This window comes from Barbus barbus (assembly GCF_936440315.1).
Source record: "Barbus barbus genome assembly, chromosome: 15".
NCBI classification, from domain to species: domain Eukaryota; kingdom Metazoa; phylum Chordata; class Actinopteri; order Cypriniformes; family Cyprinidae; genus Barbus; species Barbus barbus.
In genome coordinates, this window is record NC_136743.1 from 7,706,649 (window position 1) to 7,850,827 (window position 144,179).

Sequence of the window (144,179 nt, forward strand, 5' to 3'; positions counted from 1 at the left end):
ACATCATGATCTGTGTACAGAGCTAGAGAAGGGCCGCTGATTCAGGCTAATTGAGTTTGCAGTGACTGATCCAGTCTCTGTGGAGATTAATTTGAAGTGTGAAATCTGTCACACTTAGCAAACATGTCCACATGAGAGGGGGAAAAAAGCCTATATTTATTTGTATTTTTAATCAAATAAATGCAGCCCTAGCAAGCATAATATAATGTGTGTGTGTGATTTTTGTGGAAAAAATTAGTAGAATAAATTAATGAAAATATTTTTTTATTGTCTTAGCATATTTTCTGCATAATTTACAACTATTTTGTATATGATGCTGAATGTTTGATGTTTTTATGATTCAAATTGAGAATTTATTACAATTAACTGATTTAGTGTTTTACTTATCATAAATGGATAAACTATATTTTAATATTATTAGACATAATAATAATAATAATCCTACTTAATGTTAAAGGCAAATAATGCCCGTGAAAGGGAAAATACTGTACCTTAAATAATAATAATAATAATAACAATAATAAAAGATCAGTGTTTCAAATGCATTTTGAAATAATCAAAGGCATTCCAGGCTTGATTTAAATATTTTTATATTTTTATTTCTTTTTAAACTAGCCAGTAGTTAGGCAGTGCATTACTCACATGTAGAGGGCAGCACAATCTCAGCTCTGTTGCTGAAATGTCACTGCATAAAATGTCTGTTCTCATTACTGTGCATACACCCTGTTGTAGGCTATTTGTAATTTATTCAGGTACAAACAGTTCCAAATATGAAAGCTTTGTTAGTAAGGCTTTTACTGTGTTTGTTTTGCAGAGATGGCTAAACTCAAACTGAAACATTGGATCAGCATCAGAATATGCGCTGTCATAGTAGCATTGTTCCTTATTCATACACAAGGTTAGTAACTGTAGAATATAGAAGACACTCTTTGCATTAATATATCTGCTATAGTCAAGAGGTAAATAATATGTCTTTTTCAGTTTTAAGACAAAGCAAGTTGATCCGCACAGAAAATCGAGAGCTCCTTCTGTCAACAGGTAACCAAACAGAGTCTCTCATGGAGGACAAGCACCAATCAGAAACAGAGCTTTTAATGTACAGATACACATATGAAGGAATCATACGCATGAATCATTGCAGTCTTTGTATATGAAGGGTTTAAAATGCTTTTACTTGCTCGGGTATTTAGTCCCAATGATTAGGTGCACGTGAAATGATGAATGTGGTGGAGAAACCAGGTAATGAGGTTCATGTGTACAGGGTCCACTTCTGTGTATGTGATTTAGGAGGATCTTACAGGGCTGTAAAGAATGGTTTTGCAGATCGATAAATACCTTTAGCGAGGTATAAATCAGTGTAATCTTCATTTACCCAGAGATCCCAGCCGAGCACATTGACCCCGCCTCCATAGATCTTACTGGACTCGTCAACACACTCATCAATGCTTCACAACCAGGTATTACTTACACACACACATGTTGGTTTTTGTGGTTTATGGGGACTCTCCATAGGCGTAATGGTTTTTAAACTGAACAAACTGTGTGTGCTATTGCCCTACACCTAAACTTAGCCCTCACAGGAGACTTTGTGCATTTTTAGATTTTCAAAAAAAACACCATTTAGTATGTTTTTTAAGCCTTTTGAATTACGGGGACATAGGCAGTGTCCTCATAAACCACCTTCATATTGTAATACCTCTGTCATACCCATGTCATTATACAAATTTGTGTCCTCATAAACCACATAAACATGCACACACACACACACCCCAAGTGTTTTTTGGCTATGGGTACTTTTATATACCAGCGGTTGATTTTTATTAAAATGAAACTTAATGTATGAGAGTCACAATAAAACCATTTGGAAACATTGCACAAAGATTTTTTAAAGGTATCTGCGACTTTTTCCACTCAGAATTCCGACTATTTCTCACAATTCTAAACTTTAGATCTTGCAATTTGTACTTTTTTCTTAAAATTCTGTTTTTTTTTCTCAGAATTTTGAGACAAACTCAGAATTTTGACACTTGCAATTCTGAGTTTACATCTCGCAAATCTGACTTTTTTGTCTTAGAATTGTGAGATAAAAAGACACTATTACATTTGTTTGTCTGGAGGAAACAATAGTATGTGTGTATATTCTGTTAAAGGTAGGGTAGGTGATTTTGGAAAGGCTAGCAATAGCAAACTAGCTTTGAAAGCAAAATCCACACCCTCCCTGTATAATCACTGCAAAACCAAGCCTCCTTCAAAACACAAGAACACGCTCAGGCGAAGAGACTAACCTGCGACACGATGAGAGATGCCATTGGTGGAGGAAAACACTACAGTACAAAGCGCATAATATTACAATAATAGCGCCTTTCACTCTCGCTGGAACATGCTGATGCCGTTTCATGTCTGCGCAAACAGGGTGTCCAGAGGTATACAAATACATATTTGACAGATTTGAACATCTTAATGTTCAGACCGAATATTTTGATTTGACGAACACTTTATGGTCCTACACCTTGTACAGATTATATAAATACATATAAATAAATTTAGACCACTTAACTTAGTGATTGCTTAGAGACTTAGAGATGTGAACAAACTTTCAACCAGTATAACAAAAAATGTTTATGAACCAAATCACCTACCCTGCCTTTAATAGACAAAAATAATTGGTGAATTTTTTAAACACACACAAAAACATCTTAAAATGTTATGTTTTCAGGTTCACAGCATCTTTTCTCCTTACTCAGTGTGACGTCACACAGCTCACTCTCTCTCCACAAGCTCACTCTTCTGGTCTACAACAGTAACTACCCTTTTCCACACAGCCAAATCACACTGTAACTACAGCACCAATATGGCACAAATATGATGTAATTCTGTGTGTGTTTGCATGTGTGTATCTGTGCGTCATGTACACATGTATGGGTGTGTGTAGTCTCAGAATTTCAGGACATTGAGAGCAGTTTATTTCCCTTGAGATACTGTTACTGTCTTACAAACAAGACCAATGACCTCACAGGTGAAAAACCTCCTTCACTATACACTCATTGCTTAACTATCTATCTATCTATCTATCTATCTATCTATCTATCTATCTATCTATCTATCTATCTATCTATCTATCTATCTATCTATCTATCTATCTATCTATCTATCTATCTATCTATCTATCTATCTATCTATCTATCTATCTATCTATCTATCTATCTAATCACTTTAGTGTTTTTCAGATTTCACAGCTATTCTGTTGGATGTAATGGGAAACTCCACCAGTTACCTGCAAGAACTATTTAAGTCCAGCTCTATCCTCTCAGGTAAAGCACCAACTATAATCACCCCCCACCCCACACCTACCTACACCTGTATGCAACTTAGTGTATTGCACTAATGTACTATAATGTTGTAGTGTCGGTGCTCCTCACATACTATCAGTGTCATTTCGTCTCTGTGTGTGCTATTATCATTCTTCCAGTCAGTCAGAAGAACAGCTCTGACTGCATCTATATCTGTGTCATGGCTGGAAAGTCAGGTGAGTTTAAGTATGCATACACGTTTATTTAAATGTTTTTTTAATTTTCAAAAGTTTGATTTATAAAAATGATTCATTCTAAACGCCACATGCTTCTTTTATTTCCTATATATTTGATCAAATATATAAATATTTTAAAGCTGGAGTATGTAACTTTTGCCTCTATCACCATCTCTGTTTCTAACATAAAAATGCAAGTAACTTGCGGAGATATTTTTATACGTGGGTTGTGCTTCTGTACTGCTACTCTCCGAAAAAATGTCATCTCAACAAGTATTTTATCTGCCGCTTTTGTACTGACCACATGGAAATGCAAATGTTTTATAATAAATTACGTTACTGATGTTTAAATCTAACGATAGCTCAGTCAGAAAATACTCAGAAAATTAGAGCAATTTAAACCAACAACAACAAAAGCTTGATATCTGAATCAGGCGAAGAAATGGGCTAATGTTGGCTAGCTACTGAGTCACTCTTACCTGACAGCAGAAAAAGCCATCTGAGCATTAGTCTTTGATTTCTTGGACTGGTCTCCACTTCTCAAAAGTCATATAGTAGCCAGGCCTACTTCTTTTTGTTTGCAGACATGATGCAACTACGTAAAGACGAAAGATAACGTCAATTTCACGTGAAATTCGGACCAACAACTTATACAAATTATAAATGATTATTATAAGTTTACCGTTGTGAACTTATAATAATAACATGCTCAATAACATGTTTTTGATTTTTAACAAAAAAGTTACATACTGCAGCTTTAACATTTATTATTAAAATCATTATAAAGGCATAATTCAACCCAAAATTTAAAATGGTCACCATTATTCCTGCTTATTTCATTACAAAACACCAACTTCCTTTCACAAAAGCATGTAGACAAGAGCAATGATTTAAGTAATATTGTTTCCATATCAGGCCAAAAACAACTTTTGAAAGAGAATTCATTATTTGAAATGATGCACGATTTATTTTACTATTTTAATAAACCAAACATGCAAAAGAAAGATGGTATTTCTTAATTCATTTAAGATGAAATAAGAACACTCTAAATAGATTTACTACTGACAATTATCCCTGCTCTCATGCACGTTTTATATGTTAAGTGTTAAATGAACTAGGTTATCAAAATATATGTAATAAAACAGAAAATAAAGCAAAACTAAAACTAAAATAAAGGCATGTGTTCAGACAGTGATCTGTCTCAGCTCTGGGACATTGGCTCAGTCAGACCTCTGTTTAATCAGACCATCACAGAGGAAATACCCAGAGGTACAAACACACACACACTTACATCGCTTTATACATTTAGAAATGTGCTGGTCAGGTTCTATGATTTTTTTCTGCTTTTCTGTAGGTAATGTGACATTTCCATTGCTGCCCTTTGGTAAGTGAGTTCAGAGAGCATTTTATTGTTTTTATGAGTGTCTGTTGTCAGCTATGATACAATGCACTGTATTGTTTGTGTGTGTGTGTGTGTGTGTGTGTGTGTGTGAGTGTGTGTGTGTGTGTGTGTGTGTGTGAATATAAACTGACCAATAAGAGCCCTGTCTTACATCTACAGTAGTGTGGCATGACCTTCCAAACACTAGTGACATGATACTATGGCCTAAAGCCAGTGCAGACTCCTACAGCACTCCCAGTACAGATTCCCACAGGAGCAGAGGTATTTTGACTATTAAGGAGTTTGGTGTGCTGAAGCAGACAAAAAATTAGACTTCTCGGAGAAAAAAATGCTTTAACAGCTTGATTTTGTACTATTTCCACAGTACCAACCTCTACAATGTCATCACCACCTCTTATTAGATCAACAGCGTCTCCTGAAGCTACTGTCACTGTGATGAACACCACAACCTCACCCACTAGTGATCTCACAACTGCTGTGATCATCACCCAGCCAAAAGCTGTAACAGTAACCACAAATACCATCGCTCCAATGATGACCGTGACAATTTCACTGCCAACACGGAGACAAACAACTACGACAAGCATCCAGCAGCTCACTAAAGTATCTCATACAGAAAAACCAGGCAAGACCCTCCTTTACCACACTCAAACACTCTCAATAGAAATGACATTTTTGACCTTTTATTCTGTTAAAGCGGAAACAGCGGTGCCCAAGCAGGGTTGATGTTATTGTTGCCATGACAATGATTTGATTTGAATGGAGTCAGGCCGGAGCCACTGATAGTATCCATAGCAACGCTCCATTATTTTCCCTGGAGATTGTTTTGATTTGGCTGGGTCAGGAAGGTTAAAAGCACATTAAAAATCAATATATACACACTTACGTCTGTCTCATTGAGTCAACACAAAGAGGACGCAGCATATGCGAGAGAGAGCACGATATGAATCATAGACATCTGAGCTGTTTTCCTGCTGTCCATGTCAACAGCTCTCGATACAGGTGCCCTCATTCAGAGCGGAAGACATAGAGAGAGAATGAGAGCCCTCATTGACCCCTTAAGTGGACATTTCTTTCTGCAAATTAAAATAGAGAAGACCACTAGATGGCACCATAAGCTAATGTAAAATGTGCAGCTTTGCACTGAGGCACTGTAGCATCTTACAGCATTGCTTATGTGAAGCCCACTATGCACCACTAGCAACCCCTAATAAAAACAAGTGGGCCTATATCTGTTTGACTTTTACTAGAGTAATATGTGACCCTGGACCACAAAACCAGTCTTAAGTCGCTGGGGTATAGTTGTAGCAAAATTATCAAAATTATAAATTTTTATTTTATGCCAAAAAACATTAGGACATTAAGTAAAGATCATGTTCCATGAAGAAATTTTGTAAATTTCCTACTGTAAATACACTGAACAAAATTATAAACGCAACACTTTTGTTTTTGCCTCCATTTTTCATGAGCTGAACTCAAAGATCTAAGACTTTTTCTATGTACACAAAAGACCTATTTCTCTCAATTATTGTTCACAAATCTGTCTAAATCTGTGTTAGTGAGCACTTCTCCTTTGTCGAGAAAATCCATTCACCTCACAGGTGTGGCATATCAAGATGCTGATTAGACAGCATGATTATTGCACAGGTGTGCATTAGGCTGGCCACAATAAAAGGCCACTCTAAAATGTGCAGTTTTACTGTATTGGGGGGGGGGGGGGGGGGGGGTCCGAAAACCAGTCAGTATCTGGTCTGACCACCATTTTCCTCACGCAGTGCAACACATCTCCTTCGCATAGAGTTGATCAGGTTGTCCACTCCTCTTCAATGGTTGTGCAAAGTTGCTGGATATTGGCTGGAACGCGCTGTCGTATACGCCGATCCAGAGCATCCCAAACATGCTCAATGGGTGACATGTCTGGGGAGTATGCTGGCCATACAAGAACAGGGATGTTTTCAGCTTCCAGGAATTGTGTACAGATCCTTGCAACATGGGGCCGTGTATTATCATGCTGCAACATGAGGTGATGGTCGTCGATGAATGGCACAACAATGGGCCTCAGGATCTCGTCACGGTATCTCTGTGCATTCAAAATGCCATCAATAAAATGCACCTGTGTTCGTTGTCCATAACATACGCCTGCCCATACCATAACCCCACCGCCACCATGGGCCACTCGATCCACAACGTTGACTTCAGCAAACCGCTCACCCACACAACGCCATACACGCAGTCTGCCATCTGCTCTGTGCAGTGAAAACCGGGATTCATCCGTGAAGAGAACACCTCTCCAAAGTGCCAGACGCCATCGAATGTGAGCATTTGCCCACTCAAGTCAGTTATGACGACGAACTGCAGTCAGGTCGAGACCCCGATGAGGACGACGAGCATGCAGATGAGCTTTCCTGAGAGGGTTTCTGAGAGTTTGTGCAGAAATTCTTTGGTTATGCAAACCAATTGTTGCAGGCGCTGTCCAGGTGGCTGGTCTCCGACGATCTTGGCAGTGAAGATGCTGGATGTGGAGGTCCTGGGCTGGTGTGGTTACATGTGGTCTGCGGTTGTGAGGCCGGTTGGATGTACTGCCAAGTTCTCTGAAACACCTTTGGAGACGGCTTATGGTAGAGAAATGAACATTCAATTCACGGGCAACAGCTCTGGTGTACAGTCCTGCAGTCAGCATGCCAATTGCACGCTCCCTCAAAACTTGCGACATCTGTGGCATTGTGTTGTGTGATAAAACTGCACATTTTAGAGTGGCCTTTTATTGTGGCCAGCCTAAGGCACACCTGTGCAATAATCATGCTGTCTAATCAGCATCTTGATATGCCACACCTGTGAGGTGAATGGATGATCTCGGCAAAGGAGAAGTGCTTGCTAACACAGATTTAGACAGATTTGTGAACAATAATTGAGAGAAATAGGCCTTTTGTGTACATAGAAAAAATCTTAGATCTTTGAGTTCAGCTCATGAAAAATGGTTTATAATTTTTTTCAGTGTATATCAAAACTTAATTTTTGATTAGTAATATGCATTGCTAAGAACTTCATTTGGACAACTTTAAAGGCTATTTTCTCAATATATAGATTTTTTGCACCCTCAGATTCCAGATTTTCAAATAGTTGTATCTCAGCCAAATATTGTCCGATCCTAACAAACCATACATCAATGGAAAGCTTATTATTCAGCTTTCAGATGATATATAAATCTCAATTTCGAAAAATTGACCCTTGACTGGTTTTGTGATCCGGGGTCACATATTTCATCAGAGCATCTGTACTTTAACTCAAATACATGATTTGTTGACTTTGTCCACCCCTGAGGAGTAGACATTTCCAAATTCATTTTATTTATTTATCTGGATACTGCGAGATGTATTTGAATGTTTCTTTGTTTGTTTTATAATGACAGCTTTAAAATGGTTTGCAGTGTTCACAGTTCAGCTCCAACCAGTGTTGGGAAGGTTACTTTGGAAATGTAATAGGTTACAGATTACAAGTTACCCTATTTAAAATGTAATAAGTAGTGTAACTATTTCAATTACTTTATTAAAATAATGTAACTAATTACATTTTATTAATTTTGATTACCTTTCTAAATTTCTACCAAATGTTTTCAACTGTTAATCTTTTTCAAACATCTAAAGCAGGCAGGGTTAACCTTACAGTAATACTCAATACTGTCAGACTTTCAAAATCCTTCATTGCTTAAATTAAGATTATAAAAATATCATTTTAAATCACAGCCACCACAAAATCAGATGTCAGCACCTCTTTTTACTTTGAGATCGTTCTAAAGTTAAATACTGATTTAAACTCATAAGATATAGTTTAATACTGCTTTTGAAATCAAATCTTTGCATAGCTATACAGGAAACGCTGGCATTTTACAATGCCTTGGAATAAACAGCTAATCTTCATAAGGAAAGCATATACATAAACCCAAATAGTAAATAAAATGAATATTATCGAATAAACTCCTGAAACATTGGTGTCTCATATTTTAGAGCAGTTAATGCAATAAAATGGAAATTAATTATTCAAAAATCATACAATGTGATTTTCTCGAATTTCTTTTTATATTCTGTCTCTCACAGTTGATACCTACAATGAAAATTACAGATCTCTCCATTCTTTGTAAGTGGGAAAACTTTAAAAATCGGCAGTGTATCAAATACTTATTTGCCCCACTGTACATGATAGCGGCATTGATGAAGCGTTTACCTTTATGTTAAGTAGGCATACAAATGTCTTGCTTAAAAAGTCTCTGTATATTATTCTGGAGAAAGTATCCATATAAAAAGTAAAATATCTATATAGAGCCAACTGAGCACAGCAGCATGCTGTGAAAATGTTCCTTTTCAAAAGCACTTGGAAATCTTGAAATCCTTTCATATGTTGCATTATCTTATTTCACTGGGAGAGTTTACTTCAGTTTCCATTATAACTTATCATACTGATCTTTTCTACATTTCTGGAGATGGTGCTTTTTCTCCCTCATTCTTTTTGTGATGATATAATTTTTTCTGACAGGATGTCCATGGAGAATAGAGCTATTTCATCAAGGAAGTGAGAAAGAGGAGCTGCTTGAAGAGGAGCTGATCTGGGGCAGGGCGACTATCAGCTCAGTGAAGCTGCAGCCGTGTGTGTTTGAGCTGTGCAAGTTTTACTCTCAGTGCGTGTGCAGAGGATTCAGTCACAGAGCAGCAGCGTTACAGCGGTACAGTACTGCACAACCACTCAACAACTGTTTAGGCCATCTTTTAAAGTCACAAAATGGGCGTAAATAATAGAGATGCATGCTAGAACACTTGCAAGTTCAGTGGGCTCCAAAAGTCTGAATTCACATTGACAGTCTGAGCATCAAAGTGTGTTAAGAAACAAAGATTTTTTTTTTTTTTTTAAATAGATAATACATTTTTAAGATTCTTCTATATTTCTAAGTCACTTACCAAATTTGTGACACTGACTGAATGACCTCCATTGTGCAAGGTTTCCTTGCTTCCACTGAAACACACAAAATATGTTCACTTGAATTCTCAAGTACTGCTGTCATTAAGGCAAAAATGGACACATTCATCTTTTCACTCAAATATAAAATTTTACAAAAGTGAAAATCAAAACCGTTTTCAGCATTAGTGGTCTCAGAATTTTGGACCCCACTGTAATAAATTCACAAATTATCCAGTTTTGTTTATACATTTAATAGAATCAGGAAGTAAGACAGTAATTCTGAGTGTATCAATATTGTTCATGGTATAAACAAAATTAAACATAATATTTTGTTCTACAGATATTGTGTGGATAGCCATCGCTGGTATGAGAGACATACAGCAGAGGTCTGCAGTCGTATGAGGAGAGTCACTTTTTCCAAAAGTGAGTTACACAACATCAAATCTAACCTTAACAGCAAACAAATAAAAACATGCTATCATATAATAAAATATACAACTATCATATTATCGTATACAAATATACGTCATAGACCTTCACTAAAAGTTCATTCAAATCATCAGTGGCAACAGAAAGAAATTTGAGATTATTGAAAACCATGTATCATTTCTTCTACAATAGTTTTACAAAGTTTTATTCTTTTTCTTAGTGCAACTGAAGTTTTAATATCCCATTAAGGGTTGTAACTATTATCATTATCATTAATATCTTCATTAGTGTTTCTCAGTGAATTGTTCTGAGTTATTTAAAGCTACGGCTGGCTGTGGTTAAATGTGTTTGAGCAAAGAGACACTGGATGTTTTCCTTGATGAAGATCATTTTATCATTCCCTCTCTCTCACACACACACAGGTCACTGCAACCTCATTAAAGAACTTGTTTCTCTGTGTGTGTGTGTGTGTGTGTCTGAATACCTGCATGTGGAACTGTACTCATTAAAGTATGTGTGTGTGATCCCATTAAAACACTCTTCCTACAGGACTAATGATGTGTAAGGTCAGTCTTAATGATGGTGAAGAGTATGTGTTTTGTGCTGGACAAAGATAGAATAAGATGAAATAGGCCGCAGACAGTCACTTGATTGTAGTGTGTCTCCAGCAGTGAAACTGAAGAATAAGTCACAGGCTGCTGCTGTTAAACGTGTTTAGATTTAGTTCAAGGACTTGAGAATCTCGTGGCATTTGAGGCCACATACAGCGCCTTGTTTACCTACCTCACAACCATCCTCAAATATAATTGTCTGATGTCAGACATGAGCTGATGAAGTAGAAAAGCACCAATAATGCAGCAGTCATCTAAGGGCAAATCCTACAGGAATATACAGAATTTGGAATCAGTCCTGAAAGATCCTAATGGGATCAAATAAAAGTAAAATGTCCTACTGGATGATACTGAGATATTGAGTATTCTCTATAATAACTTAGTTAACAGTTATAGTTAAAGGGATTCACACGGATTTTCTTATGTTAATTATAATGTCATATAGAACAGTTTATTCTATTATTTTAATAACCCTGTTAGAAACTGTTTTTTCTTTTGTTTTTTTTACTAAAATAAGCAATAAAAATGCTAAAAAAAAAAAATGCTTTGTGAATGGTTCTTATCCATTCAAATCATTATTCATAAAATAAACGAATAAGTAAATTAGAGTTTATCTAGCAGGCATTTGTTTGATTTATCTTACATTTTCATGAAAGATTACAATGACAAACATCTGTTTTCTTTGGAATATCATGCTCTGATCAATCTTACAAAGCACAACCAGGGGTGAGTTTCCCAAAAACAACTATGGTCACAATTCCGTTGTTACCAGTAGAGTTTAATGGAACTAACAACAGTAGTTAGCTGACGATGCTTTTGGGAAACAAACCCTACCCAGTTCAATTAGAAGTTCATTTTGGAGCAATTTCGTTACTAATATAACCACAATCTCTTTCTTTCTCTCAGATCTGAAGCAGAAATGTCTGGCAAGAATGTGTGTGAAGATGTAAGACGAAAACTGAGTTGATTTGTGGGTGACAGACATCTGAACCATATGAACTAAAATTTATGTACAGTATGTTTGAGAGAAAATGGGTTCTGTCAAACACTGAACTGCATTGTCATCATTGAATCTGTATAGTCTGTGCATCTATAGCAGTGCTTCTCAAAGTCCGGATCCGGACCCGGAGGGAATTCAATCCGGACCCGCTTCTATTTCAAGAACACTAATTATATTTCCTACTTTGATAAACGCACGCTAAATTTGTAAATCATTTGTTTCTTTATTCTTATTTTTTTATGTCTTTTGGAGAAGGTCCGAAATTGCAGGCGAGATATTGAAACTTTTCCTTCATGACATTTGTTGTCGTCATGACATCCAGTGAGTATGACGTTTGACATAATCGGGCGACATTTCATCGCTAATATATTTTTTTGTTGTTGTTTTGTTTTGCTATCACTTATATTATGGCAATTTGTCTTATAGCAGTGCCCAGTGTATACATTTATTTGGCGGCTTGTCACAATATCAAAACTGACCGCTACAAATAGATTTTCCAAAAGGCTTATACTTCGTTGAATAAACTGAGCACTGCGCGTTTCAAAAATAAAATGCTGCTCGGGTGTTTTTATATGACTGTATCTTTTAAAAGAACCGTCCGTTTTCTTCAGAAAAGCTTTGATGTCAATTTTCATATGGTCTTTCCTGTAATGGCTGATAAAGTAGCGCTTATTTGATTACAGTCGTTACCGGGGAAACAGCTATATATCACGCTCCAACAGCGCCTCCTGCTGGCAGAGAATCAACTTGCATTTGCTAGTATGCGGGAAACACTGGTGTCTGTCAGCAAACATAAACAAAAAAGCATGCTTCAGAACTGTTTTGAGAAGGTGCTTAAGTTTTGAGCCATGTATTATTACTATGAATTAGGCTACTACTACTACTATTACTATCTTGTTCCCTGCAATAACCATTTACGCAAACTCTCTTTTGATATAAAGGGAAAAAAAGAGAAAATCAGCCCAAAACATTAGCATCATATATCGGCCATAGGCTGCCCTGATTTCTAAATATCGGCATTGGCCAGAGAAAAAACATTATAGGTCGACTTCTACTGCTGACACTTAAATTAATTGTTTTGCCACTTTTGCACTTGTTATTAAAGTATTTTGAATGCAAAGGGAACCTTTTTTTTTAAATAAGTGTTTATTTGTTATATGTTATGTATGTTTATTAAAAACACGTTTTGTAATAACCAATTGATCCGGACCTTTGACACTGATGAAAATTCAGATTTGGACCTTTGAATGTAGACTTTGAGAACCCCTGATCTATAGTGTCCAAATTGCACTTTGTCTCTCCTGAATTTAAATAAAACCAAAAATAATTTATCCATTTGATTTTTTATGTAGTTTTACACCAACAAACACACAAAAATCATCTGAATGAAAAAAAGATGGTGAACGAGATGGGAAAAATGTTATATAAAAATGCTCATAAAAGCCATTCAGTACTGAGAGGTATCACTAAAATGTGTTCATTGTCATTAAAAATGGATTCATACACCTAATACTTGTGTGCTATGTATTTTTAGAGTTATTAGAGCATTGAATTGCTAGCAATATGCTTATTTCAAACTCCCTAGAAACCAAAAGCACACAAAGAATCATTTACAACCCCCACTTTCTGTTTGATCCTTACCTGAGTTCCTGTCCACACACACACACACACACACACACACACAATGGTCAGTTGTTTAAGGAGGTAAATTCTCAGCTGGGGTCAGGACCTTTACCCTGGATAAAAGAGAGCTGTGTATGCGTGTGTGTGTGTGTATGAGAGAGAGAGAGATCCCACTTCATCTCTTGTGTGATACAAACCTAAAGTCTGTACTTCCTGCAGCCCTGTTGCTATGGTGACCACTCTGCCTTTTGCCCTTTAACCTTTTAGAGTGTCCTAAATAGGCCTTTGTTCATTTTGGGATTGTTTTCTCATCTCATACACATACCTGCATTAGATGAAGATTGCGAAGCACCAAGTTATGTGTCTCTGATTACTGAAGCTCTTTGGCCTCTTCATTGTGCTGGACTGAACCTAGGAATACTGGATGGTACAACGTATTGTTTAGTAGCTGATAAAGATGAGGCCACTGTATCTTTTCCTCCTCTTCAACCTGCAGAAAGGTGAGAATATGCAAACTCTCTTCTTTCAGGAGCAAAGGTGCAGGTGAAAGTGCGTTCATCACCTTGAAACTGACATTTACATGATAATTATTTTTGGTTCTTACACTTTTTTTTATCAGCATGTTAGAATGATTGAAGGATCATGTGACACTGAAGACTGGAGTAAAGGCTGCTGAAAATTCCATGAAATTTACCATCAGAGGAATAAATGACATTTTAACATACTGTATATTAAGAAAGAAATTCTTATTATATTATTGTACAGTATATTAAGAAAGAACCCTTAAGAAATTACTACTGAACAAGACCAAAATCTTGTATTTTTATATTGTAAAAATGTTATGTTGTATTTCAACATATTTGTCAGTTGTTTTAACAGTCAATATTCAGGGATAAAAATGCTTTTACAATTTTAATATGAAATTGTACCTACAACTTTACTTAGTATCAAATTCTAAAATTAGTTTTGTTCAAAATTCACTTTTTTAACAGAAAAAAATTCAAATAAATTGCCAGTTCATTAACCCTTAACTCACTGCACATTATAAAAGTATGTTTTAATTTTTTTTAATATAAAATAATTTAATTAAAAATAAAACCATATTTAGATTTTGCATCAATTTTTTTTTTTTTTTTGCAATATTTGGACAGGTTATTTTTTAGGTTTGTTGCTTGATTATAAATACAGAGGTATTTAGTTTAATTCCTAGTGAAACTGAGTTCTTTCTATTTTTTTTTTCTAATGTTTTAAAATGAACTTTTTAAAATCCAAAAAAAAAAAAAAAATTAAACAGAGTAGAGGGCCCCCACTTCCAAAGCATTGGTTTATATTAAGTAACTTGAGATAAATTAATAATGGATGACAAAAATAGTGTGAATAAGAAAAGTTTTTATTGGTCATCTAAAATATGCATTATGTGCTATACAGTCTAAGATTTCATGACATAATAGTACACTGCATTGTTCAGTTTATTGTAATGTTATGAGGATAAGTTATGATCTATGTCAAACACATTAATTTAGACAAACACTTTTCTTTGTGCAGTTCATGGCACTGCTGTTTTCTGCCCAGAAGCAAGTGACCTCAGTTCTGATGAGCTTCTGATTGGTGAGTTCCATCCATTACGATCAAACAAATGCCCAGGAGAAATTATTATATATATATATGTTCGTGTGTTTGTCGCACAGGTTGTCTGGGTGTGCGGTTCACCTGGCTGTACGCTGTGTTTGATGACCTGCGGTCGGTGCTGGAGTTCTCGGTCAGTCTGCGGTGTGAGACCGGACTCTGTCCCGCGGACATCGACACTCACGGACATTACTGCAGCAACGCAAACACACGGAACACCGCGCGCAAGCACATACAGCCCGCAGACACACTAGACAGGTGAGAGATGGGAAGCGGATGAAATTAGACTCAGGAGGGGGTAGAGAGATTTAAATGGATTTATTAACTTCACAGTGGGGTCCACACACACACGCACACACACATCTTACTCTCACCCCTCTTTCTGTCTGTTTAGCTGCTTCTCTATGCAGTTGGTGAAAGAATATTAAAAATAAAAACAGGCAGAGCAGTGAAGTGTGTAAAAAAAAAACAAACACGCACTTTATATTACAGTGCATATATTAATATAAATTCACACATATGAATATAATTTGATACACACATACACCCACATGTGCAAGAACAATCTATGGTGAGATCAGAGGGCATTAATGTTTTCATTTCCTTTCATTTTCTTTTGCCACCCTATTTTCTGTGAAGCTGTAGGCCTATAAATAAAAATACACAAATAAATGGAAAATGAATGTGATTGTGTTGTAGGTGTTGTTTTACCCACTGGAGATGTTCTCAAGAGCTAAAGGAGAGAAACTGCAGTCGGAGGATACCAACATACAACAACTACACCTGCAGCTACAACTCCAGCTGTGGTACACACATATTTTCAAAACATGCCAGATTTTTGCTTTTCAAAGAGCCTTAAAGGAAGTTATTTCCAACTAAGGGATAAAAATATTTGTACTATATCCTTATAGAGCGCTGCAGTTATGACATAATTTTGTAGGTTTCAAATCTCCCTGGTTCCTTTCGACAAAAACCCAGTAGCGTTTTTCTATTTCTTAAAATGAGGTCTGTGACAAACAAACATTTATCACTTTAAACATTTTGTTCATCATGACAATCTTAACAACTCAACTTCTAAGAATTTTGAAACCTAACTGCAATCGACATATGTAAAAAGCCCAATGACTTAAAGAAAATGGAACCAAAAGTTCTAAAATGCTAATTTGTTTCTGGATTTTGGCCTACAAAAACACTGTCTATAGAGTCACTAACCAGTACACTCTTAAAAATAAAGGTGCATCACGATGCCATAGAAGAACCTTTTTGTCTAAATCAGTGGTCTCAAACTCAATTCCTGGAGGGCAACAGCTCTGCAGAGTTTAGCTCCAGATCACACCTGCTTGGAAGTTTCTAGTGATCCTGAAGAGCTTGATTAGCTGGATCAGGTGTGTTTGATTAGGGTTGGAGCTAAACTCCCTCCAGGAGTTGAGTTTGAGACCAATGGTCTAAATCAGGGATCCTCAAATCTGGACCATTCCTGCAGAGTTTAGCTCTAACCCTAATCAAACACACCTGAGCATGCTAATCAGAGTCTTCAAGATCATTAGAAAATCACAGGTAGGCGAGTTTGAGCAGGGTTGGAGCTAAACTCTGCAGCAGATTGGACCCCCAGGGTAAGATTTGAGGAACCCTGGTCTAAATGGTTCCATAAAGAACCTTTAACATCTGAAGACCCTTTCTGTTTCACAAAAGGTTCTTTGTGGTGAAAGAAGGTTCTTCAGATTCTAAAAAGGTAAGAGATAGTTCTTTAAAGAACATTTGACTGAACGGTTCTTTGTGGAACCAAAAATGGATCTTCTATGGCATCGCTGTGAAGAATCTTTTAAGCATCTTTATTTTTAAGAGTGTATAGTATTTATATGACATGATTAAGTTGCATCTATTAAGTGGAGAAAACAGTTGGTTGACCTCAATTCTGTATCCAACATTTGCAGATATGTTGGATTTCTGTGAGGAAGGATTCTGTCATTGTGATCAGATGGTTATAGACTGCATCAGCTCCAACCATCCAGTCACAAAACAGGTTGGAGGTAACAAACCAATCACAGCACAGACAGGTAACCGTAACAGCAGGTGTGTTCAGAAAAATATATTACATGAAAGCATACGAACACTTTCATAGTTTTCATCTCTCTTTTATGCTCCCTTCAGACTCTCCCTTTGTGACGGATCCTCCTGATAATGATACCTATACTAGTGATATGGTCAATGGAACAGGTGAGGCTGTTTAGACCCACATTAGTTCATTGTTTTATCCTTTTTTTATTTGTTCTATAGCTGTAAAGCATTTTGTTGCATTTAAAATGTGCTTTGTACAGTATAATTAAAAAACCCCAGCCATTTCAAAAATATTTTGAGGGAAATAATTGATTAGTCAAACATGAGAATGAGAGAGAGAGAGATTTAGTTACGCTGATCATCTAATAATGTGGTTTGTGTCTCAGACAGGGTGGAGCTTTCTCCATCAGATATCGACATGGAGATCATGTTCTATGGTAATGCACAAAAATATGGAATCTTTTAATATAAACAAATATACCAATAAACATAAATAAATATAATGGTTTTTAAATAATTATAAAATTACATATACATTTTATATACATTTATAAATAGCTTTATAAAAAATCTAAACGTTTTGTATATATATATATATATATATATATATATATATATATATATATATATATATATATATATATATATATATATATATTTAAATATAGGAAATTAGCAATGGTGAATTAAAGTGATCAAAAGTAGGCATTTGTTATGAAATATTTCTAATAAATAAATGCTGTTCTTTTGAACTTTCTATTCATTGAAGAATCTTCTAAATCATTTTTTTCCACAAACATATGATGCAGCACAACTTGATGATGATAAAAATCTTTCTTGAGCGCCAGATCAGCATATTAATGATTTCTGAAGGATCATGTGACACTAAAGACTGGCTGCTGAAAATTCAGCTTTGCATCACAGGAATACATTACATTTTAAAATATGTCCAAATAGAAAACAGTTATTTTAAGTTGGAATAATATTTCACAATATTACTGTTTTTACTGTATTTTAATTTAATAATTGTGTAGAAATATTATAATAAATAAGATACAAGATGAAAATCCAGCTGGAATTTTGCATAAGAACAGTACATGTGAAACCATAAGCAATTATTAGTGAACAAGATACACCCTGTTCTTAAGGATATTTTTAAATTTCATATAAAACACATCCCTCTTTTTCTCTTTGACTTTCAGGAGTTAATGGCACACTGAATGAGACTGTGAGTAACTTCACCAATGAGTTGGTGCTAGTTAATGGTTCTCAGAGCAGCAATATCCAGAGCACAAAGTACCCTGGGATATTTCAGTCAGGTAAAGCACTTCTTTGTAGCCCAGAGGGTGAATTATTATTATTTTTTTTCATATCGCTAGTTCTGGGAACTCCAGTAATCCTCAGCCATCTAAAGACTTCATTGATCTTAGCTGAACTTCATCTTCAGGTCCAGAGGAAGAGAAGAATGAAGCAGAGGAAAGAGAAATGGACAGAAACTCAGAGAGAGGAAGTATAGTTGAGAGAGAGGAAAAGGAGGCAGTGGAATATGAGGATGGTAAGAGTGTGCCGGTTTTTTACAACCTGATTTACAGCCTCCGATGCACTGCATTGGTTTATGCATTTTGAGCTTTTAGCTAGTCACAAACAAATTTATCTCAACTTGTACAGTACATCAAGGACTTCTTTGAAATTCCAGTACACTCACTGCTCACTGTTCAAAAAAACACTTGATCAAATGTGACGACAAGCCTTTAAACCCCACAATTTGAGTTCAAGTAAGGCTCTTAGCATTTCTATTACTTTGCTTTTTGTAGCTGCAGGCTTCTTCTAATTCTTAATTAAGCAATTTAAAAGAAAGAAAGAAAGAAAGTGTATATGTAGTGAATAAAGATGTAAATCAAGAACCAATGCCATAAATTACCCAATAAGAACGCTAAGTATCAGAAGCAAAACTCATTAAGTACAATAATTATTTAGAAAACAAGAATGCAATATGAGTAAACGCGAAGAGATAGTTCACCCAAAAATGAAAATTCTGGCATGATTTTGCCATAACAAAAGAATGTATGACGTTCTATTTTTTTATTTTGTATTATATATACATATATATATATATATATATATATATATATATATATAATATAATTTTTTTTTCATTATTATAGTTATTTAGCTTTGAGATTTTAATTTTAGCAATATTAATACTTCAACTTTAACTTTTATTTTATTTTCAACATTTCTAATTTGTGTACACTTTTTTTTTTTTTTCTTTTTCCATAAAATATTTTTTTCCAACTTTATAAAAAAACAACAACATTTCTAATAGTTTTAGCTGTAATTTAGTTAAAAACAATACTGCTTCTGCACAGCACAAAATATATTTTTAAGAATGTTTCAACCGTTTTTGTTTATATAATGAAAGTCAATGAGGACTAAAACAACAACAAAGACGTTGCATTCTTCCCTTCAAAATTAAATGTATAGAACTCAACAGAAGGGTCACAATTATACAGTTAATATAATATATAAATAAGCATTTCATCTTAAAACCACTTTCTGTATTTTAGTTACTGCTGTGCTGACGACAGAAGAGCCGGGCGGAGACAAACAGGAAGAAGAAATCCCTACTACCCACAATGCAATGGCGTGGAGCAGAAACAGTGAGCATTTCTTATACTGAAAATGAATTTGCAAAAACATTCAGCATGTTCTCTGACTGTAATATTTTGGTTTTGACAGATATTATGCCAGCTATTAACATAGCACTAACTGCAACCACAGAATCACAGACTGTCACAGAGTCACCAGATACATACACAAACACACACACTCCTCACTATACACCCCACACAATGCCAACAACTCACACACAAGCATCTGAGGAGGACGACGATGAGAGTGATGAAGACACACTTCAGTCACCTGCAAGCAATATTTCAAAACCTGTCACACACACACCAGCACATACTACACACACATCCGGTACACATACTACAACTAATGACCTCAGTGACATCGCTAAACCGTATGTCAGCCCACCTTTACACATCACAACAGAGGAAAAGAGTGATGAGTCACAAGAGGAGAGAGAAGAGGAACAGGAAATGATAACACGTGACAGAGAAACAGAAGAACATTCAACAAAAGCCAGTCAAAGCCCTTATATAGTTCTGATGACCACACCCACTAAAATAACAACCAATCAATACTCGCATCCCAAAACAACCCTGCCAACAACTACCAATAAAAACACAGTAGCTGCAACCACTTTGGTGCAACGCACATTAATGAAAGGAAGTGAGGAAAAACAGATATTGATTGAAGAGCTGGAGAAGATGAGTGAGGAAGATAAAGAGACTGACAGAGAGAGTGATGTAATGGGCGACTTGAGCACAACCAAACCGACAACTCAAACACAAGCCAACACAAAGCCATCTCTATCTGAAGAGGATGAAAGGCTTGAGAAAGACAGTAAGGAAGATCTACAAAGGGATGAAGAAGGAGATGAATCGGGGAAAACCCAAACCACCGTGATCCCATCCAGGGTCAGAGAGGTCAGTCCATCCACGTGGATCATTCCAGTGCTGTTCCCTAAACCTCACAGCGTATCACCAAGACCAACAGCTCACACAGCTGCAAAACCAATGAAGAACCACAAGACTACATCTACAGCTCCTCACAAACCCATCAGCACATGGACCACAACATCAGGCCTTGCTGCTTTTGAAACCGCCCCTCATCCCCAGAAACCTCCAGCCCTGGACCGCTCACCATCATTGACCACTACAGATCAGCAGGAGTCAGCTGAGGAAGAGGAGCAGGAGAAAGAGGAAGAGAACCAGGAGAAAGAGCCATCTGACAGCTCACAGGAATCAGAGAAAATTGGTAATGGTGACAATCCACATCAGCAGCTCCATTAAAAACAAAATGATTTAACCAAACAGGACGTCTTCCTGATTCAACAGTCTGTGAAAATGGTCAATTAGGCTGATATAAGGATATGATGACGCATTTTCACAGTTAATAATGTCGTAAACCTAGCAATAGTTTTTATATCTTCATATAAAAAAAAAGATTTATAACACTATGCTTCTGTTTTATTACCTTGGCATTAATTTACAGAAAACTGGTTAACGCTGTTTCCGATACAATGGCTGAGGGAGTGATGGCAAATTTGACATTCTCTCTTCTGAGCAATGTAAAAAAAAAAACATGACCTCTTTTGTCATTTAAACACTATTTTAGATATATATTTTTTTCTCTTGCTATTGGGGAAAATGGGGGCTCAAAAATTATATTTGTTGTACAGTAGTTTCTGTTCACCACTATAGAAGTTGTTCACTTGCACTTCGAGAACTGTGAAGAGTCCAAACTTGTTTGTGAAATCAGAGAAAAATGATTGGTAGATGATAACCCTGTTCCTAAAATCTAATTTGGTTGATTGGTATGGTAATGTTGTAGCAGGATGTTCATCCAAGAACTTGTCCTGCTTGGGTAAATTATGTTAAGCTATTGTCCAAACACTCCTGCACATCTGTCTGTACTCCAGAGAAATCAGTGCGTGTATTTGTGTGTGTGTGTATCCCAGAGTCTCGCCGGATCCGGAGACGGGTGGCGCCACTCTTTGCCTGGTCTTTATTGGAGGCTGCTGGACTGTCAGATCTGCAGCAGCAGCAAGACGACTCTGAAGGTGAGAAATATGGAGAGAAATGGACAAAAACATACATATACATATTTCCAATAATCTAAAAGAAACCTATGAAGGCAAAAAAGCCTAAAATCTTTTTGAAAAAAAAAAATCAGTTTTGCCTGTAGTGTCTTGCTTTAAATACACGTCACCTGTTTTTCAGCACATCCACACAAAGCCGAAGCCAACTGTAGTCTGATTAACTTGTATTCATGCTGCACAAAGTCAAGCTACAGTTTAAAGTCAAGGTCTGTTAGTCTGACTTCACAGTTGACTGAACAGTTTACATGCCCATTTAAAAGGGCAAATTAACGCTTTAGTGCAGCTGAAATCAAACTATTATGCATGTAAACATACTTATATTAGATAAGTAACAAAGAGACACAGAAATGATGAGAGAGAAACAACAAGATGCCAGAATCAAAGTATTGTGTTTGCATTAATTTGTGTGTGTGTGTGTGTTTGTAGAGTGCAGCAATTCTTTCCTCCAGTACAGTGCATCTGGTCAGGTGTTGAGGGACATGTCTGCTCTGGGAGAAATGCTGCACTGTCTGACTGGACGATGTCCTCATGAATATCAACACTACGGCTGCTACTGTGGACAGCAGGGGACAGGAAACCCAGTGGACCAGTTGGACCGGTCAGAACACACAAACACACACATCTTCACTGGAAAAAATGCTTCAGTTTAAGTTGGGACAATCAGTTATCAAATGTTTGGAGTTCATATTAAAAAAAAAATAATAAAAATATATATATTATATATATATATGTATATGTTTTTTAAATGAATACTTTAGTATAGCAAGGAGGCATAAATTGATGAAATATAATAGTAAACCCATTTATACTGTTTCAAAATATTCCTTTAAATATTGAATTTTAATCACAGTTTCCACAAACTTACTGAGCAGCACAGCTGTTTTTAACATGTTTCTTGAGCACCAAATCAGCATATAAGAATGACTTCTGAAGAATCACATGACACTGAAGACTGGAGTAATGATGGTGAAAATTCAGCTTTGCATCACAGAAATGAATTACATTTTTAAATATATTTAAACTCAAAAATGCCATTTTAAATTGTAATAATATTTCACAATAGTACTGTTTTACTGTATATTGTTTTACAATAATTGATCAAATAAATCCAGCCTTGGTGAGCAGAAGAGACTTTCAAAAGTATAACTTTTGAATCTATCCATATCTAGTATAAAAACTAAAATCCACAATGTATGTGTTATAAATAAATCAGTCGTTTCTTTTCAAGCATTTAAGCAATCAAAATTGACGTGTCTGTGTCAGGTGCTGCTTTCTGCAGCAGTGCTGTTTGGAGAAGCTCATTGTTCTGGGCTGCAGGAAAAACAGAAAACTCAACGCTCACATCAGCTGCCACAATGGAAAGCCTCGATGTATGGCATCACACACACACACACACAATGCATGCAAAAACTACTTCAAAAATACTAAAATTACGAACATTTTCTTTGGAGGTCAGGTTTGTGTTTATGATTGTGTTGTCTATGTGTGTTAGGCTCAGGTGTGAGTGTGTGTGATCGACTGCAGTGCGTCTGCGATCGTTCGACTGCCGAGTGCATGGCGGCTTCACACTACAACCACTCAGTCACCTCCTTGTGTTTTGGGCCCCGTGCAACATGCCACCGTAAGCCTCATTCTTCAGCACAATCAGCCAATCAGGACTCCAGTGAGGAGAGCAATGAAATGACCCCAGCTCGGCCTGAAATGAACACACATGTGCAGCCACACACACCTGTACTTGACAAAAAACCCACACACAGCAAACCAGAACTGGACATCGAAGAGGAGGAGGAAGAAGAGGAGCCAGGAAAGGAAAAAGAAGAAGAGGAGGAGGAGGAAGAAAAAGAACAATAAGAAGAGGAGGAAGGAGAACTGGAGCAGTAGAATGAGGCAGTTCTATAATTTTGATATTTTCAGAGAGCTCTCAATAGAGGAATCGGTCAGAAAGGATGTCATGCACATTTAATGAAAAGTTAAGCTCAGTCTGGACTCACTCGGTATCCAGCGGCCACCAAAGATCACCCAAGATCTGCTGCTCCTCCTCTGCTGGTGCTTGACCTATTAAAAGACTATTTGTATGCTGCATCATAAATGCCAGCAGTTTAATTTTTATATTTCTCAGTATTTTTTATCCACTTGTAACTGATGTCTGTGCAATTAAAAATAAAGGCATTTATTATGTAAAAATTATTTGTTTTCATTTAGTAATTTTTATACTTCAGCTTAAACTTATTTTTAGGTATTTTTCAAGATGTAGTTTCTAATTTTCATTTCAGTTTTTCATCTAATATTTATATATTTTATTTTAGTTTAGATGATTTTAATTGACATTTTAAAAATAGTTTGTTTCAGTTAAAAACACTGCTCTGCTCTCAAATGGTCTCTGTCAAAATTTAGGTGAATCTCTTGAAAAATAAAGAAATGTCAGTCCTGTTTCACAAAAAAAGTAAATAAAAATGAAATAATTGCATAAAGTAAAAAAGAAGCCTATTTGTAAAAACATTCTAAGAATTTTCGCCCAATTCTCAGTAGCATTCTGTAATGCAATGCAAAAAATATTATTTTCAGTACTGTAACATGAAATAAATTATACATTATTTAAAAGTACATTTAGGTAAGTATACATCATAATAGTTTTCAATGTATTGAATTTAAACTGATTTAAAAAAAATAAAAAATTGTGGCCTTTTTGATGAGAATGTACAAAAGAAAACAGAAACAGTAAGAATTTAAATACAAAATCTTTATTAAGACTTTAAGATCTTGTACATAAAATCTCATTGCACATTAATGTGGCAGACACTGTTAGACAGCGAACCTGAATATGGCTAATTAACACGAAGAGATTTCATGGGAACTTTTATAATCATGTATTGTAGCAACACTGCAGTGGTTCGTACCGTTACACATTTCAAATCTAACATGATGCATGTAGACATACACCTGTCCTCTGGACTATCTTCACAAAGAAGACTACAAAACCATTTCTGTTCCATATCGACACATCACCATCACCCTTAAACCTAACGCATCTTATTCTTTACCTCTCTCCCATTCAAACAGGAAAGAAAAAATCATTGTTGAGTTACAGAAAAAGCAACTAAAGATCAGTTTCAGACAAACCATGTGATAAATACTAAAGTACCATAGAGTTCCACTGAGGATGAAAATAAAACCTTGTGAATTACACTAAAAATTATATTAGCAGTTACAGTAAGACCCTTAACAAGATTTCCCCTCACCGATGTAAAACAAAAACAGAATGCAAAAAATAGATTTACTGTATCCCTTTGACACACACACACACACACACACACACACACACCTCTCTAAAGGTGCGTTACGGATGATGTGTCAGAGAAACAACACATTCCTATTTCATATTACACCAAAAATATATTGCATTATTCTAGAAATTATTTATGATTTTATATTTCTACAGAAATAATGTGCTTGATTTTATCACAGCATTTTACGCATATTGTCGCAAAGCAACTTCTATTGAAATGCAGCAAGTTACTGAGAGAAAAACACAACGGCCAAAGGTCAACTACTGACTATTTCCTGTCCTCCAACATTTTGTCAACAAAATCCTTTCTTTAACACTTCAGATGTCCTTTAACAGACTGGACCGATCAGAAAATCTGCCACCTTGCAGTCATCGGATATTATGGAAATTATAGGAGACAAATAATCGATCCTATTGCGAAATTAGAACAAGCCACCTCTGAAGTTTAACCTTTAAATAATTCAAGACATTCTTTACTTTCTGTGCATACAAATCCCACGATGAAGGTGCAAGTCTCTGGTCACAAACAGTCTAACCATTGATTTCACAGGCCAAAAAATGGCAACAGCATCGCATCCATAATCAGCATACAAATGCACCAAATCTGCAGAATAAACACCCGTCCGTTCACTTGCCGTTCCATCCACAAAAATACAAAGACAAGCCAATCATATGACAACAAACCCCCAGAATCCATGAAAAGCACCTCAGAATCAACCAAAATGTCCTAAACAATCGTGGATAGACACGTTTCTACCTGCTAAACGCAACTGAAATTGATCACAGCTCTCACCACAGGAAGCACAGATGATGTGAAACATTTCCAGCAAAGTATTTCAGCATCTAACAGTCACAAATAAATTGTAAGAATTCAGCATGACACATTTTTGTCCAAGATAGATGAATAGTCACCTGAAAAGCAAAAAAAACATTTTAACGCCCTTGTGGCTCGATGTAAAAACAGCTGGTTGATGAATGCAGATCCTTTTATCACTGATATCCATCATTTTTTTGGTTCCAAGTTGTCTAGAAACTGTTCTGAGGTTTGAGTTCAAAAACACAACGGTGTTCCCGCCCTCAAAGAGAATTCAGTTTCTGATTGGCTCAAGATTTGATTGGCGGCCGTGTGTGGCCATAAAGGAAGGGGCGTGGGTGGAGCTCTTTGGTGATGAAAAGCAAATGTTTTGGTTTCTCTATACAGTGAAGGCAAAATGGAGAGCATAGTGATCACTAAGAACTCTGGGTGAACAAAAGCCCCGTTGACATCCACAACATCGAAGTTAAAGGCTAATTGTAGATTAATAAAGGCCTAAACTCACAAACGTTTGCAGTGAAACATTGGATAAGCCATGCAAACAGAACACAAATAACACTCTGCAACTATCAGCAATCATTTCATCTAAAAGTATATATATATTTGTCAAAAATAGCCTATACTATACACTATAATCATTTATATAGGTGAAATTCAAGCGAGCAGAAACCTATTGTATGTTCAAATCTCTCTGCTGATGATGGCTTAGAAATGACTTAATGAAAATAAACTAGCACTTAAGCTAATGCTAGCAATTAAGTTCCCTTAATGTAGCCAGAGTGAGCCATTTTCTAAATGACTCCTATGAATCAATACATTGAGAAACTAAAGAATCAAGTGTTCAAAAGACTCAGTTAGTTTGATTCCTAGAGCTGCCTTTTAGTGCAAGAATCAAACTGAAAACCACACACATAAGATTTGCATGATTCTACAGAGCTGGTGTATGATTGGACAGCTGGTTGTAATGTCTGCATGTTGATTGGTGCAGAATGGAGGCATGAAGCGCCTGTCCAGTTCGCACCCCTTCTCTCTTTTGGACATGAATGTATGTGACATTTATAGTGAAAGGTGCCTAATGAAGATGAGTGGCTCAGGTGAGTTTAAGGTCAAGGACCGAACATAAAGAGTGATAAAAGTCAGTGGTCACATGTCAAGGTCGAGTCTGTGTGATAGAGTTAAGGTGAAAGGTTGTGGTTCAGTAGACGCAGAGGTCAGGGAACTTCATTTCGTAGACTGGCACAGACTGGTACTGGGCGTGGCCTGACGTCACCGTCACGGTGCCCGATGGGCTCGGGGGAGGGCTGATCAGAGATGAATAGACAAAACAACCAATCAAATATCAGTTCACGCTGAAATATTAGAGGACAAACATTATAAGCTGAAATGTCAACTTACCGAATGGTGAGTTCAAATATCTGAGCCAAGCGATCGTGCAGCATGCTGGCCTGAAAATACATACAGGAAGTTCAAATGCTGCATCAATGGCTTCTAATGTAATTACCACAACACAGTCTTACACCAATTATACTTAAGCCAATGATATAAGATCATACATCTTAAAAAGAGTTTTTTAATCAGGAAAAGTAAGAAATGGTTTAAGCTAACCCCCATATTTTTTGCACCTTGACAGGAAATGGTTTATTCAATGCAGAGTTTGGTAGAGTAATAAGTCTTACAAAAACTAACTATATAACTATATATAAATTTACTTATATCTAATATTATAATATATTGGCCAACTCAAAACATCATTGGTTTTGAAAGGTTGCATTTATATAGTCACAAATACAGTAAAATTGTGAAATATTAAATAATTATTTTAATTTATTTTACAATGTAATTTATTCCTAAGCTGATTTTTCAGCATCATTACATTTAGTCTTCAGTGTCACATGATTCTTCAGAAATCAAATCTACTCAAGAAACATTTCTTTTTATCAATGTTAAAAAATGGTTGTGCTGCCTAATATTTTTGTGGAAATCTTGATACATTTGTTTCTAGGAGACTGAATATAAAGGTTAAAAGAACAGCATTCATTTGTACTATTATCAATGTCTTTGTCACTTTTGATCCATTTAATGGGTCCTTGTTGAATTAAAGCATTAATTTTCTTAAACAACAACAAAAAATGTCCACAAACAAATACATGCCAATATATGGCTTCCTGGGCTAAAAATATTAAAATCATATTGGAACATTCCTCATTTTTTCCAATTGTTTTAAATGCAAACAAGCTGATTGGCAGAACACACAAGCTGTACCTTGGACTCGCAGTGGGCGGCAATCTCCTCAAACGGAGCTTTCTGGAACTTCTCCATCACCTGCCGTCTCCTCTCCCTTTCCTGTTCCTCCAGACCTGTGGTATCTGAGAGAGATGGAGCGACATCAAACGCTAACACACACACAAACACACACCAACACTGAGCAGACACTAATCCACACATACCGATGGCCTTCTTCAGGGTCTCAAACGTGATCTCCTCTGCAAGCTGAGACTACAGGATAAACACAAATATGTTCTTTAGTCTAATTCTTAATGTTGAACAACTCAAGCATGATTAAATTATGTCCAGTGTACCTGATCCGGCAAGCTGTTGGAAAGGATGTCAACTTGGAGAGAAATAGTGTCAACAAAACTCTTCCTACGGGGCAGCCGGTCTTCATCTGTGGGTCAAAAGTCAATGATATAAATGATCGAAGCTTTAAGGACTGAAATATTTCCAATCATGCACGGATTCGACCTGGATTTGTGCTAAACTAAACCCAGTATTCGCATATGTGATATATGGGTTTAATTTGCCTCTGATTCATGAAGGGAGGTGAACTTCCCAAAGCCAGCCAGTGTAATCTCATTGACTGCTCATGTTTAATGAATGTAATGTTCAGACAAAGCAGCATGAAAGCATTATCAAACAGAAGGAAATGCAAATTACACAAACACAGGCAGCAATCACAGCAAAATAAGTTTCAAAACAAAAATTCATAAGTAAAAGTGAGAGTTTCAGGGCAAGAGTGCTGATGACACATCAGAAGTAATCCAACTCTATAAACAACTAATTTCAGAAAACTATATACGCTCATATTGCATCAAAACATCCCTTTCATGTTGTCCTATTAAAAGTTTACACCAGTGAATATTATATATATATATATATATATATATATATATATATAGATATATATATATATATATATATAGATAGATAGTACAAGTATAATTTTTTATTATAATGAATAAATTATATTTAATATATTTTAAAATGACAATTCTGTAATAAATATTAATTAAAATCTCACCTATTCATTTCACTCAAATCAGCACTGAAAAATTACGTAACAATGTAATTTATTTCTGTGATGGCAAAGCTGATTTTTCAGCATCATTACATTTAGTCTTCAGTGTCACATGATTCTTCAGAAATCATTCTAATATACGGATTTGCTGCTCAAGAAACATTTCTTTTTATCAATGTTAAAAATGGTTGTGCTGCCTAATATTTTTGTGGAAATCTTGATACATTTTCTTCTAGGAGACGGAATATAAAGGTTAAAAGAACAGCATTCATTTGTACTATTATCAATGTCTTTGTCACTTTTGATCCATTTAATGGGTCCTTGTTGAATAGAAGCATTAATTTTCTTAAACAATAACAAAAAAAATGTAAAAAAAACTTTTGGACAGTAGTGCATATATGCCAATATATGGCTTATTTGGCTAAAAATATGAAAATCATATAATAATAAATATCTATTATGAAATCATTTTTCACACAAATCAGCACTGAAAATGTCAAAGAAAAAAAAAAAGGAATCCGTGACCATATTTTGTGTGTAAAATAAACCCTTTACTCAAAAGTTCAAGTGCAGCAGGTCTACTGCGATTGGTAGAAGGTCAGGTCCAGAAAATGCCAATAAAATGTCAAATGATGCTTCATCAGTACTCTCCCTGAGATCCAAGCTACTGAACTATGAGCTCGAACCGGTGTGTGTTCTCTCTTTAACCTACCAGTAACACCGTCCAGATGACAGCAGCATACAAAACATTAAACCAGTTAGACAGGACTAATTTATCTCATTCCACAATATACCTGCTGTTTTTTTATCTCAATGCTGAAATTTATTTAACAACACATTCAGGAGCTAAAGGAAATCTGTCACGGCTTCTACAGACGAGAGGAAGTCTACATATGTAAATATGGAAAACATACAGTTGGGCTAGGGAGAAACTAACTACATATTCTTGCTATTCACTGAACTTTCTATCCATACACACGGACAGGTGACCTCACTAACTCAATGATGGTACCTCTGGATGTTTGTTTGCATCTGTGCAGAATCTTTCCTACCGTGTACAGGACTACAGCGCAAACACACAGACAGAGAGAAGGCAACAGTGAATGAAGCGGGTGAATTCTCATGTGACAAGGAAAGATCTTCAGGAAGTTAGTATTAGTATTATTTTAGAGATTTAGAGGGACTTGGTGATTAATTGTAGCACCAGGTTCTTGGCTGGAATACACTACACGACTTTCAAAATCTGAACAGATTTTAAAACACTAGGCATCATACACTTGCCGACTTTGTAAATGGATACAAAGAAAAACTGGGCATCAACTGAGGATCAAGCACTAGCAGACTTTCAAGACTTTCCAAACATAATCTAATGCAGAAACATGCGCTGACAATTCTGCTCAAACTATCAAACGTGTCATATCCTGCGACTGGATGGAATCAAAGTCTGAAGTCTGTACCAATCATACACAATCAAAGGAGATTTTATGTGAAATCTGTCAAGTACTACTGCCCAAAATCTGCAGGCTGGATGCGACTTTCAGCTAGTAGACATAGAGGCAGCAGCAGGGCCCCCCACGGACATCCCTGCACCCCCTATCCAGACCGAGGGGGACGGTCGGACATGAGTTTAGCTGCTTTTAGATGGAAAAGCTGCCCATAACTCCTGGTCTAGGATCTGTTTTCTTCGTAATAATAGCCTAATGAAATAGATTTGGCAAACAATCCAGTGTATCTGCCTTTCTGGTTTGGAAAGCGTCAAATGATTTTACAATGCACTTTCCCAGAGGTGAGCAATGTAGCCAATCACAGACATGTTTGTTGATTTCTACAACTCAATGGTCAATCAGAGGTGTTTAGGTTGGAATCCACCCACTCACCGCTCCAGTCACCGCTTTTTTATGCAGTATGCAGCAGGCTAGTCCATTTTGCTGAAATTTCATTGCAGCAACTCAGAATGGTACTCGGTAGTTTGTATGGCTTCCACGTGCTTGTATGATAACGCCGGGGCATGCTCCTAATGAGATGACGGATGGTGTCCAGGGGTATTTCCTCCCAGATCTGGAACAGGGCATCACTGAGGTCCTGGACAGTCTGAGGTGCTACCTGGTGGCATCGGATGGACCGAAACAATGTCCCAGAGGTGTTCTATTGGATTTAGGTCAGGCGAGCGTGGGGGCCACTCAATGGTATCAATTCCTTCATCCTCCAGGAACTGCCTGCACGCTCTCGCCACGAGGCCGGGCATTGTCGTGCACCAGGAGGAACCCAGGACCCACTGCACCAGCGTGGGGTCTGACAATGGGTCCAAAGATTTCATCCCGATACCTAATGGCAGTCAGGGTGCCATTGCCTAGCCTGTAGAGGTCTGTGCGTTCTTCCATGGATATGCCTCCCCAGACCATCACTCACCCACCACCAAACAAGTCATGCTAAGCGATGTTACAGGCAGCATAACGTTCTCCGCGGCTTTTCCAGACCCTTTCACTGTCTCTCATCTGTGAAATGCACAGGGCACCAGTGGCAGACCTGCCAATTCAGGTATTCAATGGTAAATGCCAATCAAGCTGCTTTTAGATGGAAAAGCTGCCCATAACTCCTGGTCTAGGATCTGTTTTCTTCGTAATAATAGCCTAATGAAATAGATTTGGCAAACAATCCAGTGTATCTGCCTTTCTGGTTTGGAAAGCGTCAAATGATTTTACAATGCACTTTCCCAGAGGTGAGCAATGTAGCCAATCACAGACATGTTTGTTGATTTCTACAACGCAATGGTCAATCAGAGGTGTTTAGGTTGGAATCCACCCACTCACCGCTCCAGTCACCGCTTTTTGTCCAGTGCTGAGTTCTATCATGCTCGTAAATTCTTTCTAACAAAGACATTAAAAATAAAGATTCATTGTGTAGTCACATTCAAACAGAACTTTGTGAGATCGTGATGAATGAGTGACAGTTTTTAATAAATGTAAAGGGAGCGCTCTTTGCATGGTGTATAAGATAATATATTCAGAATTTAAATAAAACTTGTGTTCTTCATGCTTGAAAAGCATCCACGTACGACACAGAGATAGCTAACTGCTACACTATATACACTGCTCAAAAAATTTAAAGGAACACTTTGAAAACACATCAGATCTCAATGGGGAAAAATATCATGCTGGAATAGGATATCTATACTGATATGGACTGGGTAATGTGTTAGGAACGAAAGGATGCCACATCGTTTGATAGAAAAGAAAATTGTCAAACTACAGAGGGCTGAATTCAAAGACACCCTGAAAATCAAAGTGAAAAAATTATGCAGCAGGCTAGTCCATTTTGCTGAAATTTCATTGCAGCAACTCAGAATGGTACTCGGTAGTTTGTATGGCTTCCACATGCTTGTATGATAACGCCGGGGCATGCTCCTAATGAGATGACGGATGGTGTCCAGGGGTATTTCCTCCCAGATCTGGAACAGGGCATCACTGAGGTCCTGGACAGTCTGAGGTGCTACCTGGTGGCATCGGATGGACCGAAACAATGTCCCAGAGGTGTTCTATTGGATTTAGGTCAGGCGAGCGTGGGGGCCACTCAATGGTATCAATTCCTTCATCCTCCAGGAACTGCCTGCACGCTCTCGCCACGAGGCCGGGCATTGTCGTGCACCAGGAGGAACCCAGGACCCACTGCACCAGCGTGGGGTCTGACAATGGGTCCAAAGATTTCATCCCGATACCTAATGGCAGTCAGGGTGCCATTGCCTAGCCTGTAGAGGTCTGTGCGTTCTTCCATGGATATGCCTCCCCAGACCATCACTCACCCACCACCAAACAAGTCATGCTAAGCGATGTTACAGGCAGCATAACGTTCTCCGCGGCTTTTCCAGACCCTTTCACTGTCTCTCATCTGTGAAATGCACAGGGCACCAGTGGCAGACCTGCCAATTCAGGTATTCAATGGTAAATGCCAATCAAGCTTCATGATGCCGGGCAGTGAGCACAGGGCCCACTAGAGGACGTCGAATCCCGCTCGAGCGGGGCGAGTAGGACCGCAACACTATACTCTGATTAAAAAGTGTTCCTTTAATTTTTTTGAGCAGTGTAGATAAAGATAATTTCAGAAGAACAGAGTGATGTGATTTTGCAAGCCTGTTCCAAATGCAGGATTTAGTTAAGGAAAGTCTTAATTAATTACTTGTATTGGCTGCCATGCCAAATCATGCACAGCTGCTTGCTTTTCTGTTTAATTCAACAGTGTTTTGTGAACATATATGCTTTAATTACATATAATTGTAATACTTTACAATAAGGTTCCATTAATTCATATTAGTTAATGTATTAAAGTGTATTAAACTGTTAGTTAATTATTGTAAAGTGCTACCCAAATAATGTTTTGGAGCGAACACCCCCTCTGCCGATACTGCCCCCCCGAAAACATATACAAGCCTCCCCAAGCTGTGTGTCCTGGTGCCGGGCATGGGCAGCACATCAGGCCAAAAATCTGGGCAAAAGATGTGTAGTGTATTCCAGCTGTAAGTACGGTTAATTGTTTAAAGACAGCATGAAATGGCATTCAAATTTTTTTTTTTCATAATGTGACATTTTCATCTGAAATGAAATATTCAATTAGAAAAAAACAGGACACAAATTTATTTTACCCACTGTGATTTTTGAGAGGACAGGAAGATACTATTCATAAATATTATTGCTTAATCAAAAAAGTAATTTCAGAAAATATTGTTAAGAAATCAAATGCCAATACAGAGTTAATTAGCATGTAATGTTGCTGCTTTAGATTTGATCTTGGATACTGAACTAAATCAGGTAATGTCTTTATTTTGTACAGTAAGGAATGATGTTTACCTGTAACCTGGGGTATGTACGGTACAGCCAGTCTCTCTACGTTATATCCAGGTACAGACAGAGCTTCTGCCAGATCAGCCGTCTGAAAATACAAACCAACATCGTCCCGGTCTAAAGAGTCTGGGAGCCTGATCCACACACACAAAAATACAGATACACACAAAGAAAGAGACTTTAGAAATTAGTTATACCATTGTTATCATTCATTATTAAAATCAATAGATTTAAGCTATGATCGATATTAAAATTCAATACTACTGTGACCAAATAAGTTAAAATTTTAAAATAAATCAATCATTTTAAAGGCAACAAGTAAATTTTGGATTCACAACATTATAAATATCCATTAAAAATGGATTCTGATTTTGAGTGGTAGATGAAGGCAAAGGTAAAGGAAAAATGAGAGGAAATGCGCCTGCATAATTAATGATATCAATACATTAAAAAAATCTTTGTTATCAGCTGATTACTGATATAGTCCTTTAGTAAAAACACATTCAAAGAAATACTCACACACACTTCTCTCTGAAGACGTGTTCAGGCAGAAGATACGGAGCATCTAGATTTCTCATCTCAATCACCTGACAGGAAGAAAAAGGAGTTACAGGATGTTGTATGTAGGATGCGTGTGTGCCGTAAACATGTGCGCACATTCACCTTGCTGACGTGTTGGCAGAAAGGGGGATTTGCAATCATCTGACTCAGGAAGTTGAGGTATGCAGCGACCAACGCCATGATTCCACAGCGAATAAACATTGGCATGTTCTCCTCGTTTGCCAGGGCCATATCCTTCAGCCAATCAAAACAGAGATTAGCATAATAAATAGGAAATCTTGGAGAAATTGCTTTTGCTAAGTCTCTTTGGATTCAAATCTAAATGAATAACTGCTAAATGAATGACTGCCCATGTAGGTGAGCATACCTGCAGGGCGATGGACAGGCGTATGAGATCAATCATCACCTCCTCATTGGCCAGTTCAATAGTGATCAATGCCAGAGCTGTGAAGAGCAGCTCAAAGTTCTTCTGCACGTTATCTTCCTCCTTACAGCCCAGATAGATGTGTCTGTATAGCTGCTGCCCATGCTGGAGAGAGAGAAAGAGCAACAGTTTTAAGGGCTGAGGTTCCACATGTGTGCAGTTGTGACGTCTGTGTGTGTTTGTGAAGTCTTGTACCTTTTTCATGAAGACCACATCCTGTTTGCAGATTTTTTCTCTCTTGATCTTCAGAGCAGCTACATTAGGAATAATCCTGCACACAAACACAAAGGAAATGGTTTAGAAAGCATTTATTCTGATGCACCAGAACACACTCTGACCTAAAACTGCTGGCACCAGTGTTATGTTATTATTGCTTAATAAAGCATTCAACTTTAAAAGTTGTTTTCATTCATTGGAATAAAGCTTAAAAAAATAATATATGAATATTAAATATAAAAACTTGGCAAGTAAATTAAATAAAATTTGTTAAAGTAAAAGCACTTCAATTACTAAAACTGAAATAAAAATAAAGAATTTTTGAAAAAATAGCACAACAAAATTACATAAACTAAATTTAAAATAAATACATACAAATCGAATATACAAAAAAGCACAACAAAATTACTTACAATTTTAAAGAAATACACAAAATCCAAATATATAATATATAAAAATATCTAATGCTAAATATTAATAAATAATATAATAATACATCAATAATAAAAATAAAACTGGTCATGTCAATCAAATTTTTAATTTTGACTGATCTCATAATTTTCAAGAAGTAGTTAAGAGTTATGAGAATATATTGCACTATATTAATACAGATTAGATTCACGATACTTATATGGTGCTTTTGTGTACTTTTTAAAGTTTGACCTTGTCCACATTTACTTTCTTAAATAAAATAAAAACGATTGTGGTCTATAAAAGAAAGATCATATACTGACTTTTAAAACAACATGAGGTTGACTAAATAAAATTTTCATGCTACAAAAATTATTTCAACATACAAAAAATTGCAAAAAAGAAGTTAAAACATACCAAATGTGTTTGATTTATAAATGAATAACCCATAAAAACTTATAAATACTCATAAATGGTTGCAGGAATCATGATACTTGCACTGCAGCTCCACTCAGCTTTAATCAGGGTTTACAAATCACACTGAACATAATGAAACAGTTATATGTCAAATTGAATAAATGCATTGACAGCATTAAAAAACGGTGTTAAATAATTTAATAAATTGCAGGTGTTAACGCATGAACTTTTGACAGCCCTAGTTTTCGTACAGCCACTTTAGGGTGTTAAGTGTGCATCCATACCGGATCCCTCTGAGTTTGGCTCTGTTGTCATGGCGATCGATGATGTTGTGCAGAATCTCCAAGACGAGCTGCCGGAGTTCACAATCTTCCATCAAAGAGATGGAGCATAACGGCTCCAGAAACGACGCAGGCAGGCCAGCGCACATCGTTTTACACTTAAACCCTGACGTAACCTACACACACACACACACACACACAGAAGGTATCTATCAGATATGAACAGCACCATTATTACAGTACATATTCACACTAGTAACTCTAGCAACACAGTTGCACTTATGGAAATGGCCAGCAGTAGGAGATGGAGAGCAAAAGCTGTTGACATCCAAAATAACGATTTTATGTTTCAACCTGCGGCCCATTTCCTGCCTGTTGCTGGGCAACGGTGCCTGAAAAGTTGCCCTGTCTAAAACCAGCCATAAACCAGACTAAAGACAAAATTGGACATTAGAAAAAAAGAAGAAAAAGGACACTAAGCACCACAGGCAGCTGTAATCTGATGTTATGATCCGTGCAGTCTGCTGTCTAGGAACCTTCATAAACTCCCTCAGGAGGGTGTGGAAGGTTTTTACTAGCAAGCTCAGAGACAGAATGAAAGTCTAATATATATTCACTAGTCATGACTCTGAAGCGATGCTTGATACCAGCCTAGGGATAGTTCACCCAAAAATGAAAATTCTGTCATTAATTGCTCACCCTCCCTCATGTCGTTCTAAACCCGTAAGACTTTCGTTCATCTTCGCAACACAAATTACGATATTTTTTGATGAAATTCGAGAGCTTTCTGACCCTGCATAGACAGCAACACAACTGAAACATTCAAGGCCCAGAAAGGTAGTAAAGACATCATTAAAATAGTCCATGTGACATCAGTGGTTTAACCGTAATCTTATGAAGCTACGAAAATACTTTTTGTGCGCAAACAAAACAAAAATAATGACTTCTAATGAAACTTTCAACAGTTTATTCTCTTCTGTGTCAGTCTCCACAGCTATTCATGAGAGTACCATGCATTAAAAAATATGTGTGCATCTTCCTTTGCTTGTAAACAAGCTGCAAAAGTATTCTTGTAGCTTCATAAAATTACGGTTGAACCACTGATGTCACATGAACTACTTTAACAATTCCCTAACTTTCTAGGCCTTGAATGTGGTAGTTCCGTTGCTGTCTATGGAGGGTCAGAAAGCTCTCGGATTTCATCAAAAATACCTTAATTTGTGTTCCGAATATGAACAAAGGTCTTATGGTTTTGGAAAGACATGAGGGTGAGTAATTAATGACAGAATTGTCATTTTTGGGTGAACTATCCCTTTAAGGTGTGGTCATGTTAGCAAAATGTATGTGATTTTTTTTTCTGGCAAAGTGAGTCAGTTGTCAATTGTCAATAGTGTAAATGCATGAAGCTCAAACAGAAGTCACTTTTTCTAAACGAGCAGCTTTCTGTTAGTCAATGTGACAAATTTATTTAACCGATTGAACCTAATGCAGAATTTGTATGAGGAAATCTTTCGCCATCATGTGAAATTACAGACTGCATAGATTCCTATTGAAACTAAAGAACTGAAACGATTTTTACTGGTGAAAATTCAGTGGGCAATGACAAATGTGATCGCACCTTTAGATTCTTTTCATCATCACTAACTTGCACACGTGCACAAAAGAAAGAAAATAGGTTTACCATAATGAGAGAACTTAACAGCATTGCCTGGATTCTCTTTGTGCCCTGATGCCTGAGAAAGAAAAAGGAGATAATTTAAAATCTTCGGTATAAACAGATTTTGCTTTCTTGATTTCATTTTTACATAAACAATGGCTGGATCCCTATTTGAATACTATACACCCTAAACAGTACGTGTATAGTAGTTGTCATTAACAATGAAATCTGACTAATCTTTACTATTGTTTGACAAATCAAGATTATTATTTGAAATTATTAAATTAGATTAAAACTATGGCATTTAGCCTTCACAAAGATTTCTCAATTATATAAACATTGCTTTATGTTATTTTCGAGTTATTCAAGATAAGTAAACAGTAATGCTGTACAATACAGAAAAAAAACAGCTAAACAAGGACAAAAATGAAATTAAAAGTGTTTGAAGTTTTTTTTTTTTTTTTTTTTTTGAATCTGTAACCACAATATTTATTTGTCTGTTTTTTGGGGCCCCTGATTACAAGTCATTTGCATGTTGCAAATATGCTTGTGTCAGTTTAACATGTGCAATCAGTGCCATAATCAAGGATTCAAGAAACCTTCTCCAAACACTACAACTGCCATGTCGAATGCAGGATCACACACACTGTCCTACCCGATCTTGACGGTGTCCAGCGTGTGACACGGCGTTCCGTAAACAGGAACTTTCCCCATAACGAACATCATCACTTCAGCTCTCTGATAATCAGGAAGATTTCCTCCAAAGAAGCCTAGACACACACAATCCATTTTATTGAATTGGTTTAGTATTTGTAGTTCACAAAAGGTCAGATTTTAGTGAGCACATCGAGCTGTCACCGATGGTTTGGATGATGGCATTCTGGACGATCCGCTCCTCGCTCTCTTTAGTGCGGGTGGAGGAAAGGCTGCTTGCGGAGTTCCTGCGGGAACCGTCGCCCAGCTCAAAATCCACACTCATACGCAGATGCTTCAGCAGGGTGTTAAACACCTCCAGGACTGTGGGACCTGAGAATACATGTACAAACAGCATAAAAGTAATTATGCAGAATTGTGCAGATTTTCCTTCAAAATCAGCACAGAAGGTGCTTAAAACATCACAGATTCTGTCTGGACTTACTGAATAAACACTATACGATATTAAAGGGATAGTTCACCCATAAAATGACAATTCTGTCATCATTTTCTCACCCTCATATTGTTCCAAACCTGTATTTTTTCTTCTTCTCAACACAGAAGAAGATATTTTAGTAACCAAATATTTACTGGTAGCCATTGACTTCCATAGCAAGGAAAAAAAAGTCAATAGCTACCAATAACTCTTTGGTTAGCAAAATATGTTCTTCTACCAGGTATGGAACAACATCAGGATGAGTAAAAGATGACAAAACTCATTTTTGGTGAACTATCCCTTTAAAAACCACATTAAAAGATTCATCAAACTAGATGTAGGAACTAAAGAGCACTGCTAGGGGGCTCTGTACTTTTTCTACACCGCAAACCCACAAAACCTTCAGCCACTTGTCAAATAGACATTGTTAATTAAATCAATACACCATCAAAACCACCTGACTGGACCCTGAAGAGTTCACTAGTTCATCATATACATGCCAATTTAGTGACCGCCTGAAGGTTTTGACTGGGTGACTGCTGTGTTAGTTAACATACCCAACCACAGATTGGGTGGTGAAGAGATAGGACTGAGAAACGTGTAAGCATTGTTTTGATTATGGGCAATATGACCTGTGAGAGAAAACAGATTTCAGGAAGGAGACAAGGAATAATGAGGATGATGAAATGAAAAGAGGAAATGTAGTTTGTTATTTTCGGCATCTGTTTGTAGTTGTAGTGACTGACACACAAGCAAAAGAACAAACAGAATGACATTAAAAAAAATAAAGAAATGAACAATGATTTCAGGATAAGAATAAAACAGCAACAAGTAGACTTTTACATTTAAACTGTACACTACCTTTCAAAAGTTTGGGGTAAAGTTCATTTAAAAAAATATGTTTATTCAAGGGAGCAGTAAATATATTTATAATGTTACAAAAAAAATAGCTGTTCTTCTAAAAATTTCTATTCATTGAAGAATCCTGAAAAAGGGTATCACAGTTTCCACAGAAATATGAACAAGAACAACTGTTTTCCACATTAATAAAGAAATGTTTCTTGAGCACAAAATCATCATATTAGAATGATTTCTGAAATATCTTATTCTGTATATATAAAATAGTTATTTTAAAATATAATTTTTCACAATGTTACCGTTTTTACTGTATTTTTGATCAAATAAATGCAGCTTTGTTGAGCACAAGAGACTTCTTTAAAAAATATTAAAACATCTTACCAACTCCAAACATTTTTGGTAGAGTAAATGTAACAATGTATAAAAGTAGAAAATAAGAAAATAAACTCAACATTGCTAGGATGAATTACTTACTAGTCAAATCCAAAATGTGAACATCTCCATGATACGCAAATACTTGGTTTGTGTGAGTCTACTGGATTTGTTTAGCTGTTTTAAGTCTTATAGCTCAGACAAATACATCTCTCCTCAAAAAGCCACACAATTTGAGTTGTCATCTATGTCATTAACACAAACCATGCAGGAACCATGATGCTCATGATGGTCAGTACTCAGTCTTACCGATGGAGCCCTTGGCTGCTATGGCAACCGTCTCCAGCAGCACCTGAACGATACCTGCCCTCACACGTGGGGTGTCCTTACTGTGGGTGTCGAGGTGAGACAACACTTGCTGGATCACGTGGTGAGAATGCTGGGCCTGAAAAAACACACACACACACACACAGATTGTTACATATGCTGTAGAAGTGAATTTACTCTCCATTATCATTAAATGATCTGGTCGCTTTACCTGTATTGAGTACATGATAATCCTGAAACAGGAAACAGCAAAATCGTTCGGGTCCCACAGACGATGGTTGTCTAAATGCCTGCAGGAAAATAAGACCTCTTATAAGACAACATGTTTCTGATTAAATGATTATCCATATATACCAAGATGGTTCACTTATATTATTATGAATGGGAGAGAGTGCAATGTGTAATATGATGGAATAGGTCCCGCCTTCTAAGGAAAAGAGCCAATCAACAAATGGCAGTCAGTGTCTAGGGATGTGTGCTTGAGACTACAACCTGGAATTTAAGCTTTTAATGCTATTTGAGCATGAAAAACAACATTCATGGGTCAGTTAATGTCAGATTTTATTGCAGATATGAAACATGTTATTAAATATGAAAATTGACATTTAAATCTGCAGAATTTACAAGAAGTTACTGACCAATTTTATGTTAGTAACATTTGGCCTCGACAATTTTTCTCAAACAAGCTTTTAGCCTTTTTTTTTATGTAAATCTATGGAGGATCTGTGTTTGGATGTTTTATGCAATTTATGGAAATCGTCTAAAAAAAAAAAAAAAAAGTAAACTGTTGTCATTTATAATAGTGAAGCAGAGATGTGGTATTTTTGCATTCTTTTCCAATTTTTTTTATTAATTTACAAAGATCCATTAAAATATTTTAAAACCTATTTAAAGCAAAAGAACAAATTGTTTTATTTTTATTTCCTCTACTACATTTCAAATGAACTGTCAACCCTCAATTTAGTTTCACAGACTAGTGAGGTCACAGTTTTCTATCATGCTAATGTGCAATTTAACAGTTTCTTTGAAGTAAAGAAAAAGCTCTGTAATGTCACAATTCATTACAGCCATTACAGCCAATTCATAAAAATAAAAAAAACTAACTTTAAAACAACTCAAACCATTCCATGACCACATAAAATCACGTTTACAAACATTTACAGTTCATTCCCATGTGATGTTCTGTTAGGGCTGGACGATATGATCTAAAATCAAAAACTGAACATTTTACCTCGATTATGATTAATGAAAGATAATTGTATTTATTTATTTATTTGCCCTCATAGTTCAAGGTTTGTACTGTAAATATGCTCAACTATTAAATGAAGAAAACTAAATATTTATGGTTATTTATTGAATATTTAGAACAATTTAAACCAAAGCACACATTTCTTGAAATGAAAACGCCTTATAAAAAAAAGAATTGACATTTCAGTTTGAATGTAAAAAGGATATTTTCACATTAAAAAATATGTAAAAAACATATATTTTACTCTGCTCCGGAGGGAGGGAAAACATGATTGGGCTAGTTTTAGTCTAGTTTTGAACAGCAATTGGGCTTTTGTTTTGTTTTGCAGACCTGGCAACCATAGTGAAAGTATTAACAGGATTTAAAAAAAAAAAAAAAGCGTAATAATCAACGTGGAAAATTACATCGGCTAGAGGCTCTGAATTTTTGGTTTTAAAGTTTGTATGAGTTTAATACTTACAAATTGGAGTAATGAAAACACACACACAAACACACACACACACAAAACAACTCATAATTAAAGAGATCGTTCACCCAAAAATACCCGCATTTTGTTTCAAACCTGTATGACTCTATTTCTTCTGTGCAACACAAAGAAGATATTTAGAGAAATGCCTCAGTGTTTTTCATCTATACATCGGAAACCAATTATCACCAATACAGTTTAAAACCAGCCTACTTTAAAATATCTTAAAAAAGTCATACAGGTTCGGAACTCAAAGTCCATTGGAAAGCTAGTTTGAGTCTTTAAAGCCTCATGTGCAGCCAGGCGACCACATTCACAGTCTGTGATTTTTATACAGGTGTTTGGAGTCAATTCTGGCAGCGCTGTCTGTTATGTCAGACACGGTGCTTCCACTCAACAGCTGCTGTGATGCAGAAAACTTGAGCATTCCTTCGCCACATCTCAAATCCTGTTTCCACACCTTTATCTCCCCTTTTCCGCAGTCTGATCTAACTCTAAAACCTCTATGCCACCATCGTCTCCCTTCCTGCTGTCGCCATGGTAACGTCAATCTGATCTCACCCTCCATTCGATGCAAGCTATTTTTAGAATGCCTGAAATCCCCCTCCACCCAAAAAAAGCTCTCGCTGTCTTTCTGCCTCCCTGAACACCAGCTTTATGTCTTATCAGAGGTACAGATATCTGCCCTTGAGCTCAACGTTCCCTCAAAACCTCACACAAGTTTAATAAATACAGAGCACACAGCACACGGTTTAATCAGGAGAGAGCGAGAGAAAGAGCGAGACATGAGAGACGGAGAGATGTGATGGAGAAAGAGACGTGCTTGAGAGCCCCTTGGCGCTTTGATATTCTCTTTTACCAGACGTCTCACTCAGCGCTAATTGGCCAATGACTGAGATGAGCCAAAACAGTCTCATTAATGAGCCCTGTGAGTATCCACACACACACACACGCGCATGCAGCATACGGCTGCATGTGTCTGAATTGTGTGCTAATAAGCTGCAGATGGAGACCAGGTCAACTCTGAATCTAAAGTTTCACCTTCAGCCACCATTAAACTCACTGACAGACAGACCTACAGCACAGAGCTTTAATGTATTACCTAACATCAAGGGCCCTATATGAAATGTGGCCCTATATGAAATAAAGTTTTACTCTTTGAATTGAATGAAAACAGCGTATCCGTGTGGCGCAGCTGACAGAGCAGCGTACACAGTTTGCGTTTAGTGGATACTCTCCAAAATGGCGCTAGGGTGACGCGGAGGAGACGAATTGTTGAATAAAGTCGTAATTTTTATTTTCTTTGCATACAAAAAGTATTCTCGTCACTTCATAACATTCAGATGAAACCAGTGATGGCAGATGGACTATTTTGATTATGTCTTATACTCTTCTGGGCCTTGACAGTGTTATTTACTTGGCAGTCAATGGGACAGTCACTAGCCTCCTGGTTTTCATCCGAAATATCTTAAATTGTGTTCTAAAGACGAACAAAGCTTTTACGGGTTTGGAACGACATATGCTCTAATTTGATTGGAAAAAGTGACTTTACATTGTTAATTTAGGGTGTATTCACACCTATCTTGTTTGAATCTAACTCAAGTTCGTTTCCCCCTTGGTGTGGATCTTTTGGGCAGGTGTGAATACAGCAATCGCACTCGGTGTGCGGACCAAACAACCGTACCAGGACCCAGCTGAAGAGGTGGTCTCGGCCCAGTTCCAAACGAACTAAGGTTGAATGGATGGCCTTAAGCACACGTGTGGTTTTGTTTACAATTTCTCGTTCACTTGCAATAAGGGCAGTGTGAAAGCGAACCTCACCAAACAAAACCAAAACAAATCAACATTTTATTTGGTCTGGACCAAAGCAAGTGCAGACTTTCCTGGTGTGAATACACCCTTACATTAATTTACCGGTCAAAAGCTTTTAACAATCAAGATTTTTTCATGTTTTTGAAGTTTCTTCTGCTCACAAAGGCTGCATTTTTGACCAAAAATACAGTAAAACAGTAATATTGAGAAATATTATTAACGGTTTTCTGTTTTGATATATTTTAATAAAATGTAATTTATTCCTGTGATGACGAAACTGAATTTTCAGCATCATTACTCCAAGCATCAGTGTCACATGATCCTCCAGAAATCATTCGAAATCATTTTGAATGGTAATCTATACAAAATTTAGAATAATTTTCTAATATAAAAAATGTATTTTATTACTTATGAAACCTTTTTTTGTGGTTTTATTGCATGAAATATCCTGTCGTAATGACATATTCACCATTTACTTGCTTATAAAATGACCTGAAAATGACTTCAATGTTCCTCTAGACTTGCCTGGATGTGCGCTGCATGAATCAGGAGAACATTAGTGCTAATGGAGGAAAAAAACAGCTATGATATGATGAGATATTCAAGTAATAAGCCACGAGAGGACAGACTATGGAGACCTTACTATAGTTAAGAAGTGTTAAGCATGATAGAAAATGAGTACTGAATTATGAGTGCAGTCACGAGTATAGCCGAAAATTCACCTGCAGGTTCTTTAGATAAAGAGATCTATTAATTTATAATATATAGTTGTAATTTAATATTTAATACTGCTAAACTAATTCCAGCCACATGAGAATAATCAATACTGCATTTATTGCGCACAGTCTACTTATGTAATATAGACTCTAAAATGGGTTTTTGCATCTTGTCCAATTTAATTAAAATAAGTTGATACAATTCTTGCACATTTTATCATGCATGCAATTCATTTTAATTTGTAAAATTAAAGTTTGCTTAATCCATTCGCATTGAGATGAATCATTTTCACCGACACAACACTGGAAAATTATGTGAACGTTTTTTAATCTAATATAATCTGTCCATGTAGTCTATTTAATTCAGAACACCGCTAAATTAAAATATGGTTATTTCTTTATTTTTGTAGAGCAAGAAAAAAATCAGTATCCAATGTTTGGTTATAAACAGCTTAAAATGTTAAAATGTGTAATTATTATGCAGTAATATAATAAAGTAATAATTTTTTTGCAAAAAATCTATTATTGAATAAAGAATAAAGGTATTGTTGATGCTGAAATTATGTAATACTATAATTATTACTATACTATAATTGTGATGTGAAATCGGGGAAAAAAACATGAATGGTAATATTCAGTGTCAATAGACTGGAAAGTCACTAGGCTGCAGAGTCAGTGTGCAAACAGAGACACATATTTGCATCTGTAACCCATTTAAAACATTAATCAAGCACAGAACAGCTGGATTCAGATCACAACAATTCCTTTAACACAAAACAGAGCCATCTGAGTGCTGCTTGCATTTTCTGCATGATGTTTGTGTTGAGACTGGAATGAATGAACCCCATCATGCCTACAGCGTGAGAGGAAGCAGACGAGCGGCTGGCAGCAGCAGCAGTAGCAGCGTCTGGACACCTGAGCTCGCAGGCTAACACTACGCTGTGTGTTTGTCTGAAAACATCTGCGTGTCTCTGTGTGTCTCAAAGAGCTCTGGCACCCTTCGCATACGAGTATGCGCTGCATATTTGAGACTAGAGATCAACACCTGATCTATGACGGGAAAAAACATTTTGAATGATGTTATCATTGTATTGTCTGCTTTCAATTTTCTCTTGCAATCTCCGCTCACAGTCAACCCTGAAGAGTGATTAATGGATCTTTGAAAAGCTGAAACGGCCACACATATTGTAGCCTGCGCGTTTGTGTGTGTGTTACAGGGTTACATGAAATATCACAGATTTAAATTGCTTCAATACCAATATTTCATTGAGATCTGCACCTGATTTTAATGTGTAGAGATTCAGCACAGTTCAGGCAGTATGATGTGAAGGATAAAAGTACATTTTTAAGGGTGAATAATGCAGCAATGCATGATTTTAGAAAAAATATATATATTTTTAAATACATATTCATTTACCATGACTACAATAAAACAGGTATGTAAAAGCTTTGGTGTGAAGGATGAGACAACATTTTGGAGGAAATGACATGCCCATAAATACGCTTCCAAAGCACAAAAAAAAATTACTAATGATGCAACAAAATTAATTTTTACTGAAACTCCAAAACATCCATTTAGCCCAAAAAAACTCAACGATTTGTTGTATAAAAACCATTTACACTGCACATACCTGTATATGCAGTTTTTATATCAACTTTTTAATAATTATGTTTCTACTCCAATTATTTGTTGCAATATAAACATTTGAATGGTGTCTATATTAAAATTTGTAATTGTAAAAAAGTGGGATAATTAATCATAAACAGTACGGTCAATGATTCCGCACATCAGTCTAAATTAATTTTCAGCCAAATAACTAAATCAAAGCCTATCAAAAGTGAATCCCATGATACTGGGGTTCCCATAGCATCAAAAAGTGGAAGTTATAAAAATAAATGTTCAACTGCAATAGTAACGTCACAATCTCCCGGTCTAGAAGTGTGCATTTTAAAAATTAGAGATCATGGTACCCTGAACACAATGTAATGCTACTACTATTGTTGAGTATTCTCAAATGAAACGAGTAGAGAAACAGCATTCCTTACGTCACGACTTAACAAGCGGATAGTGAGTGAACCACTGCTGTTGCCAAAGTGACAATTCAAACAATAGCATGGATAATGGTGTTTAGGTATGGTGATGGTACTTACACCAGGACAGGGTGAACGGCGTTGTTCATGTTGCCGTAAGCAGCACGACCCAGCAACTCTCGAAAGCAACTCTCTGCCAGTGAAGCCGGATTTTCCTCTCCAGCTCTGAGAGAGAGAAACATACACATGAGTGTAAGTGCAATGTACTAAACTGTCGTTTACAGTGTGTGGTTTCACATTCTGCATTCTGATGTCAAACACACAAGTGTATTAAATGATGCATTAAGACCTTTTAGGAAGAAACCCAGCCACCAGAGAGGGTCTCTCTCTCTCACACACATATAAACACAAACACTCTTTGTCCCTTCGGCTCACCGACGGCCCATGAAAAGCAATTAACAGAATCTGACGACCTTGAAAAGCTGAAATAAGCACACAACTATGCACACGCACACACTCATTAGCTGTGTGTAAGTGTGTATGTGTTTTCTGGAGCCAATAATAGCCACATTTTTAGTCTAATCAGAGTGCTATAAATTAAAGCACCGCATCCACAAACAGTGGCTACGTTTTATAAAGGATTACTTGCACACTGCTTGCTTCACAGTATATACTGTATATTTCCTGCTATTTTTCAATAAAGAGTTTGTAAAGTAGTATGCAGTAGGTTATAAACTGAATGCTGTCACATTACTTTACTACAGGGCCATTCACACCAAGGACGATAACTATAATGATTTAGGGCTGCACGATTAACCCAAATAAAACCAAAATCGTGATATGGCTTAGTGCAATTATCAAATCACAAAGGGTGCAATTTAATTATAAATAAATAAATATATGTGCTGCGTGTTTCAGAGTGAAGCGCAGCACTGTGTTCTTTTAGACACAAGCAGCTCATGAGCCAGTGTTTTCACTATTTCAGAGCAGCTCAGGTTGAAATATTACAATAGTAATAGGTATTATTATTGGTTTTACAGATATAATAACATATAAATCACAAATTTTACCCAATTGTGCAGCGCTACAGACAAGAACAGTGAAGCTTAAGATTTGCGCAAATCACAATTTTTATAAAAAAAAAAAGTGATATTTTATAACACCACAGCTAGGCTATAACAAAAATGACACACAAGAACAACATAACTGGAATTGCTTTTTTCCCCGTTTTTTTTTTTCCAGCTTATGATAATACTTACAGCCAAACAGAATTCACCAACTTGCATTTTAACCTAATTTTATGTATAAATTATAAATAAGAAGTCAATAAAAAGTTTTTGTTGTCAAATCATGGTTAATAGTTAATAGTCATACCATATTAGAGATGCTTGGACAACTTCAGTGCAATGCATTGTAGGACAGAGTACTCAGAGCAGTATGCAATTGTTATATATTGTACATTTTAGGTAATGTAGGAAGTCTGTTAATTCTATGCACGCATAATTGTGTAATGCATACTGCAAAAATAGTATGAATAGTATAGCAATTTCTGAGCATACTCTTTATAACTAGAGTATATACTCACAGTTATGCATCTAGAGAGTAATTACAGTAAATAATGAATTGAATGAAACATTTAAAAATACCATTTTAATATATTCAGAGAGATAAGCTTTCAGATGAGAAAAGCATCCGCTGTGACATTAGCAGGTCAGATGTCATTCCCGATCAGCTTACACACGTCAATCAAACGCAGGCCCAGGTTTGTGTTTGCAACCTTAATCACTGATCGATGCACCCGATCGGATTTCAGCTCCTGATTATAGGGCAGAAGGGTATGATTGATGTTCCCGTACTCAAGAACACAAACAGGCAATTAAACTTAAGTATTCTGTGCACACAGGGGCCCTTATCTGAGAAACACTCACGTTTTATTTTCACACAAACACACGACCTTAAAGGAATCAGATATTCTTGATTGCCCTCTACATGTGGACCTCCAATGCTCTCTTATCAAGAAAATCTTCCTTCCTGCCTCTCCATGTGTTTGGTGGTGTTATGGTGGTTTTATTCAGTGCATGGTACAGAATAAAAAAACACCAAGAACACACTGAACAGCAAATATCACCTTGAGCTTCAAAAATTAAATGATTTTGACTTCTCAAGTGTGTGTGTGTGTGTGTGTACTGTACCTCTCGGGGTCCTCATTATCTTGCATGTTGAACAGCATGGAGGGGATGAGTTTATCCATGTGTTGAGGTTCCCAGATGATTGCCTGCAGTTCATCATTCACAGTCTTTCTGACGACACCCTGGAGACCCTTAATGCCTGCTACACGGATCCTACAGCAAGAACATGTTAAACACACTTAATAAATGAACGCTAAATAATGCACACATAATTAGTGTCAATTAAATTAAATACTTATAGTGGTCCCAAATGTATCTGAATACTTAAGTCATATTTTAACTATAAGAATCTGACTGCATTACTAGTACAATTGGCAGCTGGAAACAAATGATGCTAGACCTTTTCTCAATAAGGACTTCAGAATTCACAAATAGATTTTTGGGCTAGTGGAAAAAACTTTGTTAAATATGTACTTGTTTTCTTTCCTTAATTAGTTAATTTGTTTATTAAATTAAAACAAATTAAATTGAAAAAAATTAATAAATGCATTTTAGGGGGAAGAATATATATAAAATACTAAATAAAATAAAATGCATAAAAATGTATAAACAGTTATTTTTACAAATTACTATTTAAAATAACTGTTTTCTATTTTAATTTGTTTTAAAATGTAATTTATTCATGTGACGGCAAAGCTGAAGTTTCAGCATCATTACTCCAGTCTTCATTGTTGTCAGTCCTCTGTCGTGTGTGTGTCATATGTTCCCGCCTCTTGTGTCCATATTTGGTTTGTTTCCTGTCCTCGTCTAGTGTGATTATTGGTTAATCCTTGTCCAGCCGTGTTTGTCTGATTATCTTTGATTATCCTGTGTATTTATAGTCCTGTCTGTTCAGTTTGATTTGGTCTGGTCTACTCGTTACTCCCCAGTGTTCCTGTCTGTGTCAGCCTTGCCTTGTCTTGCCCTGCCTTGATGTTGTCATTAAAGATTGTATTTTGAGTTTATATCCTCGTCTGTGTGTTCCTGTGTCCTCCTCGTGTGTGCACCGTGACAATTGTCACATGATCTTTCGGAAATCATTCTAATATGCTGATTTTGTGCTCAAGTACCATTTATTATTGTTATCAAAGTTGTAAACAGTTGTGCTGCTTAACCATGATTTCAGTATATTTTGTAATGCAAACACACAATACTGTTATGTATTAAATTTAAGATTAATCTTATCCAAAATAAAAGTTTTTGTGTACATAATAAATGTGTGTGTGTGTACTGTGTATATTTATTATGTATATATAAATACACATACATGCATATATTTAAGAAAAATATGTTATGTTTGTATATTAAATATATTTATATATAATATAAATTATATGAATATAAATATATTAAGGTAAATACATGTAAATATTTTCTAAATATACTGTATACTGTATGTGTGTATCTTTATATATACATAATAAATATACACGGTACACTCACATTTATTCTATAAACAAAAACTTTTATTTTGGATGTTATTAATCGCGATTAATCATTGCCCAGCACTACTTATATTATATTATATCATATTTCAGTTTTTTTTCTATTGACTTCTATTGCCCAACATGAAATAACCACAGACACAAACTAATACACACACCTGCTGCGAATTTCAGGGTCCTCCTGTGTGGAGTGACACATGGCACTGAACTGAGAGACAAAAAAGTCATATCTGCGATGGTAAGATGGCGTATCCTCCTCAATGTTTGCAAACTTCACAAACTACAAGGGGGAAAAAACACACACACACACACACACAATGATTATGTCAGAAAAACACAACCACACCCAATCTTTTCTCACAAAATAACAGATTCAAAAACACTCCCATGCAAAGGTGTGAAGGCGATATTCCCCTCCCATGATGTGCAGAGGAAGTTACAGAAATCAGCCAGAGAAGTGTGACATCTCATTAGAGAAGGAGTGTGTGTTCAAGTGCATACAGCGTGTGTGAATCATTGAATTAAACAATTTAATGATTACATATTTGACATTTGTAGTATTTTATTTCACTAAAGTCCACTAAAAACAGTCAAAATACAGTTTTACATGACCATTCCCATTCAAAATTAAACATGCATTAATCAACCTCTATTTTCACTGGCTTCTGTTTGGAAAATTTCAAAATACTAAAATGATGTGGGCGATCCGATGTTAATACACTCAAAAAGTCAATATCATGATGATTTCCGAGTGACCTGCTTTTGCAAGGATATTAAATAATTCCAGTCCTCGCGCCCCAAACACCCCCCCCCCCCCCCCCGCACATTTTGTATGTTTCTCTTATTGCTTCAGACGTGTTCTATTCGACCGTAAGTGCCCTGTGAAGTGGACATCACAGGATATTCCGCCATGATTCCAGTTCGAATCGAACGAATGTTCCATTCAAAGTGCATTGAAGTGTGCGAGACGTGAATTTAAATTGTATATATTTACAGAGGTATATGATGTCACACTCGTCCATGTGTGAAGATGTTGCGTAGCGCAAATCCATGAATGAATGTTCCGAAGGGAAATAAACTTCAATGGATTTCCCCTGCTCAGGGAGTAGGGAGCAATGAACACTGTGTAGGGACCATGTCAATCGGAACAGTTCATGCACGGAGCTCACTTCTAATGAGGTGATTATCTGAATCAGGTGTGTTAACTAAGCGAGACATGCAAAATATGCAGAGTGGGGGGGGGGGGGGGGGGGGGGCACGAGGACTGGAATTGAGAACCGCTGGTTTACGCAGCTTGACTGAGAAATGTAGTTTCGGCCTTCAATAGATGATGCAATGTTTAAAACACCTAAACAATTCAATGCAGCAGAATATTCGCAACACTTCAGATATGCTGGGAACATATTTGAAAAACCCAGATGAAGAATAACAGCAGAAAATTGAGTGAGCAGAGAGAGAGAGAGAGAGAGAGAGACAGCGCAAGAGAGACTAAAAGGAAAAAAGCACCATAGCATAAATGGCAGAATAACAGTCAAAGCCATTTCTCATCTTCCACCTGAACCTCTCGCATCTCCTGCAGAGATTTAGGATCGCATTCGCTGGTTTGTTCAGTCACACTCACACAAACTTACTGAGTTGGTGCCGAGCACTTGTAAATCTGGTTCTCTGGATTCCAGCAGTTTGGCTACCATGTGTAAGAAGCTCTCCACAAACGGCTTGATACTTTGGGAATGACAAGCCATCAACAACTGATCCAACGCCTCCATCGCTATTACTACGTACCTGCACACACACCAAGAATCAAGGTCCAAACTCAACACTTGAACATACTGAACATATTTGTACTCCAAATAGTAGTAAAAATAAAAGTGTAAGAAAATAGAATAAAATAATACAATTGTAAGAAATAAAATCAATAATAAAACTGTAAGAACAACGGTTTGACCATCTCAAAACATTTATTAATGAAATCATCCGTCACAACTTGGCCATCTTCTTTTGACCTCCATGGACAAATTATCATCCAAATTATTTCTATCATATCGCTGTTTTTTTAATTCAGAACACATACGCAGAATATATATCAAATTAAGATACCAAAAAGAAAATATGAGGAACAAAAGTTAAATAGATCTTTATTAACACAACATCAGTTGTCATATGGACAAAAATATAATTATCACAGAAAAGAAAAAACAAGAAAGAAAATAATGCAACAAATACAATTTTATAGTAAAAACTATTTATGGTCAGTGAACTTTTTTAAATTTGACTCATTAATGGCAAGGTAATTCTGCATTAGCACTAAAGCGATGTGGGAAATAATTGTGTGTATGGTTGTAATCATGCGTATCTTACCCGTAGCGATGTCGTACCACATCTCTACTGAGACGTTCGGCCAGGTACGCTCCGATACGGTCCAGCTTTTCTGGTGCTGACACTGCATAAAATGTCAGCTTTTCCATATCAGATTTCACTAGTCCATCCTGAGGAAAAAAAAGTGCAGTATACTGTAAAATACAACTAGGATTTGACTGGAACTTTACAAAAAAAAAAGTGTCTTTTTACCAGAAACTGCTACTTTCTGCAATAATCTTGGACTATTAAGCGTCTGTGCTGTAGATGCATTATTGTGCTGTATTCATTTATACTGTAGTTATTCTTTATTTTCCCACTTAAAGAAAATCTCCTACTGTTGTTAATAATGGTTTAATAAGCCTTAAATTCTGAGCAGGTTTACTACTTTGGTTTGCAATTGTACCTAGTGATTTCTTATATAAGTATATAATATAAATATTATTTGAAAGTATTAAAATCTTTGAGTTTTTAAGACTGAGCAGAATATTTACAGTGAATATTTTCTACTGAATATAAGAAGTGTTATTCAAAAGAAAGCGTCAGAAAATCAGAATCCCTTAAGAGAAATAAACTCCTGAAGCTCTCAAAGTGCTAATTAACTTAACACGATGTTAACGTATGGTACATAACATGACTGTAGGGAATCTGTCTCTGTCTGTGTGTGTGTGTGTGAGTGTGGAAACAGTCACACCATCTCATAAGAATATTACTCACACTTAGCCTACAGAGAAAACAATTGTGTGTGTGTGTGTGTGTGTGTGTGTGTGTGTCCCTCTAATCAACAGAGCTAAATGTTAATGTGATGAATATGGAGTAACAGCAAGGTTAAAAACCTTCCCAGTGTGTGTTGGTGTATATCACAATTTCAAAAACTGTCGACCGGGTCAAAGGTCGAAATTAAACCATTAATAATATATATTGATAATAACATTGCCAAGACACTTCTCTTCAACAATATGAATAACGAGCAACAGCTGCTAGTCAACGGTGCTTTAAATTTAGATTGATAGTCCAAGCAGCTTCTTTCTTATTATGCGTGGCATTTACTTTAGCTGGTCTCTGAGGACAGGAAGAGCCGATAAGAATATATACTCTGATATAAAGATGGTATTTAAAGAAGCATTTATTTAAAGCATCGGTCAAAAACATATGCAAATGAGCAAGACTTGTTGACTGCAGAATTCTACTGTGTCTCCTTAAATGAATCTATAGAACAGTTTAAAATGCAGATGATACCATTAGATATTGATCAGGCCAATATTTCAGCCATTTTAAGATTAACAGATCGTATCCCATTTCTTTGCCAATGAACAAGATTCTATCGGTCACAAAAATGTATGACAGTCTTGTCAAACGGAAAGTTAAAGGTCCCATATTGTCAAAACTGAAATTTCCTGGCTTTTTTTCATGATAACTGAGGTCTAGGGGCTATGTAACTACCATATAAGTTTCAAAACAGTCAGTCCACAGTAAAGTACACACAGCCTCCATAAAGTAGCTGTGCTTTTTCACGAGCCCTTGTGACTTCCGTAAAAATGTGACGTCCGAACTACTCAGTCACCGTCTTCAGTCACCACCCCGAGCACCGCCCACTGTCCCATCCATCCTCCAGCCACAATTAATCACGATAATGTATATACTTGTATACACAATGTAATTACAAATTAATTTAAATCGTCAGTTTGTTGTTTTACATGCATGCACATACACAACAAAGTCGTGAGATGCAAGAAATCTTTAGACGCGCCCATAACAACAAAAGAACACACTTTATTGAACCTTTTCTGATAAGAAGTGTGCGCGGCAAACGCAAGCATTTTTGACGAACGTGTCTGTCCAGTCTGCTCGTTTTATCGTGTTTAACCACAGCTGTCGGCGGTTTTTTGTCTGGCAGTGGCAGCAGGTATGTGAACAAATTTCTAATTTGAGGCTGTATTACATCAATTCTGGCACTCAACATCACAAGATGATGATATTTTAAGCTCCTTATGTAGCCGAATCTGTGCTGGTTTGAATGGGCCAGCTCCAGTTTTCCCTTTGTTTTGCTTCCAGCTTAGCGCGGTGACGCAATTGTGACGTCAGCCCTAACTAGTTACATGAGGTTGGCCTGACCGTGCGTCTCTCAGAAAACAACAGGACAATTGGAAAGAGAGGCTCATGAATATTAATTAGACAGGCCAAAATCAACCTGTTCTTAGCAGAGCTACTGAAAGAGGAGCTGTAAAAATATATTGAGATGGTTTTTGGTACTTATACCGCCTATTCTTAAGGACATCAAAACCAAAAATAAAACTCCAGAAAGGAGTACAATATGGGACCTTTAAAATACATTCCAAACAATCAAATATTTGACTGAATTTTAAGATTTCATAGTGTCATTTTATTAATTAGTTATTGAATAATTAGTATATCAAATTATGTGTGTGTGTTTGTGTAATAACAGATGATACAGTGAGATATTGATCAGGCCAACATTTTGGCCATTTTAAAATAATGGCTAAATCTGGGCTAATATCCGTTGCTTAGCCAATGAACAAAATTCTATCAGTTACAAAACCTATGAATAATCCTGTCAAATGGAAAATTATAAAACATTCAAAATTTTCAAATATTTGAGTAAATTTGAAGATTTCACAGATTATATATACATATATATATATATATATATAATTTTATTTCAATCACTTTAATTGTACAATTAAAAAAATTATAAAAATACTTGAAATAATTTAATTACTAAATCAAATTAAATATATACATGCATACATACATATACATATACAGTATATACATATATATATATATATATATATATATATATATATATATATATATATATATATATATATATATATATATATACACACACACACACACACACACACACACATATATATACAGTCATGGCCAAAAATATCGGCACCCTTGGTAAATATGATCAAAGGCGGCTGTGAAAATTAATCTGCATTGTTTATCCTTTTGATCTTTATTAAAAAAAAAATAAAAATCACAAAAATCTAACCCTTTCATTGGATAATAAGAATTTAAAATGGGAGGGGAAATATCATTATGAAATCAATGTTTTTCTCTAATACACATTGGTCAGAATTAACAGCACCCTTCAATAATTTTTGAAACCTCCATTTTGCCAGTTTAACAGCTCTAAATTTTCTTCTATAATGCCTGATGAGGTTAGAGAACACCTGACAAGAGATCAGAGACCATTCCTTCATCCAGAATCACTCCAGATCCTTCAGATTTACAGCTCCATGACGGTGCTTCTTCTCTTCAGTTCACCTCTCTCATTTTCTACAGGGTTCAGGTCAGAGGACCGGCATGGCCAGAAGCTTGGTTTTGTACTCAGTGACCCATTTTTGTGTTGTTTTTGAGGTTTGTGTTTGGATTATTGTACGGTCGGAAGATCCAAACATGAATAAGATTTCTAACAGAGTCAGTCACTTATTAATTTTTTTATCTGTTGGTATTTGATAGAATCAGTGATGCCGTGTGTCTAAACAAGATGTCCAGGACCTCCAGCAGAAATATAGGCCCACAACATAAAAAATACAGCAGTATATTTCATTGTACACATGGGGTACTTTTTACCCCTGTGTTCACCAAACCCATCTTGAGTATTTGCTGCTAAAAAGCTAATTTTTTAGTTTCATCTGACCATAGAAGCTGGTCCCATTTGAAGTTCCAGTCGTGTCTGATAACTGAATATGCTGGAGATTGTTTTTGGATGAGTGAGTAGAATTTTTCTTGAAACCCTCCCAAACAACATGTGGTGATGTAGGTGCTGTTTGACAATTCTTCTTTAAGGTTTTCTGACCCTGAGACTCTATTATTTTCTACTCTTTTCTGCAATTCTCCAGCTGTGGTCCTTGGAGAGTCTTTAGCCACTCAAACCCTTCTTCTCACCGTGCATTAGGACGATATAGACACACGCCCTCTTCCAGGTGGTTTCATAACATTTTCTGTTGATTGGAAATTCTTAATTATTGCCCTGAAGGTGGAAATGGGAATTTTCACTGCTCTAGCTCTTTTCTTAAAGCCACTTCACTAATTTGTGAAGCTGAATTATCTTTTGCTGCACATCAGAAATATATTCTTTGGTTTTTCTCATTGTGATGGATGATTAAGGGAATTTGGGCTTTGTTTTCCCTCCTATTTATATTTCTGTGAAACAGGAAGCCATGGCTGGATAATTTCATGTTCATAATCACCCTGGAGTGCTCAAAATTGTTAATATGAATGGGAATATACTTCAGAGATATTTTACTCATAAGAATTTCTAGGGGTGCCAATAATTGTGACCAACGTGTATTTGAGAAAAACATTTATTTCATAATGATATTTCCCCCCATTTTAAATTCTTATTATCCAATGAAAGGTTAGATTTTTGTGAATTTTTTAAACAAATATCAAAAGGATTAACAATGCAGATTAATTTTCACAGCCTTCTTTGATCATATTTACCGAGGGTGCCAATATGTTTGACCATGACTGTATATAGTTATTTATTTTTATTTCAATTTTGTGCATGTGTCATGTATAATTATATTGCAAAACTAAGATGTAATGCACTTAAGATGGATGCCTAGCAGACAAGTTGGCAACCAGTAATATTCCATTTCATTCCATTCTTCTAATATTCCAGAAATTCCTTGTATTTCCATCTATTCCAGTGATTTGTTACCTTGGGGTCCTCTGGGAAAATGTTGTCCACTAGACGCTTGTAGCGTGGCCGCAGAGGACCACAACATCCACACACACCTGTGAAAAGAGAGAAGAAGTCTTACGCATACAAAAGATGCACAACCTTGACATTTTAAATGAACTTTGTATGTTTTCTGTTCAGTCTGCATGAACACAAATGATTGCAGCGAGTTTGAATTTGTGCATTTAATGAAATAAACAGATCTAAGGTATACCGTTCTTACAACTGTCTGCACGGTTTTGTAATTGTTTTCTATTTTAACAGTTTTTAAGCATTTTCTGCCATAGAATCACATTTTGAGACAGTTTGTTAAGTTAAAAGAAGTTCAGCCTTTACAAATGTGCCTTGTGACACCTGCTTTGTTGCGTTTCACTGCGCTGTGTCTGGAAGTTTCTGAATGCAAGAATGGCTCTAATGAGATAGGACAGATATGCAACATAAGCAGTCTGACACATACATTCAGATTTCACCCACTCAAGCCAATAAGAACTTCAGAATCTACATAAGAATGACATTAAAATGAGCTGTCAGGATGAAATGTGTATGTGTGCACTGATGAAAGGGACAATGCAAACTACAGTCTCTGTGTGTGTGTGTGTGTGATGCCACACAGTTTGAAGGGCTAATTAATTATTTAAAAAAGTCAAAGAAGAAATCTGAGAGCAGCAGAGCAGCTAGTACACACACAAACACACGCACACCCCTTATATTCAACACACATGCTGCTCTGACAGCCCTTCACCAGCTAGAGCTGAAATTGTTCATTCATCCAGTCCAACATGGATAATAAATCTAGATTGCATGTGCATGCATGTGTATATGCCAACAGAACGTGTGTGTGTGTGTGTGCAGGGATTGTAAAGTGAGATGTGGAAAATGAGCCGCCATTATCAGCTCAAACACCTGATCCAACTTCAGAAAGACGGAAAAAGCGAGAGATGCTGCGAGGGAGACAAATAAATAGAATAGTGAAAGAGAGCGAGTGAGCGAGTCGAGCTCTATGGCAAAGTGACAAATGCATCAACAATCTTACTAACAAAGGGTGCGCAACAGGCTTGTATTAATCATCACGATTGCACACAAACAAACACACATAGATACCAAGTCTGCTAAGGATAGATCTCCTCTCCCAGGTGTGTCTGTATCTGAAGGTCCCGTCAGCTTCTGAGCGTGGCACCTGCCTGTACCTCCTCATCATGACCTCTGACCTTTGTTGACACTTTAGACCCTCGAAACTGGTCAAACAAACAAACCTGGTCAAAACAGCGACCTTTCTGCCTCCTGCTTCAACCCTGGTCTGAGACTCAGACACACCTGGACTGAATACCTGTAGAGGAATCGCCCTCTACTGGGACTGGCAGGAGTGCCAACCAATTACAGATGAATGGAAGTTACGCCTACTGTGTTCTGAGGTGACAGACAGAAATGAGACCAGGACTCAGAAAGGAGTCCTGGTCTTAAAATAAATAAATCTTAAAATAAATAAATAAATGAAAAAGAAATAATAATAAAGGGAAAAAAATGGCCATTTTTGATGCATTTAACTTTGTAAAATTATGCATTTAAAAGTTATTTTAAAAAAATCCGCAGAAGGTGAGAATAATGGAAGGTGAGACTTGAGTTGATTAGTTGTAAAAACTGGGGCATATTATTTGTTAAAACAATATTTTTCTTGCTCATAGGACCTTGTTTACATCAGCAGACAGAAGGAATTATCTTTTGATGAAAATTTATAATTGAATTTATAATGCAAGTTTGTTTAGAATAACGTACACAATATGCACAAAAAGATTCTCGACAATTAACTTTTTTTTTTCTGTCCCAGTTGAAATTTCATTTATTTTTTTTACAGACTGTAACATATATTTGGACATTAATGTTAAAAAATAAATAAATACATACAACATATTATTAACAACATATACATATTATTAAATATTATAATTATTATTTATTATTATTATATGTAATATATATTTGGACAATGTTAAAAAACACTAATATATATATATATATTATTAATCACAACAAAAAATTGTGTTTACATAATATGTGTGCTGTGTATATTTATATTTATTATGCATATATAAATACACACATGCATGTATATATTTCACAAAAGTTTTGTTTATATATTAAATATATTTATTATATTTATTTATTATAAATATAGACATGTAAATATTTTCAAAATATATACTGTATGTGTGTGTGTGTATATATACACACATAAATATACACAGAACACAGTTTCTACAAAATATCCTGTGAGCTGGCTAGATAATGTTAATCAGTGACAAATTAGCAGAATTTACAACAAGCACGTACAACACAGAGAACCAAATATTTAAGTTTGAAAGGCATAAAAGATCCATAATCATAATCAACAGAGCATTAGGGTCTAAACAGTGACAATTCAGCCAACTGAACGACAATTTCAAATGTGGGTCCAATTTTATTTTTAATTTTCAAAAAACACAAAACAAGTTCAAATGAAGAGACTATATAAATAAATAATACTAATGTCAAGGGAATTCTGAAAACAAAATCAAGTTTTCTTCTTCATCTACATTTCCAAGAGGAAAGCTCTATTTCATAACAAAGAAGACGCAGCCACGGCCAGCAGGGGGCCCTCACCCTGTGCGGGCCACCCCAGAGTAGGGTGCAAATCCTGCTTCTCACTGGTGCCTGTTGAATCCCCATTACTGCCAACATGAGAGCGTCTGGGGAAATGAAGAGATTGATTCAGTGCCTGCAGAGAAAATCCTCTTAACCTTATGAGGACCTGAAATAGCTTAAGAGTTTGAAGAGCGAGAGCAGAGCCCGAGAGAAAGCTGCCATAACAGAATTACCATCTATCTTAGAGACAGACCATGATGCATAATAATGAAGAAGAGTTTTAAGACCTTTATGTCCACATGACATAAACACAAAACAACCTGTGGGGAGTAAACTAATAAAAAAAAAAAAAAAAAGTTAAAAAATACATTTATATTTGTTTTTATTCAACTTTCTAAGCATTGCAGTCAAATATTTGTTTTGATCTGCCACAAGATTTTAAATATAGTAACTATTCTAACTAGAATGATCCACTTTTGAGTTTAACCTCTGACCTTTCATCTGTGCATGTTTGCTTTAGTGTGTACTGTATATATACAGGGCTTTCTATTCATATTTGAAGCTAAAGACCAAAGTCTATGATGTAAAAACCCATAATCCTTTGCCATCTGACAGAGTACAGGTAAGAGTCTATACAAATACACTCTCCCAAACACACCGATACACACACTGTGCTAAATTTACCAGCATGGGTCGATGGAGTAGAGGGCAGATAACAAAATATGCATGAGCTAGTCAATACGGAGCGAAAAAGGAATGAATGCGAAAGAAACGGAAAACCTCTTATCTCGTGCTACCATCTGACCAGTTTTACATTCGAATGAAATTCAACCATTTACACGGTGTGCATCGTCTGCACATTTGCTGTGCACTTCTGAGATTATTAGCCCAGTTACTATTTCCCATAATGCAATGCAAATGCCTCCAAACTTCTAGCTTTTAAAAATATGACTGACATCTGGGAGCACGGCAGGCAGCGATAATTTAGGCGACGACAAACGAAATCACGAGTGCCTGCACAATGTGTATTGGTTATGAAAACAGCATGAAGTATGTATGGCATTTGCTCAGGCAGTATTTAAATATGCTGTTTCAAACACATAATCCCTGTTTTTCTCTCTTATTCCATGTTCTTTATAGTTCTTCTAATTAATTTCAAAGGCTGAAGCCAATATTTACAGATCAGGATGGTCAATGTATATTAAAGGAGAGTTGACCCATGGCATGGCTGCGCATGAATGATCAAAATGCTTGTCCTGGTGAAATATTAAGTCATATTTCATCCAAACAATACATTTGGTCATCATTTATCACCCAAATCTGTCATTCCAAACCGTTTATGCTCCACAGTAGAAAGAAAGTCCAAATTTGAAAAGACACAAGGGTGAGTAATTTTTTGGGGGTGAATATGTAAAATTCAATATGTAAAATTATGTTCAGGTAAAAATATCTAGAGGCAGCTCGTTGCCAAATAACTTTACTATGACTGGTTTAATGTATCACCTGAGAACAAGACACCCTGTTGTAACCCAAATGTAATTATGTTATCTGAAAGAACCAGATCATTGAAAGTAATCAGACTTCACAGTTTTCCTTCAAGCTGAGGATTACAGGTAATAATGTTTTTTGCACATTCTCATTATTTTGCTTTGTAAGACCTCAATATATTACCAGGCGCCACAGTTAGGGGTGTCAAAATTAATCGTTGCATCGCGATGCAGGCGTGGATGATTCTGCATCCATGCAGAAATAGACCATAATCGATTATAGCCCACTGACGTCATTCGCATACACGCTTGTCACGCGAGTATTAAAAATGCACTCTCGATTTTAAAATTTGAGCTTGGCTTTTTCCCGAATATGGCACGTGTGCACAGTAGAGACAATCATTCATTGCACAAAATATGCACTGAGACACGTGACGTGAGCATTGCTTGACAGTGCTTCCAGCCGCGGTTACTTCAGTGTTTTACTTTAGATATGCTTTTATTTCTGCCGTTTGGAACGCAGTACATATTAGATGCACGAAACTCACGTACTGACAAACTTTCACATGTGCACTTTGTGTTTGTCCTGAAGCTCACGGCTGCAGTTAAATGCACTTGCATCTACTTTTATGATACGAAATTGATGTAAACACAGCCAGTTATGTTTTCAGAACAGGACAAAACATCTGATATGTCGAAATAGATCTGTGCATTAGTGTGAATGCAGCCTATTAAAGCTGCCACTGTCTATAATCTCATCAGTAATAATCAAATGGCAATAATATGGAGGAAAAAAGAAAAACCCATAATTATGATTGTCTGTAAACTTTCGGATACTTAAAGCACTCCCAGACTGAAAGTGCTTTTTGTTTATCACTTGTAATTGTCTTTTCCCCCCTTTATTACTTTATATTTGCTTGTATGTTTTAAAAGTTATATTTACTTTTAGTTCTTAACAATAAAATCAATTATATATTAATATATTAATTAATTAACATAATAATTTGAAAAAGTTGCCTGCTTGTATAATTTAATAAAAATGCACAAAATAAATTTGATATAATCATGATGCATTGTGATATCGAATTGAATCGAATCATTGACATGATAATCGTAATCGAAATGAATCGTGAATGAATCGATTCACACCCTGTAATAATTTTGTGTTGCCTGATATTATTTTTTGACTCTCCATGTGACAGTAGCCATGGACTTGCATTTTATGAATCACCAATTTTTTACTTTATTTTTAAAATAAGGTTTAACTGAAAAAGGACTACATGCCATTGTCTTAAGTCCAATGACTAATCAATTAGTGAGGTTAACTAGATCCATATATATATATATATATAGCAAAAATACATCAGTATTTTAATTTGCATGCTGACTGTGTTGTAAGCTTCATATTATATTTAAATTTAATTTAAATAATATTAAACTCAACGCATGTACTCTGAATTATCGTCCCGACACTCATACACATTCAGACAGACATCTTTGGCACAAGTGGTAACTACCACTTCTATTAATCGGCCAAAATGGCTGTTATTGGCCGATGATTTCAAAATGGCCAAAAAAATAGCATTGTCGATAAATTTGTCAATTGTTAATTCTAATGAAAGCTTTTTCACCTAATATTTTGCTATTTAAGATATATTCGACTGTCAGGCTGTATATTTGAATGTTTCTATATATTATACATGCTGAAAAATTACCTGAAATCAAACAATCAAGGACACGCGGACAAAAAACCAGTACAAACACACACGGATCAGACCTACCAGCATCAGCGTTCTCTGAGTCCATGTCTGTGTCTGCTCACTGGACCTGGGAGACAATCGCTCTCTTTCTGTCTCTCTATCTTTCTCTCTCTAGGTGCTGTACAGTGCAGGAAGTCTAAACATATTCTATAACACACACACACACACACACACACGCATCTGCATGAGGACAGAGGGCTGAGCAGTACAGTATTTAATTCTGATGATGCTGGTGTTTTGGCACATTGAAAATTTCACCGCAGTGTCAACACGAGAATCTGAGCGAATAATGCCACCACGTACGCGCACACTCTTGACCAACACAAAACACACACGCCGCTGCCTTCCCTTGATGTTTTCCCTCACACTGAATCTTCACTAGCACGTCGTTCACTGCGCATATGAATGAGACATTGCTGAAAGGAAAGCGAGGAACACCAATACAAAACAGATGACAGATCAAACACACACACAGATCAAACTCTCTGGCACACTCAAAACGGAAGATCAAACTTTGCTTTGCAAACGTGCACATTATCATCTCAAAGCCATGAGAGAGGGAGAAAGATCCTTGAGAGAGAGATAAACAGAGAGCTCCTTCAGAGAGATAGAAGCGGAAATACCCTTGAGAAAGAGAGAGAGGCTGGGTGGTCATTGTCCCCTGCACACAGAGACATTTCAACAGCATTTACACTGTCAATTATCAAATTCACTGATATTTGAACAAACCCAATCTAAGTGACAATATCGTCTGACATTCGATTAAGTACATATGGCAAATATCTGACATAGTAATTTTTGCTGCAATATGAGAAAGATTTAACATCTCATGCTGCTTAGATATCCTAGCTGAAAGAACAAAAAGACACAAAATCACATTGAAACAGCAGTTCTCATTTTCAGCAAGGTGTGCAAACTACAAACTAGCATCCAAAGTCAGGATTTGCCAATGCTTTGCTGCCAGCAGCAAAGGGTATGCAAACTCAAGTCCTCTGTAAAATAGTAAAACTCCATTTTTATTGTTATCAATAAGAAATAAGATTTAATTTAATATTAAAATAATATTGTTTTACTTTTAACTAAAATAAAATAATAATAATAGTCCTTTATTTTAGTGGAGAACTGAGTTTTTTTTATTTTTTTTTTATTAATACTCTCCAGATTTAAAAAATTTTGATTATTTGGACTTGAGTAAGATTTGTAGAATTTGGCAATGACTTCTATATCCAAAGTTAAGTTCTGCCAATGCTTTGCTGCCAACAGAAACGGTTAAGGGTGTGCAAACTCAAGTCCTCTGTAGGGGAATAAAAAAATGCATTCTTATAAATTCAATAATTTAACCTAATTTAATAATAATAAGTGCTGTTACTGTTGTTGTTAATAATAATAATAATAATAAAATCACCCTTTATTTCATCTGAGAACTGTGTAGTTGACAAATGTTTTTTGTTTTTGTTTTTTATTAATGTGCTCTAATCTTGATTATTTGGACCCGATTATTTGGAATCTTGGATTTTGCCAATGCTTTGCTGCCAACATAAACTAGTAAGGGTGTGCAAACTTAAATAATAATAATTGTCCTCATAATAAATAACTTAAAATAATTATTTTAGAGGACCGCTATATAGTTTACAGGGTTTTTTTTTTAATTATTAATGGGCTCTAGATTCAAAAACGTGATTGTTTGTGATTGAACAAGATTCGTAAAATATAAATCCGGAGCATGAACAAAGCATGTTATAAGAGAATAACACTATGAACTTCAACTGAACCAGACTCTGACTACCCCTTATCACTAACCAACATTGCAGACAGGCCTGGTTAGACGTAAATCACTTGCCGCTCAAGTTTAGTTAATGCATACTAAGACCTACACGAGTTATATTATCAGGGCAATCAACGAAACCAAGAACCAGTTATTTCTCTAATGTCACGACACAACTGACGTCTGTGCCATATTTTGCAATATTTTGTCAACCTCTTCAAGACATTTTATAGTCAAGCACATGCAATATAATGTAATAGTAAAAGTACTACTAAACAATGTTAGATCGATAGTTAATAATAAAGTCAGTGATGTCTTAAGTGAATGTAAATAGAGAAAAATAAACCATATTTGTGTCAAGGAAATAGGCCTGTAGTGTGAATGCAGCTGCAAAACATTTACAGAATCACTTTTTCTCTACATTTTCCTCTCTCATCCCATGTCAAGGATAAAGGGCTCGTCTTACAGGGTCCTGACTGCCCAGAAATAGACTGTATGTGTGTCAGAGCAGAGAGGTTATCATACTCCCTCTGAGGGGTGTGGGAGTTGTGTTTGTACTTCAGTGAAGAGGTCACCCTACTCTCTCTGTGTGAGTGAGTGAGTGAGTGAGTGAGTGTGTGTGTGTGTGTGTGTGTGTGTGTGTGTGTGTCTGTGTGTGTTTTACTTCTCTTCTGAGTGCAGAGCGTCAGCAGCAATAACCCTCAGGGGTGTCTGGCCTACTGCGTCAAACTACACATTACACAATCTGACGAAATAATGCAACACTAAACAATATCACAAATGGCAAACTAAATACCACACAAAACTACATTACATGCGAAACTAAACAATGTCACAAACATCAAACATAGCAATAATGAAAACAACACCAAACGAAAAATAATATTTACATTTGTAAATGTAAATGTAAATGTAAAAATAATATGGCAAATTTAACAAAGGCAAAAATCATGCTAAACTAAACCACCAAAATCATCTCAAATTAAACAACACCAAACCAGTCTTGACACTGATTAATAATAAAACAATACCAAAAATGGTAAATCTGACAACACCAAGATAATCTTGTAAACATCAAACATGCAAAATGATACCAAAAACATCTTTTAAGCTAATGAACACCAAAACGTCCACAAATGGCAAACTAAATGGCATATAAAACTATAATATATGCTAAACTAAACATGCAAACACCAAACATAAACGCAGCCAATAACAATAAAACAACATAGAATCAAACAGTATGGAAATATATACTGTGCAATGGCTGAAATGTCCCAAATAAACATACATTAGAATTAGCTTAAACTGTTTTGAACTGATTTGCCCAGCTAACAGTGGGAAGGACTATGTTGTGGTACCTAAACATGTGAAATGTGATGTGAATGTGAAAATAAAATACAAAAACTATGTGTTAACTTGATAAATAAAAATAAAGAATTCAACTTTTAACGCATGTAGCCTACATCAGTATAGCTTCAAATATGGCTCACTAAGAATATACTGTAGAATTCAAACAGATGTCACCACAGAAGAGAAAATACAATCACAATTGTGTCTCATACTGACTTTAAATCCAACACCAGTAAAATCCCCCCAAAACAAAACCAACTGAACAACACTAAACAATTCTGCAAACACCAAACTAAACTAAATCAAAACCACTACAAAGTCCAAAGTAAAGAATATCACAAATATCAGCCTAAATAGCTGACAAAGTCAAACAAGACTAAACAACATCAACCACAACATCTAAATAAATAAGACACACGTGTCATATAGCGATGGCCTCAGATAAAAGAAACTAAAACCATTACTTTTTCATTACTTGAAATTTTAAAAAAAAGTTAAGGAAACTTTTTTATTATTTAGTTTAACTTGATATACTAAAATAACTGAAAATTAAATAAAAATTGAAAATCAGAAAATGTGACAAAAACTAGCCTAATTCAAACTAATAAAAAAAACTATTGAATCTCAGCGATTCGAAAATAACACTGAAGAACGAAGCATAACAATCTCTCTTGGTTGCAGGAGACTTTCATAAGCTTTTCAGGAACATTAAAATCAGAGACTGCAAATACATTACATAAGATGTCCAACTTGGACCCTGCTGAGTAGGATTTTATGCTGACACTAAATCACATGCCAGTGCCACCTGCTGTCAAGGTCTATGGCATCAGTGCCAACACCTCAACAGAGTCTGAGTGACTCATTGTCCTGCATGGGATCATGGGTAAAACTCTGGGAATACCATGGTACTACTGAATGATTAGCATTTTCATGTCCCTAGACACTTAAGGAGAGAATACCAAAACAATGGCAATACCATATAGTACTTTTTGTGCTTTTCTGTTGATGCAGAAGCAGCAGTGAAGAGCTGAGATCAGCAGAACCCCAGTAGGCTAATGACACTGACTCATTCTCACATACACACTGCAGCACAACATTTACAGCATAAACCGTCTTAAGTTAATGACAGAGGGCTAGGGCTGAGGCTGTGACCGGCTCGGGTTTGGGCGCTTACCGGTAGGCATTCCTCCACTCGGTTCCGTCCAACCCGCGTCCGATGCACTGCGTTTGGATCAGATCAGCTTGAAAGGGGGGTTGGGTTCGACATATGGATCGGAACACGTCTGGATCACACACACACACACACACACACACACACACATACGGATTAAGCGAATCCTATCAGAACCCATCACCGAGCTTAAACTGATGGATATAAAAACACATGATTAAAAATGGCAGAACGGCGTCTTGTGTTGTTAAGAATGAAAAAAGTAAAGAAAGCGAGTTGTGTGTGAATACCTGTAGATGCAGATTAAGCGCAACACATCCGCGTTTCCTGCTTCACATTCCGCGTGACGTCGGGACGCACCAACACGGAAGTGATAGAAGAGAGAGGAGCGTTTGAAAAAAACAAAAACACAGCACATGCTGCGGGGAGTGGAACAGGTGGGTAGAAGAAAGAAGTTGTTGGCTTTGTAATATTGCATTATAATAACTAGTATCTGGAAGTTTGCGTTAATATTATCTGCCTTCCCATCTAGCTTCTAAAATTAATAAGCAGGGCAATCTCACTTGCTTTTGATTTAGGTTAATGAACTGTTCCTGTGTGGGTGGGTGGATGAAAAGTAATTAAAAGAGCTATTACCGCTTTCGGAGTTTTGCATGGCATGTGGCCAGATTATTTTTACTCTCAATTTCTTTTTAAAGGAGTAGATCAACCAAAAAATTAAACTTGTATCATTTTACTCTGTAATGACTTTTTTCTATGGCACTCTACAAGAGACATTCTGTTGCTTGGTTTTCCAATGCCAGTGCAGTGAACTGGACCTTGTAAGCAGCAAAAAAGTTTTAAATGCGCCGTAGAATCATCATAATGTAGTTTATTCCAGGGGTTTTCAATCTTTTAGGTGCTATGATAATCCTGATGCAAAGGATCCCCATCTTAAATTTTTAAAGGCAGATATATTCATGTATAAAAACCCAATTTACATTGTGAAAAATGTATATTATAAATGTGTAAAATATCTTTTGGAAAAAAACGATTTTTTTTATGTTAAATTTATTGTTTTACTCTCTATACTGTACTATTAGGCGTATTTATTTGTTTATTTTGAATTTAATTAAAAAAATAATAATTTATTAATTTTATATTATATATTTGTTATTTAATTATTTAGTTGATTTTTTTATATATATATTTATTTATACATTTTTAGTATATTCGCAGTCCTGGACCCAGTTTTGCTATATTCAAATTCATATTCAAACGAGTTTTTTTTTTAGTCAAATCTTTTCAATTAAGCATTTAATCCGGTTAATAAAACTTCTCTCACTTATTTGTTCAGGAATTTGATAGATTCCCTTCTCAAGTTCAACTTCAATTCTTAGCCTAATTACAGTGGTGTGAAAAGTGTTGGCCCCTTCCTGTTTTTTTTTTTTTTTTTTGCATGTTTGTCACACTTTAATGTTTCAGATCATCAAACAAATTTAAATATTAATCAGAGATAACACAAGTAAACACAACATGCAGTTTTTAAATGAAGGGTTTTTTTATGAAGGGAAAACAAAATCCAAACCCACATGGCCCTGTGTGAAAAAAATGTTTGCCCCAGGACCTGGAAGACTTGCTGTGATAAATGGAACCATGAATTCAGCTGTCTACCAAAAAATCGTGAAGGACAATGTCCGGCCATCTGTTCGTGACCTCAAGCTGAAGCGAACTTGAGTTCTGCAGCAGGACAATGATCCAAAACACACCAGCAAATCCACCTCTGAATGGCTGAAGAAAAACAAAATGAAGACTTTGGAGTGGCCTAGTCAAAGTCCTGACCTGAATCCTATTGAGATGCTGTGGCATGACTTTAAAAAGGCTGTTCATGCTCGAAAACCCTCCAATGTGGCTGAATTTCAACAATTCTGCCAAGATGAGTGGGCCAAAATTCCTCCACAGTGCTGTAACAGACTCATTGCAAGTTATCGCAAACGCTTGATTGCAGTTGTTGCTGCTAAGGGTGGCCAAACCAGTTATTAGGTTTAGGGGGCAAGCACTTTTTCACACAGGGCCATGTGGGTTTGGATTTTGCTTTCCCTTCATAATAAAAAAAAAACTTCATTCAAAAACTGCATGTTGTGTTTACTTGTGTTATCTTTGATTAATATTTAAATTTGTTTGATGATCTGAAACAAAGTGTGACAAACATGCAAAATAATAAAGAAATCAGGAAGGGGGCCAACACTTTTTCACACCACTGTATTTGGTCCCAATCACCAGTTAATGGTCCACTGGAGGGAAAGATTATCAGTGAATAACTTATACATTTTGGTATTGTATCATTTCAGTCAGAAAACTTGGAATATAGTCATAAGGACCACTTTTATGTGACTTTTGTGGCCTTTTTCGAACCATAAAAGCTTTGGATGCTATTCATTGTAACTGAATGAGAGTATCACATGTCTACATTGAAGTCTTAATAATTTCTCCTTTTCTGTTCCACAGAAGAATGAATGTAATAGGTTTAGAATGACATGAAATGTGAGTAAACTATAATTTTAATTTTCAGGTGAACAATTTATTTGAAATCTGCAACCAGTTGCCTGACCTTTTAAAACATCAGAGCACATGTACCAAGTTGCAACAAATTCTTTTAGGTTAGAAAACCCTTTATGTACTCATTTTAAAAGATATTACTGATGAAATGAAGGGGTTTGTTTCAACTAGCTTTTGATGTCTTTGTCGTTACAAAAACCTGCCACTTCATTACGACATATTATGGGCAGAATCCGATCATTTACAGTAGTCATAATGAATAATAATACAAAGCCCAGTAATGTCTGCCTGTGTCAGACCTCCTGTGTATAACTGGATTATATTGGGATAAGCTGAAACCATCCAGTCAAACAGCCTAAGCTATGAGGACCTGAGCATGTGTGTCTGTGATGGAGAGCGAGAGAGAGCGAATACAGTATTAAGATAAGACCTTTGCTTTATAGGAATTATGTGTGATTAAGCTCCATTTTATCCAAACATCTGTTAAAACACTAAAAACACACACAAGCAGTTTCAATCACTCACTTTCTCATGCATACTTACAATTCTCTGTAACTAGGTGTGTTTACATTGTATCATGGCTTAAATGTTTAACACAATGTGCAGGGAAACAGCAATGCTGGTGCTGGTTTGATACAGCGGTGGCATCTACAGATGCAAACATTTGCATAAAAATTACTGAAATGCTGGCCAAATAATCCTATTTCACCAATAATCTCCATCAACTCTGTGGGATGTGATTTTTCCCTGTGGCCACACACACACACACACAATGTTTTCTGCCTCATTGATATTGGTGGTTTAATGAAGCATGAAAGTTTGGGCAGTTTGATTGATTGAGTAATGGTTTAGCTGTGTGTGTGTGTGCGCGCACAAATGGCAGCTGGTATTGCCGGTCATTCACTAAAGTGCTGTCATTATTTGAATATTGCATGCACGTGCACACACGCAATGCAGTGATTGCACCTAAAATATGCACTTTTGTTTTGTATATGTGCATTTTAACCTTAAAACTACGTTTAAAATTAAGTAAATGGATAGAGTATATTATTTTTCAGCTACTTACAGATACAGAAAAACCCACACATACGCTTACTAATTATTCTCTTAATCAGTCTGAAAACATTAATTTAATACTTGAATTTGTGTGAAACACAAATGTGACCCTGGTCCACAAAACCAGTCTCGAGTTGCTGGGGTATATTTGTAGCAATAGCCAAAAATACATTGAATGGGCCAAAATTATAGATTTTTCTTTTATGCCAAAAATCATTTGGGTATTAAGTAAAGATCATGTTCCATGAAGATATTTTGTAAATTTCCTACTGTAAGTATATCAAAACTTAATTTTTGATTACTAATATGCATTGCTAAGAACTTAATTTGTTCAACTTTAAAGGCGATTTATTTTTTTTTGCACTCTCAGATTCCAGATTTTCAAATAGTTGTATCTCGGCCAAATATCGTCTGATCCTAACAAGATCCTTTATTCAGCTTTCAGATGATGTTTAAATCTCAATTTCGAAAAATTGACTGGTTATGACTGGTAATCAGAATCAGAATGAGCTTTATTGCCAGGTATGTTTGCACATACGAGGAATTTGTTTTAGTGACAGTAGCTCCACAGTGCGACAGAATGACAGCGACAGGACAGGACACAGACAATTAAAAATAAAAAACAAAATAATGTACAAATATACAAAAATGGACAATGTGCCATATAGCACAAACACAATATACATAATAGACAATTCTGTATGTACAGGTATGTTAGGTGCAAATTTGAAATGTAATAAGTATGTGTGTAAAATAAAAATAAAAAAGTATGATAGTGTTGTGGTCCAGGGTCACAAATGTACATTTTCCTTGATTTGTAACTTGCATATTATTTCTTGCATATATGTAGAAAATAAAAGTAGATACAGTATTATGAATAATGTTATTTTAATTTCCAGATTATAACAAACTAATTTTGCTCTGTTTTGTTAGAAAACTTTATATTTATTTATATTATTTATATTGCACAATTCATAGTTTTATAATACTACTTTTATTTGTGATTTTTTTTTTTTTTTTAATCTTAACCCATTACACTTGTATAAGAGAAATGCAGCATCAAAAAATAAATTTTGTTTAGGGAAGAAATAAAGTTTGGAACAACTTGAGGATAAATAAACATAATTTTTTGGATTAAATTTTAAGTTTAAGTTTTCTTGGAGTATGTTTTACAAAAATCCTTCAATATTTCACATTTAATTTACTGTTGCTTGCCATTTTTTGTTATTAATTGTGAAATTTACTTGCAATTTGAGAGTGAAAACCGTTTCTTATTACACAATGTATGGTAAATGCTGTTGTTGTCCATCCTCATTGCTTTTTATACATAATGCTCTGAAAATTCACAGAATTAATTTTTTAATTCGTACCTGTATACTTGTCAAAATAGGGCTCACCCATTTTCTACATACTTACACAACATGTCCACCTTTAAGGATTTTCAGTTTTCCACCTACAAGCTTCACACCGAGCTTCAGATCAATACTGACCCATAGAACAACTGTTTGTGTGAGAGAGAAATAGACAGTTTGATTTTTTTTTTTCTGTCTCCACAGGGGGCTTGACATTTTTCACCAACTAGCATTTAGGTGCAATATCTATTCACTGTCTTCAGTCAGAATCAATGTATGGATGGATTGCGTAATAAACACGCATGATATTTGCAATTGAGAGAGACTTCTGAATATTCTCTCAGACCCCTGACAAGATAAAAAAAAAACTAGACTCCTACATGATGATTCAAAATGACAATGATTTTATTTATAAAAAAAAATAAAATAAAAAAAGCTGGATGGCTGGGCATCTTATTTTTTATAAAATGTCTGAGAAGCGCCCACAAACATTATTATAACTCTGAGAGAACAGATCACTCTGTCAGAGCAGATTTCAAAGAATGAAGATCATGAAAGACATTGAAATGTTGCCTTTTTAAACATTTTGAATTGAATGGCTATTTATGTAAAATTTAAGGTAATCTGTGTACAACATAGAAATCTTGCTAATGTTAAACTGCATTACCATTGCATTCATATTAACCATAAGCCTGTTTATGGTTATTTTCTTATGCTTAAGAAAGTATATATATATATACATACATATATAGTGTACATATATAAAGTGGCAGCTACTAGGACAGGTTGGAAAAAATCAAGTCAAGTGCTAAATTTAGACCCTCAGTAGGAATAATACCAAGATCATGATGCAAGACAGACAGAGCCTGTCAGGAAACACTAGTCATTAAGGATGAATCAATAGGTCTTGTAAACTGAAATACAATAAAGAAATATGACTGTAGTGCATATCCGTGGGAGAGGATGAGCACATTCGAGGTAAAGCTCTAGGGTGATGAGTAGGCAACCGGTCGATGCGTCAGAGTTGAATGCAGAGATCTTTTCTGAGATGAGGGGAGATAGAAAGGTGAAATGTAACTGAGTGTCAGTTTATTGGACTGGAATGTGTAAAGACACCAGATCCGTTTGAAAACAAGCAGGAATACAGTGAATTGGATTTCTGAGAGCTCAACTCACCATTCTGAAATTTCCATCGGTGAGCTGATTCAGATGTTATTTTCTTGTTAGGCTTTGAAGTATTTATGAATGCAGTGTATATACAGTGTGCATGTTATTTTAGTATAACAGTGAGAGTTAATTCTGACCTTTTTTTATTTGTCATGATATTCTAAAACTTGCCATTCTTTAAAAGTCAGCATAAAATCGAAATGAACAGTGGCTGCAACTATGGTGTTTTTGTGCTGAATTCTTTGGTGCACTCTGCATGCAATGCTTGCCTTAGTAATCTTTCATCAAAACTTTTTAAATGTCCAACCAAATCTGGAGAAAATCATGCCCTACCCTACTTTTTGTCTCATGGAATATCATTTTTGATATTTTGTTATCCAATGATTGAGACTGTATGAAGGAATTCGTAATTCTAACAATTCTTAATATTAATTTAACATTTAATTTGATTTTCACACATTTTAATCCTGGTGCACACTGAAAAGATTCCTTTGATCCAAAATCTGTAGTCTTTGATCACTATCTTGGAATGTTCGTTGACAGCATATTACTGACCATTGTGTTAAAATTTTACAATGAAATTCTGCCAGTGTCAGATGTTTTGAGGCACAAAATGATTTACAACTGTCAAATCAAGCATTAAGAGGATATTTCCCCCAAAAAAGGAGATACTCAGTCTACTCACTGCAGAACACAAGATCCAGGGGGCGTGGTTAGATCTAGGTCCAACTCCTCCCACCTTACATATGCCTAAACCTACCCGTCTCCACCCTCTGATCTTTAAACCCACCCATCCCCACACCTAAACCTACCCATCTCCACCCCCTAGATGTAGATCCAACCCCGCCCCCTGGATATTTGTTCTGCAGTGAGGGGCTACTGCAAAAAAGGACAATTCTTTAATCAAGTTGTTCCAAATCTGTATGAATTTCTGTCGTCTTTTGAACACAAAAGAAGACATTTTAAAGAATGTTGGCAACAAAACAGTTGCTGGTAGCCATTGACTTCCTAGTGTTTTATTCCACAAAAAAGGAACTCATACAGGTTTGGAACAACTTGAGGGTGAGTAAACGATGACAGAAGTTTCATTTTTAGGTGAACTATCCCTTTAAGAGCACAGAACCTTATTATGCAATTAGTGTGACAACAACAAACCACTTGCTCCACACACGTCTTTTTTCCCCATATTTTCTTTTTAATACAAGCCATGGTCAAAATGAATGCTAGCTGTTTTTGTTTGCTAGTCAACATTTCATTTCCAAATGTAAATCCAGCTCACCGACAACAAACATATCGCAAACATGTTCATACAGTCTGACAAGCAGCAATCGGACTAATATAAATCATACAGTGTGTACACGGCTTTAGAAGATTTAAACACTGATTTAAGCAACAAAAATAATAAAACACTGGTTTTATATATGAAAATTGTCTGGAAAAGTGACAATGTGTTATACGCAATATGTTAAAAAAAACATGACTGAAACTCTTTTATAAAAGAGTATAAGATATTATATCATTGATAAAACATTCATTTCTTATGTGAGTGTTTCGTAGGTGTGGTTTCAAACCATGAATACTAAGTCCCACTGAATTGTAAGCTTGTGTATGTATAGATAACTGTTCTATTTTGAAAGATTAAAAACCGAACGCAATTAATTTGAAGTGATAAAAAGGAATTAGCATCTGCTTGTGTTCTGCAGTGTGTAATTTCACAAAACCAAATTGCAATAATGGTCTTTTCCAAACAAGATTTCCCAAACTCTCCCTATCTGTGATTTATGTATTTATTTATTTCATCTATCTGAATGCAGTAGTTGATCTGTTTGGAACAGAAATAGTGACCCTGGACATGGACGCTGAAGATAAGCGCTTTTCCTAATTTCCCAATGGTAACACACACTTCTTTTTCAGATCTATTGTTATTTGCTATTATCACATAACTTGTATTATATAAGTGTCAAATTACCTGTAACCGCTGCATTACCTACAGTAACCTATTCTAAAAAAATTATGTATAAATAGCTATTCGGCTTTTTCGCACCCTCACAGCCTAGATACCATCAATTAAAAGACGAGTATTAAGAGTTTATATAATTTTAAACAGATTTTCTTAATACAAAGTAAGCATACATTTAAGTATAACATAAAAAATATTGAATACTGTATTGTGTGTGTTTAAAATATAAATACACTGTTCAAAAGTTTGGAGTCGGTACAATTTTTTTTCTTTTGAGATTGAATTAAATTGATCAAAAGTAGCAGTTGCAAATAATAAATGCTGTTCTTTTTAACTTTCTGTTCATCAAAGAGTCTGTTTTCAACATTGATAATAAGAAATGTTTCTTGATCAGCAAATCAGCGTATTAGAATGATTTCTGAAGGATTATGCAGCACTAAAGACTGGAGTAACAATATAATGCTTAAATAATATTGCGTTATTTTAAATTGTAATAATATTTCACAATATTACTGTTTTTACTTTATTTTTGATCAAATAAATTCAACTTTGGTTAACCTGCAAAACTTCTTTTAAATGCATTTAAACAATCTTACCAACCACAAACAATTGAAAAATAGTGTAAATATTTATATTCTTGATCATTTTTACTTCTATCTAGAGTAATTCTGATTAGGATTATGTTCTGTCTCTCTACTGCAGGGTTATGAACGGAACAGATTTGATATGGAAGGTTTTCATTATTTATAGTTGTGTTAAGTGCGCTCTCTCATGCTGTGAAAATCTGGTACTGTCTCTTTCTCTCTCACACACAGAATGTTGGCTGCCTCTGAAAGGGAAACTCAAAATAAAAGTGAAAAAGGCTAAATGAAAGAGCGATGTGCATGGAAGTGAAGCTATAATAAGAGAAAGAGAAAATATTCATTATGAAGCAGGTGAGACAGTGTATTTAATTATAGGCAGTCTGTGATTTTTATTTGTTTTTGTTTGCTGTGATATTCTGCTTATTTTTTACTACTACTTCACGTCTCTCATAGTAATGGCAGCATGTGTGAACAGCGCTGGACTCTGGGGCTGAATTTTATGGATCACTCCCACAGTTCTGGAACCTAAAACATCAACAGCAGAATGGGCTGACAGGTGGCTGAATCCAACACACATACACATACGACACACAAGCAAACACATGCAAGCCTGCACAAGACAGCATGTTAGCAGAAATGTGGGTGGAATTATGGGAAGTTAAGTTTTAACTTCTTGGTTTCTTTCTCTGTGGTTTCTCATTTATTTTGTGACCTTTAACCTTGTTAGAAATCAAAGGAACAAGTTATTCACATTCAAATGTTGTTTTCCTTTTCAGATTGTGTGACTTGATAATGAAATTCTGACAAATCTTTTAACATTGTTTTTTATTTTGTCAAAAATGAAGGCGAGACTTTATGGCGCATATTGATGATAATTAAATGATTGCGTATAAAACATATTGCTGACACAAATATGATGAGAAAAATACAATGACAAAGTAATTACCAAGGTACTTAATATTATTTGAAGACAAAAAGTAAAAAAATTACTTTTGAAAATGATTCAGAAAATCCACTAGAAGTAAGCATAGCACAGACAATGTTTTCATATTTGGTGAAATTTTAAGCTAAAGTTGACTGCAATTAGATGCCATTTTAGTAAAATTAAGTAATATTGAGTAATTTGAGTAAAATCGGTACAAAAGTTTGGGCTTGGTAATACGTTTATGCTCACAAATGGCTGCATTTATTTGATATTGTGGAGTGGAATACCGTTGCGATTCAAAAGAAGTGTTTTCTTATATTCCTGTGATGCAATACAACAGTCTTCAGTGTCACATGATCCTTCAGAAGTCATTCTAATATGTTGATTTAGTGCTCAAGAAACATTTATTATCAATGTTGAAAACAGTTGTGTTGCTTATCTTTTTTCCCATAAGAACAGCATTTATTTGTACTTTACAAATGTCCTTCATAAATGCTTTAATAAATAATTTATAAATGCCTTTACTTTCACTTTTGATCAATTTAATGCATCCTTGCAGAATTAAAATTAAATATTAACCCCAAACTTTTGATCAGTAGTGTTATATATAATTAAATTAGCTCTATTTAAATAATAATTGCCTCCAAAAGACAAAAATCTCTCTCTCTCTCTCGCTCTCTCGCTCTCTCTCTCTCTCTCTGTCTCTATATATATATATATATGTGTACGTATGTACACATAAGAAAAATAACACATGTGAGTAATATCCAGGTATTCCCTTTGTTGTGGGGACATTTAGTAAACCGTGAACTTTTTTGATGTTGTGGGAATAAAGCAGCTTTTAAATATCCAGTTATAATGAAAAATGTAACTGTGGTTTTAACCTGTGTGACAATGTTTGACAAATAAAAATTGTTGTTAAAAACAGCTTTTAAATCCTACTTTTTTGTTGAATGTAAAAATGCAGAAAACCAAATGTAAAGTGTGTATGGTGTAAAAATAACTTAATTTTATAACATTTTGTGTGTGTGTGTGTGTGTGTGTGTGTGTGAGAGAGAGAGAGAGAGAGAGAGAGAGAGATTTGGATGGCTGCTCTCTACTGCCTCCTGCTGTCCTGTGTTTTTTTGGGGTAGAGACATGACATGAACAAATTCATAAAGGTTTATGAAAAGGTAAGCTGCTTTGTTGGGTTTTGTGTGTATGTGTAACCAGAGAGACACAATGACATTAAGGAGAGTGAATTAAACTATGACCAGGCATTTAATTTTAAACACCCTGACCATGATAAACACAAATTAAGCACCTAACACAGGCACCTGGTCTTTCCAGGCAGAGATTCTGTAATTACGCAAATGTGTCTGCTGAATATAGAATGTCCTTCATGCCTATCTGGGCCCAAACACTCAGCCGCTGTGTGTGTGGTAATGCTTTTTCTGCAGAAGTGCTAATGTATTTTCTGTGTCGTTTTTTCAGTGGCTATTTTAGTGAAGGTTTCCTCTTTGCTGTGTTTCAGTTGTGAGTGTGTGAGTTGTGTCTGGATGTGTGTGTTGCAGCCTCCCTTTTTTTCTGATCTTCTCAGTCACTTATTCACCAGACAGCCTGATGGAGGAGGAGAGAGCGGCAGACAAAGAGAAGAGAGGTGTGTGTCATGTTCGTGATGTCTTTCTTAGCATTGAGCCATGATCTCTGCCAATAATTGCTGTAATCAAGACGCTTTAACTTGCACAGGTGTGTGAGGTGAATTTGAGAAGAATGAGTGGATCGTTCCACTAGTTCCCTATAACGTGAATCAATGAACATGAATTCTTGCATTAGCAAGGGCCTTTGAAACATAGGGACGCTGATGACTCATTTACATGTGACACATTAAAATTATGCTGGTATTAATCAGCTGTTATATATCAAAAGTGATTTATAAAACTGCGGTAATTCACTTGCAGTCAGACATACTGTATGTAAATGTGTAAGACTGGAAATGCAAGCACATGTTTAAAGTTTCGTACTCAGTACCCAGATTCAAGTTTGGTGGATTCTGACCTAGACTTTTGAGAGAATAAAGCTTCTACTGTAAACATAAAAGATTAACCTCTGCATAAACTTAAAAGCTGCAGGGTTTTATGTAATTTCACATGCTCAAAGCCTAGTTTGACCGCACTAAAGTTCACAAAAAAAAAGGAAAAGTTCACCAAAAAAAAAAAGGAAAATTTGGTCATTTACTCACCTCTGAACCTGTATGACTTTCATTTTTTCTATGAGAAATGTCTGAGTTTTTATTTATCTATGATTTGGACTTGTGTGTTCTGCAAAAGATAGAAAATCATACAAGTTTGGAACAACATGAGGGTGAATAAATGATGACAGAGTTTTCATTTTTGGGTGAAGTCTAGTTTACTACAGAACCTTATGGAATATATGATAACCAGATGTATTGGAAAAATGATTTATAAAATAAATGATATTTGTTTTTATTCTAAAAATGCTGAACATTTTTCTGTAGGTCAACTGTTATGTCCTCATTTAGATGGATGATGCGATAACATGGATATTGAGATATAGAGTAAAACACTAATATTGTTTAATCTGATTACAATTATGTTAGTGTTTTCTGTTTTAATATTAATAGATTTTTATGTTGTTGTTTTTTGAAGAAGTCTCACTGAGGCTGCATTTATTAGATCAGAAATATAGTAATGGTATTTCAATTTAAAGTCAAGTTTTTCGATTTGAATATGTTTTAAAATGTAATTTGTTCCTGTGAATTTTTTCAGCATCATTACTTAAGTCTTTAGTGTCACGTGATCCTTCAGAAATCATTCTGATTTTGAGATAAAAAGCCTTGATGTTGACCTGTTCTCATCTGATTCACATTTAACATAGAATGAGAGAAAGAGATCTGACTCTTGAACCTCAATGGGATCGTCTCAAATGTCACCCTTTAATTGGAAACCAAACACAAATGAACCACCAAAATGTACAAGGCACTCACACACAGGCTTTGGTCTATAACGGTACAGTACAGTATAGCAGCATTCACAGACTTAACCATGAAAAGGCGTGACTCAGTTTGATTTAATTCCTCCCCAAACGTGTGATGCTTTTCTTGCATAAACACTCAAATGATGTTCTGTCTTCATTCATGTCTTCACCAGTTCCTCCAATCACATCATTAGCAGTATAAGCAGCCGGTGAGAGAGTGTCCTGTGGAAGTTTAACAAGCAGAAAATGTAAGGAAGTGAGCAACGCATTGAGAAACTCCTGGAAAGTGAGACTGGGTGTCGTATGGTACAATCCCACAGCCTTTAAAAAAAAGAGCTGGCAGCGCGAGCGGGGGACGTGATGAGTCACTCTCGAGGCGCAGTCGGCCCGCTTTGATCAGCCGAGGTTAGGATCTCGCGCTGTAAAATATATGAAAAAGACGAATAGCAGGTGAGTCACGGTGACGGCACTCGAGCTAAGTGTGTTATGTTGCTAAAAATAACCTGAAAAATTCGATGAAAATGATAAAAGACTATTTCAATATAACTTTAATAATATTTGAGTTTTTTCGTTTTTACCGACATTTTTACCAGACAAGTCGCGCTTTCTTATTGAAAACGACGGATATTGTACGTTTGGAAAATATATAAAATATATAAACAATGCATAATGCAACTTACGAAATTAAAAGAAATCAATTAGCTTACTGAAACTAACAGACAAAAAACTTGTGTCTGAAGCACTTGGTAGCCTACTTTTTATTTAAATGAATAGGCCTAAATTAGTACAAATGTAAATGTTTCTGTTTTGTTTCCAATCTTTGAGGGTACCAGCGAAGGCACAGCAGAAAATAGGCCTGCTGGTTTTTTTGGAAGCGGAAGGATGCGACTAGTTTAAGTGATACTGAGATATTTCTCAAGTACGACCAAAAATAATAAATGTATGAAATCCTTGAAGTTCTGACTTTCTGTACAAAGAGGAGCTATTTAGGCTATTCTAGAGTGTTATTGTTATTTATGCCTATATTATTAATAATAAAATAATAATGATTTTGTTATTAATTTTGGTTTTGGATAAACTTATCTATTTTCTGTTTTTGAAAGCAGACAGCTAAATTATGTTCTTAAATGCTTTGTGTTCCCCCAGTGTCCCGACTGCGCGCGCTCCTCTGCGGTGCTCGAAACAAACGCTGCGCGCGGGGAGGAAAAAGAGGCAAGGAGCTCGTGACGTCGGGAAGACTCAGACACACACACACCCACACATACTCCTCCTCCTCTCTCTCTTTCGCTCAGTGTAAATACCATCTCCACCAGATGAGCGCGGTCGAACTGAATGCTTCTGTATAACATCACACAAGCTTTCAGCATCTTCACTGACTGATACAGACGTTTCTGTTGTTTATGCTTGCTTGTTTGTTTATTTGTTTTATGTGATATTGTTCTTAGATTTCAGCACTCCATATCCGGTTCTGCTATTGGAGATCCCCAAAACTGACGAAGAGGAAGGTCTTCTCGACACTCCTCCAATCCTAAACCTCACCTCTGGATATGACAAAGATTCCTGGAGTCAGTTCCTGAGGAGAAAACATACCACAGAAGACTCGCATATCGGAAAAGACTGGTCTGTACCGCGGTATGGCGTTGTGGAAAGGACTCCTTAACATTCTTGTATGTGCACTCTGGTTACGTTAAAGAGAAAAGAGCCACACCAAGACCTTTTGCAGCAACGCAGACAACGGGGGGCATTTTCTTCGTCAGACCGCGTTAAGATGCGTTGTTTTTCAGCACGCCAGCGAGCGCATGCCATGCTGTAGCGCTGCGCAGCCAAATGGCACGAGCCAGCGCCACCGAATCGCTCTGACGTTCGCGGAGCACCAGACGTATGATGATGAGCGGCAGCTGCCGTGGGACCAGTCTGCTTGTCCCGATGCGTTCTCCACTCTCCTTTCGGTTCGCCTTCACTCTTCCTCGCACACACCTGCTCGTCTTCGCTGTCTCTGGTCTAAGAACGCGCGTGGGTAAATAGAACCGCGTTGGGAACAATGGAGTTGTCTGAGGTTCGCTGTTCCAGCGCGAGCGAAGAGCTTTACACCATCAACAAGACCCCCAGCAACGGGAACCGACCGAAGCGCCTGCTGTGGCAGAACGCCGTGCGACACATCACCGAGCAGCGCTTCATTCACGAGCATAGCCCAAATCCCGCCTCACCGGACGAGCCTCACGCGCAGGGCTCGCGCAAACAATCCGCCGGCAGGACGTCGGTGAGCGACCGGCACAACAACGGCGGCACTAAAGTCTTCCCCGAGCGCTCGAGCAGCGACCTGGGTTTCCTGCAGATCGACTGCGCGCCCAGCAACTCCGACTTCTTCCTGAGCTGGGGCTACACGTACCGCGGGGTCATCTTCCCCACGCTCCGCTACGCCTTCAAGTCCAGGGACCTCGAGCGGCTGTACCAGCGCTACTTCCTGGGCCAGCGACGGAAGTCGGTGGTGGTCATGAACATTCTGGACGTGGTGACCAAGCTGACCCTGCTCGTGCTGCACCTGACCATGGCGTCCACGCCGATGGACCCGATCAAAGGAATGCTGCTCGGTTTCTTCACGGGCATCGAGGTGGTCATCTGCGCTCTGGTGGTGGTGCGCAAGGACACGAGCTCGCACGGTTACCTGCAGTACAGCGGCGCGGTGACCTGGGTCGCCATGGCCACGCAGATCCTCGCGACTGGACTGGGCTACGGTTTGCTCGGGGATGGGATAGGGTACGTGCTCTTCACGCTCTTTGCCACCTACAGCATGCTGCCGCTGCCTCTCACCTGGGCCATCGTGGCGGGACTGCTGACCTCCGCGCTGCACATCGCGATCCAGCTGCTGGTGCCCCCTCGAGCACAGATCTCCACGAATCAGGTGAAATCTATGTGCGATATTGCATCATGCCAAGTTTGGGTACAACACTGGATGTTTTCAGCGCTCGAGGCATTTAATCAAAGCGCAACGGTCGCTGTCCATCCAGCATGGTGCTGAAAGCGACATTTTAAGGTCGATCTTCGCAGACTGCATCGTGCAGTTCTGTCTGATATTGATGGCTTGTTTTTACGGTTTAAATTATAGAGGTCAGTAAAGGTCAAAAAGAGCTCGTGAATGCGGCAAAGCAGTCATATTAGAGCACTGCAGTCAAATACTCATTTCAATAACATCTGAGGAGAGCTTGAGGATTGTGAGTTCTTACAATATATTTATTAAGACATATTTGCAAAACAAATTGTATATTTACAAAAAACAAAAGTTACAAAAATAAAAGAGAATTAAAGTAATAGTTTACCCAAAATTAAAACACAAACGTCGTTTACTTCTTGTGGAACACAAAAGATATTTTGAAAAATGTCTTTTTGTCTTTACATTGAAAGTCAATGGGGTTCAAAGTAGTTTGGACACCAGTGTTCTTCAAAATTTCTTCTTTTGTGCTCCACGGTGTTTATACAGGTTTTGGTCAACATGATTAGAATTTAGGTGAACTATCCCTTATACATTGCATTGGCATGGTTGCATGTGTTTGTATCCTGATCAGCAAAGCCTCTTTTTCTCTCTGTCAGATGCTAAGAGATTCTAAATGACAAGATGCCCTTAGGTCATGCCACTCCACATGTGATCATATCACATTTAAATTTAGTCATAGTGGCACTACACTTATTTTGTTGCTTTCACCTGCACACACACACACACACACACACACAATGTACACAAACAAGCAAATGTGCTGGACACAAAAACAAGCGCACAGACACACGCAACAGTGAGGAGACAGGAAGCCGTGCGAGTTAATTATAGTGTGTAAAGATTATTCACTGTGATCACAGCAGAGAGAGGCAGACAGACAGAGTTGTTTGGTGTCCTTTCATGCACAGATTCTGGCCAGATCCAGATGTCTGTATGCAGATTCAGGTCAAAATAGCCAAACTCAGCCAATCAGACCCAAAAATGTATGTGTGTGTGTGTGTGTGTGTCCAAGCAGTGGTCGAAGATGCTGTGAGGTAGACTGTAAAAATAGCAAGCGTGGGAGGGAGATATTGAGAAGGGCTCTCTGACTCACACACTTGTCTGCCAGCATCTCTTCGTTTCCCATCTCTGTTTCCTTCTCTTTCGCTCATACTGCAAGACACACTCGCACACACACCCTCAGACCTGACCTTACACCTGTTTCGGTGTTTAGTGCTACGTATGTAGAATGTCGTCAGTGTCTGGGTAAGATGGACGTCAGGTAGCGTGCGCTTGCTTTCTTGTGCTCTCTCTGGGGTTATGGAAACTCATGCAGGGTCTCCATCAATCATTTATAAGACACTTCACAAACTCCACCAGACTAGTGTGAGAGTGTTGTGTGCAGTAGGACAGATTGTCGATAGAAAAAGTGCAGGGTGATGATGTGGGTCAGACGAGTGTTTCCTGCTTTCAGTACGAGAGGTTGCGAGTTCAAATCTTGCTTGACTGGCAATAAATACACCCACACATACATATATATCTCTTGTTACTAAGATGTTTTAAGTCTTCCGTGCTCACTGCATGCTGCATTTATTTGATCAACAATACAGTAAAACAGTAATATTGTGAAATATTATTTCAACGTAAAAGCATTGTTTTCTATTTGAATATATTTTAAAATGTAATATATTCCTGTGAATATAAAACTGAATTTTCAGCAGCTATTACTCCAGTCTTTAGTGTCACATGATACTTCAGAAATCATTACAATATGCTGATTTGATACTCAAGAAACATTTCTTTTTATCAATTTTGAAAACAGCTGTTTAATATTTTTGTGGAAACTGAAATTATTTTTAAAGAAGCATTTATTTGAAATACAAATCTTTTATAACATACTGTCACTTTTGTTCAATTGTAATGCATCCTTGCTGAATAAACATATTAATTAATGTAAAAAATAAATAAATCATAATGACCCCAAACATAGACCCTGAAGAGTAGTGTGTATATGTATACAATTATATATAATGAAATTCACCAGTGGTTATTCTGCTAGGACGTATGAATGAGAGATGAGCTAACTTCATATATTAACGGAAAATGCCCTTGAGAGCAATCGGTAAAAAAGTAATTACAAATAAAAAAGTGATGTTAGATCGGAGAAAAGCTCTAGCATCATTTGTTTGCAGACTTGACTTGGTTCAATATTTTGTATCTAATGCAATGAAATGCAGACATTTTAAATGTGACCAATATATATGTGCAAATGTTTTATATAACTATATAAGAAGTAAAGGTAGCATCTTTTGTTTCGTGTAACCGAGAAGTAGAGCACTGTTTGTGGGGGCAGCGCTCCATGCCAAACATTGATGCCCTACATATGCTGTGATCTGCCATTGACTTGAGGGAAAGATGATACGTAAAGGGTTACTCCACTCCAAAATGAAAATTTTGTCATTAATCACTTATCCCCATGTCGTTCCAAACCCGTAAAAGCTTAAATAAAACCGGGAGGCTTGTGACTAACCCATTGACTGCCAAACAATTAACACTGTCAAGGCACAGAAAAGTATAAAAAACATAGTCAGAATAGTCCATCTGCCATCAGTGGTTCAACCTTAAAGTTATGAAGCTATGAGAATACTTTTTGTTCGCAAAGAAAAAAATTCACGACATTATTCAACAATTTGTCTCCTCCGTGTCACTGTAGTGCCATTTTGGAGAATATCTGCTGGACGCAAACTGCGTACGCTGTTCTTTGTCAGCGGTGCCACAAGGATACGCTGTTTTCCTTCAAATCAAAGCGTAAACAAACGTAGAAGAGGTATCCGTGCGATGTTGTTTGTAATTGTTTGGCAGTCAATGGGACAGTCACAAGTCTACCGGTTTTCATCCAAAATATCTTAAATTGTGTTCTGAAGACGAACAAAGCTTTTACGGGTTTGGAACGACATGGGGGTAAGAGATTAATGACAAAATTATCATTTTGGGGTGGAGTAACCCTTTAATATAACAAAGTTTAGTTTAAGGGGAGGATTCGGAGTGAAATAACTTCAGACAGCTTGCTGCAGCCGCTGTTTTCAGCAGACGTGAAGAGAGAGGTCACATATTTTCACACATGTACAGAGATCAATAACAGCAGGCTGCCTGGTCAATTAAAAGTTTTTATGTCTGAGTGATTAATAATGTATTTTTCAATATAGCACTTGATCGCTGACATTGTAGATGGTCCTGCCGTGTAATCAAAACCTTCAGAACAATCGGCTGCTGCTAACAATGACAGTGTAAAGTTGTCCTGAGATCAGTATTACACTGTAGAGGGCAACACGTTCTGGATTAGTAACAGTCCGATGCATCAGGTTTGATTAGGGAAAATGCCTGAGATAGACCTCAACAGCTTCCAGCGAGAAAGCTGGATCGTCCTGGTTTTACATTAAAGAAATGGCAGAAAGCCGGAATGGAAATGCAGTGGTGAGTTTTTGGCTTCATAATAGAGCTCAGTAATATTTAATTTGACACAACAATGAGACTGTGATGGATAGAAGTAGACTTTACTGTTCAAAATAAATCTAAATACTGTTGTGTTAATACAATAATAATATCAACAACAGATCAAAATGCTGTTGTGTACTTGGGTGTCAGTTAGTAACCTTAAAAATACATCTCTCAGTAAATTGCCAGTGGAATAAAAACGCCAACATATTAAACAGATTGAATAATGAAAATAAATACAGCATCTACTCTGACCATTACAGTCATTTAACATAGATTGTGATTAACCCTGACCGCGTCAGTGAAAAGTGCTGGGAATAAAATGAGTAAAAGTGCTCTATAGGTGCAACGATTCTTCTGTATAGCACTTAAAGGTCTTAGCTTTCAGAGGAAAAGGTTGTCGGGGTTTAAAGGAATAGTTCATCCAAAAATGAAAATTAGCTATAAGTGTACTCACACTCACCTCACATCTAAGAACAGATTAAGAGCAATTTAGCATTACATCACTTGCTCACCGATGGATCCTTTGCAGTGAATGGGTGCCATCAGAATGAGAGTCCAAATAACTGGAAAAAAAAAAAACATGATTCCAGTATATTAGTTCATGTCTTATGAATCAATAATCTGTGTTTGTAATAAATAAATCCATTATTAAGACATTTTTAACTTAAAACTGTTGCTTCATGGATAAAATATGAGACCTCTATCCATAATATTGATTTTTCCATTGAAAATGTCATCTAAATCTGTATCAGGAGAGAAATATGCACAGATCAAGCAAGTGGAAATAGTCCAAAACAGTTCTAAACAAGTGTGTCAGTGGATTTGGATGTGAGATGACAACAGGGGCTGGATTTTGTTTGCTGGAGGAAGCAATAGTATGGATTACTGACTCTATTTTGTCTAGAAGTGAAAGTTTAAAGTTGAAATTCCTTGATGCATTTGTTTCGTACAAACACACAGTTTTTCACTTAAAAAGACATTAATTGATGGACTGGAGTCATCTGCATTACTTGTGGATTATTGTGATGTTTTTAATCAGCTGTGTGGCCTCTCATTCCGACGGCATCTTATTCTGCAGAGGATCCATTGGTGATCAAGTGATGTAATGCAAAATTTCTCCAAATCTGTTCCGATGAAGAAACAAAGTCATCTATATCTTGGTTGGCTTAAGGGTGAGTAAACTTTCAGCAAATTTTCATTTTTGGGTGAACCGTTCCTTCAATATCATGGCTACAGTGAGCAACACTGAAAATACAGTTATTCCCAAAGTGCATTTGCTTAGATGCTCCATGGAGACTGGCTGCATGCAGAACAGCACTTAAAAAAAACCCAAATGTCAAATTTCAATTTCAAAGTTTATCATTTGGGCATTATAATGTTTCTACTCACCGGCTAAATTATCAGTGGACAGCAGCGCATCTATTGGAAATCTCAGAGGCAGCATTTTACAACTGTAATCAACCCCAGTAATTAAATGGAGTGTTAATTAAATCTCAGTTCGGCTCCTCAGCATGGCGAAGACTCTCTGGCTGGAGTACAGTGTTGATATAAACAGTTTCATTAGATCTGTTGGTCTATGAGCCACTATGCAGTTTATTTTTTATTATTTTTTTATTTATTTGCTGCAGTCAATGGGAGTCAATCACTCTTTTAACGATTTCTGCTGCATGCTGACGGATATCACTGTACTTTGCTGAGATAATTATGGTGTTAAAGACTATAGTTGAAGTGCACTGTGTTTGTGTGTGCATGTCTGCTTTGAAGTATTTATTTAAAAGTCAGTGATTTACAGTCAGATTTGTTCTATTAATTCTCCTGCTGTGTTTAGCTGATGGACACACACACACACACACAAACACACACTGTATGAAATGTACAGTGGCCCCAAAACATATTTTCATATTTATGCTGCACATAGAAATTAATATAATTTCATAAGTAAAATACCAATTCAAAAGGCATTTATTTTAAATAATGGTAGCAGAAGCACTATTAAACCTGTTCTTATACTTTTGCCTTTATATCTCACAAATTGGACTGTTTCTCATAATTGCAACTTTACATCTAACATTTGGGATTTGATATCTTACAATTGGGACTTTTGTTCTAATAATTGCACCTTTATATTTCAGTTGCATATCCATATCTCACATTAGAGATTATTTCTTATAATAGTGATTTTGTGTGTAATAGTTGGGACTAGTTCTCATAATTGAGTCTTATGTCTCACAAGTCACAACTATTTTGATTTTTTCTCATAAGTATAACTTTATACCTCACAAAAAAAAGTTTATTTTAAACTTTGTCACAGTTACATTTTAGACCTCCATATGTTTTTTGTAAAAAAACATTTCACAAACAGATATTTCTTATGCTTAAAACATACATTGTTCCAAATTATTGACACTTTCTGTTTGTTGAATATTAGTGGATCATAGCCATAATTACTGTGATGAACTACACCTGTGGGGAACTGATTTAAAAGCTAAAAAGAGTAACTGACCATCTATATGGTTAAGAGTAATGTTCTAAGAAATGCACAAAGACTCATCTTCATTAGTCTGTAGGCTGTTCATGTTTTCATATATGGAGAGGGATTTGTGCAATGTGAGATTGTTTTTTAGGGACAGTGATTTGAATAGGAAAAGTCTGAAATAATGAGCTTTCCTATTAAAACTGTCCACATCACTGATCTCTGTGTGTGTGCGCTATTGTATATTATTACACACACATCGCTAAAGTGCATGCTGGTGTTGATTGTGTTTGTAAATATCATTTAAAATTACAAACAGCAAAGATTACAATTATTAAAAGTCATATTTTAGTCAATTTGCATGCTAGCTTGATTCTTGAATGTTGATGATGTTTACTGCATTAATTCTGCTGTGTGTGTGTGTACTGGAGGGGTTGTATTAATTAGGGCCTCTGTCTGAAATGGTAGCCCTTTAATGCCCCCACGGGACAAAAATAACCTGAAGTAATTGAAACTGTAAAGGATGGGGGGCTTGTTAATCAGTCATAAAATTTATATTCCCATGAGGGATGTGTCTCACCGACATGCACACATACACGCACACACAAATGCCTATGAGGCTTTTGTAGTAATCGGTGCGGAGACATGCTTAAACATGTTTCTGCAGTGATTGTTTTAGAGTGTTAATTATTGCAGGTGGTTACATCATACTCTCCGGAGATTTCAAGACATGTTTGGTAAAACGTGTGTATTTTTGGATTCCTCCGAGAGGCATGACAGTATATGTTCCAAATGCAGTAAACTAACAGTGTTTGTTCCCATGTCTAAATATAAATATGCACCTCTGTGTGTATAACATATTTGCTATGCCTCTGTGGCTACTTTACTGGAAAACATAAAGAGTGTATCTTATGTTGTTGGTGACTGTATATAGTCTTGATATACAATCAAAACTGCCTAATTAGACACTAATTGCACCTTGTAAATACAATATATTCACTCTGTTGAGCCCTGGAAATTTCTTAGCAGCCAGCCAATAATTCTGGAAATTACAATTTTGGAAGGCTTTATTCATCTTTGTTTGTTTTTGTTGTTGTTGTTGTTTTTTGTGGCCTAACTGTCAGTATTATATGAAAATGTGTCTACATTTATTAGAAAGCTAGTATATTTGATATCTTATTGATTTCAGAGGGCTAACTGGTTTAATCCAAATTCAATAACTTAAACATGTTGTGTTTATGAGTCAATTTGGAATCAATCCCCAATTTTCTCTGATCTCTGTGACTCCTCCTAGGGGATGGACTGGATGAGTCCTTTGTTTTGTTTGCTTGGTTTCTACTGGGCTGTGATAAGCCAGTCAAAAAAATGGAAAGCAATTGGTAATGTAGAAGAACAGCTAATCTAATTCGTGTTTTTTTTTTTTTCTAAAACAAACAAATTATTTGAAGAAAGTGACGTGTTTGTAAATGTATTTTGTTTGTTCAGTTCGTAGTTGTACATAAGATGCAAGGCAAGGAAGACAAAAAACAGCAATGAAAAATCAGCATGGTTTTAGCTTTATATAGACTCAAAATATTTTGACACAATTATCATAAGGAAATCACAGTGTGTATGAAGTTTGAATTATGCATGAATTTATTAATCTAAACAGTGACACAGTTAAACAGTTAAATAATTGGACCTGAAGCGAACAAAAAAGACAGTTTAAAAAAAAAACTCTTTGCTTTTGCTTTTAAATGAGTACATTTAAAGTAATAGCATGCTTATTAACTGTCAAATATTGTACTCTGCCTCAGTATATGACTGACATTTATTAATTTCACATCAATGTGCAATTATGTATGTGCATGTGTGTTTCTGTGTGTGTTTGTGTGAAATAGAAAGATGACATTTAGCTTCTGTCTCCTAGGGAATAATATTATGTTTAAATTAAAATAAGCATTTAAGTATTTTTCTCTTGTATGCTTATGCTCAGGGTCTAAAATTTACACTTGCCAAATGCAAAAGAAAAAAAAAAGCCTTTTGCGAGTAAATAAACTTACTTGGCAGTGGCTGGTAACTGCTAAATGAGGAAATATTCTTTACATTAATCCACCAAAATTAAAATATGAGGGGCAAAATCATGCTTTCTCTGCATCACTGTGCAGGTTCATCTTGCACGATAATGCTGGCAATGACACAGTGAACAGCAAACAGCAACATTTTCCCATTGTCGTAATGCCAAAATATATTTTTATTGAAAATTCAAGAGACCGTTTCATATTTATTGCTGGAAAATGTTTTCAGTTCACTCGCCATTAGCTCATGTTTCAAAATATTAATTTTGGACACTGTTTATGCTGTTTTTGTGTTGGAGTTTCCAGTGTGAAATTCCACAGATGGTCATATACAGCCGATAAATGGATGTAGAGTAGTTTCACCTGCAGTTTAGCTCTCTAATTGCTTAAGGTTGGTAAAATTCTCTGTTTTTCTTCTCTTTCTCTTCAGCTGTTAGCTCAGGTGCTGCTGTTCTTATGTATAAACACTGCAGGGATGTTTATCAGCTACCTGTCAGACCGCGCCCAGCGACAGGCCTTTCTGGAGACACGCAGGTGCATCGAGGCACGTCTCCGCCTGGAGACCGAGAACCAGCGACAGGTTAGTGTTCACAAACTTTAAAAGTTTCCTTCACACACACTCGCGTGACGCATGTAAACATATTTGTGGCTCACGTGCTTTAGGATGTTTCCAGGAAGTGTATGCATACTGTATGTGTGGTAAACAAAACTTCTTCAAATTGCAATGCTAACCATACTTTCTGGCAAAATACCAATTACTCCTAGTGATTGACATTTATCTGTCATACATGCCAATTAATCAGCCATTATTTGACCATTTTGGCAACTGTCTTTTTGATCAATTAAGAGAAATGTATATTCTACCGACAGCTTTGTCAGTGAAGGGTAAACCATTTCTGTTTTTAAATTTAAATAAATAATTGTATAAGTTTTTGCTATGAATTGACTTGAATTCTGTTTTACATTAGCATTGTATTGGCCTCTGCCATCAAAAAAGAAATTCAACTATTATTATGATTGTACAATATATCCATCATTGGATTGGGCATTTTGGCAGAAACTGTGGTTTCCATGGTAAATTTTTGTTTATGGTGAAGGGTTGTACAACACTACACAAAGAAAAGAAAAAAAAAGACAGTTCTGTACACATACAACTGCTGTTCAAAAGTTTGGGGTTGGTACGAATATTTCAATGTTTTTTAAATAAGTCTCTTTTGCTCAACAAAGCTTAATTTATTTGATTACAAATACAGTAATATTATAAAATATTATTATAGTTTAAAATTTCTTTTTGAGTATATTTAAAAATGTAATTTTATTTATTTCTGTAATGGCAAAGCTGAATTTTCAGCAGCCATTACTCCAGTCTTCAGTCATGATCCTGATAATATTTATTATTATCAGTGTAAAAACAGTTGTGCTGCCTGATTTTTTTTTTTTTATTGAACATGTGATAATTTTTTTCAGGATTCTTTGATAAAAAAAAGTTCAAGGAACAACATTTATTTGAAATAGAAAACTTTTGTTACAGTTTAAATGTATTTACTGTCACTTTTGATCAGTTTAATACCTCCTTGCTGAGGAAAAATATTCAGTTCCTTTCCAAAAAATTCTGACTGACCCCAACCTTTTAAAAGTGTGTGCACACTCATGCACAAACGTAATGTTGCTATATCACACTCCTTCACCAGCAATGGGCCGCAGTGAGAGTAATTGATTTAAAGATGAGAACAGCATCTCATGGGGACAGAAAGGTTCCGAGACTCCTTAGGGAATCTCTCTCCGTCTCCCCCCTCCCCCCATCCATCTCTTTCTCTGAGAGCTCTCCGGCTGTTTGCTGAAGTGGGTTTTATTTGCCAGTCAAGTGGAGCCCATGCTGGTACCACTGTGTGTGTGTGTGTGCGCGCGCTTGCATTTCCTCTTCTTTCGTATGTCCATCCATCCAAATTTCCCCTGCTTTTAACCCAGCCAGTGGTGAGAGTACAAACTCTGGCTTGTTGAATGCATATTTGCAGTGCCTGCTCTTTATCCATGCAGCATCACAAAGGTGAATTATAGGTGAGGTGTGTAATTTTTTGATATTTGAAAATACTTTCTCCTACCTCAGCCAAACTAATATGGAGAGGCAGCTGTTAGTTATATTTCTCATAAAAATTGCAAACGCTGTGATTGCTGTTTCTTTATGCATCTGACCAGCCCAACACCACAATATTGGCTCAACCAATGGCTTGGTTTTCGAGTCCAACCAATGGAAGACTGGGAACTGTTTGTCAAATCAATTTACACACTTCAGCTTTAATGTATTTGGCAGGCATATGTTCTTGTAAAAGCACATTGTACTGAATTATAAATATATTAAAATTTTTGGGAAATTGTTGGACACTGTTATGCATTTATATTTAGCCCTGTGTGCTGGATGCCTGGGGTTATTTGATTGACCAGTGAACCATTAAGGGAACTAACACTGGATAAAAATGACTTGAAGCTGTAAAAAGAAACTGTATCACATTGTAATTTGTTGTGTTAAATAATAAAATAATGCAAAAAACTGTTTGCTAATGAAATTCTACCTTATCATTTGAAAGTAGTTTAAAGGTAAGACTGGTAAACTAGTTGAATTTGTAAACAGGTTAAAACTAAAAGGGAATTGATGTGTATAATATGAAAATGATGTTTTTGTGTAAGTGTGCATTCATTGACTGAATGATTTAAGCTCATGTTTAATGAAGCACATTACCCATGCTGCACCTGTGTTAGGAGCGTCTGGTCTTGTCGGTGCTGCCGCGCTTTGTAGTGCTGGAGATGATTAACGACATGGCCAACGTGGAGGACGAGACCCTACAGCACCAGTTTCACCGTATCTACATTCACCGCTATGAGAACGTGAGGTAATTTATTCCATTGTGGTACAGTCATCATGAGTTGAATAGAAGAGAGTCAAATGGAATTGAATCAGTCATCCGCCATTAAGGCTCGGTCGCCCACCATTCCAGCTCTGTCACCCGCTGTTATGGCTCAGTCATCCTTGATTATGGCTGAGTCACTCTCTTTTATAACCCAAATAAGTAGCCCAGTTAAGCACAGTCAGTCACCATAAGAGCACCAAATAGGCCCTAAAAATGCCAGTTCATGGCCATTTGAGCCTAAATGAAGCCATTTTGGCCATTTTTAATGGCTTGCCCTTATTTTTACACTATTTACTAAATTGTTTTTTAAAGGCATCACTTGCTTACCAAGGTTGCATTTATTTGATCAGAAATACAGTAAAAACAGTGATGTTTTATATGTAAAATATTGTAGCAATTTGAAACTACTGTTTTCTATTTTACTGTATTTTAAATAGAATTTATTCCTGTTATGGCAAATATCAGTCTTCAGTGTCACATGATCCTTCAGGCAATATGCTGATCTGGTGCTCAAGAAACATCTCTCATTATTATCAATGGCCACATACCCACTGCAGCTAAATTCGGTTGTCAGTTCACCTTTTACTCCTTAATGGCGTTCTGTACACACATAATTCACTAAAATGCGGGAGTGACAACTCCCAAAAAATACAGGTGGTGACAATAGCATTTACAGAAATTCTACGCTGTGTGTACGGAACTGAACTGAACAACTAATTGTTAATGATGCATTTGAACGTGCATCGGTGTCTTCGTCTGTGTGTGTGATGCAAGAAAATAACCATGAAAGAAGTCTTAACTTAGCACAGGGCTAGCTGCACTCATGAACCCTGTGGTAAAGTGTCAGTGTTGCCCGATCTTCATAGAAAAAAACAACAACAAACAAGGACTAGCACAAAAAACACTAAAACACCCAAATGCACCATAAACACCAAATATTTATAACACCAAAAAAAATCTCATATCCACAACAGATCACTTTATTAATTTCATAAAGTGCCTATCTTTATGAGATAAAACCACACAACATGCTTAAAACGCTTGTAAATATGAGGACATGGCAACACTGCAAGACAGCGCTCTCTAAAGCAGCCTCCCGAGCATTAACACAATGCAGCACGTCTATCAGCGGTAGTTTAGTTAAAATCGACGGACAAAAAGAGTCTTTAGTCAAAAAATGGCACATAACAAACGGCTAAACCTTTATTCATTCCCGCAAGACGACAGAATGTTGCTTGCTATGGCTACAAATGCGGGAGTGAGTGCTGTTCTGTACACACATGGAACGATAATTTACGGGACTCACTCCTGCATTTAAATGCGGTTGTCACTCCTGCAACTTGTAGTGTGTACATGGCCAATGTTAAAAACAGTTGTACTGCTTGAAATTCCCTTTGAATTTTGGATAAATTGAAAGTTCAAGAGAACAGTATTTATCATTTATCTGAGATAGACATCTTTTGTAACATTATGAATGTTTTTACTGTCACTTTTGATCAATTTAATGCATTGAAAAATTACTAACCCTAAATATTTTATCAGTAGCTTGCATAGCTAGTATATTTAAACTTATTAGTACAATTAGCTTGTATATTTATGAAGTTTTGCCTGTTTATCTTGGATTAAAATTCACTGATTGGCTGTAAAATGTTTGGGAAAATTGTCGTGATTTTTCTAGCTGATCTATGTGCATGTGTGTTGTGTGCAGTATTCTCTTTGCTGATGTGAAGGGCTTCACCAATCTCTCCACTACACTCTCCGCTCAGGAACTCGTTCGAATGCTCAATGAACTCTTTGCACGCTTTGATCGACTGGCACACGTAAGTGACCTAACACACATACAGTATATGACAAATCTGCAAGCCACATCACAGTGTCATTTTGGGGTCCTTGAAATAGCAGTTGGAAATTAATTAAGTCATGCTGTTTGTATCTTGGATATCACAATTAGTCTCTGGCTTGTGTATATTTAATATTGTTTGTTTGATATCCAAGTGTTGCCATGAAATGCTGATGGTTCTGTAAGAAGATTACCTTGCCATTTAAAACAATTAGCATTTTTAAGTTGAGTAGTTCTTCTACTTAGGCGTTACATCTCATGCTTGTCTAAAAGGGTCATGAACTAAGAAACCAAAATTCCCTCTTTCCCTGTCTTATCTTTTGACATATAAGAGGTCAGATCTCAAAACTTTGTCATTAGTCTAAAAACAGTTTATATTGAAGACAATCTGCTAAAACGACAGCTTGTGGTATGTTCTACTTTATGATGTAATAGTGTGGATTAGCACTGCCTCCGCAGAGGAAGATCAACACCTGCTTCTACATCACTGCCTGATTAGTCCCGCCCACCGATTCGTGCATGTAGTGTTTACGAGAGAAGCGAACGCGCAGGTCTACGCAGATCTTGATTGATTGATTGATTAACTTTATTAATCCCAAAGGGAAATTCACATGTCACAGCAGCTCATCACAAAAAATAAATAAAAAGGAAAAAAATAATTCATAATACAATATTTCATACAGCCCCCTCGTTTCAAGCATGATAATACACTCTACACTATATTATAAATACAATTGAAAATAATCCATCAGTCATCTAATATGACATTGATTATATAAGCTAATGGCTGTTGGTAAAAATGACTTTTTATATCGTTCTTTATGACATCAGGGCTGAATTAATCTTGAGCTAAAAGTGCTCAAAAAGATGCTCCGAAGACAACAGGACGCTGTGCAGTGCCAAGTTGTGGAAAAACAGTGTTTGCGTTGCCTTCCTTCTGATCCCAACATTAGAAAAGACTGAATGAATTTTATTTTTAATGAAGAACAAATTCATTAAATAGTTGATCCACTTGAGCATTTCAGCCCAAAAACTCGGATCTTGTTCACAAACTTGTGTCTTATCCTTCTGTAATAATCCTTCAGTTTAACCAGTTGAAATCAGTCTGCACTGATTTATTACACTGTTTTTGTATGACTTCTGTGGGACACAAAAGAGGATATTTTAAAGAACTGTTTTTGTCCATACATTTTAAGTACATACAAAGTAACCCCAGTTGACTTGCATTGTATGGACAAAAAACTAACAGAATGTCTTCTTGAGAAAGCTATAGGCTTGGAACGACATGAGGGTGAGTAAATGATGACAATTTAAATTTTTGGCAAACTATCCCTTTAAGTCATTGTCATTCAACACACCTTTCTATGTAAATTATGCTTATTTTAGTGCTTTATTCACATAAGTCAGTGCTGTTTACCTAAAAAATTGCTGTTACACTCCTGCTTCGCTTGCACATATTTAATGCAGGATGTGTGAAACAAAGAGAAGTGTTATATTTGTGTGCCAAGGGCAGTGCCAGCATATCTTGGCTTGGCGTTTATAGTGGCACCAGATAAACTGAGTTCAGTTAGAGTACAGAGGAGGTTGAAATATGTGCCGGCTCACCCTGCAGTGTACTGATGTGCTAAATGCCTGTTGCAAAGGCACATAAATAAAAATGTTGTGGCCGCGTCCCCAACATTAATGACATTGATATATGAGAGGATGTGTGTTAGCGCAAGGGTACAACTGTCAACAGCTAGTGCAAATCTTGATAGCTGCCCTTGGAAGAAAGAACAACATTACTTACACACATTTATACGGGCAGATTGATTTTGTGTAATTAACAAATGTGTTTTTTTTTTGTTCTGTTGTTCACAATGGAGGAGGAAATAAATGCATTATGAAGAATATTAAACTCCATCCTCGTGCTGCAACTCTCCAGTAATCTTATTCATGAGTCAGTACAATAATCATTGGAGATTAACCAACCATAAAGTGGCTTGCTGATGCATAATGCAGATATTCAAATGTGGCATATGTGTGCTTGCAGATGGTTGTATCAGTATGTCATATTTAAAAATCCTTGTGTCCTTGCGCGTGTTTGTGTGAATCTGCCGTCTCACTCATGCGAGCAGGCCTGGTGTTGTATTAAATTTTGCTGCAGTGTTTATCGTGATGAGCAGTATTAATTTTCTTTCCCGATGGCAATGTTTATTCAGAGATTTGACGTGTGCGGTTAGTGCTGTACTGGTTAACTGTGCGGTTGAGCTGTCGCATTCAACATTTACAGATGTAATGGTTTTGATTGCTTGCGTCATGCCACATCCTGACAACATTTTGAACGCCAAAGACCCTGTCTTACAGTAGCATTATCTTCCATAAATCTGTCTCGCTCTCTTGCTGTCTGTCTCTTCCAAGCTCTTTATTTTTCTTCTATGGCCTCACATTGCCTAATGGGAAATGTACATTAAGCATTTCGTTAGTTGACATATGATCTAAACGAGTGATATAGAAACACTAAACATCTGACAAAAGTTGGTATATTTTTTTAACTTGTGCCACAGAAATACCCTGTTTTTGGACATATACCCTGGTTATGCCATGATATTTAATGAATTACTGTATATTGGAGTACTATATTATGTTATCACTATGTCTGTTCCCTTGGAAACTAATCCATGGCCTTGATGTTGCAAGCAGCATGGTCTAGCATTTGACCTACAGAAATCTATGAATAATATGAGTATGGTAATCATTTGCTACTAATGGTACACTACCATTACATTTTTTTTAAAGAAATTAATACTTTTATTCAGTAAGTGTGCATTTAATTGATCAAAATTGATGGTAAAGACATTTATAATGCCTTAGAATTTCTATTTTAAATAAGTGGTGTTCTTTTGAATTTTCTATTGAGAGAATCTTAAAAAGACTATCACAGTTTCCACAAAAACGTTTTAAAGCATTTATAACAATCAAAAATATTTCTTGAGCAGCAAATCCGAATATTAGAATGATTTCTGAAGGATCATGTGACACTGAAGACTGGAGTAATGATTACTTATAAGCTTCACCATCACAGGAATATATTTTAAAATACATCAAATACAAATTATTTTTTAAACCGTGATAATATTTTAGAATACTGCTGTAATTTTGCTCAAATAAATGCACCTTGGTGAGCATAAGATACCTTAAAAAAAAAAACATGAAACCAATCCCAAACTTTTGAACAGTTGTGTGTGTATATAAAAATACCATGGTATTACCATCTGATACCTTCAATCTTCTACCACAGTACTTTTTCCATAAGGCTCAACCCAACTAAGAGCAGGTTTAAGTTTAATTTAATGGGTTCTTTATTAGTGTCATGCCGTAATGTTGATGTTTTGAGTATGGAGTGTGTTCTTACACTAGCATTTAATGCTAGTTTCTGTGTTTATATCCATTAAAATGGCCCACGGTTTGGTATTGATTATGCAAAAGGCATTCACTTAGCTTGCAGCACTTAGCCTGTAGATTAGCACTAGTACTTCAAACATGCTATCATGAGTCAGTCCAGAGCTAATCAGGCTGTAGGTGGTGTTTTTAGCGATTGACAATTGACAGTTACGGGCGTAACGACTCTTTGTTTCCATACAGCCGTTTACTGAGCTGTGAAAAGACGTTAATAGGGCAGTAGGCATGAGTAATGGATCTCAGAGAGACCGAATGAGTGAGTGGCGGCCTTATAATTAGCACCCTCTCTGAGCTCTACACAAAAACCTGGCAGGCTGAGAGATAACTAGAACAGATAGAGACTGCAGTGGAAATTATAGGGCAATTACGGTTATAAATGTTCAAACCCTCATATATCACTCTCACACTGTAAAATGTGAAACTGCAATTGTTACCTAAAAAACAGCTATTTCTACCTTATTCTACCCTTAATTATTTGTATTGGGATAACATAATGTATTTTGATTGATTCAGTTGTATTAAATAAAAATATTGTCAACAGTTTGACATATTAAATATAAAAATTTCTTCTCCTTTTCCTCTTAGGAGAACCATTGCCTGAGGATCAAGATACTAGGGGATTGTTATTATTGTGTTTCCGGCCTTCCCGAGCCTCGGCCGGATCATGCCCACTGCTGTGTTGAGATGGGCCTCAGCATGATCAAAACCATCAGGTAATGAAACATTTCATGTTTTATACTGCCAGCCAGCACTAAATAAGTGATTCAGTGTTTCAGTAAGCATATAATGTTCCAAGAGCAAGATTTTATTGCTCAGGTTATTGACCAGATTGCTGAGAGATTTTATTGCTTAAATAGACACAAATGAGACAAGTGTTGACATAGTTGAGTATATATCTATAAAATGAACGTGGATATAATAGCCTAGTGCTCAGGAGACACATGCAAATACTATATTCAAATTGTTTTCTCAGTTTTATAGCTTTCCAAACCTGTACAGCTTTCCTCTTTACATGGAACACAAAACATTTCAGAAGATTTTCCATTGTTTTAATAAATGTGAGTAAAGAATGGGATCATTCAAGCTCCAAAATGACAAAAAGCATCTTAAAAATGATCCTATGACTCACAATATTTCACAATATTTCATTTCTTCTGAAACCATACTATGACTTTTTGTGGTGAACAGACCAAAATTTAAGCCATAGCAGCCACCACACTAGCCATTATTTTTAATCACACGATTAATACAGCCATGTCAGAGCCGTGATACACCACAGAAGTGTGTCCAAGCATTAGTAGCAAGGAAAACCCCTAATACATAAGAGCGACCATGTATGATGCGAGTGTAAAAACGTTTTTTTGCAATGTATGGGAGTTTTTGCGAAATTGATGTGTTTCCATTGGGAGTATTTTCAATTCACAATTTAATTTTGCGCAAGGGTTGAAGGGTAATGGAAACGCAGCTACTTGACATCCACCATACTAATAATGTAATAATGCCCAATTTGTAACTGAATCGTTCTATTGATTCAGATCTTGTCTAAGAATCAGTTGATCCAGTTCACAAAGCTTGCCTAAATGATTCGAATCATGAATCAGACTGATCTTCTCGAGTTCATCTCACTGATTCAATAATCCTAGTGGTAAATGGCCCACTGGAGCAGAATAATGTCAGTGTATAAAGATCTTTCATGTGTTAGTTGCACACAAAGGTGTTGAATGTCTTGAGAAGCTGTCAAATGTGCATGAGTTGTATGGACTATTTTTAAGATGCATTTATGGAACTTTTCGAAGCTGGACAGCTTCACTCCCCAGCTATTTTGCTTTCAACTGAAGAAAGTCATACCAACTGGTGATGACAAGAGGGCAAGTAAAGGGAACTCATTAGCTATGCTTCTTTCCTACAGGTTGGAAATTGGGCAAAGGAATGCACAAAATGAGACATAACATTAATATCTGCTTCACAGGTTACATCTGAGTTTGTCTAACATTAATATATGCTTCACAGGTTGCATTTGAATTGGTCTGTATTAGGTATTATTAGCATTATTTTAAAACAATGGAAGTCTAAAGTATGTCTGTAGTAAGGTAAAGTGAGTGAGTGAATGACAGAGAGAGAAGCCATTAGGCCAGTCCTGTTGACCCTTAATAGAGGCTAGATAGCAGATGAGAGGCCCTTGTTCAGCAGGTGTGTATGTGTGTGCTGCACTAGTGTGAGTGCTGTCAGATATCACAGCACTCATACTACCACTCAACACACACACAGCAGTGACAGTATGACCTTGATTCCACTTTTTATAAACAGCCACTTACTTCTGCCTGTTACCCGGTTCAGGAGTAATAGTATGATGTGTATTTAAACTTGCCTATAAACCCAGTGTTACTTCTCTAGCTCAACAGTTGTTTAGCGGCTGCATTACAGAGTTGCAACACAGCTAGCTAGCTATCCATCCTAAACATTTTGTATTTGTATGTTTAGGTATGTGCGCTCACGTACAAAGCATGACATAGACATGCGCATTGGCATCCACTCTGGCTCGGTTCTATGCGGAGTTCTTGGTTTGCGGAAATGGCAGTTTGACGTCTGGTCTTGGGATGTCGACATAGCCAACAAACTGGAGTCTGGGGGAATACCTGGGTAAGATACACACACAGTTGTGCGCACAAAAGCTCTCTTTGGTGATTAAAAAGTAAGGAAGTACAGTGGGATTATCCATTAGCCCTCAAATATGCTCAACTGTGATGGAAAAGAGATATTTTATGGACACCTTCCCCTCTTGTGTAATTGTGTGGGAGGAAATTAATTGAGTTTTTGTTTATTCTCATTTTGAAAAAGGTGTTTTGTTTTGGATGTGTGAGATGAATCTGTAGTTAATTTCGACCCCCTCAGGAGAATTCACATCTCTAAAGCGGCTCTAGACTGTCTGAACGGAGATTATGAGGTGGAGGAGGGTCACGGTAAGGACCGCAACGATTTCCTGCGCAGGCATAACATCGAGACCTTCCTGATCAAGCAGCCAGAGGAGAGCTTACTCGCACTGCCAGAGGACATCATGAGAGATTCCACCAACCAATCAGATCACAGAACCTCTAACACTTCCTTCACGGAGGGAACATGGAGCCCTGAACTTCCCTTCCATAACATAGTGGGCAAACAGAATGTGAGTGCAATACACACACAAGCAAACAACCAAACAAGCACAGTTAAGAAAACACGCATTAATGCAACATCAGCAATTCTGAACCTCAAACACTGCAGGCAAATGGAGCTTAACTTGAGGCCTCTGTATCTGTTCACTGCACCTGTCTTTCATTTCAGTGTGAGCTCCTGATTCATTTCCACATCTCTCTGTTTTCTTTCATGTTCCTCCTGCATGGTTGGTTTGTTCAGGATAGTTGTATGTAGTTACTTCATAACCTATATGTCGATCTGGTCTGTAAATCGACTTGCAAAGTGCTATTAATAGAAAAGGTTTTTGCATTCCACTGTGCTGCCTTATCCATTGATTTTCTATGTAAATATGCATTAGACGGACATCTTTGACCGTTCCATTTGTGTCTCGCATCTTTTGCAGTAACTTTCACATTACACAGCAATCTAAAAACATGGCAGTCAAGTTCAAAATGTAATACAAAATGTGTCTGGAGACAATTTTTCATTCCTCTGCCCTGCTTCTTATGTTTTTTTTTTTTTAGATGCAGAAATGTATTCTGTTGAACGGCCCCTAAATGTTCTTCTTTACATGAAGATTCTAATTTAAGATTTTAGATATTCTACACGCAGTAGATCATTAATTACACTGAAGTTAGAGATTTAGACAATTACTCAGTGACAGTACCTCCCCAAGGAAAGTTAAAATGTGAATATATATACTCTGAAAACACTGTTTCTGGCATGCAGGTTTGGGAATCCTTTAGAACAGTTTTCCTGCCTCAATGTTAATGTAACATGCAATGGAAAAGCAGTGTACAAACAGAGGTCTCTAGATCTTTTTAGCATGGCTTATGTTTTTTTTTTTTACTGCTGTTGGACGGGTATAGTGCTCTAGTCTAGAAGATCTCAGGACTGTAGGGTGAAGGATAGTGTTCTAAAAGGCCATCTAGACTGTTGGTTGAGGACAATTTTCAAAGGGTTCTATTCTAGAAGCTTCTCAGGCTGTAGAAAGAAGGTTCTAAAACATAGGTCTTCAACCCTGCTCCTGGGGACCCACTGTCCTGCAGAGTTCAGCTCCAACCATAATCAAACACACCTGAAGCATCTAATCAAGGTCTTCTGGATCACTTGAAAAGTCACAGGCCAGGTATACTGAAGCAAGTTGGAAATAAACTTTGCAGGACAGTGGGTCCCTAAGATCAGTGTTGAATACCTATGTTCAGAACCTTCTTCCTATAGCCTCAGAACCTTCTAAAACGGCACACTTGAGGACTCTCAGAACTGTTTGGCATTGAATTGTTATTAGATAGCATTCTAGAAGTTCTTCATGGCTGTAGGATGTTTTTCTAGAATATTTTACGGGCTGCAGGACGGAGATAGTGTTCTAAGAGTTTCCAATTTTGTAAGATGGGGACAATGATCTAAAGTGTTCTCAAACTGTAGAGTAAGGTGTTAAAGAGTGTCTTTGAGGCCGCAGGGTAAGAACAGTCCAGAGAGTTCTCAAAGCTGTAGGACTAGACAGTGTCTACACACATTCATTCTCAAGTCTCAGGGTAAGGGCAGTGGCTGTTTTTCAAGATTGTGGAGTAAAGACAAAGGTTTAAAGGATTTTCAAGTTTGAAGGATAAAGCAATGGTGTAACGGGTTCTCAAGGCTATGTTGTGTGGAAAGTGTTGTAGTGAGTTCTCAAGTCTTTAGGGTGTGGACCGAGTTCTGGAGGGTTCAGATTGTCAATGTGGTTCTCAAATTTGTTTCATAAGGAATATGTTCTAACTGATACGTAGTGTAGGCTGTAGGGTAAGGACAGTTTTTGTGTGGGCTCTCAAGGCTGGAAACAGAGTTCCAGTGAGTTCTCAAGGATTAAGTGTAAGAATAACTTTCTATTGGGTTGTCGGGGCTGTAGGATGGAAACAGAGTTCCAGCGAACAGTATTCTAGTGGATTTTCAAGGCTGTAAGATGACTATAGTTTTCTAAAGGGTTCTCAATGTTGAGGCTTAGGGCCAGTGTTTAAGTGGGTTCTTAGGGCTGTTGACGGGATCAATGTTCCAATAAGGCTATAAGGTAAATAGTGTTCTAAATGTTTCTCAAAGCTGTAGGGCAGTGACAGTATTCCTTAGGGTTTTCAAAGATGTAGACTATGCACAATGTTTTTGAGTGCTTTCAATACTTTAGGACAGAAATCATGTTCTAGTTGTAGGGTTCTCGAGTATGTAAGGCAGGGGGATGATTCCAGCTGCTTTTCAAACTTGTGGTGTAAGGACTGTTCTCGCTGATTCTTAAAGTTGTAAGGAAAGGACAGTGTTTTAGAGCCGAGTTATCAAACTTATCAAAGAGTTTAGCTCCAACCAGCTCCAACAAACCCGCCTGGAAGTTTCTAGCACTCCTAAAGACTGTGATTAGCTTGGTCAGGTGTGTTTAATTAGGATTGGAGCGAAACTCTGCAGGACAGTGGCCCTCCAGGAGCTGAGTATCACAGCCCGGTTTTAGAGTTTTTACAAGACTGTAGGGTAAAGACACTATTCTTGTGGATTGTCAAGGTTGCAAGATGGGGAAAGTGTTTTGGAGGGGTTCTCAAGCCTGTAGGGCAGGCACTGTGTTCTGAAGAGTTCTCAGGGCTGAATGGCTCACAACAATGTTCTAGAAGGTTTCCGTGGCATGTGCTGCTGATTATGATGCAGAACTCTCTCTTGCTGTGGGCAGAGTTGCCAGGCTGTTGCTATGGTGACGTGGTTAACATAAGGGAATGTTGTCTTTGATTAATGCGGCGCTTTTGTTGCCTTTGTCATGCAGTCATCTTAACACATCAAAGAGCTCTCACTGTATGACTGGCAGGGCAACCAGCCAATTACACATCAGCTGAGATCACAAGCTTTCACGTTAATTAGACGAGTGTGTGTGTATGTCTGAGCTATTCTAGATGTGTTCAAACAGAAGTATGCTGACATGTTCATCTGTGTATGTAAGATTATAGGTCTGGTCTCCATGACAACAGGAATGTCTGTAAGGCAGTAACAGGATTCTTTTTCTCCTTCACGCTCCGTTTATCCCTCCCTCTCTGTCTCTCCTCTCATCTGCTGTTCTTTTCTTCTCCTTTATCTCACATCCTCTTCCTCTCTCTTCTTCGTCTCCCTGTTCAGGCTTTGTCCTCAGTGACGCATTGCAGCCACAGTGTATGTGTGAGTGAGTGAATGTGTGTTTTGGTGGGTGTTTGGATGTGTGTGTGTTCTGCCGAAGGGTGGTTCTGTTAATGGATTTAGTGTCTCACACAGTGTTTTTGTGTGTAATCCAAAACTTCATGGACTCAAAACATACACATACACACACATTCATATAAACACTGCTACCTGAGAGTATTTCCTTTGGAGTTTAACAGAGACCTCATCTTTTGTATTTGGTAGTGAAAGCATTTACTATTGATCAGCCAAAATACCTCTGCAATGCCTGTGTTCCAAAATCAATAAATAAATCTAGATCAAAACATGGATCTAAATTTTGAGAGAAATACTGATTGGGACGTAATTTTTGTGCTCTCCAGGTTTAAAGCTGTATATTACTGATATATATATTAATAACCAGGCGTTTGTTTATTGGTGCCCCTGTTGGTAGAGCCAATGACTTACAGAAGAAGAGAAGTGCACCTCTCTACTTTTATCATGGTATCCCTGACCCATCAGGGTTCCAGACTGCGCCTAAAACAGTCGCATTTGCGACCAAAAATATTCATTTGCGAGTGATATTTTTGCTGAGGTCGCCACTGGTGACTATTTAAATTTACAGGTTATGTCTTAATTTGCTTGGAATGCCTTTTTTTCCTGGTTGTTTTGCACATTAAAGTTTTAGAGGTAAAAACACTTTCAAACAGTCCTTGTCTCTGCCGAACACCAGCGTTGACGGCACACCTGCTAAAAACGGCAGCTTAAGTTGTAGCAGAGTGATCGAAAATTATGGAGAAGTGCTGAAAAAAAGTGTCTATTTCGTGCACAACTTGAACTAACTACAGCAGGTAAAGCTGTCAGCTGTGTGGCCATTAATAATATCGTGAAAAATTCTTGTTTATAATCGATATTAATATGGTTTCTTGTTATCCAGAACTTATATGCTGTTTTCTGTTAATGCGTGAACTTCATATTATTTGTAGTGTGCTTTCCGTCCAATAATCGCAATAAGCTTTGTGCTCCATTGCCTTTTAATAAACAAAGTATCAGCTTTCTGCCAAATTCATAAAATTCAAATAATAAATACCGTTTTGGCGTTCTTTAATTTGGCGTTCTCTATTGGGTTGAGATCTGGTGACTGTGGGGGCCATTTTAGTACAGTGAACTCATTGTCATGTTCAAGAAACCAATTTGAAATGATTCGAGCTTTGTGACATGGTGCAGTATCCTGCTGGAAGTATCCATCAGAGGATGGGTACATGGTGGTCATAAAGGGATGGACATGGTCAGAAACAATGCTCAGGTAGGCCGTGGCATTTAAACGATGCCCAATTGGCACTAAGGGGCCTAAAATGTGCCAAGAAAACATCCCCCACACCATTACACCACCACCACCAGCCTGCACAGTGGTAACAAGGCATGATGGATCCATGTTCTCATTCTGTTTACGCCAAATTCTGACTCTACCATCTGAATGTCTCAACAGAAATCGAGACTCATCAGACCAGGCAACATTTTTCCAGTCTTCAACCGTCCAATTTTGGTGAGCTCGTGCAAATTGTAGCCTCTTTTTCCTATTTGTAGTGGAGATGAGTGGTACCCGGTGGGGTCTTCTGCTGTTGTAGCCCATCCGCCTCAAGGTTGTGCGTTTTGTGGCTTCACAAATGCGTTGCTGCATACCTCGGTTGTAACGAGTGGTTATTTCAGTCAAAGTTGCTCTTCTATCAGCTTGAATCAGTCGGCCCATTCTCCTCTGACCTCTAGCATCAACAAGGCATTTTCGCCCACAGGCCTGGCGCATACTGGATGTTTTTCCCTTTTCACACCATTCTTTGTAAACCCTAGAAATGGTTGTGTGTGAAAATCCCAGTAACTGAGCAGATTGTGAAATACTCAGACCGGCCCGTCTGGCACCAACAACCATGCCACGCTCAAAATTGCTTAAATCACCTACTTTCCCATTCTGACATTCAGTTTGGAGTTCAGGAGATTGTCTTGACCAGGACCACACCCCTAAATGCATTGAAGCAACTATGTGATTGGTTGATTAGATAATTGCATTAATGAGAAATTGAACAGGTGTTCCTAATAATCCTTTAGGTATGACAACATTTATAGGATGCATTGAGGAGGAGCAAAGTTCATTTCAAGGAAAGTCCGTTCACTCAACCGCCATATTTGCAATGTCTCCAGGCAGCTCAAACAAGACCAAGTCCTATCTAAATTAATGGGGGAATCCTGAAATCTCAAACTGCTCGCTGAACTTGCGATTAAATTACATATTTCAAATCAGCAACAAAATCTGAAATGAACTGCCTAATGAATGTTGTTTGTTATGCTCAAACAGCATTTAAAAAGCTTATTTTTCAGGCTAGACGAGCCAATGCGCATGCGTAGTTCCAATGCGCTTATGACTGTGCATGCGCATCGGTTGGTCCAGCCTCAGGTTTCTATGGGAACTGGAGCTTCTAATGGCCGCTGCAGTGATGCAATGACTTTACCAATCGGCGATTGGCTCTTTCATTAAAAGGCGGGACTATCCCTCCAAATTGCTCGTTGCAGTTTCTCCCATTCATAAGTATAAGAGTGTACCGTCTTTGTATTTCTATAGTCTTTGGGAGGAGCCCAAACTACACTCAATTGCCAAATGATGCTGACATATTTATGGTCCATGATATTGGCACAGATTCTGTGTAATAAACAATTCTTTGTAACTGTGTATAGTTCTCAAGTTGGGACAATACATTTAGTTCCCACTTTAAGTGAACCTTAGTTCCCAGGACAACTTGCTCATGCTGTAAAAGGAGGAGAGAAATCTTAAATGGCTCCTTAAGTGATTTTTTTTTTGCCTAGAGCCCTGCCCATGACTTCTGCCATCTGCCCACACTATTAAAAGCCATTTAAACTCCACCCCATAAGAAATTCTGGAAAACTTTGCTGCTCTGAAAAGCATCAGAGCTCTCAAAAGCTTTATTTCTCCACCTTTGGGATTATTGAGAAGTCAAATTGATTCTCCGACATCTCCACCCAGAAGCTTTTCCATCTCTTCTACTCCACCCAGATTTTGTTCAGTTTCATTCCGTTCATAATCTGACTATTACCTCAACCAGAATGGAAAACATGGATGCAAACACCTTAGTCTGAAAAAAATAAAAAGTCATATTCAGCTTGATTCAAAAGAAAGCGGTATTACTAATCTGTTCACAGTGAGATTGAAAAGTATACCTGGCATGCATCTAAATTGTAGTGCAGGAGCAATTTTTGATAGTTGTTGGAGCAGAAATGAGCATGAGGCTAATGAATGTAAATCACTCTTTGCTCACTCTAAAAGTATGATTTGATGCATTAGGGGGCATGATTAATCATAATTGTATTAAATTGAAAGCCCCAGTTTTTACTCATTTAAACTACCATTCATTTTTGAAGGAAATTTCTTATTCTCACCAAAGCTGCATTTATTTGATGATAAAAACTAATAACTGCTTTGTATTTTAATATATGTATTTTACTTCATATATGTATTTTAATTTATTTTAATATATTTTAAAATGTAATTTATTCTTGTGATGGCAAAGATTAATTTTCATCAGCCATTACTCCAGTCTTCATTGTCACATGATCCTTCAGAAATCATTCTAATATGCTGATTTGGTACATAAGACACATTTCTTAATATTATCTGTATTGAAAACAGTTGTGCTTCTTGATCTTAATATTAGAGTTATTTAATGAATAGAAGTTAAAAAAAAGAAAAAAAAAGAAAACAAGTAGATAGAATAGAAAAAGAATAGAGAATGTTATTGTTAGAGAGTCGGTTTTTTTAATAAAGAAAAAAATAAAAATAAAAGTAGATGGAATAGAAATAGAGAGTGCTAGTTTTAGAGGGTCAAGTTTTGAGATTTTATTTTTTTTTTTTTTAAATGGAAGTCATCACTTTTGATCAATTTAATGCAAATTTATTAACTACATTTGAACTGTGCTTTGTTGCTTTTCATTTATATATTGTTGTTTTTAGCGTTGCTGTACGACCTAGTGTAAAGAACAATGTTAAGCGGTTTAATATTGTGTCCAAGTTAGAACTCTTCTCTGCAATTGCTAGAGAGAATAACTCTTATTGAATATAGAAGAACTTTTCAAAAGTCCCATCAGTACTTCAGGGCCATAAGATATTGTCAATTTTCATTCCTTTCACTTGTTAGAAGAACAGTTATTGAATGTTTTCTCAACGCACTCATGGCAGTCATACACCTCTCATACACATCTCTATTTAAAAACACTTTTAGTGAAAATCCCACTGCTAACAGTAGATTAACAGTGCCTAATCCCAGCAGATTTGCCCACGTCAATTAATATAATTCCAATCACACACATGAGCAAACACTGTTGTAGATCTAACATCTGATGAATGAAAAGTCCATATACAGGGCCCAAAAATGATTTGGGACACTTAAGCCACACTTAAAAATTTCTGAAAATTAGCTATAATTTTAATAGCTATCATTTTTATTGTTATTTCAGTGAATGTATAAAGTCATTGCCCCTTAAATTCACACAGGTGTCCTAACAGAGTAACCACAGCTGTTAGTTCATCACATTAAATATGAACAACTAGAAATTGGCCAAACACTATTTGTTTCCATTATATCTACAGTTTTATCATTTAAAACAAGCAAGCATGTTTTTTTTTATTATTTTATTATGTCTTGTTTTAAAATAAACGCCATTAAAGGGGCCATATGATGCGATTTCCTTTCTCTTTGGAGTGTTTAGATAAGATCCCTGAAGTTGCAAAGACTAAAGTCTCAAAACCAAAGAGATATTCTTTATACAAGTTAAGACTCTGCCACGACCCCCTAAAATGCCTCATTCAAACACGCCCCCACATGTCTACGTCACGGTGTGGGAAGATTTGCAAAACACCGCCCAACTGTATACGCAATGAAAGGGGGCGTGATTTTTATTCTCGCTGTAGTATTGTTGCTGCCGTCGGCGCCATGTCGTGGAGACGCTGTGTTTAGTTGTGAAAGCGAAACTACTTTGTTTGGGCTTCCAAAAGAGGACACAACTAGAAATCGGTGGTTAAGTTGTATTTACAACACTGTTCCAGAACAGCACAACCCAAATATTAGAGTATGTGCAGCGCATTTTACGGAGGACTATTTCCTGAACGTGGAAGAGTAGCCTAGAAATGCTGGCTTGCACAAAGGCTGTTTCTATAAAGTCCTTTACAAGGGACAGTCTGACACTTCTGACACACAGCCTGTAAGTACGTTTCTGCTACTGACGATTCAAACGCAAGTTTTGAGCTGTGTAGAGTAGTGCTTGTTGTTTGTCGTTTCCCCGATCACAAATTGTTTTGGACAAAAGCGTCTGCTAAATGACAAAAGTAAAAAAGTAAAGAGTGTAAAGACCATCGACTCTACCGTGCGACTCCACCGGGCAGGGACACCGGCAAGGGATAGTAGTATCGCTTTTTATTTAATTTTTTCATTTATATGTTTATTATTGAAATGTTATATGCATGTGTCAATTTGATTTAATTTCTTTATTTTCTTAAATATGTGGGTATATAGTATTTATAGAGTTGTAACTTTTTAGTTTTAGTTACTTTTTCTTATTTGTAAGTCGCTTTGGACAAAAGCGTCTGCTAAATGACAAAAGTAAAAGTAAGTAAAGTAAAATGCAGACATGGTAATGTTGCATTGCGCCGCGTAAAAAGACAGTACTTTTATAATCAGGCATCATAATCAGTAATTATGTCCCCACTGGATGCAACACGTGCCTCGTTTATGATGGGTTTTATTATTTTTGTGTTGTCACGCCGGGACACGGCATCACAATACGGTGAGGGGCGTAACATTTACGCTTGAGGTATTCGGGCAATCACAACGCACTGGATAGCTGGCCAATCAGAGCACGCCTCGCTTCTCAGAACGGAAAAAATCGACGCGTTTCAGAAAGGCGGGGCATAGAGGAGCAACAATAATGGACAGTATGTGGAAAATAATGTGTTTTTTTAACCTTAAACCGCATAAACACATTGCATTACACCAAATACACAAAATAATGTTCTTTTTAGCAATGTTATATGACCCCTTTAAGTTTGACTTGAAGGTATACAGGTCCTTTTCAAAAAATTAGCATATTGTGATAAAGTTCATTATTTTCTGTAATGTACTGATAAACATTAGACTTTCATATATTTTAGATTCATTACAACACAACTGAAGTAGTTCAAGCCTTTTATTGTTTTAATATTGATGATTTTGGCATACAGCTCATGAAAACCCAAAATTCCTATCTCAAAAAATTAGCATATCATGAAAAGGTTCTCTAAACGAGCTATTAACCTAATCATCTGAATCAACTAATTAACTGTAAACACCTGCAAAAGATTCCTGAGGCTTTTAAAAACTCCCAGCCTGGTTCATTACTCAAAACCGCAATCATGGGTAAGACTGCCGACCTGACTGCTGTCCAGAAGGCCATCATTGACACCCTCAAGCAAGAGGGTAAGACACAGAAAGAAATTTCTGAACGAATAGGCTGTTCCCAGAGTGCTGTATCAAGGCACCTCAGTGGGAAGTCTGTGGGAAGGAAAAAGTGTGGCAGAAAACGCAGCACAACGAGAAGAGGTGACCGGACCCTGAGGAAGATTGTGGAGAAGGACCGATTCCAGACCTTGGGGGACCTGCGGAAGCAGTGGACTGAGTCTGGAGTAGAAACATCCAGAGCCACCGTGTACAGGCGTATGCAGGAAATGGGCTACAGGTGCCGCATTCCCCAGGTCAAGCCACTTTTGAACCAGAAACAGCGGCAGAAGCGCCTGACCTGGGCTACAGAGAAGCAGCACTGGACTGTTGCTCAGTGGTCCAAAGTACTTTTTTCGGATGAAAGCAAATTTTGCATGTCATTCGGAAATCAAGGTGCCAGAGTCTGGAGGAAGACTGGGGAGAGGGAAATGCCAAAATGCCTGAAGTCCAGTGTCAAGTACCCACAGTCAATGATGCTGGTGTTGGTCCACTGTGTTTTATCAAGGGCAGGGTCAATGCAGCTAGCTATCAGGAGATTTTGGAGCACTTCATGCTTCCATCTGCTGAAAAGCTTTATGGAGATGAAGATTTCATTTTTCAGCACGACCTGGCACCTGCTCACAGTGCCAAAACCACTGGTAAATGGTTTACTGACCATGGTATTACTGTGCTCATTTGGCCTGCCAACTCTCCTGACCTGAACCCCATAGAGAATCTGTGGGATATTGTGAAGAGAAAGTTGAGAGACGCAAGACCCAACACTCTGGATGAGCTTAAGGCCGCTATCGAAGCATCCTGGGCCTCCATAACACCTCAGCAGTGCCACAGGCTGATTGCCTCCATGCCACGCCGCATTGAAGCAGTCATTTCTGCAAAAGGATTCCCGACCAAGTATTGAGTGCATAACTGAACATAATTATTTGAAGGTTGACTTTTTTTGTATTAAAAACACTTTTCTTTTATTGGTCGGATGAAATATGCTAATTTTTTGAGATAGGAATTTGGAGTTTTCATGAGCTGTTTGCCAAAATCATCAATATTAAAACAATAAAAGGCTTGAACTACTTCAGTTGTGTTGTAATGAATCTAAAATATATGAAAGTCTAATGTTTATCAGTACATTACAGAAAATAATGAACTTTATCACAATATGCTAATTTTTTGAAAAGGACCTGTATATGTTTGTGCGCGAATAGTCCATTGTGTATGTAAGAGAGTGAGTCTGTGTGCGAGTTTTGTAATTCTAGTGTTTCTCTAGATGATTCGCGGCTCTCAGTGACCACAGCTCTAGATCATGGCACAGATTATAGTTCTCTTTAAAGATACTTTCAGCGGTCAAAACAAAATCAAACGTCTGTGTCAGATCCTGTTTATGCAATATCCTCTGCTAGTCATCCTTCAGTTTGACCTCCACCCCTGTGCTGACATTTCCACTATTAAACACGCTCAGATACAATATAACACATGCCTACACTATCATGGAGAGAAAAATAATTTCATTTTATTTCCAGTTCACATATGTGATATATATGGTTGTTACTGGGTTTGCTGTAAAGAAATGTGTTTGGTGACCCACAAACATGGAGGTCTTCTCCCATTCTTCCATGTAATCACTTTTGACAGCATGATGCTTTTAAAACAGCTTGATTCTGTCAGGTTTGAACTAGGCATCTTTCAAATGGGTTTTATGAATACGCAAGAGCCACCATTCAATGGGCATGTTCAGTAGATTATGAAAAATACACATTTTATTCAGTTCTGTTAATAAGAAACACAACAATTTTATTGTGCAATATTTTTATGCTTTTTAAAGTATTGCGTTTTTAGCTTAGCAACTTGCAAATATCATACTCTGTTTTATAGGATTTTGCCCTCTTTTGTTTGGAAGACAGATTAGTCGGCTGAATTACCTACTTAGACACTTGCATTAGTCAAGTCTCACTTTATGTGTATTGCACGTAATTGTTTGTTTGGGTGTGTGAGTTTGTTTGCATGCATGGGCGTTGCTGCCCATGTAGGATGTCTCATGTAAACAGTATAAAAAACTAGATTTTGTAACAGAGCCATGGTATAGCCAGTCTGAGGTAACATTTTGCAAGTCATGTAAGGTTGCCTCCCTTTTCTTGTACAGTCATCAGCTTTAGCTGAGTGGCCTGAACTTAGCCAGGTCCTGTTCATGCCATTTTTCATTTGTGTCCTGATGTTGTACAGTGTGTTTAAGGCAAGTGCTACCTTTGTTTTACCTCTATCCTAATATGAACCTCTGAGCTATTGAATTCTTGTGTTTCAGCCTGTATTTTACAAGTATTTATTAGAGTTGAGCTGCATTAACAAAATTCTGTGTGTTATGAAAGTGAAAAGTGAAGTGACATACGGCCAAGTATGGTGACCCATACTCGGAATTTGTGCTCTGCAATTAACCCATCCAAAGTGCACACACACAGCAGTGAATACACACACACCGTGAACACACACCCAAAGCAGTGGGCAGCCATTTTTGCTGCGGCACCCAGGGAGCAGTTGTGGGTTCAGTGCCTTGCTCAAGGGCACCTCAGTCGTAGTATTGAGGGTGGAGAGAGCGCTGTACATTCACTCCCCCCACCTACAATCCCTGCCGGCCCGAGACTCGAACTCGCAACCTTTGGATTACGAGTCCGACTCTCTAACCTCTAGTCTTAATGAAATGTCTATAACATACTTTGGTTACAATTTTTCAATGGTATTGTAAAAAACACCTTCTTTACCCTGTCAAAATTAGCTCTGTTTTCAGCACGCTGTTCTAGTCCATGTTGCTTTAAATGCTAGTGAGCTCTGCTGACTCCGCCCCTCTCTTCCGTGGAGTGACGAATAGACCATCGATATGTGTAGAGTCCCTATTCGACCGCTCCAGATATGTTGACGCGTCAGCCATCTCGCATTCACCATAATAATCAATGAATATTCAAAGATATACAAGCATATAACTTGCTGTTGTAGACGCATGCACACAGTCAATGCGCTCAAAGATTCGCAGACCGTTTCAAAAATGGCGGATGGCTTATTACGTATCCCGGCCCATAGAAACAGTCGACAATGAGGCATCTAGGTATATATATCTATGGAGAATACTCAACTTCAGCCGCAAAACTGGCTAACTAGCACATTATTAGGACATTCATAAAAACTCTTATACTCACTTCTTCTGTAGATAAAGCTAGATCACGAATGATTTGGGCGAACATAGTGCATTCATGTAGATCAGGGATCGGCGCATTCACTTCAAAATGAAAGTAACCTTAATCCTCTGCATCTTCAGCGGCTCAGATGTCGGGACTAAATGACGACTGCTATATACATTATTACATCCAACAACTAAACACTTCAATCGCTTAATTGGAGACATCTTGTCTTCCCCTGCACCGGAGTCGACACAATGATGGACTGATGACAGCTCACTCAGGGCGGGTCTAAGGTAAAACGGTCTTGTCAATCAACTATCGTGGGAGGGGCCTGTACAGAACTACGTCATTCTGACAGAAACCTCAGAAGAGCCTGATTTGAATCATAATAGGATGGATGTGTACACACACTTCCAACACACATTTATGTTCAAACAACTTGTAAAGTGAATTTTGCATCTGATGACCCCTTTAATATTTTTTATTTTATTAGCCAAGCTAAATTACTCAAATTATTATCAACTAAGCTGTTTACATTCAAAGCATATATGTGACACAGTCTTGTCTTGGTATTGGATTTGGATCAGTTAACATGGGATGATATACAGTGGTGGCCAAAATTGTTAGAACACCTGACAGATCTGAAAATATTGACCTTTTTTGCCTCCAAAACATGATTTCATGTCATAATGTTCATGGAACATGCAGGTTGCTCTGAGCACAACAAATATCAGATGAATTGAGTCATACTGTTTTTATCCACTTTTAACTTTAATATTTGGCGTGTCCACCTATTGTCAATATATTTTCTGAGAACTTCAACACTAATGTTATCCCATGCCTTCTGCAACTCAAGCCAAAGTCTTTCCTTTGAATGTACAATAGATCTGTCCACTTTATTTTCCAATTTGCTCAATGGGGTTGAGGTCCGGTTTTTGAGGGGGCCAGTCCATCATTTTCAATGTTCCAGCCGATTTCTTCCATCGCACTTAGTTCAGGCAATAGTTCATTTTATGGATATTATAATGGCTAGTTCAACAAAAACAACTGAAAACTCTAAAATATGCCAAGTGTTCTAACAATTTTGGCCACCACTTTATAAACTTTAACGGATAACACAAAGGTTGCTGAAAATATCTTAAATAGGTCATATCAACACAATGTGGTGTTTTCAGCACATGATAAAGGGTTCTTTCCTTACCCAAGGTGGTCTACCACCATCAATCAACCATAGAACCAAACCATGAAAAATCAGCAATCAACAAGGGTTTAACTGGATTTTCCAGCAGAGAGAACTAACTGGAACAGCCTCATATTATGATACTTAAAATATCTGATATAAAAGGTCCGGCTTTCCGGCATTAAGGCAGTGGAATTATTAGACATTGCAATAGTGTGTTGATTTTCTAGCAGTTAGAAAAGCCTATTACTTACAGTCCAGAGCATTCGCTGTACAAAAAATAATCATGTTATGTGCAAGTGTTGTGTGTGTGCGTTTGTGTGTGTGCATATTTAGCTGTCGTTTAGAGAAGTGATCTAAATCTGGCAAAACCTCCATTGGGGATGCTGTATGTGGGAAAACAGTCCATAAATTAAATAATGCAAGAGTTTTCTTTTAGGCATGGAGTTTGGGTTGAGATATATTTTATTATAATTAGCCTTATATAAAAAATTAGAAGTCTGTAATTTGTCCTCCATTAGCTAAGTAATCGTGCATGTGTTTGTGCAAGCGTTTTCTAATGTTTCTTTGATTGTCATACATTTATGTTGTGCAGAGCTCTTGGATGAACAGATACACACCAACACACACACATACATGAACACACACTCTCTTAGACTCATGGGCGCTGCATGTGCTTTTCCTCTGTAGACTCTGGCTGCGCTCACACGTCACTCCATTAACCTGCTCCCCAACCACCTGGCTCAAGCCCTGCATGTGCGCGCCGGCTCACAGGAAATTAACGCTCGCATGCAGAGCGCCATCGCCCTGCGCAGCGGGGACAAGCTCCGCCAAGAACATATATCCCCCTTCTCTCTCACCTTTAGAGAAGCACTGCTGGAGCACAAGGTAGCCTGCTCCCATCTTCCAGCCATCCTGTCCTCCCTCTCTGCTCTCTCACTCTCTCTTTTTTGCTTTATTTTTGTTTTGGAAGTGCAAGAGAAGGAGGCGAGAGAGTGTTTTTGTCATGAGTAAACTAAAGGACATTATGTGCCAGCAATAGCAGTCGATACTTTCTAGAACATGCACAGCAGTTTAAAATGTTCTCAATTACTATATCCCATCCAAAAAAAAAACAAGTTAAGGTGGTCCAGCTGTTTTTAGAGCATTGTTGCTGCTTTCTCGTTGGTCCATGATGGTCAACCAGATGGACCATCTATCTAGACCAATTTGCACCATATTAATGGTCACAGGAACCATCTGCCACTAGCTTTATTTGGATTTTCTAGCAGGAGCGATGACACTTCTGACACCACTAAAATGCAATTTACTTTTAAGATCACTTGAATGGATAGTTCTCCCCAAAACATAATTCTGTTATTATTTTCACTATCAGGCTTTCTTCTGTGGAACGGAAAATGTTGTATTTTGAAGAGTCTTCAAGTTATTCAATGACAGTTCATATATAGTGACCACAGCTCCAAAAACGATAAAAAAAAAACTCCAAAAAGATTGTTTTCATTCACGAATCGTGCTACAGTTCTTGAGCTGTTAAAGGGATAGTTCACCCAAAAATGAAAATTCTGTCATTAATTACTCACCCTCATGTCTTTCCAAACCCGAAAGACCTTAGTTCATCTTGGGAAGATACTTTTGATGACATCTGAAAACAAATAACTACTTTATTCAATGATTTCTTATCTTCCGTGTCAGTCAATGTATGAGTACAATGTATGCGTCATTTCTGGGCCTTGAACGACAAAGATATTTTTGTTCCAAAGATGAAAAAAGGTCTTACGGGTTTGGAACGACATGAGGGTGAGTAATTAATGACAGAATTTTCATTTTTGGGTGAACTAACCCTTTAACTTGAGAGCCGCTCTGGCCATTAGTCTGACAAAAAGGTTGTTTTCTGATCTGATCAGCAGGTTCTGACAAAGAAAAAGAGAGTGAACTTAAATCAACACTTAGGATAATGAGCCGGTGAATTTAGCCGATTGGATTGGTCTCCAAATTTATTGGTTTTAATCACCATCACTGATGAACTTGGTTCATCATATGAACGTTAATTCTTCCTGAACAACCGGGATTTGCCCACAGACAGGCCTTCGGGTTACTCATGATTCACTACCATGCATGTTTTCATCTTAGTTAAAAACGCTTTTTACACTGTTTATTTGTCCCTTACCTCATTTCTGCTTGTTTGAGTTTACCTTTGCCCCCTGCTTGGCATTTGACTCTGTGCCACTCTTTGTGCTTGAGATTTTTGGTTTGCCCCGCCTTCATGATGCCCTGACATCACACGTCCTCTCACTAACCCAGAGAGCACAGGAGTTGTGTGTATGTGTGTTTATGAGCACCTACCCTGCTCGTTCCTATGTGGTTAGCATTGCTTTCATGGTGTCATTGTAGTCATCATGTGAAGAGGAATTTTTGTCCTTACATTTCTGTGTGTGTATGTGTATGTTTCCTCTACAGTATTCCCAGATGCGAGACGAGGTGTTTAAGTCTAATCTTGTGTGTGCCTTCATTGTTCTCTTCTTCATCACTGGAATACAGAGCTTACTTCCCTCTGCAAGGTAAAACATATACATATACTGATGGCCATAACCACCACAGACATTGAGGTTGACACATGATCTGTTTGGGTTTATACTGCATATAGAAGTCATGGATTAATATTTCCAGTAGTGTTCGATGTGGCTTTTTCAATGAAATTTGATCCAGACCAGTCTCGAATATTCGATTACTCCCACGAGAGCATCATATAATATGAAATCGCTCATGTTTGTAGGATGGTCACTATGGTGATACAGTTCTCCGTCCTCATCTTTCTGCACTGTTGCCTTGTTGTTGTGACAACGGCGGAGGATTATAAGTGTTTGCCGCTGGTTTTGCGAAAAGCATGTTGCTGGGTGAACGAAACGTACGCTGCACGGAACGTCGTCATCTTCCTCTCCATCCTCATCAACTTCCTGGCTGCCATGATCAACATAGTGAGCAAACATTTTTTATTTTAGTTTTAATTTCATCATTATACTCTTGCAAATGTTATCGTGGATATATAAAATTTTAATTTGTGAGCTGAACCAATTTCAATTCAAGAATTATAGTCCCACTGTGGAGTATAAATGAATTTATATTCATTATAGAATCTAGTGACAAAGAATCACACAATGCATGGCTCAAAATCTGCAAACAGGTAATTAAATGTGACATCTTTTTGGGTCTTATAAAATGATCAAAATGCTTTTTGCGTAGTTCATTATACTATTTTACAGAATTAATTTTATTTCTTGGCTTAAATAAAATACGTCACTCAGAGACTGACAGCTTTGACTTGTAAAAAATGTTACATTTAGCTGTCGCAAATTCTTTAACTTTGAAAATCAAGTTCACTTTTTTATTTAATTATTTATTTTTTGCCAGGAGTGGTTTTGATGGACAAAGTTATTTTTTTTGTCTCTTATAACAAAAATCATTTAAACCCAAGAAAATACAGATTATGTTGTAAACAATAGTGTTAAATCACTTTTATTATTATTAAAATTGTTATTCCATTATTACCCTTTAGCAGATTTTGACTCAATATCATATTGGTTACTGGCTGATATTAGCTATTTTTTCAAATGCATTGTATTGGTCAATATTTAATGTGGATTTTTTTTTTTTTTTATAACTTAATTTTTACATTTAGATTTACTTTTTTCATCATCAAGTTGATCTTTAAAAACACTTAATGTCAGTTAAATTATAAAAATAAAATATTTATATATAAAATAAACATCAGTTTTTCATACTGTATTTTATAATGTTGTGATGCCTAAATTATATGTAAAACATTTTATCTTAATTTTTTCATATTTGTAATTTATTTTAACTGAATATTGTCAGTTACTGCTTTCAGTAGAATATTATATCAGCCATTTTTCAGTTACATAAACCTACAGTTAGAAAGTTCTTGGAAATGTAATTATATTGCTCTTTATACAGATGAATTCTCAAATGCAATCAATTCTCTAACATTAGCACTCTCTTTCTCTTTTATTGTAGCTTTGGTGTGATTTCGATAAATCCGGCTCATTCAGGAACCAGACGTTTAATGCATCTGCCTCAATCCCCGATATCTGCTTCTACCCAGAGGTCTTTTCATCCACTGCCTCCCATACAATCAGACCCACAGCTTCTTGCCATTTTCAGTCTGTTAAAAGGATTGATAGAATTCTAGCAAATGTGTAAACTGTTTAAAATCAATTCATTCACTGTACATCGAGTGATAGTTTGCTAATGGTGAGGTTGTCTGCCCGTTTATTGACAGTATTTCGTGTTTACTGGAGTGTTGGCAATGGTGACGTGTGCAGTGTTCCTCAGACTGAACTCGGTTCTGAAGCTGGCCATCCTGCTGATCATGATTGCTATCTACGCTGTGCTGACTGAGGCCTTCTACACACCACTGTTCATCCGCTATGACACACTTACACTTAATCAGAGGTATGCAAACTCATTGTGCCATTCAGGAGTCATTAGGGAACAAATTATAAAGAGCAAAATTAAATATTACACTTTAACAGTATGGATGTAATTGTGATGACTCAAGCAAGTTCGTAAGATAACGTGGACCAGCTATAAGAGCAGTCTGTAAAAGTGTTTTAATAGATTTCTGCAAGTTTTATGATTGACGTCAGCCAGTCATAAATTTCTGTCTTCCGCCAAATTCTTAATGAAAAGGACACCTCAAACTCTAAACCAGAAAGTAAATGTGAGTTATGTGGCCTGGTGGTCAAAATTTAGGTTGGTAGCTGTAAGTTTATAGGTTTAAACCCTGAAAGGCTTGTAATTTTTCTGTCTCATGACATGCACATACACTTCTGTTACCGCCTACATACTCTGTCAAAAGTTTGGGTCAGTATGTGTTTTTTTGTGTGTGTTTTTTTAACTCAGCAAGACTATTAATTAGAGATAAAGACATTTACCATGTTGTATATCAAATGGTATATATAAATGCTGTTCTTTGAACTTCATGTTAGACAAAAGAAAAAATAGGTTCCACAAAAATATTAAGCAACACAACTGTTTTCAACATTGATAATAATTACAAATGTTCACCAAATTAGTGTATTAGGATGATATCTGAAGGATGATGTGATACTGAAGACTGGAGTAATGATGCTGAAAATTCAGCTTTGCCATTACAGGAATAAATTACATTTTACAATATTTAAAAAATAGAAAAGAATAATATTGTAATAATATTTCACAATATTACTGTATTTACTGTATTTTTGATCAAATAAATGCAGCCTTCGTCAGCAAGAGACTTCTTTCAAAACAACATAAAAAAATTTATTATAAAAAAAAATAATTATATATATATTTTTATTTTTTATCCGTCCTCCCTAGCTATCATCATTGTCCTCCACATTTACTTAAGTAATAAGAACACTAAATCACGTAGGATAAAACCATCTACCAAATACAACCCCTAAACAAAAACAAAGCCTCTGAACCAAATCCTGAACAAGGTACCACCTTAAGGGGTCATGAACTGAAAAATCAAAATTCCCTTGATCTTTTGAGATATAAGAGGTCATTGTGCTATAAAAACATCCTGTAAGTTTCAGATCTCAACTTTCTTGTTAGTCTAAAAATATCTTATATTGAAGCCAGTCTGCCAAAACAACAGCTTGTGGAATGTGCTACTTTATGATGTAATAGTGTGGATAAGCACTGCTTCCGCAGAAGATGATCAATGCCTGCTTTAACATCACTGTCTGTTTAGCCCCGCCCACCGATTCACACATGTAGTGTAAATAACGAGATGGACGAATGCAGATCTATGCAGAAGCCAAACGATAAACTTTATTTGATGAACTTTATTTTTAATGAAGACCACATCAGTCAGAACTTGGTCCTTTGTTCACTTCATTTTACCATGGATTCGATTACAAACAAGGCACAATTAGACACAGGATTTTCAGAAAGATTGAAACTAAAAGAAAATCCTATTCCAGCTGTATTGGATCCAACAGTAATGTCTCACTGTGAGTAACTGTTTTTATTACGTAGTAACTATTGCTTTGTCTGTTATTACAGATTGTTTGATATATACTATTTATGCATTTTAACCTTTCACAGCAGTGTCCATCTATGAATGATGTAGGCTGTCAAACATACACAACTATTAGTCAATCATAGCAGTGGACATTTACTTCCGAGTCTACAATCCGCCACACCTATTCAAACAGTGTGTTCTGACGAAGGGGGTTAAAAACAGGATAGAAAACGGCCTATTACTTCTAAATTCAGTTTTTTGATGTAAAAAAACAACAACAAAAAACATAAGTGGACCTCAGAGAACGGTACAAAACAAACAAACAAAAAAAAAAAACAGTGCATGACCCCTATACAAACAAATAGTTTTTTCATATAACAGATATCATAAGTGTTTGACAAACAGTGTACTCTGTGATTATATCATCAAGGCTCTTTATGACATTTATGACAGATGTTTCTCTTAACTAACTGCACTCTGGACATTATACACATGCTGCAGAACTCATGAGACTTTCTGTCCTGTTTCTCTGGTTACAGCAAAAGCTTCCTGGGAACCAAGGAAACGTCTCTGCTTCTCATGGCGATGTTCCTTTTAGCCGTGTTCTACCACGGCCAACAGGTAGCACACACGCACACAAACACCAGCCTGACAGCGGATCAGGGGCCATTCAGTGCCTATTTTATAATGTCACGTTTCTAAGAAACGGCTGCAAAAGTTATTGGCTGCTTCATAAGGTCTCACAGTCAATATATAAAAGCCCTGCTCTCTCTCTGACGCACCGTGTGTGCGGAGCTTTTTAAGTTCACTCTACTGATTGTTGTCTTTGATGCCGTAGATCAGGGGAAAGAGCCGGTCTGAGTGGTGATGAGCGAGAGAGAAAGCGAAATGAGCGCTGCTGGGTTTTTGTAGGTGTGTGTGTGTGGTGTCGGCGCCACTCTGATTAAGGCGCATGGAGTCTCACATATGACCGAAATGCTTTGTGCTTGTGCCATGTGTTGTGTCCAGCTATAAACTGCCTGCCTGTATTTGCCCCCCCAACCCTCCTCGTATCTATGGCAACAGTTTGTCATTTAGGCAGGTGGTGCCACTGCTTGGCCTATGGATTGGGACTTGGCATGTGTTTCTTGGACAGTGATGTGATCATTTCTTATTTATGCTCATCTTGGTGTGTGTGTGTGTGTGTGTGTGTGTGTGTTGGATGAATGAACAAGCACTCTGTCACTGCAGGTCAGTGTCTAGGAGGCTTTATTCTTCATATGCTGTTGTTTTTATGAGACATTTATTTTCATATATAGTGGGGTGCAAAGGTCTGAGAACACACTGATAATTTGGGAATCAACATTCAATTTAAAACGAAAACGTTTTTGAAAGTTTTAGGATTTTGAAAAAAATGGAAAATAAGACTACTGTATGTATATTTACTGTTATTTAAAATTATGTTATAGTTTAATTGCTTCTACACTGCAAAAATATCTATTTTAAAAACATTCGTAAGAAAAATAATTGATAATGAATATTTCTCAAAATGTGTAAAACAAGATAATTATGATGCAACAATGCTTAAGTCATTAATGCTTGTTATCCTGCATTTTATCGCAAATTTATAGGACACCTATTATGTCAAATTCACTTTTACTTGTTGTTTGTACATAAATGTGTGTTGGCAGTGTGTGTACACAACCACCCTATAATGAAAAAAAATCCAACCGCTAAAATCATTAGCAGTTCACCCATAAATCATAAGCAGTCTCTCAGAACAAGCCATTCACAGAATCCATCAAATATGATTCAAGCCCCACCCACAACTGTTTATGGACAGTGCTGTATTAGCAAAGACCCTGCCCTGAGTAAGTGCACTTTAATTAGTTTTTTTTCAAATAAAATAATAATCAAGTGTGATAATACTATTTTATTTAAAAATTTTATTTAAAAATAAAAAGGGATTATTACATACAAATACAATTATTTTATAGTAAACAAAAATAAAATGCTAATATTTTAGCATGTATTATTTTAATTTTAATTTTCATAATTTTCAAACGTAAAATCAGCGAGCTTTTATTGAGCGTCAGTGAATGAAATGTCACAGTTTTGCTTTGAAAACTGCAGCGGCTAGTTTAGATTATGCTTTCAGTTTGAAAATAAATCATATACAATGGTAAATGTGCATTAACAGCTGTCATCCATGTCGGTACGCAAATGCTCTGTCAGAACTTATTTACACAGCGCATTTTTAATTGCGGTCGCGCATGCGGACAACTTATGTGCACCCCTGTATATAGCGCTTTTAACAATACAAATTGTCAAAGCAACTGCACAATATCAAAATAGGAAAATAGTGTGTCAATAATGTAAAATGACAAGATTAAACACTCAATTTTCAGTTAAAGGCATTTCATTATTGAATTCAGTGATGTCATCGTCCAGCTCAGTTCAGTTTAAATAGTGTCTTTGCAATCAGGTCGACAATATTACTGGAAATGAAGTGTCCCCAACTAAGCAAGCCAGAGGTGACAGCGGCAAGGAACCAAAACTCCATCGGTGGCTGAATGGAGAAAAAAACCTTGGGAGAAACCAGGCTCAGTCGGGGGGCCAGTTCTCCTCTGGCCAAACGAACCAGCAGTTTGTTCCAACTGCAGCAAAGTCAGATTGTAAGGGCTCAACTGGTTCCAGTGGTCTTTTCCCGATGGCTGTCTAGATGGCAGAGTCCTCACTGGGGGTCTGTCTCTGGGGCTCATCTAGGTGGCCTGGTCTCCTCTGACGTTCAGGGCTGTAGAGGTCATCTCTGGGTGCTGATCCACCATCTGATCTGGATACAAACTGAATCTGGTGACTGCAGTGACCATCTGGGCTGGATACGGACCGGATCGGGTGGTTACGGTGATCTCGGAATAAGAAAGAAACAGACTAATATTAGTGTAGATGTCAATCTTCTTACGATGTAACAAGTACATTGTGTGTTTTGGGAAGTGTTCCCGGTTCCGGTTGACCTAATTAATGCAGCCTAACAATCCTTTAACGGATTTGAATATTTGAATCGTATTAGTGTATTATGTGTACGCCAGGTTAAAGAGATGGGTCTTTAATCTAGATTTAAACTGACAGTGTGTGTCTGCCTCCCCAAACAGTGTTAGGTAGATTGTTCCAGAGTTTGGGCACTAAATAGAAAAAGGATCTGCCACCCGCAGTTGATTTCTGATATGGCTTTAAAACGCACGATTTCAGTGCAATAGACATGATAAATAAAAAAACCAAACAGATGTTTTTTAGCAGAGGCACAGCCCTATTCTGGAAAAAGGGTGTGGAGACCAGCAGCTCATTTGCATTTAAAGAGACATGCACAAAAACAGCCCGTTTCTGCTTCCACTCAAAAATAGGCCTTTTCAAAATGCTATAATAAATTATCTGTGGGGTATTTTGAGCTGAAACTTCACAGACTCATTCTGGGGACACCTGAAACTTATATTACATTTTGTGAAAAGGTGCATAATTGGTGCCCTTAAACAGTAAACAGTCCCTTTGAGCAACTGTAAACTACATGCACACATCTTACACATCTCTGTTGCAGCTAACGCAGCTATATGCATATAATGCACATAATATACCGCACACAGGCTCTCAAAAACAATGACAGCTGATCAACAATTTCAACAGTAGGCTAGATTAGTGTGGGTTAAATGCAGAGTAAATTTCCCTACATGTATCAGTAAAAGTAATCTGCCAATACACGGGTCACTGTGCACATTCACGTCACTCTAAAATGACGACGCACCCAAAGCAGCAAAACTGTACAAATGCTGGACATCCACACACTGCACCACAGTATTATCAACGCACCTTGTACACCTCCATAACAATGTGCATGACACAATACTCATCAAATTATAAAGCACTCAACTGTCACTTGTAAATAAAGTCCATGGGTCTATCATTCCATGTCCCTTTAATCGTATTAAAAAGTAAACACAGCCAACAAAATAACTTGTGCTGTTAGCCTGTTAGCCACTCATAGTTGCAATCTTTGAAATGGCGCATAAAAACTTAGCTGGCCTTTGTTAGCGAATTTAGTTTGGGTGTTAGTCTTCCTTTCTCAGTTATTCTCTTTTTGTCGGCAAAACAGCGCTTTGAAAAAGGCGTTTTTAGTAGATCGACAACAAGATCTGGTGTAGGCGCCGATGACTGCAGCTGTCACTTTCTTTTTGTTTACTTTCACTTTCATACCTTGGAAATCCCTGACTAAAGGGACGGTCTAACGCTGGGGTAGCACTGGACACGTAGCTAGACCCAGAGGGCGGGCTGTCATTGAACGTCAAATTTTGATTGGCTGATGATTCTGTAACTAATGCTCGTAAGAAATCAGATGTGACTTCTTTCAGCAAAATCGTAGCACTATCTGTAGTGCTGGCCTCGGACTTTTCTTTTTTTTATGTAGTATATTCCAGTTCAACCTCAACTAAACTAATCGTAGGCAATTTAGTGGACATTACACAAATGAAAATTATACCTAAATAATAAATAAAAAAAATTTTCACACAATTTTTTATAGGGCCAGCAGAGAAGGCCTTCCCAGTAGCCCCTCGCTGCAGAACAATGATCCAGGGGGCGGGGGGCGGGGTTGGATCTACATCTAGGGGGTGGAGATGGTAGGTTTAGGGGTGGGGATGGGTGGGTTTAGGGATCAGGGGGTGGAGACGGGTAGGTTTAGGTATATGTAAGGTGGGAGGAGTTGGATCTAGATCCAACCACACCCCCTGGATCTTGTGTTCTGCAGTGAGGACCATCTCCTGCTTCCCGTGACGGCCCACCACTGCCTTTAAGTGTGTATTACTTCAGTAGTTGTTTTATTCACCTTTTTATAAATTATTTATACTTAAAACAAGTAAAAAATAAATGAAGCCCCTAATGGGACAAGGTAATGGAGAAAAACACTGAGATGGTAGGAAAATTATACTTCAGTGGTTTTTTGATGCTCACAAACCTTTTGTGATGGAAATAATATGAGGAAGATTTTTAATACTTTTGTGATCAAAGAAAGTTTGGGGCAATGCAATACTTTTGCAAGAGAATTCAAATGTTTTGTGAGCCAGCACAAAAACATTGAAATATAATTTTTCCTCTCATATAATATTTTTGTCCCCTTAGGGGCCCCTTTTTAAAAATGATCAATGGAGTAAGACAAAATAGACTTGTATTAAAGATACATTTTCTGAAAACAAGTTTTTTTATATATTATGCGTTGTGGCTTCTCAAGAAAATGAGTCTTGTTATAAGGTTTAAAAAAAATATATATATATTTTAACAAAACTGAATAATTAAAAACATACAAAGTTATTTTTGCAGTGTAGACAGAACTGAGATTAAAAAGAGAGCCTTTAGTGTGTCTCTTTAGTCTTTCTAAAGAATTTAGGAGAAAAATCTAGGACAAAGTAGATACTTTCTATAAATGGAGAACTCCAATGAGTCTACTGAGCTCTGAAAGGCATAAAATGGAATAAAATAAATTCAGCACATGTTCCTCTTGATTAAACTGTGAATGCAGGTACATGCCTTGCTCAAGGGAATAAGGCACGAGGGATATAACTTTTGTATTATCTGCTGAGTGAGAGCCTTGAGAACCAGAACGTCACCATTGAAGAGCTTAGCACATAATTGTATCATGGATAAAACAATGCATTCCTTTTAGCCGCTATTGTAACAGCTGCTCTTCCACCAGCCAAACTTTAACTGTTTAAATTACTGTTCTGATAGCGATAAAGTCCCGGTTCACGCCAGACAGTAGTGAGATTCAAAACTGGCCCTCCCAAGACACCTAAAACTTCTCAAACTCATTTATATTAAACTCTTTTCATACAGCTTGCTTTTATCAAAAGTAATTTGCTTGATATGCACTGCCTTAATTGTCTAATGTCTGAGTGTGTGCGCCCATCTCTATGTGTGTGCATGTGTTTTAGAGGTTAATGGAGTTTAGTCTTGTTGATGTGTTTTTAATAATCAGTCGGACAGTCGCACACCCCTGTCTGCCCCACTTGCATAATTACTCCTCATAAAATCATCTTTGAGAGCATACGCAAATAAATGCACACACACACATGCATTTTACACTCATACACATGCATAAACACTTACATCACACCCTGACTGTTAGTAAATTAATTTTTCAATCTGGACGCCTTTGTGAAAAATTTCCAATTAAATCTGGATATTAATGTATGCAGATGAACGTGTGTTACTGCTTAATTAGGGGGGACCTTGTCGGAGCTCTTTGGTTGGGAAGAGAGCTGATGGAAGCCAGGATGAACAGAGATATCAGAAACGCACCACAGCTCACTTCCTGTTAGAGTCAAGACGTACCACAAAGGGTCACGACACTGCCAAAGCATTTAAGGGTACTTACTGCGTACAGTGTATGAAAGAAAGAAAACAGTGATGTCAAAAATGATGTAATCATCTACTCTTGTTGCTTGAGGTCAAAAAAGATTTTTAGCTTTCAGAATATCTTGGCTGTTTTTTTCATGCAGTAGGTTGTAAGAAGTAGTCAAATTATTATTCGTTAAAGAAATTTATATTTTTATTTGGTAAGGACACATAAATTATCAAAAATGTGTCAGTAAATATTTAATATTTCAAATAAATGCTGTTCTTTTGAACTTTTTATTGATCAGATAATTAGAAAGGCAAAATGTATCACAGTTTCCCCAAAATATGTCACAATGTTTTACGTTTTTCAACATTGATTTTAATAAGAAATGTTTCTGGAGCACCAAATCAGCATATTAATATTATTTCTGAAGGATCATGTGACACTAAAGAGACTGAAGTAATGGCTGCTGAAAATTCACAGGAGTAAATGTATTTGGAATTTTATGTATTTTAATTCATTTTAAAGTGTATTAAAATGTAAATAAACTTAATTGTAAAAAATATTTTTAATAATAATTTAATACTTTTTAATCAAATAAATCCAGCCTTAGGCATTATGAGGCTTCTTTCAAAAGCATTTCAAAAACTGATTTGACCTCAAACTTTTGAATAGTTGCGTACTTTGTCCTTTTAAGAGAGTAAAGTTGGAGTTTAGATTGGAGGAGAAAATCTTTAACGCTCATTAAACTGTCTGTGACATTTCAAAGCACTGAAATTTAATTATTTTTCCCAGATGAGGAATCATGATTCACCTTGTGAATCTGAAGGACAGCTGTGAATGTAGACAGAGTATTCCAAAGAAAGTTAAATGGAGTAGATCAAATGCATAAATTGGGCAGAGGGCACAAGGCTCTACTGGTTTAGTTACCAGGAAGCAGAAATGACCCAGATGCAGAATGTCCCACATATCACTGTGCAAAATAAAGACAGAGACTTTAAAAGCTCTAAAGAAGTCCTAGGCCAGCAAGTGATACACACCTGAATGTTGACTTTATTCACACATGAAATTAAAGGGGTCATATGATGCGTTTTCAAGTTTTCCTTTCTCTTTGGACTGTTACAAGCTGTTTGTGCATAGATAAGATCCCTAAAGTTGCAAAGACTAAAGTCTCAAACTCAAGATATTCTTTATCAAAGTTAAGACTCTGCCACGCCCCCCTAAAACGGCTCATTCAAACACGCCCCCACATGTCTACGTCAAGATGTGGAAATATTTGCATAATGCCACCCAAATGTTCACGCAAAGAAAGAAGGCGTGGTTTCAGTAACCGCAGTAGTGTTGATGCAGCCGTGTCAGGGAGACGCTGTGTGTTTCTAGGCGAAAGCAAAAGCACTTTATTCGGCCTTCCGAAAGTAGATGCAATTAGGAATCATTAAGATTACTTACAACAGAACAGCAACACATTTTATGGATGACAGTTTCGTGAACCTAGGAGAGAAGGTAGTTCTGACTTTGCTATGACAATCTGGCGCTTCTGAATCAGTGACTGTAAGTATGTTTTGTTGTTAGTTTAAGTATTTGCTATTGACTGTTCAAATGCAGAGTTTTGCGTGTCGTTTGTATGTTTTTGTGTGTGTGCGCGCGCGTGTGTGAGAGAGAGACAGCGTCACATCACAGTGGAGTCAGCTGTCTTAATTGCAAACACGTATAAGCTTCATCACTGTGTCTGTCACGTGACTTTCGAGCCTGAACTGATGGTAAAACTAAGGACATTATTAACTGTCTTTACATTTATTTTGAAAGGTGAAGCTTGCGATTATGGAAAGGAGTGTTACATTTCCGACGAGTGCTTGCGGTGTTCGGCCAATCACAATGCACTGCCAATTGGCCAATCAGCAGACTGCACTTGTCGGAAAGAGGGACTTTGTAGAAAACGATGCGTTTGAGAGAGGCGGGGCATAGAGGACCTACAATTATGTACAGTATTTGAAAAATAATGTGTTTTTTGAACATTAAAGCATGTCAGCATATTCTGTTACACCAAATACACAAAATAATGATCTTTAAAAGAGCATCATATTACCCCTTTAAGATTCAGTTCAGATGATTCTTATGTTTTGTGATCCAATCACTGAAACCACACACTGTACCAGATGTGGTCAGAAACACATGTGATTTATAGTGAAACACTAATCTGTCCTGATGCCTCATATACAGCACTTTTTGCACTTTGTTTACATGAAATAACATAAATATTGTGAGTGATGTGTGTATTCATGAAATCAGAGACCCACCTATTGAAACACTATGATCACAGGAGACACATCTAAGACGCTTCTCCAGATATAAACAGCAAAAATGTGTCAGCTGACCACTTGATCTGATCACCTGAGATGGATCTTTACACCAGGTGTAAATAGAGCCAACTTATATGTGCTGTCCAAATTTAAAACAAGTTATTCATTCAGTGTATTTTGATAACGAGGTTGTGGCATCTTGCTCAAGAGCTGGGCATTAGCTTAAATCAGTGGGAGGAATAGATGAGAAGTCTGCCAAAAACCTGATGCTTTTAGCAGAACGATGATCCCAAAACCAAATTAACTTTTTAATTTACTTGTTCAAAAACAAAAATCTGAATAACCTACAGTGGCCTAGTTAAAGACTAGTATAATTCAACTGAGAATATGGCACTGTTTGAAAATCAAATCTGATTAACCTCAACAAACCGAAGCAAATCTGCTTGGAGCAATGGGCCAAAATCACACCTACAAAAATTAGCTAAAGCACTTCTAACGTAAAAATATTTTTTAAAGATGAACCATAAGGACATGTGGAATCAGTGTTGTAATGTTTTCTGATTATGAGTCATTTTCCACATTTAAGAAGAAAGTGCACCTCTGCATCTTTCCTGTCGTGGATTACCTACAGATGCTTTCCTCCTCTGGTTGCTAGGATTTTTGTGTGTTTTTTTTCCAGTGACTGGATTGTGTTTGCTGAGTGTGTATTTGCGATTTATCTGCCTAGTATTGCAGACAGTTATTAGATATACCCATATTTTTGTCTCTCTCTTCTTTGAAACTTAAAGCCTTTTCTTCTTATATATATATATAAAACACAGGTTTGAGGAAAGTAAAATGTATTCAACTATGGCACATTAAATAGGTTAATATGTGTATAAATACGTGTACCAATTTACAAATTGCAAATAAATATTTTCAGCAAGTTTTAAGAGGTTCCTTCACCACCAAATCAGCATATTAGAATGATTTCTGAAGCATTATGTGACACTTAAGACTAAAGTAATGGCTTCTGAAAATTCAGCTTTGCATCACAGGAATAAATTACTTTTTAAAATATATTGAAACAGGAACCAGTTATTTGAAATTGTAATAATATTTCACAGCATTACTGTTTTCTCTGAATTTTGATCAAATAAATGCAGCCTTGGTGAGCATAAGAGACTTCTTGCTATATATTTTGTTATTAATAATTTTTTGTCCCTCACTGTCTATCTGTTTTGAGTTTAGTGGCAGGGGCAGATTCATAATATTCTTTGCAGTTGTGCAGACAAACATTCAGTCTTGAAGTGTGATCAGATGATGTGTGTATCTGGGCAGATATTGAGCTTCTCTCTGACCTGTACAGCTGTAGAATATGGCAATCTTTCTCAGCAAAGGACTGTGTGAGCCTGATGAATGCTTTGTAAATAACTATAGGGCTGCAACACTGGTTGGCTGTCCTGTGTTTCTGCTTGTTTGTGTTGATTTAATGTATATTTTGATGCTTTTTAGTTCTGACTAGCTTTATTCTCTCTGTCTCTCAGCTGGAGTATACCGCTCGTCTGGACTTCCTGTGGCGTGTACAGGCGAAGGAAGAGATAAATGAGATGCGAGAGCTGCGTGAACACAATGAGAACATGCTCCGGAACATTCTCCCCAGCCATGTCGCACGCCACTTCCTGGAGAAAGACAGAGACAATGAGGTAGAGAGACAGAATGGATCTGGGTGTCTCACTTCTTTAGTCTGACAGGAAAAGCATGGCAGCACTTTGACAGCAAGAACATGTGAGGAGGAGAGGATGAATCACTGACACTTTCACTCTCTCTCTTCTTTATTGTTCTTTATTGACATGACAGTTAACTATGGAAGTCAATAGTAATTAAGCAAGATGAATAGTTAATATACAAAATAGACAGCATCCTTACTATCCCAAAACCTCAAAAGTGATAAGTGATCTGGAATGTTCTGCACAGGTAACAACTCTGTAGTTGTATTGATTTCAGTTGAGTGTGACTTTAGCATGATGGTAGGTTAATGGCGCATTATTTAAAAAAATTATAAAAAACACAGAGCACACAGACTACCATTCAAATAAATTTTTAAATGCTTTAAATTTTTTAAAGAAATTAATACTTTTATTCAGCAAGGATGTATTAAATTGACCAAAGTTGACTGTAAAACATATATAATCTTACAAAAGATTTATATTTCAATTAAATGTTACTTTCTTTAAAAAAATCTAATATTACTATATGAAGTAGCACAACTGTTTTAAACAGTGATAATATATAAGAAATGTTGCTTGAGCCCCAAATCAGCATAGTACAATGATTTCTGTAGGATCATGTGAAACTGAAAACTTTATTAACAATGCTGAAAATACAGTATTCCCATCACAGGAATAAATTATAATTATAAAACATTTTAAATATATATTAAAATTGTAATAATATTTCACAATATTATTACAATTTTAAAATTAAACTTGTAATAATATTGTGAAATATTATTGCATTTTTTAAAATATATTAAATTGTAATTATCATTGTTATATTATTTAAAAAATAATTTCAGCATAAGGGACTTATGATTTTAAAACATTCAAAAAAATCTTTTGAACGGTTGTTTATATTGGGTCAAATCAATTTTTTTAATTACACTGAACTTCTTTCTTTTTGTAAAGGCGGGCTGTGTGTTTGTGCTCTCTTGTCCTGACGTGACTCCTCTGTTTATTTCTGGAATGTTCCACTGTCAGTCAATCAGACAATAGGGAGGCTAAATAATGGAGCTGTATAACTCACAGATAAAAAATGCATCCATTAAGCTTGTGTATGTGTGTGATGGAGAGAGAGAGAGTGTGTGTATTGAGTTGCTTTAATTATCCCATTCATTTATAATCAGGTGGAGTATTGAGGCATGATTTAACTGCTGACGCTAAATGTGTTTGTGTGTGTGTGTGTGTGTGTGTGTGTGTCTGCGCTTATGTGAACTATAATTTACGTCACTCTCTGCTATTATTAAGATGAGAAAATGATCCCTCTCCCTCTCCCTCACACACACACTGTCTTGCTCTCAAAACCTGCCACTCTTAAAGGGCACTGCAGTAATTTAGTTCAGTGACTAACACTTATTAAGTGTATTATTACCTGTTTTCTACACTTGTCTTCAGCAGTCACTGACTTTTTATGCGTATGATCGCTCAGCAGTACTGGCATGCAGTGATGAAATCATGCGTCAGTGGGGCGTATCAGTGCGATGCTGAATGTTTGGGGTGTATTGAGAGAGTTTAACCTCCTCTAATATTGATCATGCTATTGACCACAGCTCCCTCTTTAAACTGCAAAGTAGTTAGAGCAGTGGCCTTGTGGCTTGCACACATTACATCTTAAATGTACATAATTAGTCACACACTTTATATGAATTGTACAACTAATTTGAAAGGTGTGGTAGATGTGTATGTTGTGTTGCACCTGTGAGGTCAGTGCATAACTATGTGTACATGGGAAGTGTCTTTAAGCTATGAATTTTTAAGGCTGTTTAGAGTTCGTTCACACAGGACCTATTCTTGTGTTGTGTCTTATAATTATTGCACACATGCAGAATTTGTTTGTGTCACTGCAATACTTTTTTGCTGCATTAATTCTATATAAAATAATTATTATATTATATAATTATAATAATTATATTATATTATATATATATAATTATATTATTATTATTATTATTATTATTTTGAGGTATTGGCAGCCTGTTTGAAAGACTTACTCAATTGGATGTCTGCAAATTTCTTGCATCTTAATGAATCGAAAACAGATTATTTAGTTTGGTCCAGCATCCTCCTCAGTCACTGTAAAAGCAAAGTTCTCTCAATTTAAGTTTAATTTGAAACCACATGTTCAAAATTTGGGCTATATTATAGATAGTCACCTTAAAATTGATAAGCAAGTTAATTCAACTGTTAGGTCTTGCTTTTTCCATCTTCGTCAAATCTCAAAAATCAAGTCATTTCTTAATTTTATGGACACGATTATTCATGCTTTAACTTTATCACGGCTGGACTATTGTAATTCACTTGGTCTTGGTCGTAGTCATTCTGTCCTTTCATGTTTACTGTTAGTACAGAACTCTGCTACGAGGTTATTGACGCGCACTTAAGCGGGAGCACATTACGCCAGTACTTGCCTCCCTCCCTTGGCTGCCTGTAAGATATAGGATTGATTTTAAAGTACTTATATTTGTGTATCAGTCTATTCATAACTATGCTCCTACATACCTTTCTGACCTTATTTCAATTCATCAGCCCTCCAGATTGCTTAGATCTGCGAATCAAATTCAACTAAATGTGCCAAGATCTAGATTTGAACAGAGGGGTGATAGAGCGTTTGAGGTAGCCGGTTCCAATCTTTGGAATAGCTTAGCACAACACATTAGATCTGCACCCACTTTGTCCATTTTCAAGCATAAACTTAAAGACTACTCTTTTGATTATAATTAAAATTGTAGTATTTTATTTATCTATTTTTTGTAATTTCATTAGTTTTTGGCAACATTTGGCAGAAATAATTTGAAATAACTTTCGGTAACACTTTATTTTACAGTTACATCTATTAGTTGCTTATTAGCATGCATATTACTAGAATATTAGCCATGTATTAGTGCTAATTAAGCACATATTAATGCCTTATTCTACATGACCTTATTCTACATCCCTGATCCTACCCAATACCTAAACTTAACAACTACCTTATCTAACTATTAATAAGCAGCAAATTATGAATTTATTGAGGGAAAAGTCGTAGTTAATAGTTAACAAGTGTTACCTATTCTAAAGTGTGACCTAACTTTTTATATCTTTTTTCTTTTTAACTACCATTTTTTTTAATTGTAAGTACCATAAACCTGCAGGTAGCCATTGCAACAATTTTTTGTTGTGACACTTCTTTGTTTTGACCCATATATACACTGCCGCCCAAAAGCTTGGGATCAGTAAGATTTTTTATGTTTTTTAAAGAAGTTTCTTCTGCTCATCAAGGCTGTATCTTCTGAAGGATCTTGTGACACTGAAGAATGAAGTAATGATGCTGAAAATTCAGCGCTGCATCACAGAAATAAATTATATTTTAAAATATATTAAAATAGGAAACCAATATTAGAAATTGCAATAAGATTTCACAATATTACTATTTTTTCTGTATTCTTTATCGAATAAATACAGCCTTGATGAGCAGAAGAGACTTCCTTAAAAACACAAACACACATGTATATGCACAATTTATAACGAAATATGTGTGAACCATGGTTTTTGTATGGTGTATGTGTTTTGTTGGCATTATATATCAGATGTCAGCCTTATCAGATGCATCTGTTCTGCCCTCTGTTCTTATGAGTCAATCAAGTGTGTTTGTTATAAAGCAACACTGCCTTCTGGTGGACAGTTTTAAAACGTCACCCCATGCTGCATATACCACACACACTGTATTATTGTTCTGAAGTTCATTGGACCCGCATTTCTATATGTATTCACATCTGTTGATTTAAAGCTCATTTGTGTCAAATAGAAGAAGACTCTGAAGTCGACCTCATTCCAGCGAGGAGGTTTCTAACCTGTGATCTCCATCCATAGGAGCTCTACTCACAGTCATATGACACGGTGGGAGTGATGTTCGCCTCCATTCCAGGCTTTGCTGACTTTTACTCGCAGACTGAGATGAATAATCAGGGTGTGGAGTGTTTGCGGCTGCTCAACGAGATCATCGCTGATTTTGATGAGGTCAGAATTCTATCAGCACAAACATACATGTATTTAAAGGCATAGCTCATCAATAAATGACAGTTCTGTCAATATTTGCTCACCCCCATGTTGATCCAAACATACTCAATTACAGTTCATCATTACAAAAATCACAGCGTACAGGTTTGTAATGAAGTGAGGGTAAGTAAATAATGACAGAACTGTCAGTTTAGGCTGAACTATCCCTTTAATATTAATGATTCTCTTAATTCTCTTAGACACACAGATCCATCACACCTGCTCAGAAGCTGCTGATGAATGTTTAATGCTACATATGTTGGCTGTCATATCTGAAAGATTGTCTCTCTGCAGCTGCTGGGGGAGGAGCGATTTCAGGACATCGAGAAGATAAAGACCATCGGCAGCACATACATGGCCGTGTCAGGACTGTCTCCTGAGAAACAAGTGTGAAAACACACACACACCTACAGAAACCTACACACTAATGCATATGATGTCTTATACGTCTATAGTGTTTGTAGTTTAAAATCTATAAAAAAGGGTGTAGTTTGTGCACTTATCTTTCTTATATGTGTGTTACCATAGCAATGTGAGGATAAATGGGGGCATCTGTGCGCACTGGCCGATTTCGCCATTGCTCTGAATGAAAGCATTCAGGAGATCAACAAACATTCGTTTAACAACTTCCAGCTCAGAATCGGTAAGAGTCAAATGATTCAAACAAATAATTCAGAAGAACATTTGAAAGTGAGATTGGAACGCAACAGTGACTGCCCACTTTTTGATCAGCCTTGATTCCGGAAGTATTTTACCTTTTTGTTTTCTCCACAGGCATTTCAGAACATTTTTAATAAAGATTCAAAGCCATGAATCAAAATCAGCTCTGAGATTATTCACACTATTGCAATTTGATTTGAATCCAAAAAAAGGAGGGGGAAATCTATTTTTTGATGGAAATATTTGATGGTGATATTTGAGGTTTTAAGGAGACTCAATTATGTAATTTGCAATGCTTTGTGGGAGTGGGCAGTCACTATTCCTGTTTCCATGGTTACTTCTCTGACTGGTCAGTGTCCTTTCAGGATCATGAGTAATGGAGATTTTCACCTTGTGATTTATTTTAAAATCATGCTGAAAACTTTTAATTAGTATTAATATTATTTTTATCTCAAGGACATCTGAAAAAAAAAGCCATTTTCAGCTAATAATGATAAGATGTGAGGTTTGCCAAGAACCAAATCAGCATATTAGAATGATCTCTGAAGGATCATGCGACACTGAAGACTAGACAAATGGCTGCTGAAAATTCAGCTTTGCATCACAGAAATAAATTACATTTTAAAATTCATTCAAATAGAAAAATTATAAATTATTTATCCTATTTGTCTAGCCCTTATCGCCTTCTAAATATGTTTAATAATTTATTTACCAATTTATTTTTATTTTTTTAGCTGACTCTACTCAGTCTAATAAATTAATTAATTAAAATTATAAATTTGAGGCTTGTAAAGAAGCCTCACACTATTACTTGACAACCTCAGGTCTATCTTGAATGATTTATTTATTATGACCAAAATCAGTGTGAAGAGGATATTTGGTCCCACTTTATATAAGGTGGCATTAACCACTATGTACTTATTGTATTGCAAAACACTTTTACTGCTATTGAGGTGGGCTACGGGTAAGGTTAGGGACAGGTTTGGTGTTATTGGGTAGGTTTAAGGGTGGTCAACAGTGTAATTATAAATGTAATTACAGAAATTGATTACAAATGACAGGTGTAAGGTATTTTTTAAAGTGTAAGTACAATGTAAAAACTTGTATGTACACAATAAGTGCATTGCATCAAATGATTAATTTAGGCCAACTAATATGAAGTGGGACCGGATTTTTATTACTGCTTACTTTCTTAATAGCCCTCTATTAGAAAGAGATGTGCTGATGTATTCTGTGCTTTCTCTCTCCTCAGGTATGGCGCATGGCTCTGTGGTGGCTGGAGTGATCGGCGCTAAGAAGCCGCAGTATGATATCTGGGGAAAAACGGTCAATCTGGCAAGTCGCATGGACAGCACGGGCGTCAGCGGGAAGATCCAGCTTCCAGAGGAGACCTACGCCATCCTGAACGAGCGCGGCTTCGCCTTCGAGTACCGAGGCGAGATCTACGTGAAGGGCATCAGCGAACAGGAAGGCAAGATCCGCACACACTTCCTGCATGGCCGCGTGCAGCCCAACCCGCTCATCCTGCAGCCGAGGAAGCTCACGGGCCAGTACTCGCTCGCCGCCGTGGTGCTCGGCCTGGTCCAGTCCCTCAACCGGCAGAAACAGAAACAAATCCTCAATGAAAACAACAACTCAGGCATCATGAAGGGCCACTACAACCGCAGAACTCTGCTGGCGCCGGGCGGCTCGGACACCAGCCACGCCGAGGTCACGGACAAGAGCGAGCTGGCCTAGAGAACGGGGAAAACAGACTGCGTACTTAACCAAAAGACTGAGCTGTACTTCAGACTGCTGCCGCTGACCGAGTGTCTCTCTTGCTGTCTGTGTTTCTTTTTGTATTTCTTTTGTATTTGAGAAACAATAAAGGGGTTTAATTTTTTTATAAGGGTATGGGCTTCCTTTAAATAAAGCTCTGTATATTTGATTGTTTACATTCATGACGATGCCTCACGTTATGTCGGAAATATTGTAACACTGAGATTCTTAGAATTATTAACGTCCCTAAACCCAGATTTTATTCAACACTTAAAACCAAAATGGTCCCATCTGCAGCTTTTTTTTTTTGTTGACAGCAAAATAATTAATCATATACATTGTTTATCAGTTTACTATTATATTTTAGTACAAAAGCTTCAAAAAGCACAGTAATTATTGAGGTATCTAAATAAGTTCAAATGTTTAGGCTACTGACATTTTTGTTATTTTTTTGACTTGACAGTTAAGTCAGTGGTTTTTTTATATATATTTTTTTTTTGGGGGGGGGGGGGGGTTGTCGTAACCTGCTAATCAAGAATGATTTCTAGAAACAAAAAAAATTAAGAAACAATTAAGGTGTTTGTAACAAATTCCTTTCTCAGTCTACACTTTTACTAATGTTTTGCCTTTTGTTTAGCTCCATATATTTTTAAATGTTTAGATACACTAAAGCAAAAACACCTGGACTATATACATTATTAAAGATACAGAATGCTTTTACAGATAAAGCATGAAGTTGCATTGAGAGAATATTCTCATGCCTCGATACAAACAATTGAGAACGACGAAGATTGTCAAGGATTTTCCAATGAAGGTATGTGACGTGTCAAAGCTGGCAGATTTTTTGACTGCTGCTTTAAATCAGGTTGGGCTCCTGGCCCACACAGCCTTAGGCTGATTCAATTTTATTTTAATAAAAAAAAAAAGTTTTTAACTTAGCCTATTAAGTTATTCTGCACATAAGTAACCACAAAACCAGTCATAAAAGTATTTTTTTTTATTGAGAGCTTTATTTATTTATTTATTAAGCAACTAATAGATGTAACCGTAAAATAAAGTGTTACCAAAATTTATTATTTATTTATTTATTGATTGATAAGCTTTCCATTGATGTATGGTTTGTTAGGATATGACAATATTTGGCCGAGATACAGCTATTTGAAAATCTGGAATCTGAGGGTGCAAAAAAACCTAAATATTGAGAAAATCGCCTTTAAAGTTGTCCAAATGAAGTTTTCAGCAATGCATATTACTAATCAAAAATTAAGTTTTGATATATTAATGGTAAGAATTAATATATTAATGGTACAGAATATCTTCATGAAACATGGTCTTTACTTAATATCCTAAAATCGATCATTTTGACCCATGCAATGTATTGTTGGGTATTGCTACAAATATACCCCAGCGACTTTATGACTGGTTTTGTGGTCCAGGTCACATACAACATTAATATTTTATACAAGCATTATACACACATAAAGGTGGCATTGCAGGTCTGTCCTGTAGAGGGCGATGTTGACTCAGTATTAGTTGTGCCTGCACCACCGATCAAATAACTGAAGAAATACGAGTCAATTTGTGTGCATGTGTGTAGTACAATCGCTCTCTTAATAGTAGTAATTATTAATGGTGGTAAAGAACATTTTTATTACATAGTAAATTATATATATATTTTTTTTTTTTACTGAATTGATGTAATGTTTCAACCGGTTTTTTTCTTCTTCTCGCTTTTCTTCTTCCCACTATCCTTACGTAGGTGTTGTCTCCATGGAAACAGATCTCCTCATGTCAGTCGGACACGCTTCTTCCGACTGTATTTCTGACGGGTGGGCGGGGCTATTAATCACATCACCCCTGTCACACACTCTTGACAGCCAATCAGGGATGTTGTGATTCTCCTGCTGTTTTATTTAACTGAGGGATAAAATTGAATGGAGGTAGTTGCCATGGTGAACTGTGCAAAGCTTTGATGTTGAGTGTGATAAAGTGTATATGTGAGAATGGGAAAACAGAGAGAGAAATAGAAGGGGGGGTTGAAATTATCGTTCAATGATCAAAGAGATAAAATGCCTGAAAACTGGCACAAATAAGACCTCAGCTGTGGCACTGTAGGGTGTGTGTGTGTGTGTGTGTGTGTGTGTGTGGAATGATGATGTGTTTGTTACTTGACAAGCCATCTGTGAGCAGTTTGCAGATTTTTCCTCAGCACTGGATGCTCACACACGGTTAGTTGATGCACAACATGTCTGTCAAGAATTTTTTTTTATCAGCAATATTTTAATGGGATAGTTCTCCCAAAAATGAAAATTCTGTCATTAATTACTCACCCTCATGTTGTTCCAAACTCATAAGACTTCACCCATAAAAAAAACTGATATTTTTGATGAAATCCGAGAGCTCTCTGACCCTCCATAGACAGCAAGGGTACTATCACGGTCAAGGCACAGAAACGTAGTAAGGATTTTAATTAAGTAATGACAGAATTTTTGTTAGTTGTCACACTTTTTTTTATCCTTTCAGTGAATATTTCTGATGAAAGGTTTATTTTTAAAGGTTTATTGAAAGCCAATTTCTGTGTAGATGCATGCAGAAATTGGTTAAAACAATATTTTCTTCACATTACATATGAGGTGTCACAACCTGGTCACAACTGACCATTCACTTGTTCCCCTGACTACTACCCCAGACAGCAACATAGTGTTGGCCCAGATCTGGCCCACATCTGGCCCGTGTGAAATCCACTGCTTGCTGTCTGGGACAGCATGAATAAAACAATTTTGAAGGCAGTTTTACACAAAAGTATTTATTTTATTTTCAACTCTCTCTCATTTCCCCCCATACAGTCACAATCCTGAGAATGGTGTATCTGCTGTTGCTTGGCAACAACAGTGAGAGCCCCTCCCCCACCAGTGTGCAGCTGTGGACGTGTGTGTATTCCAGCAGATGGCAGTCCATATCGATCATTCTATATGACTTTCTTAATCACAAATTCAGAATCAATTGTCATGTTTCCTGTGATAGGAGGAGGGAGGAGCTGAGCTCCCATCAGCCTCTCAGCAGCCTGGATCACCACTCAGGTACTGCATTATTCATGAAACCTTATGAATATTTAAATACTCTTCAGTTGGAATGGGCTGAAGACAGGATATGTTTAATGTAGGTGAGGTGTTCATCATAACTGTCCTGCTGGTTTTTCAGGGGATGATCATTATATTTTAAGGTCCCCTGCAAGCATGTAGCAAATTATGACTGTGAAAAATGGACAAACCCTTAAATATGTCCTTCTTAAACTTTTTTTTGTTTGTTTGTTTTAATAGTAAATAAGTCAACACAGGACAGAAAACTGCATAAAAACAATTTCATTGGGTCGTTAAAGGAACAACAAAATTCTGTCATCATTTACTAAAGACCATGTCGTTCCATAATTTTAAAATGTTGTTCTTTCTACACAAAATGTGAAATTAAGTTGGACATTTTGTGCAGACTGCAGACAAAAACACCTTAAAATTAAAACAAAAGGTTTGAAGTTTGAACATGTGAAAGCTTAAATGATATCTGAGAGCTATGAGACAGATTTTCTAATTTTTTGGAACTATTTATTAATTTTCAAAATCTACAAATAAAAATATGGATACATAATATTAATTAACATAATATATAATTAAAATACACTCTTGATAATAATAAAAATAAAAATTATGATTTTATTTTTTTTTATTTTTTTTTTTATATAAGAAGAGATTCCAAATTCATTGAAGCTTTGGGATTTTTCCACCTTAATATTAATTATCACACAATACTAATGTATGGCTTTGGATTAATTAAAATATAATGCACAAGATGTATTTTTATTTTTACTATTTTATGGTGCTTTGTGGTGATTTGGTCCTTTTTTTGGTGCTTGTTGATTCCTGAAACACTTGTGCATAAAAAAGCAAGATAGGATTTTGTGCCCAAAGACCCGTGGCTAAATGTGTTCCCAACATTTTTAGAAATCATTTCTACACCCCTGGCCATAGCGACCTATGAATGTGTGAACTTGACCTGCCTCATCTGAGCACACAAGACAGCTTCCATCTTCTGCCATCTCCTATATTAGGCATACATCAGGCAGTTCTCTAGGCACTGATGTGTCAAACTGTCATCTTTGATTTGTTTATTTTGGGCTAAACCTTTAAGAAATGCCATTAAATTTAACAGCCATCCAGCTTTAAGAAAAGCATAAATGTTTTGGACAATTTGAGCTTCACAGCTGTCAAACAATCACAAATTCTTTAATGTGAGAAAGTATTAAAATACTCTAAAGCAGGCCTCAATATTCAAGGTTGATAGTTTCACTTGGAAATTTCATTTTCAGTTCTATAATAGAACTGAATCTATAATAGAGATT

The 144,179-nt window shown here is 36.7% G+C and overlaps 3 protein-coding genes across 6 annotated transcripts; 2 read left to right on the forward strand and 1 right to left on the reverse strand.

Moving 5' to 3' along the window:
• Positions 1 to 15,185: 15,185 nt before the first annotated feature.
• On the forward strand, positions 15,186 to 24,133 carry LOC306881142 (uncharacterized protein). The gene is made up of 13 exons (XM_079435063.1): positions 15,186 to 15,425; positions 15,867 to 15,973; positions 17,102 to 17,224; positions 17,319 to 17,384; positions 17,612 to 17,662; positions 18,428 to 18,544; positions 18,673 to 18,780; positions 19,793 to 19,885; positions 19,965 to 21,110; positions 21,814 to 21,915; positions 22,381 to 22,552; positions 23,218 to 23,324; positions 23,447 to 24,133. The coding sequence occupies exons 3-13, from the start codon at positions 17,104 to 17,106 to the stop codon at positions 23,803 to 23,805; spliced, it is 2,442 nt and encodes an 813-aa protein (XP_079291189.1). The 5' UTR covers positions 15,186 to 15,425; positions 15,867 to 15,973; positions 17,102 to 17,103; the 3' UTR covers positions 23,806 to 24,133.
• A 543-nt stretch (positions 24,134 to 24,676) lies between these two features.
• LOC306881331 (protein EFR3 homolog A-like) lies at positions 24,677 to 68,347 on the reverse strand. 3 transcript variants are annotated; one of them, XM_079435374.1, is made up of 26 exons: positions 68,248 to 68,347; positions 67,961 to 68,069; positions 57,782 to 57,858; positions 53,083 to 53,210; positions 52,356 to 52,506; positions 50,883 to 51,004; positions 49,304 to 49,453; positions 47,232 to 47,336; positions 41,049 to 41,127; positions 40,820 to 40,955; positions 39,838 to 39,912; positions 39,010 to 39,177; positions 38,807 to 38,921; positions 38,176 to 38,227; positions 36,498 to 36,670; positions 35,365 to 35,440; positions 35,113 to 35,274; positions 34,848 to 34,979; positions 34,704 to 34,771; positions 34,191 to 34,318; positions 30,362 to 30,412; positions 28,634 to 28,713; positions 28,502 to 28,550; positions 28,317 to 28,420; positions 27,450 to 27,499; positions 24,678 to 27,355 (listed from the first exon to the last, which is right to left on the reverse strand). In XM_079435374.1, exons 2-26 carry the CDS (start codon positions 67,968 to 67,970, stop codon positions 27,250 to 27,252), a joined length of 2,547 nt encoding a protein of 848 aa, XP_079291500.1. In that variant the 5' UTR covers positions 67,971 to 68,069; positions 68,248 to 68,347; the 3' UTR covers positions 24,678 to 27,249. The 3 variants fall into 3 exon arrangements, with proteins under 3 accessions (XP_079291502.1, XP_079291501.1, XP_079291500.1); XM_079435376.1 differs by lacking the exons at positions 30,362 to 30,412; positions 39,838 to 39,912 and having other exon boundaries at positions 24,677 to 27,355; positions 28,634 to 28,719; positions 34,710 to 34,771; XM_079435375.1 differs by lacking the exons at positions 30,362 to 30,412; positions 39,838 to 39,912 and having other exon boundaries at positions 24,677 to 27,355; positions 28,634 to 28,719.
• Positions 68,348 to 81,805: 13,458 nt separating this feature from the next.
• On the forward strand, positions 81,806 to 139,913 carry LOC306880858 (adenylate cyclase type 8-like; the record flags this gene model as incomplete). 2 transcript variants are annotated; one of them, XM_079434653.1, is made up of 18 exons in its annotated part: positions 82,557 to 83,417; positions 91,945 to 92,094; positions 94,272 to 94,402; positions 96,129 to 96,240; positions 100,287 to 100,414; positions 102,183 to 102,341; positions 102,594 to 102,864; positions 117,575 to 117,772; positions 119,342 to 119,442; positions 119,658 to 119,859; positions 120,917 to 121,006; positions 121,182 to 121,354; positions 123,455 to 123,536; positions 133,103 to 133,261; positions 137,183 to 137,329; positions 137,663 to 137,755; positions 137,897 to 138,011; positions 139,281 to 139,913. In XM_079434653.1, 18 exons carry the CDS (start codon positions 82,557 to 82,559, stop codon positions 139,763 to 139,765), a joined length of 3,657 nt encoding a protein of 1,218 aa, XP_079290779.1. In that variant the 3' UTR covers positions 139,766 to 139,913. The 2 variants fall into 2 exon arrangements, with proteins under 2 accessions (XP_079290780.1, XP_079290779.1); XM_079434654.1 differs by lacking the exon at positions 117,575 to 117,772 and having other exon boundaries at positions 81,806 to 83,417.
• Between the last annotated feature and the right edge of the window lie 4,266 nt (positions 139,914 to 144,179).

What these genes read in the sequence shown, in the direction of transcription:
- LOC306881142 (XM_079435063.1), top strand. Translation starts at nt 17,104, where the DNA reads ATGTTGGATTTCTGTGAGGAAGGATTCTGTCATTGTGATCAGATGGTT. An exon ending in ACCAATCACAGCACAGACAG is followed by an intron (nt 17,225 to 17,318) that starts GTAACCGTAACA and finishes TGCTCCCTTCAG; the next exon opens with ACTCTCCCTTTGTGACGGAT. An exon ending in CATGGAGATCATGTTCTATG is followed by an intron (nt 17,663 to 18,427) that starts GTAATGCACAAA and finishes TTTGACTTTCAG; the next exon opens with GAGTTAATGGCACACTGAAT.
- LOC306881331 (XM_079435374.1), bottom strand. An exon ending in GCCAAACTCAGAGGGATCCG is followed by an intron (nt 35,441 to 36,497) that starts GTATGGATGCAC and finishes GTTTGTGTGCAG; the next exon opens with GATTATTCCTAATGTAGCTG. An exon ending in ATGCAAACAAACATCCAGAG is followed by an intron (nt 28,714 to 30,361) that starts GTACCATCATTG and finishes CCACAGATGAAG; the next exon opens with ACCGGCTGCCCCGTAGGAAG.